The 144,179-nt window shown below is 42.6% G+C and overlaps 2 protein-coding genes across 4 annotated transcripts; one reads left to right on the forward strand and one right to left on the reverse strand.

The window, feature by feature from the left end:
* Positions 1-9,850: 9,850 nt before the first annotated feature.
* ANXA13 (annexin A13) lies at positions 9,851-67,739 on the reverse strand. Of its 2 annotated transcripts, XM_080646655.1 has the most exons (12): positions 50,719-50,836; positions 49,504-49,626; positions 35,188-35,263; positions 29,037-29,131; positions 26,382-26,552; positions 23,843-23,876; positions 23,662-23,741; positions 21,613-21,681; positions 21,099-21,200; positions 16,723-16,798; positions 13,166-13,278; positions 9,851-10,457 (listed from the first exon to the last, which is right to left on the reverse strand). In XM_080646655.1, exons 1-12 carry the CDS (start codon positions 50,731-50,733, stop codon positions 10,338-10,340), a joined length of 1,074 nt encoding a protein of 357 aa, XP_080502781.1. In that variant the 5' UTR covers positions 50,734-50,836; the 3' UTR covers positions 9,851-10,337. The 2 variants fall into 2 exon arrangements, with proteins under 2 accessions (XP_080502781.1, XP_080502782.1); XM_080646656.1 differs by lacking the exons at positions 49,504-49,626; positions 50,719-50,836 and adding an exon at positions 67,569-67,739.
* Positions 67,740-71,321: 3,582 nt separating this feature from the next.
* Positions 71,322-116,391, forward strand: FAM91A1 (family with sequence similarity 91 member A1). 2 transcript variants are annotated; one of them, XM_080647272.1, is made up of 24 exons: positions 71,322-71,517; positions 75,726-75,810; positions 76,805-76,956; positions 79,803-79,860; positions 80,548-80,615; positions 81,635-81,748; positions 83,355-83,445; positions 83,839-83,901; positions 87,740-87,846; positions 89,142-89,180; positions 91,105-91,217; positions 91,648-91,763; positions 92,598-92,710; positions 93,383-93,469; positions 98,399-98,531; positions 99,846-99,994; positions 101,612-101,746; positions 101,938-102,051; positions 103,571-103,643; positions 105,459-105,608; positions 107,868-107,972; positions 108,663-108,786; positions 110,800-110,869; positions 112,983-116,391. In XM_080647272.1, the coding sequence occupies exons 1-24, from the start codon at positions 71,446-71,448 to the stop codon at positions 113,169-113,171; spliced, it is 2,520 nt and encodes an 839-aa protein (XP_080503398.1). In that variant the 5' UTR covers positions 71,322-71,445; the 3' UTR covers positions 113,172-116,391. The 2 variants fall into 2 exon arrangements, with proteins under 2 accessions (XP_080503398.1, XP_080503399.1); XM_080647273.1 differs by lacking the exon at positions 75,726-75,810 and having other exon boundaries at positions 71,464-71,517.
* Positions 116,392-144,179: the final 27,788 nt, after the last annotated feature.

The raw sequence follows: 144,179 nt of genomic DNA on the forward strand, positions 1-144,179 counted from the left end.
GGTCACCTCTGTTAATTATTTTATGAGTTATAGTTTTTTATAGAAAAACTGAGAATGGGCCTGCTGACCTTCAGTCTTCATGGGGCCATGCCATGCAGTATGGTCCCTCATCTAATACCAGACAGACCTGGGTTTAAATCCCAGCTCTGCCACTACTGGCTGTGTGACCTGGGCAAGTTACCTAATCTCTGTGTGCCTTGGTTTCCTCATCTATACAATGGAGATAATGCTAGTGCAAAATACAATGAAGGCCGTGTGGTTTTGAGGTGAGGCCTACTAATTAATTCTTTCATTGAAACAAACAATTGGCACGCTAGTCAACTCCTCCTATAAACAGCTCCAGTCAAGGGCTGTGAATGAATGCCCAGCTCTGTTCTAGGAGCAACTGGGGTACCAAAGAAGCAGAAAACCCAATCTGTGCCCTAAAGGGCCAATGAATGATATCCTGTGGGAGGAGACCAGTTGAATCGGGGTGAAACAACAAGACAATAGAATTAGTGTGAGATGATTCAGTGCAAATTCAGGCACGATGCTAAAGAAGAGTGAATAGTAACAATCATGTCACATGCTTTTAGACCCATTGGAGTTTACCAAGGGCACTCACACACTTTTGAGATGAAGAGTGGTCAGAATGAGGAGGGGCTGGACCTGGGAAGCTCCTTGGAAACGGCGGTTCTTGGAAAAGTAATACATTTGGATTGGAAGATGGCACCGCTCATGGGACAAGCCCAAATTGCAGAAGTCGGGGAGCTGGTGATATCAGCAGAACAGCAGCTGGGGACTTTGCACTTCCTGGAATGCTGTTCTCTTCAATATTCATGTGGCTGGCTTCTCAGAGTTCAGAACATTATTTCCTTGACCACTGGAAGTACCTTGCATCCCCCCACCTGTCTCTCTATACAGTATCACCACCCTGTTTTATTTTTTTATTACACTTAAAAATATATCCCATTTATAATGTTTCATTGTTTATTCTCTATCTCCCCTAATAGAAGGAAAGCCTCATGAGAACAAGAACCTGGGGCCCATAGTAGGTGCTCAATGAACATTTGTTGGAGGAACATATGAGCAGGTAGATAGGGCCTCGGGTGTTAGCCTAAGGATTAGGATTTTATAGAAAAGTAAGACAGCTTCAATAAAAGCTATGTAGAGGTATATTGTATATCCCCAGAAGGACCCTTCTGTGACAAGAGTCAGTGACTGGTCCTTCTTTTCTCTTTGCTTCAAATGAGTCTGGGTGGGGTGATGGGAGGTTTGGGGCATGTCGCTGGGTGAAAATGGAGCCTGGGTTTCGGAGCCTCCTCAACCTACAGCTGTGTCAGGGCACTGGTTCCCACCCTGGCTTCACATTCAAGCCCCTGGGGAAAATTGAGAATTTCCTAATTCCCTGGCTGTACTCCAGTTAAGTCCAATAAAATCCAAATCTCCGGGGAAATTCTGTAAGCTCTGCAACCAAGGGTGGGAACCTCTGTGCTAGACACCATTGACGTCTCTTATGGACTCCAGGCGTGATTAACTGGCCTATCTTTCTCACTGTAAGAGATAAAGTAGACACCAATCACTTTTCTCCTGATCTGCCTCACACCCTGTCCAGAGCTGAAGTGTAGCCAGCTAAGTTCTTCGGTGCGTTTCGATATTTGATAACCTGTTTGGAATTAGCTGTACATATCCCTCCCCTGGGGTGGACCAGTTCTGGCCAGGCCTCTCATGCCATCCAGAAACGTTATTTTGGGGTCTGGCAGCCCTGAGCTGGCTTCTGTTCTGCTGGCCCCATCAGCTGGCTCAGCCCCAGCCTCTACTTTTACTGCCCTTGTGGCTGTCACATCCCCCCAACTTCTGTTTATCATGTCCTCAGCAATGCTGTGGACCCAGAGTGACTTACTGTGGTTGATATTATTTATGCCACACGGAAGATGCCAAGCTCCCGCCATTGCCAGATCTCATGTCCCTACTCCCCAGTTGGCCCAGGCTGGGGAGGCTAGAGAAGCTAGGTGATCTGAGGTCTCCCTCTTGGAAAGGGCTGTTGAAGATCCTTTACTCTTGAAACTTGCACTTGAATTCTCAGAACTTGAAACCATTTTGCTGAGTGTCATTCTTCTTCCCCATCCTCTGTATGCCGATATCGATGTTAATCTTCTTGGGCTGCGTGTGTAATGTGACCTCTGATGAAGCAGAACATCTGGGCAGTTATCTATAGACCTGTTTCTAATTGCATTAATTGGAATAGAATTACTGGAGCTGCAGAGAGACCTGCTGCTCCCATCTGGGTTCTCAATGCCAAACAAGAGGCAGCCAATCAGTAATTTAGGTGATGGATGCCCTGGAGCAGTTCAAGACCTATTTTGCTCATTAGCCAAATCTCTACTTGCCCTCTTCCTCTCCTCTCCACCCCCAGCATTTCCTTCAGAATGTGATTTTCACAGATCATATCCATGTGCCTTGTTTTGGAAACTATGAATAATGGCTGTAAACATAACATTGAATCTCCCTAATCTTTGGGTACTGTGAGAGTTTATTAATTAGTCCTCCATTTAACAAATATGTTGAATGAGTCATTTGTAAACAAATCTTTATTTAGCACCTACTATGTCAGTCACTAAGGTCCAGGGGGATGTCAGACAATAGATAAGCAAAACAAATAAATCAATAAATAGGGTTGACTATTTCTTATCTAGTGGTTAGGGAAGCCAAGGTGGTCAGAAATATAGAGAATTGCTCTGTGTGCTGGGGCTGGAAGGCTGAGTAAGATGGGGTCCTTGGTCCCATAGAGCTCCCAGTCTAGTTGGGGATATTAATAAAGAAAGTAATGAAAAATAATATAGCAAGGTCTATGATGAAATTGTGTAAAAGGAAGAGCACAGAGGAAGTGACTAGCTACATGGGGGTGGGGGCAGGCAAGGTGAGATTGTGATGCTCAAACTAAGACTGAAAAGACAAGTGGAAGTCAAAGGATAAAACTGGCTTGAGAAGAGGAAGAAGGAAATTGTGTGATGTATTCATCTAGTCAACCACATTTTATGGAGCATCTACTAAGTACCAGGCATTGTTCTAGGAATTGGGGCTACAGTGGTGAACAATGGAGAAAAAGTCCCTGACCTCCTAGCATTTACATCCTAATGGAGGGGTGGGATAGACAATGGATAAGTAAACAAGTAAAGTGATTTCAGATGGTGAAGACAATCTATATATATAAAAAGCCAGTGACCAGAATGACCAGAACAACTGATCGCTATGACATGGCCGGCCCACCTCCCCCAGTCCCTCCCCCTCCCCCTGGCAAGTCCCATCCCAATAGGCCCCAACCACCCCGATCAGGGGTGGCGCCGGCTGGCCAACCTCCTGTGGCCCCTCCCCCCAGCCAGCCCCACCCCTGATCGGCCCCCCCACCCCAATCAGCCCACAGCCCCTCCACCTGGCCAACTCTACCCCCGATCGGCCCCCACCACCCTGACTGAGGGCAGAGCTGGCTGGCCAACCTCCTGCATCCCCTTCCCCTGCCAGCCTGGCCCTGATTGGCCCCCATTGGGGTAGGCCAGCCAGACCCCACCTGTGCAAGATTTCATACACTGTGCCTGTGGTCCAGGATAATGTTAAAGAAAGAGTTTGGAGGTGTTCTGAGGGCAGTGATGGGGATGAGACTTGCTATGGTTCCCAGCATCAGCTTCTGGAGGAGGTGACATGTGGGATCCTGGGGTGCTTTGGGAGAAGGGACATTTCAGGCAGAGGGAACTACAAGTGTAGAAGTCCTGAAGCAGGAATAAGTGACAAGTTTGAGGAACAGAAAAAAGTCCTATGTGATCAGTGCCTGGTAAGTGAGGGGGAGTGGGGGTTCCAGAAGGAGTTAGAGATGAAGAAACTGGGAAAGCAGGAAACCCAGATATGAAGCCATTGTATGGGTCCAGGCTGGACGGGATGGAGGTTTGACTTGGAGTGACTGCTATGGAGGTGGTGAAACATGGAAAACAAGGTATTTAGAGCAATTTGACTTCTGATATATGGCCCTTGAGGGTTGAGGAAAAGGAGTACTCAAAGATGACTTTGATTTGAACAACTGGGTGGATGGGTGTTGTTACTAAGATAGGGAAGACAGAGAAGGAACTGGTTTTATGGGGGGGAAATCACTTTTTTTCTTTGTATGCATTTAGACTGAGATTGTAATTGGACATCCCAGTGGAGAGGAAGCAGCAGTCCTCATAAAGTCTTGAGTTATAAAAGTGGCAAACCTTTCCATGCTCTGGGACAGTGTGGGAGAGAGCAGGGGTAGAAAAGGAAATGCTGGCTGTGGGATGGGAAATGGCCCGGAGGAGGGATGTGTCTGGAGGTGGTCTGTCATGTCAATCCAGTTGGGAAAGGGTGGGAGGCATGAATCCATCTGACATCTATCTTCACTTTAGATTTGCCTCCTCATGCAAGACTGCCTCATAATTCCATTTCAGGGTTGGCTACCCCAGCACAGATGGGTGTCTTGGTTAGACAACAACACAGCTGTTGTGTAGGACGCTCTTGGCCTGGGTCCATCTCTTTGCTAAGGATTTCCAATACTTTATCTCATTAATCAGCACTAAGATGCTATGAGGTACAGCTCCTCTACTTACACATAAATGTAGTTGCTACTGCTGTATTTTTTAAAAAATAATATATATATTTATTGATTTCAGAGAGGAAGGGAGAGGGAGAGGGGTAGAAACATTTATGATGAGAGAGAATCACTGATTGACTGCCTCCTGCATGCCTTCTACTGGGGTCTGAGCCTGCAACCCGGGCATGTGCCCTGACCGGGAATTGAACTGTGACCTCTTAATTCATAGGTTGATGCTCAACCCTTGAGCCACACTGGCTGGGCTATCCTTATTTTAAATGTAGCACATCTTTATCTAGTCTTCCTGGGGCATTCAATTTAGCTTTCAGAAAAAACAAGAAGTCTTCGTTTTGCATTTATGGTTAATCAGCTTGTTTAATATTTAATAAATTATGTAATTATAATAGTGAGTGCAATATGTATAAACAGATTTGGGAATAAATACAATGCACTCTTACAAAATGCATGAGCTACCAGGAGAGAGGACTTCCTATCCAGTCCCACACCACCCTCCAGCCTTCAGAGCATCTGTAGAGAGGATTTGGCATGCTGGTTAATGTGTCAAGTAGGTTAAATAAAATTCAATTAAAAGTGGTCCTACTAATAGAAATACACACACAATGCATATTTGCATGTGCCAGACACTTGAAGTGAATGCAGTACTTGTGTGGAAATGATTTTGCTTTTCTGATCATTTTTTTCTTCTGGCTCAACCATTTCCAAAGACTGGTTCTGATTTGAACTGGTTCAGTAGGATTTTAAAAACAACTGCTTTGATTATAAAAAAAACTAAAATAAAAAGTTAATACTTGGGTTGGGTACAGAGTTTAGCCAATTAGTGTGTTCATTTTGGTTTGTGAGTCATATTATCTGGGTCCACATTATTCATAGTCAGAAATGATTCAAACCCAATGCTTTTTTTCTTCTAGTCTAAAAGTGCCTCAGGCCTCTTTTGTCCTGATATATCATTGTTCTAAGCAAACCTGAAGTGACATTTATTGGGGACCAAAAAACATGAACAGGAAGAGACTGACATGAAAACCCACTGTCTTGATTCTGACACTGATCTTGTTTTCTCTTCCCTTACATCAGTGGTTCTCAACCTTTCTAATGCCACAACCCTTTAATACAGTTCCTCATGTTGTGGTGACCCCCAACCTTAAAATTATTTTTTTTGCTACTTCATAACTGTAATTTTGCTGTTGTTATGAATCGTAATGTAAATATCTGTGTTTTCCGATGGTCTTAGGCTCTACGAGGAACTGTATTAAAGGGTCGCGGCATTAGAAAGGTTGAGAACCACTGCCTTACATGGTATCAGTCTTGGCTAAACATATTTTGAGCTCTCTGAAAGTTGGTTATCTTAGGAACTAAAGATATTAGTATTTCTGGTTTAGTTACAAAGAAGTCATGGAGCATTCTCTTCGAAACCTAAGGACAATTCCTTGGGTACTAGGTAGTGGAGGTCTGAGAACCACTTAATCATGGCCTGCCCCTTCTCCCCAGACCCAGGACAAGATCTGCCATTCAAAATGGAATGTACTCGGTGGCACATACAGGCACGGTGTGGCTTGCTTTGATTCTTCCCATGGCTCCTTTTGCCAGGAGCTTTCCTTCTACTATCTTGTCTCTTTGTGCCGTTTTCAAGAAGTCAAAACCCCCTTCTAGCAGGAATCAGGTGGTACTGGATGAAACTTGAAGACATCATATGAACTCATGTCTAACTTAATATAGATTCAAATGGATCTATGTCTATATCTACACTTACATCTATACCTACATCTACACCTATTTCTATGTCATCTGTCTATATATGTATACATGTATATATGCCTAAGCAACCATCGCAACTGAACGGACGACCGAATAGGCTGCGTGGGGCGACTAGCCTGGCAGGGGGTTAGTGAGGGGCGATCAAATGACTGAGCAGCAGGCTGCATGGGGTGACCAGGCTGGTAGGGGGGTTAGTGAGGGGCGACCAAACGACTGAGTGGCAGGCTGCGTGGGGCGACCAGGCAAGCAGGGGGGTCAGTGAGGGGCGACCAGGCTGGCAGAGGGGGGCTGTGAGGGGTGACCAGGCCAGTGGGGGGGCAGTTGGGGGCAACCAGGCCGGCATGGGGGGCAGTAAGGGGCAACCAGGCCAGTGAGGGGGGGCAGTTACAGGCGACCAGTCTGGTGGGGGGAGCAGTTGGGGGTGACCAGGCTAGCGGGGGGGGGGGCAGTAAGGGGCAACCAGGCTGGCAGAGGGGTGGCAGTTGGGGGCAATCAGGCAGGCAGGCAGGTGAGCAGTTAGGAGCCAGTGGTTTTGGATTGTGAGAGGGATGCCCGGTTCAGGATCGGGCTTAAACCAGCAGTCGGTCATCCCCCAAGGGGTCCCAGATTGGAGAGGGTGCAGGCTGGGCTGAGGGGACCCCCCCCCCATGCATGAATTTCATGCACCAGGCCTCTAGTATATCTATAAATATAGATATGTGATATATGGCTTAGTATACACACCTGTATTTCCTAGTTCTGTCCACTGAATGGGCCTAGAAGCAATGACTGCTCAGTAGCAATGAGCACACCCAGTATCCAGATCTTGGTTTCTAATACCATTATCCAATAAAAGGAACCAGGGCACTGTGGACAAATTGCAGATTGTAGGACTTGGGAAGAGAATATGCAAGACGGGCCTGGAACATCTTGTAGTGCCAGAAATTAAAGGCCAAGTGAAGGGGTGTGTCAAAGGGACGCAGGAGCCAACTGTAAGAGCTACCAATAGACAAAGCTGGAACAATTTGAGCAACAAAATAAATAATATAGTATTGGATTAAATCCAAAGTACAAAATCTATACTGATATAAATAAATCATTGAGTAGATGAATAATGGAAGAACAGGCAAACCTGCTATACCGAAGAATCAAAATAATTTATGTAAAATTCACCACTCACGGAAGTAGACCATAACTCTCTAACTCTGAAGTGTGGGCAGCATACAGTGACTTCCTTTTAATGAGTACAGTGGAGATACCTGACCAACACTGCCTGAGCCAGGTGGTCAACATCGACAGTATAGGTCATGTTAATAGCATGTCCCCTTGATATGATGGGAATGGCACTTCACCTCCAGGATCTTCCTCCCCCAAACCCATATCCCCAGTCTAACCATGAGAAAAACATCATACAAATCCAAACTAAAGGACATTCCACAGAAAACTTGCCCAGGTCAACAAAAGCAAGGAAAGTCTGTGAAAGTGTTACAGTCTAGAGGAGCCTAAAGAGACATTACAACTAAAGGTAATGTGATATTCTCATGGGAACCTGGAACAGAAAAACAACATTAGGTAAAAACCAGGGAAATGGGAATGAAGTGTGGACTTTACGCAATTATAATCTGTCATCATTAGTTCATAAGTCGTGACAAATGTACCATATTAATGTTAGGGAAACTGGGAGTAGGGTATATGGGAAACTCCCTGTGATATCATTACAACAATCTAAAATTTACAGAAATAAGACAAAATAAAAAAATTTAAAAGTTTATTTTGAAATATTCCCCCTGGCCACTTCTTTTCTTTCTCCTGACCCTGTGTCTCCCAACATTCTGGTCTGCACCCTATGGTCTGGTCATGCAAGAAATTGCAGTGGCATAAACATGCAGCCTGGACTTCTCTCTGATCTCTCTAAATTGAACATGGCAGCTCTTGTTTCTTGATACAGAGAGCTGAATACCACATCTAGTTTTATGGCACCCTCATTTCTTGGCTTATCTAGTTTCTGGGAGCTTATCTGAGACATTTTTATTGGCTGTAATGTGGTGTGAGACAGTTTGTTTGTAGTCTGGAGGAATCCTGTGCATTGGTGTCTTGCTGTTGGAGAAGCCAGACTCTATCTGCGGGGCAGAGACACATTGCTCAGTATATTGAGAACATGAATGTGAACATAATTTCATAATTTGTTAATCACCATGTTATAGCCACTAGAAAGACACACCATGACATGTATTCTTATACAGAGTGTTTGGACTATCTGCTCTATGTTGTTGATTACACAACCAAAGTGATTTCCCAAAGCCCAATGTTTCTCACTTAAACATCGCCATTGCCCCAAGGCCCGGGCCCACACTTGGCAGGCAAAACCATTGCTAATGGGATTCAAGAAAACTCTCTGGCAGCTGCATTGTTGCCTCCCCAACCCTCTCCTTCCTTTCACCATATCCATGCCTCAGGAGAAAGGATATCATTGCCTCCTGAACAATTCAGTTCCTTGATGCTTCTGAGCCTCTCTGCCCATTCCCTTCTTTCTCTGTTTCTCTGGAAATCTTCTATACATTCTTCAAAACCCAACACAAGTGTATCTTTTTGAAGCGTTCCCAAGTTACCCCAGGCAGAGCTGCCTGTCCCCTCTTCTTGCTCATGGGTAGAGAGCTTTATATGCCTGTATTCATGTACTTATAGAATTCTGTTGACTATCGGAGGCATCTGTCTCTATTACTGACCTGGGAATGAACTGCCCAAGGCATCGCCAGTGTTCTACTTATCTTTGTATCCCCAGAGCCCAGCATAGTGATTGGAAGGTAGGAGGGAATTAAACAGGTGAATGAATACAGACCCATTACTTTTGTTATTTTTCCAAGAAAGGCCGTTAGTCGTGTGATTTCTGGACTCAACCAGCCCTGAATTAAAACCCCAACTCTATCATTTGCAAATGAATTTAGCCAGGTTATTTAATGTCTCAGTTTCCTCAACTGATAAATAGTAGTGATTTTAACTTCATGGGACTATTAAGAAGATTACATATGAAAGTATGTTACTTAGCAGTGCCAGACACAAACACTCATCCAATGAATGATAACTATAATTGTTGGGTCAAAGTGTCCATGTTCTCTTGACAGGCCCCTCTGTGTCTAGCAACATGTAGCCACATGAGACAAACATCTTGGAACAGAGATGCTGTTGGTGCGGAACCAATCCATTTAAGCATCAGCTCATTGACCTCGATCCTATTGGCACTGTGCCCAGCCTAATTGTATTTGAAGATCAGATGGAAGACTCAAGTGGCTCAAATGTCTACAGAAGCAAGAAAACTCATTTAAACTAGGTAACAGATTAGGAGATTTTACCTCTAGTTATATTTCTCATAGGCAAGTCAATTGTTTCCTTGCTGCTGGCCTTGATAACTCTCCTTGGTGATTAGTAATAAATAAAACTGTTTGCATTTCCTAAATATGTTAGAGTTTCACGAGGCACATATTTCTAGGACAAGAGCCAAAACTAATCAACCCAGTGTTTGTAAAAGCAGCTGATGGAAGCATAATCCACAACTTTAATTAACATTGAGGCTTTGAAATTGAACACACAGAAGGAAAATTAATGAATTGGTTAATTTTGTCTTCCCTGTACCTTAATCATTCAATCTTTACCCAGAACACACACACCCCCTGTGTGATATATATTCTTCTAAATTTTTTTATCACCACAAATGGAGAGTTTTTTTCATCAACTGCTGATTTCATTTGTGCGTATAAAGCATTCAGTCACCATGCTAAGGGAAGTTAAGAGGCAGCCCAGACACTTGGGCGTTCAAGGTGACCTGCCCCAGCATCTCGAGGCTGCTTTGACTTAAACAGCCTGGCCTGGCTGCACTGCTGAAGCTACCAAGAAAATAAACCAGGATTCCCAAAGGCTTTTCGAGCTGGAGTCACATTTGCAAATCTTGTTCGGAACAGGCTCTTGACAAAGATGGTTCCTCCCTGTGCTCCTACCGCTCTGGCTTGGTTCAGTGCAAGAGGGCTACCAGCAGTTTCCGGAAGTCCCCAGAGGTGTCCGAGCGAACCATGTCAGAGAGGGACTTCTGATACTTCTCTTGGAACTTAGCTTTTATCCCCTGAAGGTCAACCTGTAGGAGAGAAGACAAGAGCAATGGAGACAGCACTTACAGCGTGTTCACCATAAATGCAGCAGCACTATGCTAAGCATGTTATTCTCATTTGCTCATCTATGCCTCAGAACAACCTTTAGAAGTGGGGGCTATTATTCATCCCATTTTGTGGATGAGAAAGGGAAAACTTGAGTTCAGCTCCCCAAAGGTTGCAGAGGTGTCTATGTGTGTATATTCCATTAAACCTCATGGACACTACATCTTGAATTTCATATGATTTTTACATGTTGCAAAATATTACTTTTCTTTTGAAATTTTTACAGTTATTTAAAAATAACTCATTCTTAGGTAGCAGCACTGGACAAAAGATAGAGTTTTGACATGAAGCCTCTTTTCTTCTTGTACCCCGATCAGCAAGGGCATCGGTGCCCGTCAACAAAATTCAAATCCACTTGTAAGGCTTATTTTGAATCTAATTCATTGGAAGCTTGAAAAACTAGGTGCTAGAAGTGGGGAGAGGACTAAAGAAAAACAAATTAAAAGATTGTTCTGCTCTCAAGACTTATAACCTAGGAAGGGAGAGAACACTTGTCATAAAAGACATAATTCCAGATGGAACATAATGAGTCTCATAAAAAAAGCACAGCACTGTCTTTAAGCAGGAGTTTTGTTGCTTTTTTCCCTTAACTTTTTAATTTAAACTCTATCTTGCTTTCTAGATAGACCTACAAGCCATCACTCAAGTTATGATTCTTTTGACTCCTGCCCCAACTAGAGAGCTGAACAAGAGAGAAAGATGAGAAGAGGAGAAAGTGGGTGAGTGAGGAATTGTTTGAAGTGGGTGCTGAGCAGCAGAAAGCCTGGAGCAGGCAAGTGGTGTCTGTCTCCCTGCTCCCCTGGCTGGTACACTGCTTGGCTGGGGGTGGGACAGAAAAGGGGGGCTGAGGGCACCCTGTGGCTCTATTCTTTTACCATGATGCTTTGGGGGATTAATGGTTCTGGCTATATATCTGGCTGGGCCTGAAGCATTCTTTTTGGATATATATATATCCAGAGAGGAAGAGAGAGAGAGATAGAAACATCAATGATGAAAGAGAATCATTGATTAGCTGCCTCCTACAGGCCGCAGGCCCCCTACTGGGAACTGGGCTCGCAACCCAGGCATGTGCCTTGACTGGGAATCGAACCTTGACCTCCTGGTTCATAGGTCGATGCTCAATCATTGCGCAACACCAGCTGGGCAAAGGCCTGAATCATTCTGAGGTGATGGTCCACATGTGGAGATGACCCAGGACACATGGTCAGTGCTGAGATGGCTGAGCATCTGGGCATGAACACTCCATGGCCCGTATTGGAGTGGACATGGGACCCTGAGGAGCCCTCCGGACCCATTGTTCCCCTGGGATCTTGTAGAATCCCTGCCCTGCTTTCCACCTGCCTGCTCCTTTGAGTGTCTCAAGACTTTGGTTGGGGGGTTGAGTTGCTAAGAGACAGAGAGACGGAGAAGACAGAGACCTGGAGAGGTAAGGGAAAGAGAGAAATTTGGAGCTATGGAGGAGAGAATGAGGACTGCTGGAGAGGGGCAGAGAGACAGAAGAAGGGGAAGAGGGAGGAGAGAGAAGCATGGAATTTAAGAGAGAAAGAAAACTATGAATAGGGGAGGAGGAGGAGGAGAAAGAGGGGGAGGAGAAATTCCAGGAATAGAAATAAAAACGAAAGAACAGCCTTGTTGCTAAGCTATACTTAAAAACAACAGGGTTAGATGTTAAGTATTATTTGTCAAAAGCTGTGGGCCAGAATTTGGGTTGGTATCCTTCCCCCTCCATTTAACAATTTTTTGAGGGAAGATGTCTGTGGTTTTCAAGTGCTCAGTTACACTTCATTCTCCAAGGCTTCTCCTACTGCAGCTGAAATGCATTTCCCTTTATTTTGTCATTTATTTTGTGTGTGGCTCTATATTCCAGAGCCTTTGCTATGAATCCTGACAGCTACCCCCAAGCTTTGGGCTACTCATCCCCCTGTCCTTTTCTCTGTCCCTTTCTTATCCTCATGCATTCTCAAGGAGTACAACATCATTCCTACCAGGGCAAAAAGTGGTTCTTACAGGGCAAAAAAACTCAATCTTTTTATGTAAAAGTACCTATAAATGGAGCATAAACAAGTATACAGTGTACTTGTGGTGTTGACATTTCTTGACGGGGGGAAGGGGAGCAATTAGGAAAAAAATGGGTCCAAATTTCGTGGGGTGATTGATAATTTAAAAAAGGTTGAGAAATATTGTCTTATACTGATGTGTTTCTTGTGCAAAATAGGGCTTCTGCGCATTAAATAAAGGCCTAGCTCAGGAGTTAGGAAATCGTTTGCTCATTGTCTGTGCTGCTGGGTGACGTAGGCCATCGCTAACTTTTCAGTGTCTCAGTTTTGCCTTCCATGAAATGGGACTGAGCCTAGCTGCACCACCCAGAAGGGCTCCGCCAGGTCCCCTCTGCACACCACACGAGCTTTCTGGAGCCACAGATGACAGAAATAGAAGCGGCTGTCCTTATTGTATGTTTACAAAAGGAGACAGGTTGAGGCATAGCATGAGGTCTTTCAGAGTCCGGAACACAAAGGATGTCTTTGTTTTACTTTTTCTGTAAATAGGCCCTTAGTAAAAATTATTTGTTGATGATATGATGGCAAAAAGAGAAGTCACAGCTGCTACTTTGGAGTCGAGTGTGTCTTACCTCAGCCCTGGTTACAAAGATGTGAATTAGCGTCTCCTCATCGGTCCCCACACCCTTCATGGACTTGTACAGACGCTCAGCAAAATAGCCCTCCTGGTCACGGGCACACCTCACTGGCAGGTGAGGGAAAGGAGAACATGAGGCAGTCACATTTGGTTGAATAACGTGGAAGGAACAGAGATGGCCCAGAGTGTCACTTGGAGGCAACTGGATTGTGAAGCAGATGTTAGAAAGGAGCGAACTCCATTCTGTTATATCATGGGATCTGGAAGATTCCCCAGGTCAGGGAACATGAATACTTCAACCAGAATCGAGTCAAAACCCCTCCCAACAAATAAGAACCTCCCCCCCCGGCCCGCCCCGGCCTGCCCCCTGATCCCTGAAGACGCTTCGCGGGTGGAGGAACGCTTGACCATGCTCAGGGTCTCCCTGCAAAGTTCATGCTTCTCATCAGCAGCAATAGCTTTCCATCTCGGTGAAATCTCTGACACTGGAGTTGGGTCCGGAGAGGAAACAGATGGACCAGCAACCTTGCTGTAACACAACTTCATGATGTTGGAGATTCCCTCGGTTGGCCTGAAGCCTACTTTCCTGTGCTAAATAACCTTCCTTCCCTTTGTTTTTCTCCCTGGGTTTGTTTTGTGAGTCTCATCTCTGGATCTTTTCCAAGTTCTCCACTCTCCTCTTAGTTTGTGGTCTGGGATGTGGGCTTGATGAAATGTCTGATCTTGCCTACAGCTCACCTTTCCTGGGATGCTGCTAGTTGCTCTCTTCTGGCCCTCTCCCTGCCCGCCAGCTTTGACCTGATTCACACATTAATGAGGCATGGGTTTGACTCACCAAGTAGGAGACAGATAGGATGCACCTCTGGGGGAATCAGTCATTCTTTTCTCCCCTCCTCCCAGGCTCCTATGGGCCCTGATTGACTAACACTTTGGGGGAAATGAGACATTTCCTCTTTAGGTTGTTGACATTTACCTAGAACACTTCATGTTTTTTATGTTAGTGATTGATAAGTAATAACTTCAGCATACGCCTGTAACGCACAGCCTTCATATGTCCTTAACGGAAGGAAACTCTTGTTTTCTAGGTCATTGCCCATGTGTTGGATGCTTACGAGGAAGAGAGAGGAACAGGATCAGGGGAGCAAAGTCGAAGTTGGGGGTCTGTCTTCTACTTTTGTAGTACATGTGTCAGCCATCAGAGTGTCGATGGACAAGAAAAACCCAGATCCAGGTGTCTGGCCTCTTCAGCCCGAGAACAATCTAAAAGCTACTAGATTGGTGGTGGTTGTGATGGGAACCTGTCAATTTGAGGAGTAGCATGTTTGAGACTCTGCGATCCACAGACATTCTGAGCTAGTGCCCTCACAATCCCTTCCTAAAGACCATCTCCTGTGTGGTACTAACTGATGGTGACATGTCTGTCTGCCTAATGTCCACGTGCTCTACACAGGTGTCTTCTCCCTTGGCATTCCGTCTTCCTGATATTTTGGGGAGAAAATTCTCAGCTTTTCTTCTGTAGATAATCTATGCTTGGTAACAACCTCTGTCCTTAGCAGCAGCAGAGATCCCTCAGAAGTTTGGATGGGGCTTGCTAGGAAAGATATGGGAATAACGAGTGAAAGGCCAGGCAGCTACCCTGCCGCCAAGGCTGCCTCCTGCTCCTTCTTATATCACAGCAGGTGTTCTTACACTCCAGGGAGCATAAGCAAGGCCCTCGGGGGTCCTGTCCAAGTGTAGCTTCCAGGCTCCGTTCCTGGAGGGTCTAAGTGGGTAATCTGAAGTGGTCCCAGAAAACTGGATTTTCATACTGTCGGGGGAGTCATTTGTTCTCACAGCCCCTCCTCCTTGACTTTAGCCATAAACCGGCATCTGTATGAGTTGGGTGGGAGTATGGGGTGAGAGGACTGTCTAGAAAATATAGTCATGAAGTCATGTCTACTATCTGTGTGGTTTCTTCTCAAGGTCTTTCCCAGCTGCTTTTATGTTTGCTACAATGGAGGACACCTATGTGCTGGTGTCACGCTCTCAACTACAGGGACTGAGCCTCTTCCACCTCTGACCTGCCTCGCTCGGGCTGTGTTTGTATTTGTCATTGCTGTCGCCTACTCGGTTGATTTGTGTGCATCTGCCATGGACTGTAAGCTTCTTAAGAGCAGAATATGGACCTCTTTACCACTGATCCTCACACCTAGCAGGATCTCTGGCCCAGGCAGGTGCTAAGCAAGTGTTAAAGAATTGAATGGTTTTATTACCATTAATTTTAATAAGGGTTTCATTCATCAATAATTAATATTCATGAAGATTAATCTTACTCTTTTGACTGAACAGGTGTTTTCCTGATTCTCTGCACTGTAAGCACAGGAAGGGTTTGGAGCCCCTTAGCTGGGCTTTGAGTAAGTCCACTTACTTAAGACTCGTTCTTTGAGTCCTAAGGACAGTCGACCATGTACATTCAGTAGAGGTCAGGGCTTTTAGGCCTCTGTACATCCCAGTAGAAATCCTGCTCATTTGAATGCAAAATGAGGATGGATTTTTAAAAAATTAATTGCTGACATTTAAAAAAATAGTAGGGGGAGAGGTGGTGGTGCGGGTGAGAAAGAAAAGAAAAGAAAGAAAGAGGAGAGAAGGTCTGGCAGCTGGAGCACATTTTTTAACTTCCAGGGCTGCTTTCTCGGTTCTTCTTCTTCTTCTGGGGAAACACCTCTCCATTTCGTGTGCCATTTGGGATGGAGCCCTGGACTCCTTGCCACAGGAGTGTGGACAATGGACAATGCCTTCATTCCAGGGCTTGCAAAAAGGAAAAAGGAGCCTGCCAGACACAGCCCCATGCCCATCTCTCTCTGCTATTTCCTGCCTCTGGGCTACCCCTGGAGAGAAGGTCCTGGTGCCTGCTTGGCACGGTCAAGATCTGGTCTCCCTCCCAACTCTTTCTTAACAGACCTCATTCATTCCCAGTGTTGAAGGGAACCAAATGGAAAAAGACACCCTCGGGCCATCAGGCATGTGCAGCAACTTGTTCATGAATCCAGAACCTGGATGCTTTTGAGGGGGGAGGGTGTCGTATGAACTGCATACCGTTCCCTGAGACTGAACAATGGTCCCAGGCTGTTGACAGATGCTCTCAGGGACCTGCAGTCTTAGTGGGACTGTCGTGAGTGCCCTGGTGTGTACCCAGATGACCTCTTCAGGACAAAGGCCCTCAGTCCAAATGTTGCCTGCTGGCTGCTTACAGCTGAGTGCCTTCCAAGGAATTGTCCTCCAAGGAGGGAGCAGCCTTGCCTAAGCTTGCAAATGCTCCTGGGTTGCCACCAGCTGGCTGCTTGATGTGGGGGCCCCCTTGCCTCCACTTTGGACCTTCCAGCTTCAGGATTCCTTGGGGACCGTCAAAGCCCCTGTTGCAACTGCATCACATTCATTCCCTCCCTTGCCCAGTGCTGCTTAGAGATGTTGTTCCCTACTATCCTATGAAAGCTTCCTGCGTACAAAGCTCCGTCCCCGAGTCTGTCTCCAGGCAGCCCAACCTAAGTCAGGGCCCCGTCCGCTCTGCTTTACCGAGGGTTAAGTAGGCCTTCTGCAGATCTCCCGACGTCTCAGCTTCAATGGCCTCTTCGATGTCTTTACCGATGAGCTGGAGAGACAAAGTCCAACCATTAGTTCAGGTTTTGCTTTGGATGCACTTGGGGTTCTTCCTCCACAAAAAGCAGTAAGCTCTCCCAGATGTGGTGATGCAGCCTTAAGGAACTCCTGTCCTGCCTTTTGGTTTGCAGGGCTGAAGGTGGTTGCCCCCATTTGAGGGGGGCTCTCATGGCTGAGGAGTTAGTCCAGATTTGATCCCTTATGGATTTGAGCCCAGTCAGGGCCACACCCTGAGCCCCAGTTTCCTCCTCTGTAAAATCAGGGGATGGAAGAATAATGAACATGTATTGTACAGTATCAATAATTCTTTATGTTTATACATAGCACTGAGTTTCCTATGTGTTTTTTAAAATTCCATTTCTAATTTTCTAGGAATTAGAAATTCTAATTTCTAGAAGGCTGTGGTTGTAATCATCTGACCCACACCTTCCTTGTCTCCTTTGTCCTGGGACTGGGGACTCAGTCTCCTGCAGTTTGGGTGAAATTCACAGGAAGAACTTGGTCTAATGTTTCTGATAGAGTGGGGCTGCAGGGGCTAGAAGTGGGGGGTGGGGTGGGCTGACCACATCAAAATGCTACTTTCCTTCATTCTGGGGTGATTCCAAATGGTCCTATATTCACCACCAGCTCGCATATCACTCTGCACAGCATTACATGTTCAGTTTCTTTCCAAATATTTACAGAAGCTAAAGTTCACAGTAAAGTATGATTGTGCTTAACCAAGTATCGCCTGGGCAGCTGGGCTGTTCAGGGCAGGCCGATAAAGAGAAAGGAGAACTTTTTGTTGGGTTTGGGAAACATGTCTAAGCATTTGAAATACTGAAACATCTTTCCTAGAAATTATCTTCAGAGGCTATGACACAATTGTGATTCTATAAATAATGGGGGCCCTGAGGACACGCCAGTGGAGTTTGTGTAGTTTATTCTGAAAACACAGGCAAACAAAATATTCTTTGTGATGCAAGCACCATGGATGTGGGGGGAGGAGGGTCCCGATTTAATGAAGCCCCATTGCTTGGTCTCTTCGTGGTTCGCACACCGAGAGGTCTGGTGTGTGTAAAGGATTGGAAGCAGACCCTGTTGGGGGCTTCCAGTCCCATCCTTTCCTTAGCTGTCCCCAGCCTTTAGGGGGTTGATGTGGGAGCTGGTGTTTTGGGAGGGACTGGTATCACTTTCCCACGGATAGGGTTCTTGTTCTATAGACTGAGATTGTGTTTCAAGAGGACATTGTATTCATGCAGGTCTGTGTTCCCCCCCAAAAAATCCTCACATGAAAACACTTTCTGTTTCTATTGCTAATACTGGGCCCGGCAGAGCTTTTCCATTTGCTGTAGAAGCTTAGCCTACACAACAGATAAAAACAGAAAAGCAGTGCCCTTCTGGGAGGCAGGAGATGGGTTCCCTCCGCCAGCCCTGGGCAACAATGCCAGGGTCTGCCACTCAGCGTCACTTCTTAGCACAACTCCAGGGGGCACTATTCACACAATACAATGAGAAGGCACTGCTCCTTCTTCCCTATGTACCTCCTGTCCCACACCCTTCCTGGTAGCTGCTAAGGCACCTCCAGGGACTTACTCCATGGAACACAAATGAAAATTGGTTGATGGGCCCAAGCAACTGTGACTCTCCTTTTCAATGGCCAGCTTTTCACTTCCAGAAACATTTAATTCTTAGGGGGCTCTTTGGACGGGACCAGATTTTCTGATCTTAGTACAAAAACACATTGAGAGGGTGAATTCCAGACCAACCTCAAAGGCTTCTAGTTAACCAGGTAGGGAGATTTTTAGAAAAATAGGGATTTAAACCAATTCCTCCAAATTGACAGTGAGCCCTCTGCACAACCCTATAAAATGGCTTTGGCTACAGCAATGAAAGGGCTAAAGACTATGGAATGGGCTTAGGAACATGTAAAGGGGAGGGGAGAAATGGCTAGGGCTTAGCGAGCCTGGGCTGTGGGTATGTGCACCTACAATTTATACTGAGCCCTGTTTGGGGAGCTTACTTTGGCTTTATCACTCCATGTACCTTTCATATTTGGTAGACGGAGGACTGTAATAACCCTGCACGACGCAGCAGAGTTGGGGAACCTCTGTTGCTTGGGCTGGGATTTCTGAGAGCATCTGTACTTAAGATTCGAGTTTAGAGGCAAAGGATAAAAACCTGAGTTTTTGTGCCAAAAATTACAATTCAACTCTATGCCACAGAATATGCTCCAGTGATTGGATGCTAGCATCTTGGTGCATTTAGCCAGATACCATGAGGAACGTATGGAACCATGGTCTTAAGATCAGGGTGAACATAAGGGTGAAATCAAGGGTACAGGTCAAGATGAATTACGTTCCAGGAAGGTTTGTGGCATAGATGAATAGGTGGCATTTTTTAACTGGTTTCATGTAAAGAATCAACAGATCAATAGACTATCCTATTGTCCATTTAAGTTGAGGCTCTGGTTTTTAATATTGTTGGTTCACATAAGGGGGCCTCCTCACAGTTTCTCATGTTCATTGAGCACCTATTGCACGCCAGGGACTAAGTGGTTTACTTGTGTTAATTCATTTAACCGTTACTAACCAAATGAAGTAGGTACTATTATTATCTCTACTTTATGGTTGGGAAATTGAGGCACAGAACCCTTAATAATTTGCTAAGGTCATACAGCTGATAGCACAGAGCAGATTTCTTAAACTTGAATATGCATTAGAATCTGGAAATTTATTAAAATATAGACCATAAGTCTCCGACCCCACAGAATCTGACTTAGTAGGTCAAGGGTGGGGACTGAGAATTCTTATTTTTAACAAGTTCTCAAGTAGGTTTGATGCTGTTGTTTTGAGATTAATATTGGTAGAGAGTAGCCTTACTCCAGGTACTTAGTAGTTTACACACACACACACACACACACACACACACACACTCGCATGTATGTGTCTTTATAGTCATTGGCAACGACAGCCATCCCAGAACCTTCATCCACAGCCCCAGTCGTGTGGGAAGAAGGTCAAGGTCACAGAGAGGGTTTTCAGCTCAATCTACGCAGCTCCAGGCATAGAGGCCCTGGGAGTGTGGGGTCAGCTGCCTTTGATCATGTCTCTGGGCACGATTTGAAAGCAGAGGGCCCTCAAGGCTTATATACAGCGATGATAAAATTCCGAAGCTTTATTGTCTTTCCATCTGCTGGCAACACATAGGAAACACTATTTCGAGTGAGGAGCAGCCAGCTCCAGCCGAGGTAGGAGCTCGGGCTGGGGAATCTTGGAGTTCTTATCCACTTTCTGCTACTGACTTGCTGTGTGGTCCTGATAAGTTACAGATGGCTCCTTACTCACAACAGCCTTTCCTTGTCCAGCAGTCATGGGCAGCAATGGCTGTTCAGCCTACATTATAGTTACGTTATTGTTGTGAAATTGAAATGAGATACAGGGCACAGAAGTGCTTTGAATAGTTAAAAGCACTCCACAAATATAAAATAGGAGACCAAAAAACTTCTGATACTCCCCAAGAGGGTTCTTGCAATTAAAGACCGGTGTTTAGGGAAAGACTCCATTAAGTGCCTAAAATACTAGTAGCTACTTCACTTTTTTGGCTTAAACGTATCATTAGATTAAAAAATTAATTGTATAAAAGTAATTTATACACATCTCTTCAGGAGTGCACCTCTGAGGTATATCACATCCGTCTTGGGAGTGGTAAGCACTTAAATTAGAATGATAATAACAGCAAACGTCTGTATGCTTACCGCTTGCCAGGTGCCGTCCTGAGCCTTTTATGTTTGTCTTACTTAGCTCACGAATTAACCCTCTGAAGGTGTACTGGTGAGGATCATGGCTTCTGCTTTACAAATGAGGATGGAGAGGGTAGGTCCCATGCCAGTTGTAGATCCAGGATCTGAACCTGTGTGCTCTGATTCTCCGGCTTTGCTACTGAACTTGACACTTCTCTGCTTTCCTAGCCTCCCTTATAAAGCAGTGTTTCCCAAACTTGGCATGGCCTTTGGAGCTGGACGATTCTTTGTTGTAGGGGACTGTCCTATGCATTGTTAAGATGTTTAGCAGCATCCTGGCCTTGACCCACTAGATGCCAGTAGCACACAGTGTGACAACCCCAAATGTTTCCAGACATTATCAAATATCCCTGGGGGGGAGGGGCAGCGCAAAATGACCCCTGATTGAGAACCCCTGTTGTAAAACAACTCCCCAGACCCCAGTTCCATATTCCAGATTGTGGCTTCTCTTAGAAATAACTTAAGACTCAGTTTCAATGTGAACTCCTTGCCCTGGTGCTTGATCACTCACAATTTGGTAGGCTTGAAAGGTGGCCCGTAGCTGCTTGTAGCTCCTCTTGGCCAGGACTTCATTGAAGGCAAGTTCGTCAGTGCCCCAGCGGCCCTCCCCTGCCTCCGGAGTCAAACACAAACATTTCATAAAAGCCTTTTGCAAAAAGACTGAATAGACAGTGTTGGGACCAGGAAATGATAAAATATACTTTGAATAGAAGCCAAATTGATTGACTAAACACTTTAAATTTCTAACCCATGAGTATACTTCACTTAATGGTTTGTATTTTTTTATACTCCCTCCCCCCTCCTACCTGGTTACAAAATGGATCTGAGGTGGTTAACCCCCGAGTATAAGAATAAGAATAATTCTTTTAGGTTCATGATGACTGTAAATATAAAATAATATTTTAAATATCATACATATTTTCTGAGTAACTCCCATGTGCATGAAATAAAGAAATGTTTGTTGGAAATAAGGCTAATACATTTTTAGAAAGATGTTGCCGAGACTGGCACGCCTGCCCACTTACATCATACAGCTCTTTGGCATCCTGACCAGCTAGGTCTTTGTCCACATCATCTCCTTCATCACGATTAGCCTAGAAAAATCGACACATTGTTATGAACTTGAGTTCCTGCCTGACCACAGAAAACAAAAAGGGGGAAACGGGGTGGTTTCAGAGGGGTAGCCTGGTAGAGTCAGCCTGGTGAAGCGCTGCTCTTTGCTGCCATCTTTTGGGCACAACTGATAAACAGAGTAGTTTCAAAACAACACGTTTCTTCCTTCCTTCCTTCCTTCCTTCCTTCCTTTCTCCCTCCTCTCTCTCTCTCTCTCTCTCTCTCTCTCTCTCTCTCTCTCTCTATTTCTTTCTCTCTTTCTTTCTGTCTTTGTAGGAATCAGGTCACTCATAAACCCACTGACCTCTTAAGCAGGCTGAAAGCAACCTCACAATGTCCCCTAAGGTCAGTCTATTGGAAAGCTAATAATCTTCCTGTCAAAATATCGAAGTTCACCTCCGAGGGTCGCAGACCTGAAGAACCCTGAAGGTTGGCTATGGAAGGTCTTAAAGTCTAACCCTTTGTGGAAGAGAATTCTAAGAGGACCCTAGTGGCCCTCACCCTTAGATAATCCCTTTCCCTCGACTGTGGGCGAGATGTGTGAATATAATGAGATAGCACTCCTGCGATTATGCTGTGTTAACATGGCAAAGGGGATGTTTACAGATGTGATTAAGATCCCTAATCAGTTGAGATCATCAAAAGGGATAGTGTTCTGGTGGGTCTGACCCAATCAGGTGAGTTCTTAAAAGGTCAGAGATGGAAGAAGTCAGAGAGATGAGCTCCTACAGGCCTGGAGAAAACAACTTTGAACTGTCTATGGGGGCACATGACAAGGACTGCAGATGGCCTCAAGGAGCTGATAGTGGTCTCTGGTTGACAGCTACCAAGAAAACAGGGACATCAGTCCTACAGCCACAAGGAGCTGAAACCTGCCAACCTGCCAAGCTTCAGTAAGCTTGGAAGAGGATCCAGGTCCTCAGATGAAATGGTGGCCCTGGCCTGACACCAGGGTCTCAGCCTGGAGTGACCCTGAGCAAAGGACTCTGCTAACCTTAACAGGATTCCTGACCTGCAAAAACGGGGAGATAGTAGATCCATGTTGTTTTGAGTTGCTGAGTTGTGGCGATTTGTATACAGCAGGAGAACACTTATATACTTCCTACCACAGTCTGTCTATCCACATTGAGAGGAATGAGCAGAGGAAATGCACAGAACTCGTAAGAGGGATGTGTCAATGAGATATAGATGCTGTCTGGCTGGAGGCCTGGCTGGGAACTGTGTCCCTGCAGGGCCAACTCTGAAAGCCCCACTTCCCTGGCCAAGCTCTCTGCAGTGGTTCTTACAGGGAGACAGAGTTGTGTTGTGAAAAGGGCCCTGCTTGGGGTCAGATGGTCTGGTTCTGGCTGCTGGGCTGGGTCTTACTCTGTGTAAACCTGGGCAGGTTACCCATCCTCTCCGAGCTTGGCTTTCCTCATTGACAAAAGGAGGTGGTGAGGCTCAGTGAGATAACTCGGCAACTTTCAACCTTCTTCACCTCATGGCACATAAACTAATTTCTAAAACTCTGCAGCACTCCGAAAAGTATATTTTTTGCCTATCTGACAAAAAAAGGTATAATTTTGATTCATTTACACCAAATGGCTATGGTTGTGTTGGCTGTTGTCATTTTTTTATTTGACAATCTAAGGGAAAAGAGGTCAGTGCTCCTGACTGAATAGTCCGATACTGCGTGTTTTAAAGTTCTTGCAGTGGACCCGTTGAAAATACCTGAGATACTCATTCACAAAAAGCGATAGTAAACTGCAAATGACTGGAGTATTATTGTGGGGAAAATCCCCATTGAATGATTTCACAACAGCTGATCTGACAGCCTGGGTTGATGATCCATCAACCTGGGTAACATTTTTAATAAAAGAAGGAGATGTTTACTGAATACATGGCCTTTTTCCGTCATGGTACCATGTTGCCCAGGGCTGTTTCCCAACCTCATAAAGCTCAGGAGACCTCTTCGCTCTTACCTGTAGCAGGGACACCAGAATTTTTTTTAGGTTTCCACTCGTATCATCTTTGACATCTGATTCCAGGCTCCTGTCAAATACTTTTGAAGAAGAAAAAAGGAAGGAAGGAGAAGAGGATTAGTTTCCCATAAGCATTTTGAAAGGAACATTCTTATCAGAAATCAGACAAAAAGTTACTTACACCTTTGGTAGGCCTCTTTGATGGCGATGATTTCCTAGGAAAGGTAGTAAAAAAATCAATACTCCGAGGTGGGTTAATGGATAAGATACAGAGACACACACAGAGGGAAGAGTCCGGGACTGGTCTCTGGACACAGGATGCTTCCAAAGAGGCCCAACCTATGGGTCAAAGCCTAGGCCTGGAGCAGATCCCGGGGGTATGAAGGGGCCCCTTCCATACAAACATTTCAAACACACAAGTAACATATACGAACATTCTTCTTAGCGCTAGAAAGGGTTATAGCTAAGCTAGTGTCTTTCATTACCTCCTCAACATACTTCACTTCTCCAACTTCACCCAGGTAGCCAGTGTTGGAAGTTCAGTGCATATCTTTGCAAATAATTTTCTTTTTTTAAAAAATATATTTTATTGATATTTGAGAGAGAAACATCGATCAGCTGCCTCCTGCACACTTCCCACTGAGGATGTGCCCGCAACCAGGGTACGTGCCCTTGACCGGAATCGAACCCGGGACCTTTCAGTCCGCAGGCCGACGCTCTATCCACTGAGCCAAACCGGTTTCGGCTGCAAATAATTTTCTTTGCCTTTGTATATAGATGTATGTGCTACTGAAAATACATAGAATCATTTTGTGTATGTGTTTTAAAAGTGGAATACTGAACATATTGTGCTTTAAGTTATTTTTTTTTCACTCAATAACATATGTTGGAGATCCAGCTATACTTATACAGCTACCCAATGTTTTTAAATGGACGTAAAATGTTCCTTCCTACAATAAACCACAGTTTGTTTGGCCAGCCTCCAGTTGGTGGGCATTTAAGTTGCTTCTGATTGTTCCCTACTTCAAACAAGGCTTTATTCAGTAGACAATTTGTTGTGTGCAGGAGTATGAGTTTGTGTACAGGGTGTGTCCTGGGACAATTGCTTTATATTTCAATGGCTGGTGCCAGGGGATCCACTCAGGTGCCGCCTCAGTTTACACAGTGCACTGCAGTGTGCAACAGGCATTTCTGCACAGTAACACCTGCAGGCTGTTTAAAATGAAAGTCAGCATGCAGTGATGGGTGGTGGACAACAGCAATGAGAAGCCTGGCTCCTGTGCGTTTGTGGGTGGGAGGGGAGATAGAGGGGGTTGGGGGACCACTTGTATCTAAGCAGCTCCCTTCCGTTTCTCTCCTTCTCACCCACTACTTGGATCTGCCTGAACCTGGGGCCTGCTCTCTCTCTCTCTCTGCTTTCTTCTTTTTACTGTCAGACATACGTGATTGACAATAAGGGGCTTTGCTTGTTTTTTGAGGCCAGGACCCAAAAGGAACTAGGTTGAGAGGGAACAGCATATGGTCAAGTAGGATTAGGAAAATACTCATCAAAGTAACCTCCGGCCAAGGCAGGCTGCTGAGTGCCCTGATCTTGGACGCCTGAGGGGACTGTGGTGCTTCTGCAAAGGGGGAGACTGTTGAGGAGGGAAAGTTGTGTGACCGTTGGGCTGAACGGATGCCACTGCCCTTTGCTAACCCTCCTCTAAGGCACAATTTTAAATGCAAACTCCCAGAAATGGAGGGTTTTCATTATCTCGTGGGAAGTAAGGAAGTCCAGGCAAGCTCTGGAGAGGGTTTTACAGCTGTGGTTTGGAGCATGGCGGCGCTTCTGGAACTCAGTCAGACAGCCCAGGCCCGGCAGAAGCCACCTGCTCAGGGTCGTGGGCACGCAAGGCTTAAAGGGCCTTTTAGTGGCAAAGCACTGTTGCTTCCTGCTCCAACCACTGCTTCTGGTTCCTACCTGGAGGCCTCACGAACGTTGGGATTTTCTGGCATTTTCTTGCTGGGCCTCCCCAGTTTACTGTGGTGGGTAGCTGTGGAAGAGGGAGCGGGGAGGGGCCGGGTATCTCCAAATAATGATTTTAGACCCTCTTTACCCTTGTGGCTTCTGGAACTTAAGATGAATGGGCTTCCCCTGGGGCCTTAGCAAATGCTCTTTTCAGCTGCTGGAATGTGGCATGTGCCCAGGGGACCAGGGGAGAGGGCTGCAGATGGAAGGACACAGAAACCTCCAGAGAGATGCTGGCAGCCTGGGATCCCCCTGCACCACCCACCTCTCTGCCTCCGTATGGTCCTTTCTGTGCTCCCTGCTGGATGAGAGCCATGTACGAGGTGGCTGCCCACACATGCTTGGACTGCTTATCGCAGTATTCGTTACAGAAGACCTGCGAAGTCGGGCTGGGAGGGAGGAAGCAGAGCCTTTCCTGCTGCATATAAAACTGTGCATCTGTTTGGAAAAACAAAGGCTGCCTTGGTGCAGCTTTTCTGGAAGCATCTATTATGTCAAGCCAGTGGCAGTAACCCCAAGATTGACAGCCAGAGGACTGAAGAAGCATCTCTCCTGCATGGGCCAAGTGAACACATTTCTGCCCAGAGATTTGCTCACCCAAGGGTGCAGTGTCCCTTCTGCCTGCTGCTGCCATCTCCGAGGGGTGTGTGGATGCTCCCTTGGGGCCGGGACCGGGATCGGGACCGGGGCCAAGGGCTTGGCTGGGACTAACCTTATTGGTTCTTGTGCACAGGACCTCGATGAGCATTGCCTCATCCGTGCCCAGACCCTTCATGGCCTTCTGCAGCTGCCGGGCATCGTACTCGCTGGGGCAGTCCAGCAGCGCCAAGGCTGTCTTCTTGAAATGCCCGCTCAGCTCACTCTCCAGCACCTCCTGCAGGTCCTGTCGGAAGACATCGGAAGCCCTGGCTTTGAATGGTCTGGGAGGAGAGGGGCGGGGGTCTGCTCTCCCACCACATGGCCTCGGGTCCACAAGAAACCTGCCATGGGCACTCAAGGGGTGATCAAAACAGGAGCTCTATGGACGCAAGTGACCCTCTCTGGGGGACAGTGGTCACCCTGACTACCCATCCATTCCCCCAGGACTGGCAGAGGGGCAGAGAGAAGATTCCCTGCTCGGGTCTGGAGGCCCCAAAGGTGAATCACAATAACAAGCAGCATTTGCAGAATATTTTGGGGGTTCAGAGGGCTTTCTCACTGATCCCCAACATGGCCCCTGCAGGGGATGTATGAACATTACCCCCATTTACTGACCTCAAAAAGATGAAGGACTCACCCCCAGACACTCAGCCCGAAAGGACTAAAATACAGGCTTGTAATTTGTAGGGGGAGCAGATCATTTGTCACCCAAATGGGAATGTTTGAGAGTGAAAGGGGGCACTGTGGATAATTTCAGAAGAAAGAGGACTAAACAGAGACCTTCTTGGGCAAACCGGATGTATGGTCACTCTGGTTTTCTTGTGAAATCCTGAAAGGAACACTTAGTTGATGTCTGGATTATCAGATCAACTGTCCCGGTATCACAGTACTTGTGTTCGAGTCACCCTTATTTTACTTAATAATGCCACATTCCCATAACTTTTATTATAGTATATAGTTATAATTGTTCTGTTTTATTATCAGTTATTGTCGTGACTCTCTTCCTGTGCCTCATCTATAAATTAAACCTTAGCATAGATGTGTATGGATAGGAAAAAACAGAATATATTAGGGTTTGGTACTGTCTGCAGATTCAGGCATCCTCTGAAGGTCGTGGAATGTGCCCTCTGTGGCTGGGGCCACTGTATATAAAACTGCAGAGAAAAGAAATCCGGCTGCCTATTTTTACAAGCCACAGGCATGAAAACAAATCCTTGTGTGTTTACATTCTGCTTGGACACAGAAGCCAGCTCAGGGTGCCTCAGCTCTAACCCTGGTTCTCCAGCTAGCAATTTGTGTCACCTGGTTCTCTCTGAGCTCAGCTGGCAGGGGGACTTTGGTCTGTTCGTCTCTAACGTCTTCTAGCTTCGTGATGCTGTGATTCTAGATCACCTCTCTGCAGGTCTCGCTGTCTGGAATTGCAAAGCTTTGTGCCAGAGCATACGTGCTTTATCTTTACCAGAGCCCCGAGGCCCTCACTTCAAACCCACTTACTCTTATTTCACAGTAAAACTAGAGAAGCCTGCATCGGACTTTCCATATTGCCACAGTGGGAATAGACATGGCACTTGAGGGGCTGCTGCAGTTAGTGGGGCTGGCATGGATGATGGCTCAACGTCATTCAGTCCCATTAAATGCAGCCAAACTGCAGCGTCATCAATGAATGACATTGACAAGCCTGAGTGTGAAGAGAGATACAGAAAGACTGTAGAAGCACAGCCATCTGGGCCACCTGGTGTATCAATAAACAGCCGTCTCATGGCGATGGGTTCTCCAGGAGAGAGCTCTGGCCCTGCAGTCCTGGATCTGTGTCCTGGTTCTTTTTCTTACTTGCGTGTGATTTTGCATAAGTCATGTAAACGAATGAGCTCCACTTCTCCTCTCTGTCAAATGGGAACATTCATGCCCAGCATAACTCCCCTTTGCTGGTATGTTGCTGGCATTATCCTGCTTGATTCTCCCAGAACCTGAGGAGGGAGGTAAGTTATCATTGTCCTTCTATATGTGAGGAGACCGAGGACTAAAGAGTCCGTTGCCTGCCCAATGTCAAATTAGAAAAATCCATTTCTCTCTATGTCTGTTTATACAGAGTGACTGAAACTATAAAGGTTTCATAAATATGGATTAGAATACATTATAATAATTAACACTCACTTTGCATATTGATCATTCTAATGACATTAAGAAAAGGTTAAACTGTGTTCATTATATAGTAATAAAAAATATAAAGCCTAATGCATACTTAATGATTTCTATATGTAATACCATCAACAACAACAAAATGAAAGAAATGTTTTGGTGGCTTTTTTTAGTTTTCTGTACCCATCACTTATGAAAGATATCATTCTTGAAGACAGCCAAAATAAAAGAAGAATTCTTTGATAAAGACCCACTTGTGAAAACTGATTTTCAAATCACTGGTCTATCTGTAAGTTAATATGTGGAATTAGTCCAAATGAGTGGAGAAAATGGCAGAGGGATTAATAAAAAAATGAAGTCAATTTAAAAAAAATAATGAGTTAGAGAATACTGGTTTTACGGGCCATTAAGTTAATGAGGCAATTTCAGTTTTTCTGAAGTCAACTCAAGTTTTAAATAGTTATTTCTTTTTCCTCTTGGGCTAATTCATTGAAGCTGTAAAGACACTCTCTGCTGCCTGGGAGCATCAAGGCCTGAGAGACATGAAGGCCAAGGCCATATGCATGCTTGCGTGGACCCTTGGACTCACCTTGCCATACATTGCCTTGTACTTTTGCTTTATTTTTTGCCGCTCATTCGATGTCCTGCTTGATAAGATTTCAATGATGGTCGCTTCATCAGTTCCTAAAGGGCAGGAGAGAGAAGCAAAGTAAATGTGAACAAGAAACACGATGGAGATTTATTGTAGTCAAGTGTGAGGAAGCCAGGGTTGTGGTCAGAGCTGTGGGGGAACCCTTGTACTTTAGCTTTAATGTCTTGTGGAGAATGGTATTCTTTTCACTCACTTGACAAATATCTGTGGAGGCCTTATACTGTATGAAGCACAATGCTAGGCATTGTGGTGGTAAAAGGAAGAAGTCTGTGGCCTATTCCTTAATTTCACTCCTAGGTATATATGCAAGATAAATGAAAACAAAGGTCCATGCAAAACATGTACATGAATGTTTATTGCAGCATCATTCATAATAACCAAAAGATGGAAACAACCAGAATGTCCATCAGTGGACAAATGGATAAACAAAATGTGGTATAGCTATACAATGGAATATTATTTAGCCAGGAAAAGGAATGAAGTACCAATACCAGCTACAATATGAATGAGCCTTGAAAACATGATGCTAACTGAAAGAAGCCAATCTCAGAAGACCACGTTAAATGATTCCATTCATGTGAAAGTCCAGAATAGGAAAATCTATAGAGACAAAATGTAGGCTAGTGGCTGGGCTGTGTTGGGTAGGGGACTGAAAGCTAAAGAGTGGAAAGTTTCTTTTAGAGGTGATGAACATGTTCTAAATTCAGCGTGGTGATGGACCATTCACTTAGTCTTAAGGATTAGTTTCCACTTTACAATTCTGGGGAGACCTAGCTTTTTTATTTCAGTTAGAGAAACAGAACATTCTAGGATGAGCTCACTTGTAAAAGTAGTAGGGGTTAATTGCCTGCCTCATTCTGGTTCAGTTCCAACACTGTTATTTATGTTGTTCCTCTTCATTTCCTCCTGTAGCATCACCTACGTAATGTGTATCCAGTTACTTCCTCTGTGACTTTTTTTAAACTTCTGAGTGCCAGAAATCTCACCTCAAGAGGGATTTCTTTAAAAATCTCTTGAATCCACCCCTTTCTTTCCAGGTGCACTGCTCTTGCCCGGGTCTAGGGCTCCGGTGTCTCGAGCCTGGACCTTTACCGTTGTCATCCCTGGAAAGAGCCTTCCTACCTCCCAGGTGGCCCCTTCGCTGTATTGTGGCAACCAGGAATCTGGGGCTCATCCCTGGCTTCCTGTTTTCCCTCACCCCGCATCCAGTTAATCACCACTAGTACCTCACTATTTCACCTCTTAGGTGCAGCCATTTCTCTCCATCTCCACCTGTCACATTGCTCAGTAGAACTAATGACACCCACATGGGTTTCCTGCCTTACTCTCCCCTTTTCCAATCAGCGTTCACTATCCCCAGAATGACCTTTTCGATGAGCAGGTCAGCCTGCTCATGCCTCTGCTTCACACCTTTCAATACAGGCCCCTTTAAATCCATAATAGGTTCAACTCTTCGGTGGGGCATATGAAGGCTTTTGGATTAGTTCCTACTTGCCTCTCTAAGTCTTGTCCCTCCCCACTCACCTCCTCCCAGGCCTCCCTTCCATCAATTCTATGAATCACGTGCAGCTTCTAGTACAAGTATCACTTTCTCTCTCACCTCTGGGCGTTGCATGGACTGTTCCCTCTACCTGGAACATCTTTACCTTTGACCATCACGTTCACTCCTACTCCTCCTTTAGGACTCAATTCACTGGCTCACGTGGCCGGTTTTTCTCTGTCCTGTCTCTACCACGCCACTCTGCAAGTTCCATGGAGTGGGGGGTTCTGCTTGCTGCTACATTCACAGAGAAGCTCTCAGTATTTCCCAGAGAACTTGATGAGTGAACGAATGTTCAAATGCATGCATACATTATGAATGAATGAATGAATGAATGAATGGAGAAGTTTGCACTGAATTCCACTGAACCTTGTCTCTGCATTGGTGTCGGCTGCATGTGCTTCTCAGATGGACTATGTAACAGAGACCAATGGGAAGCCCTCTACTCTGATGCCATAGTCAGCCTATACCTGGATAATTCAGGAAAATGGAGTTAAAATGTAAAAAGTAATGTCATTTAGACTTTCCTTCCTGAGATGCTTTACAAAGAGAGATCAAGAGCAAAGCAGACCAGAGATGGCTCAGCAACAGCCTGGAGGTGTGGGGAGGCATGGAAATGACTAGATTTCCCCCAAGCCCTTTGAGTCTGGGTCTCAGGTTTATCCCGGGAGCCGTTCCCACTACCCAAGAAGGGATTAACAGAACAGTGACCTCATCTTACATTTCACAATATGCATGTCATCTAAGCAGTCTGTGCTGCCCAACAATTTCCTGTAAACATTTACAATGGTTTGAGACACTGGGGCCAGTCCCCAGTGGTTCTGGGAAAGACTTTTAAAAATATGAGACAAGAAGGAACCTCGGCCCTGACTGTGCATGGGACACTGTCGAGTAATTACACAGCAGAGGTCAAGACAGGGTGACCAGCAGCCTCGGGAGGGCCTCCTGGCTTTTGCTTTCCCAGTAATTTTCTGGGAAGATACTGAGCTGAGTTTCAGCAGGATGAAGGTCACTGGGTTTGAAGTGCCCTCCACTTCACACCAGGGGCCCATGTGCCAGATGAGTGAGCCCTGCAGTGAGCCAGGGGCAGCAGCTCAGCTTTCCCCGCAGGCTCCAGATGCCAGCCGCAGCCTGCCCGGCTGAGCCCGGGGCTGCAGCCCCATCTTTGGTGCCCAAGGGCCAGTCCCTTCTGTTAACACTAGTGGGCGCCCTAGCCGGTTTGACTCAGTGGATAGAGCGTAGGCCTGTGGACCAAAGGGTCCCAGGTTTGATTCCGGTCAAGGGCACTACTTTGGTTGCAGGCTCCTCCCCGGCCAGGGCACCGGTCAGGGCTCATGCAGGAGGCAGCCAATCAATGTTTCTCTCACATCGTTGTTTCTATCTTTCCCTCTCTATTCCACTCTCCCTAAAAATCCATGGAAAAATATCCTCGAGTGAGGATTAACAACAACAACAACAAAAACACCAGTAGACTTTCCAATCCCTCCATTTCTCCTTTGGAAATGGAGGTTCAGGGAATGAAGCATGAATAAAGGAGGATTTTACCTGCCTGGGAGGGTCATTATTTTCTACTTGCTCACTGGGTTAGTTTCCTGACGCTGTGTTAATTCCCACAAACTTGGGGGCTTAAAACAACAGCAGGGCCTCTCTCCCCTCAGAGGCTCTGGAGGCGGCCGGCAAGCCTCGTGTTGCTTGGTTTGTGTCTGCATCGCTGCCTGTCTTCACCTGGCCTTCTCCCTGAGTCTTGTCTTCTGTCTCCTTTAAAGACACTTGTCAGAGGATTTAGGGACCACCCAGGTAATCCAGGATGGTCTCATCTCAAAATCCTTAACTACATATGCAAGGACCCTTTCCCAAATAAGGTCGTATCACAGTTCCCAGGGGGACATGTCTTTTGGGGGAGGAGGGAATGGGCACCATTTAACCTGGTACACCCTCAGCAATAGAGAATAAGGACCGCACAAGGATGGGCCTCTTCGCACTCATGCTAATCTCATTGTCTTTGTGTGGACTTTGGATCTGAGCATATTGTTGAAAAGGAGAAAATGAGCATATAGTGAGGGCCAGTGAGGTGCTGGGCCCTGTGCTGCCTGCTTTATCCTCAGCACCTCCCTGTGCGGAGACAATATTAACCCCATTTTGTAGACAAGACAACGAAGGTCAGGGCACCAGTAAGTGGCAGAGCAGTAGCTCAAATCCAGGTCCAAAGTTCATCCCCATGCCTGGGGAGGGGGAAGAATCAGTTAAGGGCAATCAGGTTTCAAATAGTTATTCAAGTTTTAAATAGTTATGTCTGTGCTTCATACAGTGTCTTGGGCTCAGGGTCGCAAGGTCGGCTCCTGCGTGGTTTGCGCAGCATTGCTTCCTCTCCGTGGACCTCACATGGACCAGACCTCGTGCCCCAAAGTGAGGTTCCAGGACCTGCTGCATCAGCATCACCAGGGAACTCACTAGAAATGGACAATCTCTGAAACCCCTCAGGTCCACCCAATCAGCACCTGTATATTAACGAAGACTCAAAAGCACATTAGGTTTGAGAAGCTGGGGACTAGAACATCTCCACGGCAGCTTTCCTCTCTAAGATCCTGTTTCTGTTTCTGTGAGGGAGAATGGTGGACATCCTTTTATGTTGGGGTCCATACACTCTCAGGATTAAGGCATTGGTCTTCAGAAGGGTCCTGCTGGGATGTGGGCAGCAGAGGGACACAGAGGCCTGAGAGGAAGGCCTGACAAAGAGCATCAGCATTGGGGGGACAGTCAGGGGCTCTTGCCCCCCAAGACCCAGACCAGTCACTACTTAGGAAAGGAGAGGAGAGACACCAAAGAAACTACAAGGAAATCTCTAAGTTTCATGTTGCTCTTTGAAAAAATCAAATATCATTTTGTGGTATAGCATTCTTATTATTTGGAATTGAGTAGGTGGTGAATGGGTAGAAAGTGTACATAATCTTTTGAATTATGGGGCCCCTAGACCTGCTCTACTCAATACAGTGGATACGTGTGGCTGTTGAGGACTTTAATTGTGGCTGGTCCAAGTTGAAATGTTCTGTGAGTGTAGAATACATATAATATTTTGAAGATTTAATGTGAAAAAAGGGATGTCAAATATCTCATTAATGATTTTTATATTGATTGCTGAAATACTTTTGATACAGTATTGAGTTAACTAAAATTTATAATTCAAATTAATTTCACCTTTTTTTCTTTTAAAATTTGGCTTCTTAAAACATTTAAATGACTCACATGGCTCACCTTTGTGGTTGTTGGACAGCAAGTCCCTGGACATTTAAATCCAGTCCTGGTAGGGATGGTATATCAATGAGAGGGGTGCATGGTCTTGCTGACAACTTTTGCCAATGATACAATTTTGCCTTGGCTTGTGCTTCTTGGTAAAGGTTGGAATGCTAGACCTTCACCAAATAATAGCTTTCCAAGATGGTCCTGGTTTCTGTTCGCCCACCCTCATTTCATAACTCTTTGGCCTTGAGCAAGATAATTAACCTCTGAGCCTCGGCATTCTCATCTGTTACATTATTATAATACAACTTTACGGGGTTGTTGGGAGGATTATACAAGATGATGGGTATGCAGTACCCAGCTTGGCACTTGGCACTTAGAAGGTGCTCTACAACAGTGGCCAACACAGGAGTGGTCCCACCTTGTGGCCACATCCAAACACATCCAAAAGGGGGGAGAGAACACTGCATGACTGCCATTCAGTAGGTGTCCCACCTGTGCTTACTGAACTACACTCGCACGGTGGGCTGAGAATGTGGGGATTTATCTTTAACCACAGTTGAATCATTCCCACACCCACTTCAGCTCTTGGTTCCAACCCACATCCAGGTGTTAGGACCTCACTCAAGAGTCAGTAAGGAAGCACCTGTGAGGCTGGCTCAGCCACTCTGCAGAACTCAGAACTATAAACATCCTGTCCCTTCCAGGCCAATATATCACCCGACAGTTGTTCAAATACAAGATTGGCCAGGTCTGGATATAAGATAGGGGCAGCTACCCTCTGCTGAGCTTTCCTCTGATGCCACAAACCAAGCAACCTGGTTAACATCCTTCATTTCTCTCTCTCTCTCTCTCTCTCTCTCTCTCTCTCTCTTCCCCACCCTCTCTCTCTCTGATTTATTTAAGAATACTTACTATGTAGAAATCTCTTCTACCACTTCCCTTCCAGATCTTTTCCAACCTCAACTCCTTTGAGACCTCCCAACATTTTCTTGGGCAATAAAGGGATACGAGGGGTTTAGATGACATTAGCATTCATGAACTATACTCCTGAATTTTCTTCCACCTCCAGGGCAAATTAAATGTCGTACTATCCAATTTCTAACTGTTATATCGAGTCCTGAAAAGCAATAAGATCTGATTATAACTTTGGAATCTTTTATAGAGAACCTTAGAAGTAATCAACTTGGGTTAGCCTAGAGGACACAAGTTAACTGGGAAGTCATCTTTTTAAAATCATGGGAAAGTTGGACGTGAGATCAAATTTAATCAACTTCAAAAGTAAATTAGCAAACAAAATACATTCCATACCCATTCCTTTGCAGGCTTTGTTCAGCTTTTTGGCATCTCGATTCACATCAAAACCCTGATGACTTCTTTCTTTGGCCTGTAGAAAATAATTGAACAGGAGAGTGGACAATAATAGGCATTCTTAAATTATCTGTGGCCAAAATTGGTAGCTAATTAGAAGAGCAAGAAGCTATGCAAATGAGGGACCAGCTGCCACTTTACATGTGGGTGTATGTGGAAATCAGCTGGGGACACTCTGGCCTCAGAGAGATGGCTGGTACTCCTTGGGCCAGCTGGCCTTGGATAGCCATGGAGAATAGGCCCCTCTGTTCTCAAAGACAATCAGCCAGGCCAACTCTGGGCTGAGTGATTTTCATATCAACCCTACCTTTGTGTGACTGTCTCTGAAACAGAGTGTAATGTAGTGGGCCAACGTCCTACATGGTGGTTCCCCCTTTTGCCATGAGACACAAGTATGTCTAGGGAATAGGTGTTGCCACGCAGAAGCTGAGGATTCTTGGATCTTATTCCAGATCCACTTGGTGGCCGAGGGTAAAGCTTTGCCATTCACACAAAGAAAGACAATGTTTAGTTAAGCAGAGGTACCATATAGACCAGCCATAGCATAGTTACTGGTTGTTACTGCTCCTTGGGGAAAGAAAGTTCTGTGTCTATACTAAGCTTAATGTTTCTCACACTTCAGTCATTGGCATAATACATGCACTGATTTGTCCACAGCTCCTTAATTCTACATTATTATTTGCTTAATATTTTTGTTTCAACCAACCTACTTTGTTTTTACTTAAAGTTATTTTAAGAAGGAAACTTCCATTAGCACTAAAATGCAAAACCAGGATCAGTTGCCTAAACAAAAGATAAACATGAAAATAAATACACCACTGTAAAAAATTTTAAAGGTTAATTGCAGTTATGCAACTAGTAGCTTTGAACACACCTGCATTTCTCAGTGCTTTGTCTTTCCTCACAGAGACTCTCCTTGAGGAGGTGTCACTGTTTCCCATCCTTCAGTGAAGGCCAGTTTAAGGGCTCCATCTACACCACCGATTCCCCTCTCCCTCCCTTCATGTCCCGTGGCTCCTATTGGGAATGAATAGCACATACATAAGGCCCAGTGGTCCCGTTGCATTTATCTGTCTGGCATCTCTAGTTCATGTGGTCTCAATGGACTGTCGGTTGTAGGGCTTTGGCCCCATTGTCTTGCTCTTGGTTGGACACAAACCCTGTCACTCTGGCAATTGTGGCTGGTTCAGGAGTGGGTAATCCAAGCAGCATCAATTAGAGTCTTTCCCTTGGTTGCTATATAGATATTGAGAGAGATATGTCTGTCCCCACTGGGCTTGCTAAGCTAGAGAGTGTAGGTCTAGGGCTGCTGGCAGCCACGCTGTCCACTACATGAAGGGAACATGAGTTCAGAATGAAACAAAGCAGAGGTAAAAAGAGTAAAAATATGGGGGTTGGGAGGGGAGAGCGAGAGTGAGAGCAAGAGAGAGAGAGAGAGAGAGAGAGAGAGAGAGAGAGAGAGAGAGAGAGAGGAGAGAGAGAGAGAAGAGAGATTGAGTAACATTGTGTAAATCCTCAGTTACAACACTGCCTAGCCCCAGTTTCATTAAGTAGCAAACTACCATTTTCTCTGAAGTTAATACAAGTTTCCACCCTTGCAATCAAAGGTGTCCTGAGTAATATCCATGGACTGGGGGAGGCCTGGCATCTAGGCCTTGGTTAATGGAGAATCGTGTCATCCTAGAGCTAAAGGGATCTTCATGGCCACCTGGCATCTCCCTGCCTTTAGATTGTAAGTGCTGGTCCATCCTGAAGTAGGTGTCGCCAACACAAGTCAGGAGGGGACCTTACATTTGTTCAGCACCTGCCACGTGCCAGACAGCATCTTCATTTATAGACCTTTCTTCATTGTTCAGAGGGAAGAGTGGGCCTCAGTAATCTGCTTTACAGATCAGGAGAGCTGGCTTCAGACAGGTTAGGGAATTTGTCTGAGGTCTGCGGGATGGATGCAGGTTTGTGCCCAGCTCACCGTGTCTCTTAAGGCCCATGTTCTTGGGCCCAGTGCGCCATCCCGCCTCACCCTCTGTGACCGGGGCCTTCGTGTCCAGCAGAGGAGTGACATATCCCAGTTTCCCTTCCCAATCTTCTATGGGCTACAATATAAGAAAGCTATCTGGTGCTTCCGAAGACGTGTTGGCAGGACCAGCGACGTAATTTGTGGGGCTCAGTGCAGAATGAAAATGTAAGGCTCCTTGTTCAGAAATGATTAAAAATTTTAAGATGGTGACTTCTGAGTGTGGGGCCCTATGTAACTTCACAGGCTTCATACTTACAAAGCCTGCCCTGCCTTTTTTTCTTTCTTTTAAGACTTTTTATTGATTTTCAGAGAGAGAGGAAGTGAGAGGGAGAGAGAAACATCAATGTGAGAAACATTGATCAGTTGCCTCCTGCATGCTCCCTGCTGGGGATCAAGCTCAAGACCCAGCCATATACCCTGACCAGGAATCGAACTGGCAACCTTTCAGTGTATGGGATGACGCCCAACCAACTGAGCCACACGGCCAGGGCACCCGCCCTGCTTTTTGATGAAAGTCTGGAAGGGGTGGTTTTCTGAGTGTGGGAATGTGGGTAATCTCGGAGAGGTAAATGGTGTCCGTGCTTTTCATTAGAAGTATTATGGAAGTGAGGTGGAATTGAACCAGAACAGCAGAAATCTCTTATTAACAGACTGATTCATACAATGTTCTGGATGTCATTTCAGCCTCATCAGTGCAGAGAACTATTATCTGTCCCACTTCACAACCAAAAAATTGAAATAGAGATACAGGTTGTGAAGTTGTGCCCTGCCGGGGGCCTGGCCAACGGGCGCAGGGCTGGAGTCCAGCTGGGGTCACCCTTGCTGAGCTGGTGCTGGCAGCGCTGCTTCTTGCCCAGAGGGACACTTTTTCTCATTTGCACAAAGATGCTGCCAGGGCTTGCAGGTGCCACGTGGAGACTTGCTTGAGATCACCTGGCCGGGTGAAGGCCGAGTCACGGCCAGGGCTGGAACCAGGACTGTCTGTCAGGTATGAAGTGACATTCCTGCCTCTAATCCCTCTGTTTTCCTAAGGGGGTTCCATGATAAAATAGAGTTACAGGAGCGGAGGATGGGAAAAGAACCTCTGAACACACCCAGTTTGTTTATCCAGGGCCGAAAGGTAAGTGCCATTCGGGCTGAAATAACTGCTCTCTGGGGGCTGCAGGGGAGAGTGTTGAGCCTCTTGGTAGGAATAAAGGTATATTGAGACTTCATTTTTTTCTTTTTTGCTTAACATATGTGGCATAAAAGTGTACATCAGATGCGTGACCGTCAGCAGGGCTAATCCCCACCCCCTGGTTCCTTCTAGGAACCCTGTTAGCCATGCTGGTTAGCTTTCCTGACCCCAAGACAATCTGGTCTTGTTCCTCGTTACAGCAGGATATTTCATGTCAGAGTGAAGGAATCATGTGATATGATTTTTTAAAAAGGGGAAAAGAAAACAGTCTGCTTGGAATTTTCCCCTCTGCATGGCGGGCACTGCCCCCACAATGGGCATAGTCATCCGTCAGGGCCAGTGTTGATGCAACGGGGTGCCCTGGGCTTGCTCTGATGAGCTGGGTAACCAACTTCTCCGGAGTGTATACGGAGCAGACATTCCACATCCATTGTTCATTGTCAGGGGGCCAGGCAGCTGGCTTTGGGGCCTCGGACCTGTTTGCCAATCAGATTTCCTTTTTGAAACTTGAGGCCACGAAGCAGAACGTCCACATGGAGCAGGTCTGCAGGAATGTGAGTCAGACACAAAATGGGGGTGCAGGGGGCTCCAGGATGGGGACAGACATGTTTGTAAGGGTTTTGGCAAATACACACATATTTCACTTGCTTCCAACTACGAGTCATAATAGGTTGGGGTTTTTTTTTTTAATAGGATTTGTACTGATCCTCAGGAGACACATAAAAAAGACAAGACGTTAGATGCTAATAAAAATGATTACAGAAGTCTGGGCTCTCAGCCCACATGAAGCCAAGTTTAAATGTGGGTCTGCCTCGTAGCAGCCCTGTGAACTTGGACCATTAACCTTTAGCCTCCCTTTCCTTATCTGTGAAGTGGGGCAGTGTCTGCCTTGTAAGGTTGGAGACTCACATGACATAATGTTTCCAATGCCTGTGCGAGAGAGGGCCACACAGAGGCCAGCCTTCCTCTGCTTCCTTGGGCCGTCCCTTGGTTTTTGTCTTGTAATGATTTTAGATTTCAGCTCCGCAAATTTTGATTCACCAGGTGGCCATTGAGCACCTAAGAGTCAAGCTTAAGAACACGGCTTTCTAGCCATAATCCAGTGACTGCTTATTACTTGGGGACCTTGGGCAGGTTTGGGAACCCCTCTGTGCTGTGGTTCCCTTATGATAACATGGGGATGATAAAAGTGCCTGCCTCGCAGGAGTTTTGTGAGAATTTAAATGAAGTCATTCGTGCCAAGCATCTAAAATGAAGCCTAGCCTCAGCTGGTTTGGCTCAGTGGGTAGAGCGCCGGCCTGTGGACTGAAGGGTCCCAGGTTCAATTCCACGTTGCGGGCTCAATCCCCAGTAGGGGGTGTGCAGGAGGCAACCAATCAATGATTCTCTCTCATTGTTGATGTTTCTATCTCTCTCCCTCTCCCTCAATAAAAATACATTAAATTAAAAAAAAAAGCCTAGCAGAGAGTGCGTGCTTAATGAATGTAAGCAATATTTGTTGGAGGCAGATCGCCAATGAACTTTCCAGAATATGTTAATCCCTTTCCTGCTCGAGAGGTTTTCATCTTGTCAGTGGCACTCTGACGATCAGGTTTTCACTGATCCCCTGCAATTTGGATCTAGAGTTCCAGGCAAATATTTCACATGGGGCAGTTAAGGCTGTGAAGTCCTGGGGACTCAGGATGACAACCCAAGTCCACGCTTGTTAATCAGTCTCATTGGACAAGGGTGGCCGTTCACACCTGGTTGAGTGTGTGACACAACCTGGGACCTGGTGAAGTGCTGCCTGTGCCAGTGTGTCAGGTGCAACGTGGAACCAGATGCTCTTCACCCACAGAAGGTCCTGCCTGGTCATGAATATGCTGGGGATGGCCGATCTTGGTGTTTCTTCCTTCTAGCATGCCTCCATGTCACTTCTCTGTGTCTCTATGATCCTGCTTCTAAAACAAGGAAATGAATGCTCCCCTTCTCTGGAGGAAGGAGGTATAGAAATAAACGGAGGTGCTATAATCCTCAGAAGCAGTGTCCCCTGGACGGAAAGAATAGTGAACACACCGTTTCTGGGAAAGGACTCAGGGATGTGCCAGCATCCGCACATCCACTGCCCCAGAGGATGCGCTGCTCTTGTATCATCAGGTTCTGATACCCACAGTGGGAAGGGCAGAGTGGAGAAACAGATACGTGGCCAAGGGCTTCTGTCCCAGTGCAAGTTAAGGAAGTCTACCCTCTTCTGACGGAAAGGGGACATTTAAAGAAAGTCTTCCTCCAGCTTGCAGCAAACCCTGGGGATGGAGTGTGTGGAAAAGTTGTGATAGATATGGTTTGCAAAGTGCTTGCTTTGTGTATTATATGGGAACCAGGATTTTCCAGGACCCAGCCTTAAGTGCACTCACACCTACTGTCAGCCGGTTGACTTGATCTTCTATTTGGATAGCATCCCAAGTGGAAAATAAGACTGCACTGCCTCCTGAGAGACATCTGAATTAATTAAAAAGCAATAGGCGGCAGGCAAATCAGACTGTCCTCAGAACAGTTCCTCCCACTCTCTCCCTGCTTCCTCTCTCCTTTCTTTCTCTGCTTCCTTCTTCCCTTTATCCTTCCTTCTCCCTTTTTTTCTCTCCCTCTCCTGCCCTCAACAGACAAGTGTTAAAGATCTATTGTGTGGTGCTCACTACCCCAGGCCAGGGGACTTAATGATCTATGAAACCCAGTCCTTGTCCCCAGGGAAATAAAGATGGAAGTAGATCAGTGACAACTGCATTATGGGTTGGTAAACAGCTGGGTGCAAATAGCTGAGAAGAGAAAAAGGGATTTTTATGGAGAAGTTGACATTTGTGCTGGTTTTTGAAAGATGCAAAGAAGTTAGGCAAGAGGGGTGGTGAGGAAGGGGAGGTCTGGGGTGAGGGAAGGACATTCCAGGGAGAGCTACAGCGTGATGCTTTCAGGGTCTCTGCACATATGTGCTTACTATGACCTGTCACTGTGCCACTGCAGAGCAAACATGGTTAGGTCTACTGGTGTGGACTTGGGAGTCAGACCTACTGTGTTCAGTTACGCTCTGCCCCTCGCTGGTTGTATGATGGTGGGCAAGTTGACACATCTCTCTGAGCCTTTGTTGTCTGTCTTTAAAGTGGAGAAGCACCCACTGACTCAAGGGTGGTGTGAGGTTTGGATGCAGTCGTGTTTGGGATGCGGTGGCGCATGCCAGATCACAGTGAGCACGAGGTTGGTGGCACGTAGGAGGTGGGATGCTTGGTGACAGAGCATGTCAGGCTCATTTGTAAATTCTGAAATATTATCAAAATGTAATGGGAGTGGCATTTTGATTGTTTGCGCTTCCCAGTGCAGTGGCCCTGGCTGGCTGCAGTCTGCTCAGTAAATATTTGAGAGTGTTGCTTGGTGTCCGGGCTCTGAGACAGCAGGGCTCTGAGGAAGTGCTGGGGACAGAGGGCAGAGGGCTCATTATACATGCCTCCAAAGAGGGCTGCTGTTCTAGTGGATGTGAAATTGGGAGGAGGCTGAGGAGATTAAAAATGAGAGCCACGATTCAAACCAGGTAGTGGACTGGGCTTATGAGCAGGAGCAATATGGGGGCAGGTGAGGGTTGTGCTGGGGAGAGCCTTGAACTTCCCTGAATTCTCCTCAGTGTAAGCAGTGACCATTCCCACTGCTAGTAAATGGCACCTTGAGCCAATGTTGGCACTTTGGGCTTAACTTGGTTTGTGTAGATTTTAAGGTCATTATAGAGTTGGGGAAACTGAGGTCCAGTTTGGCAAAGAGACTTCCTTGTGGTCATATAGGTACCCCTTTCCCAAGATGTCTACCCTTGAACCTGGCATGATGCTACTTCTCTCCTTATACTTTCTAAGTCTCTATTTTCCCATTTGAAAGGTGGTAATAATAGTACCTTCTTGTGGGTCTTTGTAAAGATTTATATCAAAAGTGCTTGGCAGGTGGTGAGTGCTCAATGTTATTCTCATCACTTCCTCCCACTTTGACCTGATTCCCATGGAGTGTTGAATGAGCTCTTGACATGGTGCTTTGTGAGGCACCTTTAAAACTGATTACATAATTTTGTCCAAAATCAGAACCCATTTTGTACTTATCAAGAAGTAGTAGCTGGAGCTTAGAGTTAAGAGAAATTTATGGGAGAAACACATAAAATTGAGAATGACAGCAGACTATAAAACACTTACTATGTGCCAGGCACTGGTCCGGAACAGTCTACAGATAACTCATTTATCCTAAGAGGTAGGTATTATTACCTCCTATTTTGCAGATGAGAAAATCAAGACATAAAGGGGTGAATAACTTGCCCGAAGTCATGCAGCTAGTAAGTGATGGAATTCAGATCTATATAATCTAGATCCAGAAACTCCACTATTAACTTATTCACCATTTTTTTTGACCTTGTAAAAAAAAAGATTTTTTTTTTTAAATTTAATGGTAGAAAAGCTCAGTTCAACTCTTAGAACACTGGTCTTTTTACAGAAACACCAGTTGAGACCTGCTACTTCTCTGATGACCAGGGAAGCCAAGGACCCCTTGCATAGATTGTGGGATTATAAATGTTCATGACCATGAAACACTGGGAAGTGAAATAAAAAACAAAGGCCTCTCCTATGGGCAAAGAGTGTGTGCAGAGAGGCCTTATTGTCCAGTTCTGCTCCCAATATTTCTTCTGAGACCAACGGAATCACATTTTCTGCTTCTTATCTTTAAACTGAGACCAATTCCTGCCCTACCCAGCAGAATATCAGGAAGATGAAATAAGGCAATGTGACTCATTGTGTCGTTATTCACAATAAATAAAAAAGATGTGACATATCTATACTAATAAAAGGGCAATATGCTAATTAGACCGGGTCGACTGGACATCTTCCGGACGTCTGACTTCCTTCCAGACAGTTAGGGGGCGACCAGGCTGACAGGGGGGCAGTTAGGAGGTGACCAGGCCGGCAGGGGGGGCAGTTAGGGGGCGATCAGGCTGGCAAGCAGAGGCAGTTAGGGGTGATCAGGCAAGCAGGCGAGTGGTTAGGAGCCAGCAGTCCCAGACTGCGAGAGAGATGTCCTACTGCCTGTTTAGGCCTGATCCCTATGGGGGTCAGGCCTAAACCAGCAGTTGGACATCCCCTGAGGGGTCCTGGATTGGAGAGGGTGCAGGCTGGGCTGAGGGACCCCTACCCTCTATGCACAAATTTTGTGCACCGGGCCTCTAGTAATATATATATATAATCCTGGATCCAGATTGTGTTTGAATTCTATCACCTACTAGCTGTGTAAAGGTGATACTGGCATCTGAAGTTTGAGAAACAGTGAATGTACCCAATCCCCGTATTTTATAGATAACCTGAGACCTGCTTGTTAAGTCTTCCCAGGGTCACCTACGTGCTTATGGAAAAACCCTAAACTCTTCTCTCTCATGATAATTTTTTTAAGCCTCTAACTGATCACTTATTTGTACTTGAAACCAGTTAGTATGAATGCAAAGTGTTGTGCTATTAAAGTTCATGAATTCAGAGCCAGAAAATACCCTTGTGACATTTACACAGATACGTTTAGTAGACATGGATGGGCAATTTGAAACAGAACAGAGGGGCCACTCACATTTTTAAGCATGAATCTTGGATGATTAGTGGGATATTGCTTTATTAAGTTGACTATTGCTTGGGTACAGTTTCTTTGGAACAGTAAATTTGATAAAGTCTTGCTTTTGGGGGGGTTTTAAGTTAAAATCTACTCAAATGCTTGTCAGAGAAAAAGTAAAGCCATTAAATAGAAAAACTGTATATTGCAGTATACTCTGTTGGCTATATTTAGGCACAGTTTAAATCTTAGAAGAATATTTGGCATTATACCATGTAGTTATTCCTCCATTTTAATTAAGATTCTCCAAGGTCACACTGATTAATGGCAAAGCCAATTCCTCCATTCTTAGATCCTCTTCCCACTTGTACTCCCCTTTAGAAATCTATTAATCAGGAGGTAGACCAGATAGCTAGGTAAGTATGTTAGGAAACCTGGGCTCTGCTCAACCTTAGCAGGGTGCTGAGAATGTTTGGAACTGTTTATTGCTATTGATCCATCTCTTCAAAGACACAATCTCAGAATGCCATGTATAAATTAAGTATTGGCCATCTAAATGAGTAGGAATATTTGCATCATTGGCAGATAAGGCTGGAAAAACAAAGCAAAACAAAACCTTGGCTTGGATCACATCTCAATATGACTTACTTACATATGTTGACAATGACTATGAAAATTGAGTGAAACTTTCTAGATTAAAAAATGATCTTTCTCCTAAGTTTGAGGTTACTTATATGTTGTCATATTAAGAACATCTTTTGATGAAGATTGATATAGTTAGGTCATTTCCAGAAAAATAAGCTTTCTTAGCCTATGCCCTGGGTTATACATGTCAGTGTGATATTTACCAGGCAATGTGATATTTACCAGTCAAAGGTGACTATGGGGTTGAGACCTGACCTTAAGAAGATCTTTAGGCACTGTTATTCCTGAAAGTACTGACAATATACTTAGAAGTGCATATGGTGAGATGGGCCTACAGTGCAGTGAGCTTTGGTATAGGGAGATTGAATGGGGGCTCTGCCCAAACAGAGAGGTGAGTTTCACTCAGTATCTTTCTAGGTGAGCCTTGCTCATCTAGGCAGGAAAACCAGCAGCTCAGCAGCCTCATTGCTGGGAATTTCTGCAGAAAAGCCTTCTCACCCTGGCCATCAGCAGTTCCTAATGGGCTAACAGCTGTCTGGGGGGAAACCGCTGCCTCTCAGTTTGTTGTCACCAACAGAGGTACAAGGGTCAATGTTCAAGATGAGTCGGCTTTTACCTGGTGATAAAAGAGGCAATCAGTATGGGGGAATGCCTGGGCCAGAGGGGCAAAAATTCATGGTTGCTGGTGGAAATTCAGCCAGATAAAGATATTATGGGGTCATCTTTTACCCAATAGCCTTGCTTTCCCATCTGTGTCTAATGAAGTGATTCTTAACCAACTAGAAGCAATTTTGCCTCCCTGGGGACACTTGGCAATGTCTAGAGGCATTTTTAGTTGTCACCAATAGGGGAGGTGCTACTGGCATCCAGTCATAGAGGCCAGGAATTCTGCCAAAAATCCTACAAGGCACAGGATAGCCTCTCACAACAAAGAATCCTCTGGCCCCAAATGTCAATCGTGCCAAGATCTAAGGTGCTAAGGGTCAACACGTTAGTTTAAAGGGTGTTGAGAAGGGTGAGCTTCTCCTGGTAAATGGCACATAGGTACCAACTAAAGCAAGATCCCAGTCACAAGGAGCAAACTGTGGTGGTTACCTAAGAGGGAAGATTAGAAGTGGACCATGGTGTCATTAATTTTTTTTCAGCAGCCCAGATGACAAATTTGAAAGATGAATGCAGGGATGAGGTAACTAGAAGGAAGAATTGGAGTTAAAGTCAGTCCAAAGGGAGAAGCCTGTCATCACCCCCCTGCTTCTTTGTCTGCATCACAGTTGTTGGAGGCGTCACAGCCTCCACCAGCAGCCTCAGCTGACTCATTCTTAGGGGCCCTTTAGTATTATGTTGGGCCAGAGAACTCAGAGTTCCTTCTAGAGGCAGAATAACATGCATTGTCTGGAAACAAGATTTTGTGTCCTGGTGAAAATGACTGTCTGCTCTGAGGTTGTCCACAGATTGTTGGGGAGTTAGAGACCCCTGAAGAGTGTTAAACCTCTAGCTATCCAGTTACTGCTGTATTGTATCAGCAAAAGTGAACCTAGAGGATAGTGTGGTCGTGGGGAGATGATGGCTATTTCTCAACCGTGAAAGAAACCATGCCTTCAAGAGTTATGAAAAATGAAGCACTTTTCTCACTAGAAAAGAATTATCTATTTCCTTCTTCTATTGCCAAAGGCTGTTTTTTTTGCCAATTTAGTGAAGGTATGAACTCAGGATTCATTGCCTGCGGGAAAAAAAGAAGCTAGTGTGCTCTGGAATCCTCAAGAGTCAATGATAAGTGGGTCAGACGGAATTGAAAAGAGAAAATATTGGGGGCTGAGCTGGGCCAGCGCAGCACTGAATGGTGCTGTGTAGTAGAGCATAATCAATGATACGAACAAGTTCTGATTTGCTGAAAAGGAAACGAGGTGAAATAGCTAAATTTGCTTTGAGCAAATTTCTGTCTCAATCAGAATCAAAACAATGGATCTTATTATTTCCCTGGGAAGGGAGTTTAAATGTGCATTGGATCCAAACCTATTAATTATTTCTGTAAATTTGTTTAAACATTTTTACCTTTCCTTTCGTTCCAATCAAAGAAGGTGTGCTGTAGTGGATGCCATAATTTGACGTCCAAGGGCCTCTTTGTTTCCTCTTACACTCATGGTGGTGTTCTGAGGACTAACTTTCTGGAATAAAAGTCTTCCTGATAAGAGAGGTATGGCTGCCTGGTCTAGGCTGGTTTCTGCTTGGGGTTCACTACGTTTCTTTGGCTTTGGAGGTCACATTTTAACACACACTCTCAGTTAAAACCACACTCCCTTTTATCCCAAATTCCCAGTCACATTTTTACCTGCCTCCAGAGCCTCCCTCCTTTTCTTGGGAATGCGGACCTATTCCCCTTGTGTCACGTGGCTCCCAGGTGTTCCTATCCACCTTCATCTGAGCCTGCCTGGTGTTTACCTGCTGCAAGTCCCAAACTGCTCTCCCTTTTAGACAATATTTATGTTGGCTAAATATTGGCACAAGGAAGTCATAAACGTGGCATGTTCACAAACACCATGGCAGGTAGCTGAGCAGATGATCTCACATTCATAGGCTCATAGTTTTCATTTATGGACACTCACAATGACACCTGCCTTTGCGGGCAGTGTGCTGATCTGTCCTTGTACGGGTGTTGATGTGCTCCAGGTCAGTGTTTCTCAAACTCTGCTGCCCATTAACATCGCCTGGGGAGCAGTTACCAATCCCAATGCCCAGGTCCCAATGAATTCAGACTCTCTGGGGGTGGGACTCAGACATTTGTGTTTTCTGGAACTCCCCATTGTCCCGTTGGAGAACTTGTTCTCCAGTTCAGTGAAATCACTTGAGGATCTTGTTAAAAATGCAGATTTTGACTCAGTAGGTCTGGGTGGGCCTGAGAGTCTACATTTCTAATAAGCACCCTGGCGAAAATGTGGATGCTGCCACCCATCCAGTGACCACACTTTGAGTAGCAAGACAAGACTGTAATCCTGTCAGTGGGTCTTCATCAGCCTTGAAAGTTATTTTCCAGAAATCATTAGTCTTCTGAAGTTTGTGTTTTTTTCCATATATATCAACGGTCCCCCTATATCTCACTCCTTCTCTATTACTCCACCAATTCCCTACAGCCACACTCTATGGCAAAGTCATCTCACTTGATCTCAGTACTCTCTTTCCCCCTAGATTTCGATTCTCTTGAAAACAATGCACATGATAGATTGGAGTGTTATTTGGCTAAACCGAAGCATATTTTTCTGTGGATCTTATTTTTCTGTCTATGCACAAAGTCATTGAGCACAAGGATACGCCCTCTAGGCTCAGCAGACTCTTTGAACATTGTGTGATTTAGCAAATGATAATAACCCAGTATCTTATTACTGCTCCAAATAGGCGAATCACAAACACTAGGTCTTTAGTTAAAAAAAAAAACAAAAAACAAAAAACAAAAAAAAAACATTACTGATGACAAAAGGATGGGGGTAAAGCAAAAAAAGTAGTTTTCAGTTTTCAGAATTGGCTAGTATGCCATATTATAGTACCTTGGAAAATGTAATTTCCTGGCCAAGGCTGTTGGCTTTAGAGCAATGTTTGCCAAACAGTTATCTGTAGAACCCTGGTCTGTGGGCATATTCTTGGGGATTCAAACCTCTCCCGGTAGACTTCTTAAATAGCATAGTGAAAGCCAATAACTTAAAAACTAATATAAAGCATACTACATCATCAGGATGGCCAATCATGACCAAGACTCATGATTTCAATGCCTGCATTTGTGTGTCTGCTTATGACTGTATATTTGCCAAATAGCCATACTTTAATTGTGCAGGATAATGATAAAAGAACAAAAAACAGAGGGAGGTTTAATATATGCATTTCAGCCAAGAAAAGGCCCAATTGTATTCCAGAGAGTCTCATAAACAAAAGCTTATCAGTAGTTTGGATAGAGAAACGTGATAGGAGAACTAAGAAGTCACACAGCACATCATAGCAATCAGGACTGTTTTCACAAGACCATTTAATCTCAGCAAAATAGCATCATCTATTACACAAAAGCAAGAACATACATTTGCACACCATCAGCTTATGTTTTACTAGTATTTAATTTTTAAAAATTTCTTTTGGTTATATAGTTGCTTCAGAACTACAAGCATTGTCTTAAATTTATATTCAAGTTACTTTCTTTTTTAAAATAAATGTTTTTATTGAGTTCAAAGAGAAGAAGGAAGAGGGAGAGAGATATAGAAACATCAATGATGAGAATCATTGATCAGCTGCCTCCTGCATGCTCCCTACTGAGGACCGAGCCCACAACCCAGGCCTGTGCCCTGACCAGGAATCGAACCGTGACCTCCTGGTTCATAGGTCCATGCTCAACCACCGAGCCACACCAGCTGGGCTCAAGTAACTTTCTAATGCAAGTCATTTAAGGCATTACTGGGACAATGTTTTGTACTTTCAAAAAGTCTTTCATCTACTCATTTAGAAACAGTCTTCAAACAGATTCATTCATTGGGCACACCTTAAATTCTGTTAGTATTTTCAGAAATGTCCTAGTGGCCATTTTGTAGCCGTACGCTCTGCATTTTAAGGCACTGTTAAGGGGACACTGTTGGAAATGTAAGCTCAGTGCCTAGATTACATTTTTAAATTTAGCTGAAAATATCATAACAGACATTTTCTGGGGGAAATGTTTCCCTGCTTGGAAGTAATGCCTGGTGATGACATTCCAGACTGCAGGGTGGCAGAGGGGCCGATACGACAAGTGGTGGCGAGTAACGCTGGGCCCATAAGAAAGCCCAGTCACACCTATGATTTGGAGGGGAAAAGTGCTTACAGGCTGGTGGGCCTCTGGCTGTCCACTCCCTGACGGGCGGCTGAGAGGCTGCACGGCTGCCGAGGGTGGGGTGTCCCCTTTGGGCGACTGCTGTCTGCCCTCTGAGAGGCAGTAAGACTGGCTCTGAGGATTCAAAAGAGAAATACGTAAAGATGCTAGACCACTCACAAAAGCCAGCTGCCCCGTGGGGTTGACTTTCAAGGGATGAAATGCCTTACTAAACTGCCAGTGGAGAGGAACAGGCTTCAGTTTCTTTGAAAGATAGACTGACTGGAAGGCTCATAATCTTGGCTAGTATGTAACGTTATTTATAAATGATTTAAAACATAATGCCTCTCCGAAGAAGAAACGTGTAGGTTTGCAACCATATGAGTGCATGTTTAATTTATAGCAAAGGGAAAAAAAAACCCATATAAACCAAGTTAGAGTTTACAGAAAATTTTGGAGTTTTATTCTCTTTGCTCCAGTGCTCACACAATAAATCATTTTTGCTGTGGGGAGCCATAGTACCTGCAACAAAACCTTATGAGAAGTCTTATTGTAACAGCTTTAGCTATTTATTTTCCAAGATTTTACTATGACCTGCCTTGTGCGTAGCTGGTTCCAAATGGTAGTATTTTAGTCAGCTGTTAGTTATCAGTGATTTAGACACTTTTTTCACATGAGCCTAGGTATTTCAGAAGAAAAGTAAAATATTGAGTCCATTTCCTGGATATTTGCAAAATATCTGGATATTTGATGATGTTTAGAAATAATACTGGAATGTTATCAGCTTTTAATTTAAGTTATATGGCCTTGTAGGAGTATCTTTACCTTGGTCTACTGATCTTTGCAAGAACCCTGTCTTCCCTGCAAAACTCTGATGATCAGTCTATGAACTTTTGTGCATCTTTGCTACTAACAGCGCTCGTCATTCATTCCACAAATATGTATTAACCATTTTGCTCTCTGCAAGGCACCTCGTTTTAAACACTTCTCTAAAAGAACCTTCATCATCGTCTTAATCTCCCTCCTAAGAGATTTTTGACTAATGGGGGGAAAAATACATTCCAACTGCACTTTAAAAGTATGGTATGCTGTTGTGAAAAGCAGTAATAAGGAGCCATCACAATCATAAAGTATAAACGTATTAATTATGACTTCATAGTTTAAATTTCTACACATTATATAACCCAAAGGAAAACTACCCGATTCCCAAATGCAATAAATACTTACATGACGATTGCCCATTTTCGTTTTTCTGAGGTAGTTGTTCTGTATTTTATTAAGAGATCAGCTCTCCTAAAGGCCAAGTTGATAATGGTTTTTCCAGGACATACTATCTCTTGAGTTTAATAAGTAACCTTTGGCACTGAATTTGAATACATTGTTGGGGATGAGTAGGGAGTGGCCATATTTACATATGAGCTTAACCTGTCCAAGCTGCCTTGGCAGGCCCTTTTTATAATAAAATATTTATTAGTAAATCAAGTGTAGGGTTTTTAAGTTTAATAATCTAATCACAACTAAAGGGCTAAACCAGTCTCACTTCTGGGTTATTGAAAGTGTGTGTGTGTATATGTGTGTGTGTGTGTGTGTGTGTTTAATCTTTCTATTTTACTAACATCACTTTTATTAGAACAGAAAATCTTTTTGAGGGCTACACTGAGTTATGCTAACAACAGTATAATTTAGCTAGTTTTTAAATTTAAAAAAGTAATATGTGCACTTAGTAAACTTTTTTCCTCATAATATGAAAAGTTATCATGAAAAATAACCCTTCTAACCTCCCAGCCCCTCCCCTAGTGGTTTCTTGTGAATACCTTCCAGGAATGTGTATCTGTCTGTCTATTATTTGTTGGTTATTCTGGACTGCTTTTTTCTCTCTCAACAAATGAGTTTGTACAATGCATTCTGTTCCATATCTTGTATGCTTCATTATATGAAACACATATATGTCATTGGCATATTTTCCCCCAGTGACCATATGGTAGCTTATTATGGGTACGAACCAAACCTTATTTCATCAGTCCACTATTCAAGGTCATTTCGGTTGTTTTGGTCTTCTGCATGAATCTTTGCATATGTGTCCATGTTTATCTGCAGAATAAAATCTTAGAATGCAATTGCTGGCCAAAGAGTATGTGCATTTAAAATTCCAGTAAGTGTTGCCAAATTGTCCTTCACAAAGACATAAAAATGCTCAAAGACCAGCTGACCCGATGGGACTGACTTTCAAAAGACGAAATGTATGCCCCCCTGATACTATGCCCCCCCCCCATAACAGTGCGCATTTCTCCACATATTGGCCAACACTAAACATTATTAAGGTTTTTCATTTCTGCCTATTTCAAAGATGAAAAATGGTTACCTCACTTTTTAATGTACATTCCTTTCCTTTGATATTCTTAAAGTTATATATCCCATTTTTTAAAAGCCATTTTGCATGAATTTTTCTGTCTGCTTATGTCTTTTGTTTTTATTTTGAGTTATTAGTGTTTTCATTATTTATATGCAACAACATGTGGTTTATAATAAGATTAGGGTTTTTGTCGAGTGTAACAATTATTTTGTTGTTTGTCTTTTGTCTCTGAGTATGTTTTGAGTGTGCTTGTGTGTGTGAAGAAAGTGTTAAGTGTTTATGTATTTATCTATATCAATCGTTCCTTCTTTGGCTTGCTTAGAAAAACATCTCTGCATTAAGATGATTAAAACTTCTTGTACATTTTCTTCACGTTCTTTTAATGACTTCATTTTTTAAGGCTTACATCTTCGATCCATTTGGAACTGATTTTGATATAGAGTGAGGAAGGAATAGAGTCAGCTTTTGTTTGGGTTATTCAACCGATCCTAGATAGTTAATAAATAATTCATCTTTTCTCTTCTGGCCTAAGATGCCATCTTTAGTTTATGCCAAAATTCCCATGTAATATCGTATTAAAATTCTGACAGGTTTATTAAATTCTGAGTGTATATATTCATTCTTTTGTTCCTTAACCTTTATCTATTGAAAGCCTTTGGATGTGCTGGTTGCTGGGGCTACAACAATGAATAAGATGAATGTGAATTTTCTCTTCCTAGCACATACAGGCAAGTGGAGGAGCTATACAAGAAACACACCATTGCAGATTGTGGTATGGGCTATGAAAACAATAAATAGGATGCTGTAATAAAGGCTAGCACGTGCATGTGGTGTGTGTGTGTGCAATTTACTTTAAATAGAACTTGTGTTCTTCCAGGAGCTAACATTTAAGCTGTGAACCAAAGCATGAAAAGGAGCAGGGCATTTGAAAGAGAAAGTGGTCCAGATCAAACCAAGTGTTTTCAGTTTGTGCTAAGGCTCAGCAATAAGAAAGAGCGTTGCAAATTAGAAGACATGAAAGATGGTCAAAGAGACTGGAGTCTGTTGTGTGCCAGGCAGGGCAGGAGGTGAGTGCTGGAAAGACACTGGTAAACAAGACAAAACTCCCCTCCAGGAATGGGGGTGGAGATAAGAAGACGGAAGTTACAACTAACGCATTGACCCTTCAGTATTTGTCTTGAGTGTCTAATTTGTGCTCCATTGATCACTGTCTCCTTTTCCCAGCCTCAGACTTCTCAGGGCCAAGTCCTCCCTTCCCCACCTCAGTGAATCAACCTTTGCATCACTAACCCTCCTAGAATCCTTGATCAGTGACGTCTCTCTCCCTCCCTTCCTGTCCCACCTCCAGGACCGTTGAAGCTCAAAGTCCAGGAGGAACAGGGCGATGGGATGTGCAGTGTTCAATGTGGAGATAAGTTCTGTTCCAGGATGCTGGGTTACTGAGCACAGGAAATGTGTAAAGAACAGACTGGTACAGTTCATGGCTCCAGGGAGGTGAAAGACACAAAGCTTAGAGGCCCAGGAAGAAGCTGACACACTTTTTTATTTTTATTTTTCTGGATCACCACCACTATAGCCACCTCGTAGTTATTCAGATTTGCCCAGAGTCAAGTTTGGAATGGGTTGAAAAGGAGGGGGTGCTCTATTCCTAAGAGCACCCCCTCCTTTTCTCCTCCGTAGCTGGATGGGTATGCAGTAAGGTGGCCGGGGAAATTCCAAGCAACAGCAGGGGAAGCAGAAGGCCTCAGGAATTCCTCGAGGATGTCAGGGCTGGAGTGGCAGTGGGAAGGTGGAGAGTGCCTGGGAGGGAAGGTGAAAGATGCAACAGGGGTAGAGAAGGCACAGAGAGTATTGAGAGGGGTTTGGAAGGCTTTTTGTATCATTTTAAGTATTTAGCGATTCTACATTAACAGCTGCTGTGTAAGATCCTTAATAGACGGGGCCCACTTAGGTACACCTCTTGGGTTTTGGGGGCTTTCACAGTGGGGATGGCAGCCCAGGCCCCCCTAACCTTGTGGTCTCCACAGCAGGTCACACACCCATCCTGCCAGAGTCCTTCCTGCTGTTCCGCCTACCAAAGTTTCTAACACTTCCTTACAATGTTACTCACACATCTGTTAGGAGTTAAATTGCACCTCCCCGCCCTTTGCCCCCTAAGACACATTGAGGTCATAACGCTCAGTACCCCTGAAGGTGACTCTATTTAGAAACGGGGTCTTTGCAGATATAATCAAGTTAAGAAGAGGTCCTTAGGGTGGGCCTGAACCCATTGTACCTGGTCTTTATTTATTTACTTTAAAAATTCCTCACCTCACCTGTGGATATTTTTTTCCATTGCTTTTTAGAAAGAATGGGAGGGAGGTGGTGGGGGGGAGGGAGGAAGAGAGAGAGAGAAAGAGAGAGAGAGAGAGAGAGAGAGAGAGAGAGAGAGACATTGATTGGCTGCCTCCTCCACACACCCCGACCAGGGCCGGGGACCAAACCTGAGAGAGAGAGAGAGAGAGAGAGAGAGAGAGAGAGACATTGATTGGCTGCCTCCTCCACACACCCCGACCAGGGCCGGGGACCAAACCTGCAACCCAGGTACGTGCCCTTGACCAGAGGTCTAACCCATGACCCTTCAGTGCTAGGGCTGATGCTTTAGACACTGAGAAGCACCAAGCAGCGCTAACTCGTGTCTTTATAAGAAGAGGTAATTGCACACACAGGAGAAGGCCATGTCATGATAGAGGCAGAGACTGGGGTGATTTAGCTACAAGTCAAGGAAGACCAAGGACTGATGGCCACCACCAGACGCCTGGAAAAGCCAGGGGGCGGGGCAGGGGGTGGTGGTGGGGATTCTCCTCTACAGGTTTCAGGGGGAGCATGGCCTTGCCACCACCTTGATCTTGGACTTCTGGCCCCAGAACTGTGAGACAATACATTTCTGTTGCCTTAAGCCACCCAATTTGTGACACTTGGTTACAGCAACCCGAAGACCCCCCAAAGAGAAGAGTTCAGTGGGCAGGAGGAGGAAGAGGAACTGGGTTTGGCTGAGAAGTCAGGGGTAGAGCCAGAGCGGGGAGCCATCCCCAGGGGTGTGAGAGTCTGGAGATGTGGGGAGGTAGAGCACATGGAGGAGAATCAAAGACAAGGGACGGGCTCAGAAAGCCTATTTTGGGTGGAAAGAAGAAAGAGGCCATCAAAGGGGCTGGATGGTTCATGAGAGAAAGTGATAACAACAAGATGAAACAAATGAAGAACATGTAGCACGGGAGGCAGGCTGCCTCGTCCAGGTCAGCCCTCACCTTTATTATTTAGTATCTTAAGGGCTTACACTAAACATGCCGAGTACTTAATTACTACCGTAGTATTCCTGAGAGTCCTTACAGCTCTAAAATCTCCTAAGCACAAGACGTCTTTTTCCACACTGTTCTTCTCTCACTAGAAATAGCTTTTACAATCCCCACTGATTTGTGGGAGTAAACTACGGGGAGGAATGTCAGATGAAATTCTTAATTTTATGGAAAAAAAATGAATGCATTTAGTTTGGCTGCATTTTTGTATTTCAGGTATTTATAGGACAGATAATAAAACCCCCAATGGATAAAATCCTTCTCACCACCAGGATATGAGAGTCCCTTTTATTCTGGGCTTTTTCCCAAAATTGAGCCTCACTCCAAATGTCCTTAGGCCTAAAGGGAACATCATTTTTTGTTTCCCTGTTTACATGTTCTCACCCCAAAATAGGACTTCCCACAGCCTTGTCACATGGAAATAACGGCAACTGCCTTTCAACAGGTATTTGTTGAGTGAGTGACTGAGAGCAATGAATTTTTTTAGAACGCTGTCTCCCATTGGCCAGATTTTGTTATGAAGAACTCCAAGGGATATACACATTTCTTGAGCACCAATTTAATTCATGCAAAAATTTCTTAAAATGAATGAATACTTTGGCTGGGAAAAGTGTGTGTGTGTGTACATAGGTTTTCCTCACTTTAAACCAATGCAGGTTAGGAAGAGTGGGCTGGTCACCTACACCCCCCAAGATGACCCTGTAATTCTTAAATTGTTTCCTATTAGCATTCTTTCAAAGGAGATTGATTCATCCGTGCATTCTAATCTACTGCTTACTTCACGAATGAAACAGATAATTTATTGAGTGTCTGTTACGCACCAGGTGCTCTGATAGACACTGGGGATCGGTGGTCACAGGACCAAGTCCTGTGGAGCTTACATTCTATTGGGGGAAAACATAAAGAAGTCGACAAAGGCACAAACAACATACTTACAGATTTTGAAAAGGGTGAGGCTGTGCAGAGGAGAAAAGAGAAAAGGAGAGGTCCCAGGTGTGCCTTAGGTGTGCTGGCGCTTACCTGCTGGACAGCGGGAGTGGAGGAGACAGCACGGGAGGCAGAGAAGGAGCCGTGACTCAGACCGAGGACAATGGGAAGAAAGCAGTATCTAGAAAGGCAAGACAGTGTTTCTAGAAGGTGAGTCGTTAACTATGCCGAATGCAATCTATGAAGTGAACAAAGTGTCTAAAATATATTTTATTTGTAAAAATGGACCTTACAGGTTTTTAAGAATATACAAGTCATGTGAATGAAGCAATCTTTTCTCAGATAGTTTTACTTTTTCAATACTAATTAATTATGAATTCTTTATTTAGTTTAATTTTTTTAAATATGTTTTTATTAACTCCATAGAGAGGAAGGGAGCGGGAGAGAGAGATAAAAACATCAGTGATGAGAGAGAATCATTGATCGGCTGCCTCCTGCACGTCCCCTAATGGGGATCAAGCCTGCAACCCCGGCATGTGCCTTGACAGAGATTCGAACCGGTGACCTTTTGGTTCCTGGGTCAATGCTCAACCGCTGAACTACACCCAGATGGGCTAATTTTTTAAATTTAGCAAATTTAATTTTGTTTTTATATAAAGATATTTTATTATAGTTGGAGTCAGCTTGATTGGGATGAGGTAGAGCAGGTGGCTGCTCACAATGTCACTCCAAGGGCGTATAGGTCTCTGTCGCCACCTCACTCACCAGGCGCTCTGCCCCATTTTTATAACTCTAAAATGTGGGGTTAGACAGTACCTTGTAAAGTCCCTCCCATCTCAAGATTCCTTGGACAATTTGCCTTACCCTTTTTTATTAAAATGTATTAACATCAATTAAAAAACTTTTTTTGTTCCAAAAATTTGCGTAAGGTTAGCATTGCCATTGTTAATGTACAAAAAAAACCACATTTTTATTTCTGCCTTTTCATTTCATGATTCTGGGCTAAGCCATAGTGAGATGCAAGATCCCCATCTGCAGACTCTGATTACATTTATGACATCTGAAAGCCTGTTCCACGTTAGAAATTTAATTTTACTTGACAAGGGCACACCATGGCTAAGATGCCTGAGATAAGGAGCGTTCTTGCCTTTTGAACTCCGTGTTTTGGCTCTGTATTGCTGGCTGACTTCAAGCCCTGAACTTGCTCTGAAGAAGGTACATGTTGCAAGTTCTTTGTTCCGAGGCCCTTTGCTCTCCCAAGGACCAGCATGTGTGGGCTACACTCAGGAGGCCGCTCAGCTTTATTTGACAATCCACACATGGCAAAGGTAGATTCCGGAAAGCTGTTCCATAAAATCTTTCCACGGCCTGCATCTCAGATCTCACAAATATCCCTGAACTATCTTTAAAGGCTGTAGAAAATTGTCATATAAATCCTATATAGTGATAACAGATGAATCATTGTTAGAACAAGAAGCTGATGAATCACCTGCTGACCAATATGCCATAGAAATTCCAAAAGGTAAAGTGATGAAGGTTACACATCGCTTTTTACCAGATAACTAAGGTTTCCTAACCTTTCCCGATAGTCAATACTACTTTTAGAGATAGAATTCTTAAAGTAACAGATGTGATCAAGCATTACTCAGAATTTAATTAGTACCTTAGATGCGTTGACAATTTCTTTTCCATAATTCATTTTGTTAATCCTCATTAATTCCAGTGAGGATTAAATGATTAGTGAGTGGATGTTGGGGTGCTGTGTACCCTAAAGATGTTTAGTAGATAACTGAGAAAACAAACACACAGATGAAAAGTAATTATGTGCTAAGTAGATGCACAAAATACACAGCGATAAAAATTGCAAATGGTACTTTTTCCACTGTAGCTAATATAAAAATCCCATGTAGATGGGAACTCATTTTCAATATAAAAATATTCATTTGTTGTTGATTCAATGTAGGAAAACCCTGTTGAGAGCAAGTGTTTAAAACAAATTAGTATAATAAAGACCATTAAAAAGTAACATTTTTAGTTGGTTGAAAAGATATACAAAAACCTTCTTGTAGTCCAGCTGGTGTGGCTCAGTGGTTGAGCATTGACTTATGAACCAGGAAGTCACAGTTCAATTCCTAGTCAGGGCACATGCCCGGGTTGCGGGTTTGATCCCTGGTGAGGGGTGTGCAGGAAGCACTGATAGATGATTCTCTCTCATCATGGATGTTTCTGTCTCTCCTTCTCCCTTCCTCTCTGAGATCAATGAAAATATATTAAAAACAAACAAAAAACCTTGTAGAAAAATCAACTGCATTACATAGGCAATAGTAAAATTGCAGGTGCCTAATGATAGATATTATAAACACTGCAGAGTTTTTAATCTGGTGGAATTTTGTCTAGAGCCACCACCCAAGGTACACTTGTCCTGCGGTACCTGAGAGGCCAGAGAGGGGTTGGAATGGAGAGGAAGGCCAGAGATCAGTGTGCTTGGGTTGGTAAGTGTGTAGTTATTTTATGTGTCAACTTGACTGGGCTTAGGGATGCCCAGAAGCTGGTAAAACATTATTTCTGGGTGTGTCAGTGAGGGTATTTCCAGAAGAGATTAGCATTTGATCTGGTAGGCATGAGTAAAGAGAAGGTTCGCCCTCATTCATGTGAGAGTCTGAATAGAACAAAGAGGTGAAGGAAGGGCCACCTCCTCTCTCTCTTCTTGAGCTGGATGGCCATTTTCTCCTGCTCTTGGACATTGGAGTTCTGGTTCTCAGGCTTTCTGACTCGGACTGAATTACACTACCAGCATTCTTGGGTCTCTGGCTTGCAGAGGGCAGACTGTGGGACATCTTGGCCTCCATAACTGTGTGGCCCAATTCATAGAATATAAATGTATGCATGTATTAGTTCTGTTTCTCTGGAGAACCCTGATGAACACATAAAGATTTGTTAAAGCTGTGATATTGAGTTGAAAGATGGGCTTGGTATCTATGTTTTCTAGAGAATTGGGGCTAGGAGATTATTTTTAAAAAATGTTTGGAATATTATCCCTGAGTGCCATGGAGTACCTAAGGTAGATGAGTGGGAGAGGAGTAAAAGGGAGAGGAAATCATGAAGGGCTTCTAGAAGGAGGCAACCCTTGAATAGGGTTTAAAGGGAAAAGTAGTTGGGCAAAGTACGGTTGATGAAGGAAGATGAAACATGAGCAAAAGTACAGATATGAAACTTATTCAGGGAATAAGGCTTCTACTTGGAAGGCAAGTGGAAAATGTGGAAGTCTTGAAGTCTTAGTAATATTTCAGTTACTGATTTTTATTGCCACTTAATAATATTAAGTAATGTTATCTACATATATAAAAGTCTAAGTGAACAACCACACGTCCATCCGACCGACCAGCCGGTACATGTGATGTGCACTGGCAATTTAAAAAGGAATCTTGACTCACACATGCACAATACATTTAAGCTCTCGCTGGCGCCAATCACACATGTGTGTTTCAATCTGTCATTATTTGTTGTGAATTTGGCTGACACTTCTAGTAATAGAGAAAGGGCGAATAACGATATAAAAATATTTCTTCTAATTAATTTTCTTTCACTGTGCACGAATCCATGCACTGGGCCACTAGTTTCTTAATAACATTGACATTAAGTAACAATATTACTTAATTATATTAATATGATTACTAATGATATTATTACTTAATATTATTAGTTACTTGAATATTAGTAAGAAGGTTGCTTTAACTTTTCTCTCAATCAAACCTTCCACTGTGGAGCAGGAGAGGATTTAGGAATACCCTGTTGTTTGCATACAGGTGGCCTGAGGACTGAGTGCATGTGCCTGTCAATGTTGCCCCACATGATGGGTTTTCATTTGGTGGTTTTAATTGGTTGCCCATCAATTTCACATAAAACTTAGAATTCCTGTTTCTCTTGAAAAATTAGAACTTATGACCCCACATGAAAACACATGGGCACACTTTAAATGGAAGTCTGACATTCCCACAGTCACCACTACCCCCTGACCTGGATCATATTACTCATGTTCATGATTTGCCAACTCCCTCTAGCATTTGAATTTGCAATTCTGGGAATTTACTTGATATTGGGCAATCTGGGGCCAGTGAGAAAATCTCTGCCCCCTAGTCTCCCAAGCATCGTCTTTGTGGCCATGCGAGCTCATCTTGTTGAGACTGAGATGGTTGGCACAGTGCCTGCTGCTTTTGGTCACCAGCTCCTGAGTCAGACTCAGGCACCAGCATGTCTGATTGGTGAAGCTGAGGTCACATGCTCATGTCTAACTGCAAAGGCAGCTGGGAAAGAGCAAACTTGACATATAGAGCTTCTTTGATTGGAGATGGACTCTGCCTCTCCAGCAGGATTAGTACAATGTTTAGATGTTGAGCAGCCAAATGAATGACAAAAGTCTATTAGAAAGGGGTTGGCTAATTGTGGCACATCTACCAATGCGACACATGAGATGATTTCAAACAACCTCGCATCATTTTACATATATTAGATAAATACAAATAAGACATCAAATCTGTGGACTCAGAAAGTTTCTTAAGAGTATGATAATTGTAAGAAAAATCTTGAGTAAATAGTAGTTTAGATGATACTTGGAAATAAAATTATTATTCACATAACTGAACTTATGGGAATTGATCTAGATAAATGCAAATCATTAAATTTCTCTTTGTGCCAAGTAATAATAATAACAACATGTTTACATTTATTTAATTCTATGGGCCAGACAGACCTTATTCTAAGCACTTCACATTTGTTTGTTTGTTTAAACATCTCATCAACTTTATGAGCTAGTGACTATTATTTCCTCAATTCTATAGATGGGGCGCCAAAGCACAAAGTGGTTAAACAACCAGAGGTCCCTCAGGAAATTGTCACATGAGGAATTGAATTCAGGTCACTGTTTTCCACTTGACAACTTCAGAATTAGGGTGGCTGTGGATTTCTGGGCAGTGATTGTACAGAAAGTCTTCAGAACTGATTTGGGATTTGGAGTCAGGAATTTGGAGATGAATGCTTTTGGAGAACTCATTTTTGTGTCAAATGGTTTGTAGTTTAGAGGAGAGATCTCAACCTTGGTACTATGGACATTTTGGGCCAGGTAATTCTCTTTTTGATGGTGTGGGGCTGTCTATGCATTTTAGGTAGCATAACTGGCCTATATTCACGAAATGCTGGTAATAACTTCTCCAGTTGTGACAACCCAGAATGTCTCCAGACATTGCCAATTGTTCCCTGGGGACAAAATTGCCCCCTGTTGAGAACTCCTTGTCTAGAGAATTCTGAAGTACCTCAGAATTCTCAGAGGAGCCCAGAAATAATTCCGGCCTGATGAAATGACATGACTAAGCAGCTCTGGTATGTTTTCCCGGCTATTCTTTCCCAGTATCATGTCATTATTTGCTAATAGCAGGTGTGTCTAGTTTCTCATTTCAGAAATAAACACACGGTACCAGCTTGTACCAGCTATTGGTTTTTAATGCGGTATGTGGTAAATCTTTAACTTTGTGGTTTATTATTATGAACAACCAGCTTCTCATTTTCTTTTCTAGAATCCAGTGGCTCTACTCTTGGCAAGAAACTACAAGTGACCTCAATCTCTTTAAATAATTAAGCCAGTCCACATTTTTTTCTTGACTTGGTATTTAATCATATAAAGAATTTTTTTTTGGGGGGGTGCTCTATGTAAAATAAACTAGGTCCATTTTTTCTATATAAATATGTTTTTTGGTTAGGATTTTAATTACAAAATCAATATTATGATCATGAAATATTAATATATCATAACATTTTAATGAGCTACAAAAGGACACATCACCTCTCAGGTGGGGCATTTTGGTTATTAAATCGGTGACATCAGACTTTAGCAAGAGCGTTAGCTAATCCTTTTTATTTTTGTGTACCTTGGCCTCCGTGGCATCTCTCTACCATTCATTCTTTGCCAGTCAAAACTCCTTCCCCATCAAATCCCTTCAGATCTATCCAAGCATTAAAGCCCAGCAAAACCCCACCTGCTCCATGCTTGCTTCCAGAATCCTTAATCAGAAGAGCCACTTTCTTCCACTGGACCCATACATCATCTTGTACCCATCATCGTTGTCAGTGTTTCATTGAATTAAGTATCCGGATTCTCAACCCAACTAGACAGTAAATTATTGCCTTATTCATCTCTGAATCCCCCGATACTTAGTCTAGTATCTTGCACATAGAAACCACTTAGCATATTTTTGCTGAAAGAATGTATCATTTTATTAAATTAATCCTTCTCTAGAATCAGAAATCAATATTTTACAGTAAGACAAAATCAGTGGCTCACTCTATTTCTGTTGTGGGGCTGCAGGAATCATATTGTGGTGGGATCTAGGTGGCTGATACAGAGGGAGAGATTTTCCTCTGGGATTTTCTTTAATGCAAAATGTTACCTGCTTTGTGCTTCTTTCACATTTGGGGGTTAATCACAATCTTTCGTGTTCATTTCATGGATGGAGTCCAAAGCAATCTTGCACCCTATACTCTTTGGAGCCCAGATCAGGGTTATCTGCCTAAAAGAATCCCTCAGGATCTTAAATCCTTCCAAGGGACTCACACTTCTCTTTAGATACAGGCCCTTTGGTAAGTCACAGTTTGAGTCCTCTTGGTTGTTCTTCTTTCTCAGTAGCCCCTGGAACCTGCCAGGCTTCCCCTCTTGACAGGCCCTGCTACCCAAGGTTTGCTACCCAAGGATGGTACTATGTGGATCCTGATGCTCTCTTAGAAGGAACATAGTGTGTGACTATCCCTCCACTTCAGTATTTCCCCTTATCTCCAATGTGCAGAAAATAAGTCTTAGCTTAGATTACAGCTGACCGTTGTTTGGGGTTGAAAATGTTCACACGTAACTATTTATATAGACAAAGAAAATTGTGGGACCTAATCCTCCTCACAGTCTCACCCTGCTGGGCTCTGTGTGTGTGTGTGTGTGTGTGTGTGTGTGTGTGTGTGTGTGTGTGTGTGTATGTGAAGGGGAGGGAGTGGGAGGAGTGGAGCCTTAAATCCACCAATTAAGATATTCTTCCTGTGTAAATACGGTCATCTCATCAGGTCAATCAATGGTTTCTATTTTGCAAATGTCCCACCTTAAAGATTCCAGTTTCCTCCCCTGTTTCTGCTTAAGATATGCCAATGGGAACAAAAATAATTCAGAAAACAAAGACTGGCTTTCAAATCTATGTTTTACTCAAACTAAAAATACCCTACTTTTTATTTCAAAAAGTGAACCTTTCTCTTCGCCTTTCTTTTTAATAATTGTTATCTTCTAAAAGGGAAATGGATGGTGCTGGCTTTCTTATTAATTTTTTCCTGTCTTCTGCTTTCCTGGGCCTACCTTTTACCAGGTGTACAATTCAGTTGGCTACACAATTCAGTTGGCTTTCTGTATTTTTTGAAAGAAAAAGAGAAAAAAGAAAAACAACAAAAATTACTATGCATTAAGGCTATACAAATTCTGAAAAGATATGGCTTCTAATGACATTTAACTTAATCTTCCCAAATTCTAAACGAAAGAGAGTTTCACATTTCTATAAGCAAGGGAACAATGCTTACACAGACCTGGGCCAAGAGAGAGCCCATTTACCCCTTCCCAGGATCAGCTGTAGTGTTGCCAAGGAAGTATCCTCTGTCTCACACAGATGTCATTGATAGAGGTCATGACACAGTCCTACTAGGCCTGACTTTAATTCCGGATCACATTTACGCTAGTAGACAAACTCATATTTCTTGTTAGACCATTAAGAGATTACGTGTTGCTAACAGTGTAAAGTTTGAATGACATCATGTAGAAGGAAATAAAAAGATTTCATTTCAGCCAAGTTCTAAGCCACTGTGACAATGCACCCAAATAAGCTAAAAAGATCTGAGATGGACCAATGCCATATGTGTAACACAAACTCAGATAATTTCCATATTAGTCCAATAGTGTGTAATTCTTCATCTCGTGGCTCTTCCAACCGTTATCAAGGGGTGGTGAAATTATTCCCTTGGTCTACATGAATGTTGAACAGATAGATGCCAGCTTAATTCTCATACAAAAAAAAAAGCTTAGATTGGGGGATTTATTTTGCATGTGCAAAAATGTATTATAGTTGGCTGCATAATTATCATTGTAGAGTTAGAATGAACATTAGAAGGTATCTTTGTTCAAACTCCTCATTTTACAAATTCATTTCAACAGATGCTTATTGAGTACCTAGGGCCAGAAGAAGCCTAGTAAGTGGTTGTCACCCCTTGTTGTGCCCTGAATCGCCTAGGTATATTTTAAAAATATGCATACTGTTCTGGATGGTTGATCAGTGGTTAGAGCATCAGTCCATGATTGAAGGGTTCAGGTACAGTTCCCCATCAAGGGCATGTACCTGGGTTGCAGGCCTGATCCTGGTCCAGGACAGGATGTGTGTGGGAGGCAGCTGATTGATGTGTCACTCTCATATCGATGTTTCTCTCTCTCTCTCTCCCCGCTCCGTCCCTTCCACTCTCTCTAAAAAACAAAAGTAAAAAATATGCATACCTGAATTCCACCTGAGGAATTCTGATAAAATTGCTCTGGTGTGAGGTCTGGATATTGGTAGTTTAAAAACTTCTCGAATGATTCTCATTTTCCTAGGACTACCCTCCCCTCCCCCCCCATTAAAAAAAAAAACACAAAACAAAACAAAACAAAAAAACAAAGAACACCTGACATTAATGTTTTTTATTGTATATCTTATCTACTTACTTAAATTAATAAAATAATGGAGAAAAAATAGAGGAACTCTCCAGCTGCCTCCTTGCTTCTGTAGGCTTCCATAACCTCACTTCTTTTACCTGTGTAGTCTAATCTCTTTTAAAATAAAAAATTGAATATCTCCTGTAGAATGCACAGATTCCATTCACTCAAAATGTGATTTTACTCCTCATCATGGATACTGTGAAAATATTTTCAAGTAAGGATAAATCATGCTTTGTAGCTGACTGATTTGTCCCACCTACCTGAGCTACCAAAGGGCACAAAAAAAAGTTCAGGCTCAATGATGACCCTGAGATTGTATAAAACTCAGCTGGACCCCTGCCCAGCAGTCCTAAATGCATCAGTTTCCAAGGAAGAATTGACCGTATTTGGTGCTATCAGACGTTAGAGACAAATTAAAGAAAGAATTTCAAGGATTTCAAGGCCTGAGAGAATGGTTTGGATAAAAGTCAATAGAAACGGGGAAAGGAGAGCTTGCTGTTTTAGGTAAAGAAATGTTGTGTGAGATCAGCCCCTCGTGGGCACCTTCGGTATTACAGTGGTTCAGCATTTGAGTGGAGGTGATGTGGCTTGACACTGGAGAGTTCATTTCTACCGCAGACCACAAATGTTCTAAACACAGACTGACTTCAGATGGCAGAACTTTCACTTTCTCTATATTATACATAAATATATAGTATTAATCTTTCACAGGCTCTATGGCAAGAGGATCTCTCTGCCTCTCTCTGAAACAGGCTTGTAATTCTTCGTTTCCCACCATTTGCAGAAAAGAGAAACCCCTGGAAACTCCTTTATGTAGGAAAAATGGTCCCACATGATCTTTCTCCTTCTCACCTCCTGATTCTTCAGGATTCCATTCACAGATTTAGGAGGAGGAGTTTTCCAGGTAGAGAAGGAGGGAAAGGCATTCAGAGAGTTCTCTGTATGCAAAGACCCAAAATGTGGCAAGTTTAGGGAATTGCAAATGTATTTTTGAAGTGTATAGTGCAAGAGAGGATGGATGGCTGGGCCTCTTAGTCTGGCTTTCATTTCCACGCTAAATGACAATTGGTGGAACAGAGACAAGGGCACAAATATTTCTCTGCTCCAAAATAAACCCAGAGCAAGTGAGATGGTTTTCACAGCAGAAACGTCCATACAGAGGTGGTGGGAGTCATGGAGAATGTGGCCCCTGAGAAAGTCCCTATTGTACCTTAGCCAGACGGCCCATCCTCAGCTCCTGTCTTCTGGGAAAGGGGGTCTGATGCTGTGGGGTTTTCCACATTTTCAAGAGAATTCCCAAATCTGGATTTTTATGAGAATTCTGCTCTCTCTGCCCCGTCTATTCATTCATTCATTCATTCATTCATTCATTCAATATTTATCGAGTGACTACTATGTCTTGTTCTAAGCTTAAGGACACAGCAGAGAACAAAACAGACAAAAACCCCTACCTCAGGGCACTTCCAGTCTAACAGGAGGGATAAATAATTCTAAAAATGATGTAAATTATTAAACCCATAAGATGGTAATAAGTGCTATGAAGAAAAATTATGCAGGGCAAGCAGCTGAGGAGGACTGGAGATGTGTTACAATTTTGAATAAAGTGGTCAGAGAAGAGAACTGAGAAGGTGACATTTCAGAGCTCAGGTGTCATGTAACTAGTTCACTCATTCAGTACATTCAGTGGTATTTATCTTGTGTGCAAGGCAAGATTCTAAATCCTGGAGATAGACTGATGAACGAGACAGGCAAGGTCCTTCCTACTCGGAGATTATATTCTTGCTGGGGAGACAGGCCACAAATAAGAAACCAAATAGGATAATGTCAGAAAGTGACTCCTTGCAACAAAGGAAGTAAACAAAGGTAATGTGTTAGACAGAGGAGGAGGAGAAGTGGGTAGGCTGGACAAAGTAGTTGGAGAAGGCCACGCTAAATGACAATTGGTGGAATAAAGGAAGCCTGCTATGCAAAGGTCTAAGGAAAAGCTTGCATTCAAGGTCAAAGAAACAGCATCCTGGCCAGTATGCCTCTGTTGGTTGAGTGTGGTCCATGCACCAAAAGGTCCTGGTCAGGACTAGAGCAGGAGGCAACCAATGGATGTTTTTCTCTCTGTGTCTCCCTCTCCCTTCCTCTCTGTTTCTAAAAATCAATAAAAACATTAAAAAAAAAAAAAAAAGGCCAAAGGAACAGCAAGGGCAAAAGCTGTCAGGTGGGAACAATGGTGTTGAGCATCAGGAGGCAGTGAGTTGGTTCATGAGAGAGAGCAATGCATGTGGGACACCCAAGGCCAAGGTCAAGCCCAGGCAAAATTGTGAAACAGAAAATGTTCCCAGTGGCTTCCTCCCCTTTCTTTTCTCTAGACATCATTGCCTCCCCTACAGGTACTTCTCTGGCCTCATTTAATCCTGAGTTCTTCTTTCAAACTTTCAGAAAAGGATGTGATAGTTCATATATACCCACCCCCTCAAAAAAAAATACCCCACAAAACAAGCAAACAAAAAAAGCACACAATAAGGCTAAAAAGCTATTATTCCTCCTACAGAGATTTACATTTAAATTATAATGATTTGATTATGAAATTTAATGCATCAGCTGTTGGGGTGTTGGAGTAGTTTATTATTGGGGAAGTATATTAATTTCCTATGACTGCTGTAACAAAGTGCTGCAAACCTAGTGACTTAAAATGACCCAAATTTCTTACCTTAGAATTCTGGAGATCAGAAATCCAAAATGAGTTGGCAGAGCCGTGATCCTTTGTGAGGCTCTGGGGGCAAATCTCTTTCTTTTTCCAGCTCCAAGAAACTGCCCACATACGTTGCCTTGTGGCCCAAAGTCACTCTGACCTCTGCATCATTGTCACATCTCCATCTCTGACTCTGGCCCCCCAGCCTCCCTTTTATAAGGACCCAGTGTTACATTGAACCCACTCAGATAATCTAGGATAATCTCCCCATCTTAAAATCCTTAACTTAATCACATCTGAAACGTTCCCTTTGCCATGTGTTGGAACATAGTCTCAGTGTATAGGCATTGAGACATGGACATCTTGGCGGGGGGGGGGGGGGGGGGTCGTTATTCTATATGACACACAAAGCAATATTCTGGAGTCTGTGAAATTAGATCACCAGAAAGTTCCTTATATTCAGGTTGTTTCTGCTCACTATTTTTGTTGGAATTTCAGGAATGAAACAGTTCTGTAGTCTGTCCGAAGGGCAGCCTGCCCAAGCCATTTGGGTAATTTTCCTTAGTCTGCGTTGGTAAAGTCAGATAAGATTGAATCTCATTGCCCTTGAAGTTTTGAACACAGGGTTCAGCCACAAGGCTCATTTGCATGGCAGCTTCTGGGAAAGGGCTTCTCACACTCTGCAGTTTCTGACCCCTCTGGAATTTGAAAAGGAAAGGGCTAATGAAGCAGAAATAGCCGGGGCCTGAGTCCGGGACCTAAAAGGATAGTCATTATTGTTTACCAACGAGCAGTTGTTTGTGCTTCCTGCTGTTTGAGGGAGCAGTCCCGTCCTGAACCCTGTAGGTTGACCTGTTGTCCCTCTGAACTGCTTTGTTTTCCAAGCTCTCAAAGACAGGTCACCTTGGGGGAAATGAGGCAGATCAGTACTTTAATGAGCACCCTGGTTTCCATAAGTCAAACTCTGTCACCAGATTCTACTCCGAGGGGCTTGTCATTTGGATTATTCCCACACCTAGCTTTGACCCATTACCATTTCCTCCTTCAAATTCTGCCTCTCTCGGCTACTTACTAAGTTAGAGTCTTTCTATTTTCATTCTTTCTATTCTAACTACGAAGTCAGGATCTTTTCTGTTCCTGGCCCACTTTTCAAAGGTCTGTCTTATGGCTTCCGCGGGAGTTTATCTCCACCATGTCCCATCTACTTTTGTAGTTCTTGATGTGTCCACACTACAATATTTGTTGATAAAAAAGGTGAATGTAACAGGCGTTTGTCTGCTTAATTGTTATAATTAGCTAAAAATCGTTGTTTAATAGGGGTTTAAAAATGATGTTGACTTTAATTTTTGTTGTTACTTACATTGCATTAAATCAAAGTTAGACTTTGGAGGAATATGGGTTCTATGCTTAGAAGTATTAAACGTGATCTTTGAGGGAGGTTTGTGTTGTTGACTTTAAGTGAACATTGTCCGAATTGGAACAAGAGGCAGGGCAGTTCAGCGAGAGCCTGACTCGAGGAGTTAAAAGGACGGCTCTGGCATCAGGCAGCTTTGGGTTTCGGTTTGGCTCCGTCACTACCACCCGTGTGATCTCGCCAGCAAGTCAGGCCGCCCTGCCAAGCTTATTTCTTCCTCTGTTAAATCGGAATAGGAATAGCGCGATTCCTTTCTCAGGTGGTGAGGAACACAATCTATTGTAAGTCAAGGGCTTTATACATAGCAGACAGGTAATCAATACTTGTTGGATAAATGTCTCATGTTCAGAGTTCTTTTAACTTTAGCTATGATGACGAAGGTCTGTAAACATTCAAAGCACTTCGTTGTGGGCTCTTATGGTTGGACTAGGGCCGTGATCGGCAAACCGCGGCTCGTGAGCCACATGCAGCTCTTTGGCCCCTTGAGTGTGGCTCTTCCACAAAATACCACACGTGGGCGTGCACATACAATGCGATTGAAACTTCATGGCCCATGCGCAGAAGTCGGTTTTCTGCCTGGGAGAGTCTATTTTGAAGAAGTGGCGTTGTAACACTCAAGGGGCCAAAGAGCTGCATGTGGTTTGCTGACCACTGGACTAGGGGCCCAGTGCACAAATTTGTGCACCTTGAAAGGAACTGTGGGCCTTGAGGCTGTCGTGGGCACAGGGGTGAGTCTTGGCCCATCCTCCGTGCTCCTGCCCAGCCTCTCCCTCCACGGCCCTTAGTCCCCTGTCTGCTGGCAACCCCACTCCCAACACTGCCGCTCCCATGAGCTGACCCCGCTCTCACCCGCTGACAGCATGAAGCAATTGGGGCCAATGCTGGCAGCAGGTGCGAGAGGCGGGTGGGACCACAGTGCGTGGGAGCAAAGAATTTTCAGTAACCACCAGAGGCTTGCCCGATGACAGCGACTGGCGCCCCACCTTGGTCTGGCGTCCCCCCCCCCACTCACCTGCTCCATCATCCCACCGCAGCCGATGCCCACCATATCCCCTGCTCTGTGGCCTGCTGCCAACACCCGCGATGTTCCGCGTGTGCCCCCTGGTGGTCAGCGCACGTCACAGTGACTGGTTGTTTGGTTGTTCTGCCATTCGGTCTATTTGCATATTAGCCTTTTATTAGATAGGATAACCTCAGACCAATACACCTATGCAAGGGGAGTGTGGACTACATTTGTTTCAACTCATCAAACACAGTGGGGTTCTTGCTATGAATCAGACTGGTCAGCTGCTGAGATGTGGGCTAAGTAACTTATAAAAATTCCTGAGCATACAAGTGTCCATGTATAAAAAACAACAACATTGTTTAAAACTGAAAAATACTGAGCTTTTCTCTAGTTGTTCCCAGTAACAATGGGTTTGCTAAGCCAGTGTAACAAATTCTGGAAGAAATTGTTCCCAAGCATCTCTCTAGAAATGAAACTAAGATAGGCTGGATTTCTGCCTTTAACAAGTGACTCTGGAGGCATGTGTATGGAGAGAGCAGAAGAAAGCAGTAACCAAGAGACTGCCTGCAAGGGTCTTTATCATCTGGGTTCCCTTTGTGCCTCCATCACTTATCAGCACCAGCTTGTTTAAGTTCTCAGCTCCCTGAATCTCTCTACATTGTAAGAATTTGGATCTTTGTTTGAAGCAGATCCCAAAGTTTCTCTTCCACAAGATTCAGCTACTACCTGGGAGGGATGAAAGGTCACCTGACCTTTGCTCTGCTACTTCCCAGCTTCTCACTCAATTGTGGGGAAAGCTCTGACTTAGAAACTCTACAAGGTGGTGGTGCCCAGAGGTACAGGTCTGGGGCTGGCTGTGGAGAAGGCCTCTGAGGGCTCACTGCTCTTGCACTATTTGAAACCAGCATGGCCCCTTCTCAAGTCGCTCCTGTAATCGCTGGCTCTTGGGCCACCTGGGTTCGCATTTTGGGGCAAGTGGGTCATCCAACAATGGCAATGCAAACCCAAGCGCCTATTTTGATTCATCCAGAGAGTGACTGCGGGAGACAAAGGGCGTGGGCAGGGGGACAGGTACCCGGGTACCTCTGGACATCACCTCGTAGCCCCGCCCCGGAGTGCAGAGGGCGGGGCCTGAGGCCAGCCTGGAGCCCCGCCCCCTTCGGCCTCGCTCCAGCGGGCGGAAGTGACGCACACCCAAAGCCATTTCCGGCGGGCGAAACTAGGAAGAAACTTGAAGCTGCCAAGGTTTCCCTGTGCCCGTCCCCGCTGCTCCCGTGCCCCTTGGCCCGGGCCGCGCCGAGCCGTCGGGAGCCCTGGCCATGGGTCTGTGCGGGCCGTCGGCAGTGTGAGCGCGGGCCTCCCGCGGGCTCCCTGGACAGGCCGACGGCGGGAGGCGGGAGGCGGGAGGCGGGAGGCGGGAGGCGTCGTTCCAGCCGCGGGCCGGGGCGCCCCCGCCGGCCAGGGCTCGGGGCACCATGAACATAGACGTGGAGTTCCACATCCGACACAACTACCCCTGGAGCAAGTTGCCGGCCAACGTGAGGCAGGTACTGCTGCAATCTGGGGCCGGGCCCCGCCGCGCCGTCACCTGCTCGCTGCGCCCGCGGGGCCAGGGCTGGTTGCTTTCGGCTACGGACTCCCGCCCGTCCCCCCCGCCGGGGTCTGGGGAAACCCGACCCGCGGCCCAGGGATGAGGAGGGGACGGCTCGGGGGCCACCGAGGCAGGCTGGGGCCGAGGCTGAAAGGTATGGGATGGGATCGCACTCTGGACTCGCCTGGCGCTTTTGCTTGGAGCCTCCACTTACCCAGGCATTGGGCTAGGCGCCCGCGAAACAGATTTAAAACACTGACCTCCAGAACTTCAGGGCGCGGGAAAGGGACGGGAAAGCAAGGAATACGTTACAGGTGACAGCAACTCTGACCTACCTGTGTTGAGATCATATATATATATATATATATATATATATATATATATATATTCACATATATATTCATATATATATATTCATTCACAGAGAAGGAAGAAAGGCATTGTCCAGGGAGTGTCGGGAGGATGTGTACCGGAGGCATTTAAACTGGGCCTTAAAGGACGAGTGAAAGCGGGAATAAAGATTTTCCAGGGAGAGGGCAAGTCATTTCAAAAGGCTCAGACGAGTGAAAGCGTGTTTGGAGAGAAGCAAGCGACCTAATATTACGGGTTTTGGAGGCGTAGATACGGATCTGGGGTTTTCGGTGTGCGTGGGGTTGGTAGCAGGTGAGGCTGAAAAAGCAATCAGAGCCAGATTTTGAAGGGACTTTGTACTTTTTTTGTTTGACTTTATCCTCATGACAAGATGGGTTTATAAGAGACGTTTCAACAAAAGAGGTTTTGAGAGTTAAATCTCAAATGCTTGAGGTTAATTTTTACTCGGTTGTTTAATGTATTTATTGAACACCTACTGCGTGCTATGCCTCGTTGAAGACAGACCCTGCTTCATGGAGCTTACATTTTAGTAAAAAAAAGATCGTAGATGAATAAACATATAACATGGCAGGTGGTGTAAAATCATATGAAGGTAGTGTGGTACATGCTACAGATGAGCCACTGTTTCTCCGATCATAGATTGACCTTCCACTGGGTTGAGGTGAAGTTCTGTTTCCATTGGCGCTGGGCAGTGGTATTGGAAAATTTGGGAGAGTGGTGGTGATTGTGTAAGGATTATTACTCTGCCTCCTCTCCCAGCTTGGAGACTTAGTTCTAGGAAATGAATAATTTAAGGTTTGGCCATGCATCGTGTGGCCGAGAAAATACTTTCACTTCAAGATTTCAAGAAAGCAGAAAAGTGGAAGGATAAATTTAAGGAACGCAGAAGTCTTGGTTGTCAGTGGCTGCCCATGTAGTACTTAGCTTGACCTGGAAAAAGAAACGTCTCCATCTGAAGGAATACGTTTCTCCTGTTAAGTGTGAATGAAGGCTTTGGTGGACACTTGTTCTTCAGGGCTTTGTGGCTTATCTGAAGACCGTGGGAAGAACCAACAATCCTTTCCTTTTGTTTCCATTTTTCCTCTCTACTCTTCCTTTCACAAACATAAATGTAGCATAACGGAAGATTATGTCCAACATGACTAACTGGCCTTAATTAGCATTGGTAAAACATTTCTAAACCTTAGGCATGACTATTGAAAGTAATTTCAGAACACTTAAGATTAGGTACAAATTTAAAAACTTTTTTGGTAAGAGCACTTAAGAGAATAGCTGTTAAGCTTAGGATAAGTTCCACTTGGAGAAGGCATTGCGAATCCCACCTGCACTGGTAAACCGGTGGTCTTTGCACTGTTTCCCTAGCCAGGCTCCACCAGGATGGCTGCATCAGCTTTCCATCGCTGTGTCTTGCCCTCATAATGGGACCCTCCCATCCATTCTTCACACTACACTGGAGTGAGCTTTCTAAAACACAACCCCAATTCTCTCACTACCCGTCTCCTGTAGACTTACTTGTAGCTTCTTTGTGAATCTCAGATACTAACTCCTCCAGGAAGGGTCGCTGACCTAAATCTGGATCAGTTGACCCTCAGATAAGTTACCACAGCACTGTATTTCTACACTTCGATAGCACTTAGCCCACTATAGTGCGTTTTCTCCTTTCGTTACTTGTTTTGCTTTGGTATTTTTAGCACCTATCGCGTATTTAGGTTTTAGTAAATATTTTTGGAGTGAATGAATGATGGCATTAGCCTGAGATCTTTCCCCAGGAGCTAAATTAAAGCTCAGGCAATTTAAAAGTGGGGGGTATTCCTTGTGGAAAGGTTTTGGATTTGGCATTAGAGAGATACTAAGTACTTTGATAAAGTTTCCAGCAACTTCTGATAAGTTTAATTTGGAAATGACTCATTTTCCGGTTCTGAAAGCTGGGGGAAAGGGATTCAGATTGTTAAAAAATTGTTTATTTCAAACTATTGTTTCAAAACTGTTGTTTTTATATGGATGAAATGAAATATTTTTATGGGTTATGGGTCATACTAGACTTGAAAAAAAACATAAAAAGTTGTGGATAGGGCCATTATTTCAGGATTTTAAAAGTAGTTTACCAGTATCTTGTATTCATTGATCAAAACAATTCATAGTTATTTTATTTTAAATCTTATGATGAGGTTCTGTATAATCCCAAAAGGGTCAATTAAAAAAAATTGTATTTTTTTTTGAGTTGCACATTGAGGTTGGGGTTTGTAGGAACATCTGATGGTGGGTGTTTTATGGCCAGTGCCTCTGTTGCCCCTTCATCTGTTAGGGTCCTTTTACATGCAACCCAACTCCATTTGTTAGAGCTGGCCAGTATTTCTGCAGGGTCAGCGCTGTCTGAGAGTAAAACGAGCTTTCTTTAGTTGCCTCCTGCAGTGGCAACAGTATTTTAAAATGTGAATGATGGGAAATTTGGGGTAGGAGTAGGAGAGAAGCCAAGGAATCTTTGTGAACAAAGCAGTTATATTTTATGTAGTGGGTAGTGAAGAGTAATATCAACTGTTAATGTAGTTCTCAGGTAGGTGTGTGCACACACGTGAATTGATCAGGACCAGTCATTAATGCCTAGTGCAGAGACTTAGATGTTTAATAGATACTGCACTTTCTAATTAGCTTATAAATAATGGACCCTTATATTTTGTATGAGTGGCTTGAGTTACACTTTTTCTTCTGGAGTTACATTATTAGCACATACATTCCGACAGTAGTGTGAGTTGTGGTTTAAGCTGTGATAAATAATCTAGTTGCAGGAAGAAAGATTTTTAGTTTTCTCACATCACCTCTTTTTTCTTAAGATACTATCCACGAATGGTTCCAATTATTTGCCAGTTTATTAGATGTGAGTTTCATCTGTTTTATGAAGATTGCCTTAAGTGAAAGTATGTGTATGAACATTTACCTGGGCTTTTAAAAACCTGTGAGTAGGAAGTATAATAACTGAACCCTCTGATCTTTCTGTTGCTAGTTTCCTAAGATGTCTAATTTTATTTTATAGCACATCGGAAGGATTATACCTAGTAATTAGAAGAGGTATAGCAGTCACATATTAAATTAAGTTTATGGTTACACATTGAATATAATTTGATTATAATCAGGCAAACATATTCTTTGCTTTCATGAGAACCCAACTTTGAGCCTAAAACACTAAGTGCACAGCTGGAAAGAGTTTTTTGATCATTCCAATATATTGGAATTCTAAAAGTGTCTAAATATTTTCTAATGAGATCATAAGGAGATGATGTTTTAAAGAAGTGATCTTAAATTTAGAGGTACATTTGAAAGTACATTCTCCAGAAATCTTAATAGATATATCCCTCAGCTAAAAATAACTATTAGACAAGGGTCTGTTGTCAGTTGCCATTCTTAAATTTAAATAAATGTAGGTGCAAGAAACCATCCATCCATTCACCCAACGGTGCTAAATTGGGGACAGTCAGGTAAGGAAATCTTTGTAAGTAGAACTTAGTGCTTTGTTAAGTGAAATTATGCTCTCAAACTGCTCTTTTATGTTAAATACTTCAGATAATTTCAGTAAGTCCTTTTAGAATAGCAGACTGGAAATAAACACATTGAAAGTTTGCTCTAAAACCATAGCAGAAATTTAGTACAGTAGTATAATATTTAAGAAAGTCTTTTCTATTCTGTTCTGGAAAGTTTAATTCCAGGATAAAGTTAGGGGACATTGTTTTGAAATCTTATGGGGAAAAAGTACTATAGTTTAGAAGCTATTTTAAATCTATTTGAAATTTTTTTTAGAGTCTTGGAAATTCACAGAGGGAATATGAAAAGCAGGTTGTCCTGTACAGCATCCGCAATCAGTTACGATATAGAAATAACTTAGGTAAGTAGAGATATTTTTACATTGAGATGGAATTGACTGTTGCTGAATTATCATTTCATAAATCTATCCTATATTTTCAATACATATTTTATAGTACTGAAATTATTCCATGTGCAGACTTTAAGAAACTATACTGACCCATCTCACCTAACAATTTGCATTAACAAGTAGATTTTTCTTCCTAAATCTGATGAAACTTATTTTTTAGAGTATTGTTAGTCAATTTGTTTGACCTCTAGAATATTAGTCTTGATTCAAATGCCCTCTTTTTACCTTAGGTAAGAAAACATGCCAGAAAAGAAGTATATTAGTTCTTAATAATTTTTTACTTTGAGTTTGTTTTTGTCTCTGTAAATTTTCCAAATAATATAACTTCAATGAAAACTCTTTCTATAATAATTGGAATACTTTTTAAACACAGTTAGATTCATGTTTTTATTTGTCAGGTTACTTTGATTAGTTTAATCTATTGTCCTGCTAGTCTTCCCTTCCAGGTGCTCTTCTTATTTTAAATACAGTATTTCAGAGAGAGGTTTTCTTTTTAAACTTATTCCATGGAAGTCAGATGTCTTTTTACATTTAAATCACAAAAACCAACAAATAATTTATAAAAATAGACTTCATTTTATAGCAAACTACCATTCAGTTTGGCTATCTTGTAAAGTGGCATAGTAAGGGTTTGGATAGATTATAGATTATGTTTTATACCTTTTTTGGGAGACGTTCCATGCTTACTTTCTTTACTTTTTGATTTGGTATTTCTCTATCTGTTCTATTATACATTTTATTTACATGTATTATGCATAGTACTTATATATTTCTTGTGGTATAATGTTTCTTTGTTCCAACTTAGTTTATTTTATTTATTTTCTTCCAATTCATATACTTTTCTTTTTAATTAATATTGATTTGTAAAGTATTTCTCATTGCATTTGTAATTATATGTAAGTATAAGACATGTGAAAAAACTAAAGAATTTCCTTCATTTCCTCAGTTAAACATGTCAAGAAAGATGAACGCAGATACTATGAGGAACTACTAAAGTACAGTCGAGACCATCTTATGCTGTACCCTTACCATTTATCAGATATTATGGTAAAGGGCCTGAGGATAACACCATTTTCATATTATACTGGGATTATGGAGGTGAGTTTACTGTGTACCTGAACCATTAGGAATGGGATGGGACCACATGTCAGACACACTTTGCAGATGACTAGCTTTGCAGCTCTTGCGACATTAGACGTTTTTTCTGAGTTTATAGTGTAAAAAGATCTGATGGTTACAAGTTAACTGTTTTAGCCACACTTGTACAAGTACAGTCAAACCTCAGGTCTCCAAAGTCCCCCATCTCAAACAATTCAGTTCTTGGCCAAGTTGTGACCAAGTTGTTCACAGAAAAAATGTCTCAATTGAACAAACTTTGGTTTTGGATGTGACAAACCTTTCATGATGTATCAGCGTGACAAACAGCATCTCTCAGGCCACAAACAAAGGAGAGAATGCCAATATGAGTCAGTTTACCACCAATATCTCACGAAATTGTGCTGTGAATATTTTTGTGTTTTTTGTTGCTAGCTAAATGGACAATTAGCACAATTTTAAAACATAAACAGACCATTAAGAGTGCTAATGTTGCTAATGGTGTGAAAGAAACAATGATCACATGCAATTGAAGAGGTAGAGAAACTGTTGCTGATTCAGATAAATAAAAAGCAGTTAGCCAGTGACAGCAAGAGACATGCGGCGTACTGACCTCCTGAGAGATGCCCCTGGAAAGAGTGCTGAAAGTGATTTGTTTAAGGCCAGTAGGGGTTGGTTTGATAACTTTAAGAAAGTGTTTGTTTATAAATTAAACAGTACATTAGACATGTAGTGTATACTAGCAAGGTTACAGTGGAATCATCTGGGAGTCTGGAATAAATAAATTTAATTTACATTTCTAATGGGAAAAAATGATTCGGTTTTTGAACAAATTGTATCTCGAACAGCCTTCCAGAACTAATTAAGTTCAAGAATCGAGGTTCCACTGTAGTTGTCATTATCAATATTTTCACAGTACCTATTTTTATTTGTTCTTTTAAAAAAAATACATATATATATATATATATATATATATATATATATATATATATATAGATAGATAGATTCAGAGAGGAAGGAAGAGGGAGAGAGAGATAGAAACATCAATGATGAGAGAGAATCATTGATTGGCTGCCTCCTGCACACCCCCCTGGGTACCGAGCCCACAACCCTGGCATGTGCTCTTGACTGGAATTGAACCCGAGACTCTTCAGTCTGCAAGCCGACACTCTATCCACTGAGCCAAACCAGCTAGGGCTGTTCTTTTTTATGCTTTTACCAGAGGCCCGGTGCCTGAAATTTGGGCATGTGTAGGATCCCTAGGCTTGGCTGGCAATTAGGGCTGATCAGGGCCTTCGGCTGCTGGCCAGGACCTTCCTTCTGGCTGTTGGCTGGGTCCTCCTTTCTCCAGCTGCCGGCCAGGGCCTTCCTTTGTTCCGCGCTGCCCCCTGGTGGTCAGCGGACATCATACCGAGCTATAGAACTCCCCGTCGAACTCCTGTGGGGACACTTTGCATATTAGTCTTTTATATATATATATAGATAGATTACATTAATCAGCTATTTATGTTAGCAGAGTTTGTGTAACATTTATTTCATTTAATGCATGACTAAGGTTAAAAATGTGGGTGACAGATTAAACATTAAGCTCAGAGAAACTTAATGTATTTAGCTGTTTATTAACTATAGCAACAATAAATGATGATATAGATCTAGTGTTATATAATACATGTGTCAGACTGCCAATCTTTTTGTAATTATTAACTTCAGATTATTAGCTGAAGATTTAAACTGTTAGCCTTTTTCCAAAGGCAGTTTTTAGGCCTCTGTTGAATAACTGTAAATACCAGTTATATACTTTTTTAAAACTGAGCTTTTTGTAAAGACCGGCAGCATTTATCTAGTATTCATTTGCTGCTTGATTATATTTGAGTGCTGCTATTTTGTGCTCATTCGCCACTTTAAGAACAGAGAGAAGCCTAGAACTGAAGGAGTTGGGCACCTGTAGTAATAGTGAGGTTTGCTCCCTCTGCTTATGTCCGTACGCTCCTTACTCATGGGCACTTCTACAGTCCCCTGTCTCCTGTGTCCTTCTTTTGGAGGAAATACAAAGTAAAGCTTGAGGCCTGACAGCCTAGGTTTCTGTCAGTCCCTTTCCTGAGAACCAGAGTGGCATAATGGAGGTGGCTGCTAATCAGTGAGTAGAATCGTTGTTGCTTCTCTGACTGTATTTCTGGTGTTGTCCACAGGTTTGGGGGAGATATAGAGGGAAGTTTTGTCCCACTTACCAGCTTTCAGTTATGTCCATGTGCTTGCTGCTGATTTCTGTTCTTACACCATTGGGTATAGCTTTTGGGTTGAAAATGGGTGTTATCTCCACAGTAAACAGTTGGTTTAAAAAGCAGATGGGAGTTGGAAGAAGCTGGATCCTCGGTTTAACTCTACAGCTGATTGGAACTTCTAGGAGCAGAGATGACTGTGTGGTCAAACACTTTGCTGGTAGTACATGTCTTAGATGTGTGTTGATGGAGCTGTGACACATTGCGTGGCCTTTTCTCAGGGTAAGAGTCTAGGGTAAGGTATGAAGTGTAGAGAGGTTGGAATCCTGAGCTCTCCTAGAGGTATTTCTCGCTTAGCTTCCACAGGGCAGAAGTTACATGGCAACTGTGTGGGATTCATAGAGAGTGCTGTGAGGAACCCGGACCTGAAAGCCTGATCTTCAGTTATTAGGTGGGGAGACCAGGTGTTAAGTGCCACTGTGTGGCACTTACATGCTTTAGGTTGCCAAACTCTGATCTCGGTGCTTCATGTAATAGTTATTGTTCCTCTTTTTGCTATAGAACTACGTGTTTAGACACATATTTTTATCTATGGACATTTTGCATTAAAAATTTTTTTTTTCTTTAAAGGATATTATGAACAGTGAGAAAAGTTATGATTCCCTGCCCAATTTTACTGCTGCTGACTGTAAGTATTTAATCATGCTGAAGGTGGTATTGTTTAGTGTGTCCTTGTGTATGCATGCTATTGTGTCAGTATCGTAATGTGTGTTTTTAACCTGAAACACTTGAAAGATGAGAACAGCAAGCATCATTGTTGATACAAGTCAAGTGTAAGATTTAGTCTAAATGTCTAAGAAGAATATTTTGGAGTGTTAAAATCAGAAAAATGGAACTAGTCTATATATTTCTAGAGAATGAAGTTCTTTTCAATACTTGGTCTGTGTTGTGTATCAGATGAGGAGAGAAAACTTGTATATGATGTTTTTACAGCATGATACACAATTATAACTAGCAATTTGCTGGTGTTTTATGATGCTTATTTTAATGAAGTGTATAATATTTGAAATGGGACATAGTTCTGTTGTATAAGAAGAAAGTTTTGCTGAGAAGTACACTTTGACTTCCTGAAATTGGGAGGACTTCTGCTTTTAAAAAATGTTCTCATTTAGTATTGTCAATAGTGTTTACTTGAATTCATTTCTCTCAGTTTCATTTTCTTTTATATTCTGTTTGAAGAATTCCTTTTAATTTGATATTGCCAACCAATAAGTAAAAGATGAACAAAAGCCAAGGGTTTTTTCCCTAAAAGACTGAGTGTCCTGACATGTCAAGGTGTATTGAAAGTGTTTAAAAGACAGGCTCTTCCTTCCAGGTCTAAGGCTTCTTGGCATAGGAAGAAACCAGTACATTGATCTGATGAATCAGTGTAGATCGTCAAAAGTAAGTTAGTCATTTCCCTTGCTTTCTCATTTCTTGTCCTCCTGATCACAGTCTGATTAATTTTTTAAGTGTTAGAAATAATGAATTGTAATTTCTCTGATCAAGTAAAGTATGCTTCATACAGACGGTACAAAAACTTAGTATTCTCTAGGCCAGTGGTCGGCAAACTCATTAGTCAACAGAGCCAAATATCAACAGTACAACGATTGAAATTTCTTTTGAGAGCCAAATTTTTTAAACTTAAACTTCTTCTAACACCACTTCTTCAAAATAGACTCGCCCAGGCCATGGTATTTTGTGGAAGAGCCACACTCAAGGGGCCAAAGAGCCGCATGTGGCTCGCGAGCCGCGGTTTGCCGACCACAGCTCTAGGCTATCACTTAAATGATTATTTAAGTAAAACAATTGAAGGCATAGAACATACAGTTTATTTTTTTATTTTTATTTTTTTAAATATTCTTACTGATTTCAGAGAGGAAGCGAGGGAGGGAGAGATAGATAGATAGATAGAGAGAGAGAGAGAGAGAGAGAGAGAGAGAGAGAGAAACATCAGTGATGAGAGAGAAGCATTGATCAGCTGCCTCCTGCCCACAACCCGGACATGTGCCCTGACCAGAGAATCAAACTGTGACCTCCCAGTTCATAGGTTGACACTAAACCACTGACCCACACCGGCTGGGCTATTTTTTAAAATTAATTTTGTTCTGCTGGTCTTTTTTCTTGCTCATTCTACTCCCAGGGTTCACTTAGTGGGTGAAGTGAGTACACTTTTCCAAATGCATTTTCACTTCCTGAGCTTCATTTTAGTCTGGATTTAGATCCACATTTAATGATTAGTCTTTTTAAGTAATTTATTTTAACATAATTTGAAATTATCTTCTGCATTCAGTGTATCTAGAATAACAGATTTTAGAAATGAGAATTTAAAAAGTTATTAGCATGTTAGAAACAGTCTTCATATAGGATTGATAAAAAAGAAAGTAGTAAACTTAGACCAATTGCAAATTGTACTATTGCAGAAATTTTTCAGAAGGAAAACAGCTCGTGATCTTCTCCCAGTAAAGCCGGTAGAAATTGCCATAGAGGCGTGGTGGGTGGTGCAGGCTGGATATATCACAGAAGACGACATAAAGGTAGTTGTCTTATAAGTTATTTTTATTTTTAAAACTATTTTTCATTGTACTTCTCTAATTTTTGAAAAAGTAACACTTTTGTTTTCTTGAAGAAAATAAAAAATTTAAATGACCTTATTAGACTAGAATATTGGCAGGTTCCCAGGATACACTTTAATAACGAGGGGGACTTGACTTGATTCGTGTGCAGTATGGGAATTTTAATTAGATAGCAGTTCCAGGTAGATTGATGTGATGCTGCAGCTACCAACAGTCTTATTGGCTAACACTTTTGAGCACTTGCTCTGTGCTTCGATGTGCCTGGCACTATTCCAGTGCTTTTTTGTTGTCTAATTTGTTGCTCATAACAACCCCAGAGGTATGTGTGATTTGTACCCCATATCACATATGAGGAATGTGAACAGAGAATTGAAGAGATGGCTCAAGTCATCTATACTAACAAAAGTGTAATATGCAAATTTCTCAGGACGCCCTCACAGTAATGACCGAACAGCAGGCTGCGTGGGGCGACAAGGTCGGCAAGGAGGTTAGTGAGTTAGTGAGGGATGACCAAATGACTGCAGGGGGGTTAGTGAGGGACGACCAAACGACTGAACAGCAGGCTGCGTGGGGCAACCAGGCTGGCGGGGGGGCAGTGAGAGTGACCAAACGACCAAACAGCAGGCTGTGTGGGGCGACCAGGCCGGCAGGGGGGCAGTGAGGGGCAACCAGGCCGGCAGAGGGGGGAAGTTGGGCGACCAGGCCGGCGGCGGGGTGGGGCAGTAAGGAGCGATCAGTCTGGTGAGGGTCGGGCTGTTAGGGGTGATCAGGCAGTCAGGCGAGTAGTTAGGAGGCAGCGGTCCTAGATATGAGAGGGATGTCGGACTGCCGGTTTAGGCCTGATCCCAACCCCACTCCTGTGCACGAATTTCGTGCACCAGGCCTCTAATAGGGGTAATAAAGGTTCAGGATTTTAACCCAGGCAGTTTGCTATGGAGCCTGTGTTCTTAATTACTGTGCTAATTACTGTGTGAAGTGGTAGGTGCTTTGATAGGGGGATAGTATCAAGATGAAGGGAAATGGTGTTGTCAGTGGTCAGACCACATTTGATATGAGCCTTACGGATTTTAGAAGAGATGTTGTACAGGGAAGGGGTGGGGTGACGGACAAGGGCCCTAGAGACCAGGTCGGTCATAGCTCTGTGTGGCTGAAGAAATGTAAGTGAGCACATGGATTTTTTGTTTGTTTGCATTTCATTTTACCCCAGAGGACAGATAAGTCAAATGAGTGGAAGGCTTAGAATTTTGTTTCAGTATAAGTATTTCCTAACAGAGTTGTCAAGCTAATTCAAAGAAGGTGAGTAAATTAGTGAACATTGATTGCTTACCAGCAAATATTGTTATTTATAGTTACTTTGTTTTCTGAGTTCTGTTGGTAGCATCTTTTGGCACCTTAATTGATGGTTATGTGCATACCTTTTTTGTTAGAGTTCTGAAGTGGTAAATGAAAAAAAAATGTTCATTCAACAAACAGCATCTAATCATTGGTTTAAACATGAATAGATTTGAGGAGACATGGACTAGTTAATTTGGACAGAACTTAATTGAAAATATTTTGCTTTTCTTAGATATGCACTTTGCCTGAGAAATGCGCTATTGATAAGATCATCGATGCAGGCCCTCAGCTCTCTGGATCACTAGATTACAATGTAGTACATAGTAAGTGGTTAGTAGAAATGGTCTTTTGTCAACATAAAAACGTGTTTTAAGGCTTCAACAGTTAATAGCAATTACTTATTAATTAGATAAAAATAGTAATATTTCCTAAATAGTAATATTTCCTTATTGTGTGAAATGCGACCATAGTCCATTGTTTTCCACTGTGGCTATAATTAGTCACATCCACTAGAAATTTATACAGATGGATCATAGAAAAATTTTTAGTTCTGTGCATATGAGGGAAGCTGAGATTTGAAAGCTATAATTCTCCTATTTTACTTTTTCACATGGCATTCAGTTGTATGAATCTTTACTACAGAAAATTAGGAATCAGGTGTTTTTTTTTAAAATGTTTAGTATTCCATCTAAAAGAAGGTGCTTTTGCTTCTATAGGTTTATATAACAAAGGATTTATTTATCTGGATGTACCAATATCCGATGACAGTTGTATAGCAGGTAAGCATATACTAATATTTTTCTATTTTTTTTAATGGCTCTGGGCACAGAATTATTACTCTATTAAGTAAGACACAAATCATTCTAGGATCTTTGATGTTACAATTTTGCAAAGAAACACTTTTTTCTCATTACTCTGTATTCCTTATTTTCGTTTTTATAGTATTTGGTGTACACACTATATTAAAGTAATAGAAATCTAAGATAAATTTCTCACAATCCTAAATTAGAATATTGTTTTTATAAATTTATGTCACATTTTAGTCCTTGTTTAGTGCATCACAGCTTTTATATATATTCAGTAATATAGACTTGTGTATTCTCCATTTCCACTTATCTGTGCCTTATATTTCATGTCACTGCCATCTTTTTTATCTTCATCTTCTCCTCCCTTTCTACTTTACCCAAGTTAAATCAATATTGAGGCCCTCGTGTATTTCATTGTACACTTACGGGGTATATCAGTTCATTAAATCATCTCCATATTGCTGGTTATTTAGATTATTTCCATTGTTTTGCTACAATAGTGATGTGGTTAACATTTTTGAACACAGGATGGAGCTCTTTTTCTATAGGTTAGATTTCTTACCAATTTGTAGGAGCACTTGTTACATTTAAGTTATATGTTACAAGTATATATTCCAGCATTCTTGTTGTGTTATCTTTTATCATACTAAGGTATTTAATATTTGTGTGATCAATTATAAAGTGTCAAAAAAATTCCAGGGAATGGCCTTACTATTAACAATTGGCTGATGATAGAGCTTCTATAAAAATACTTCCTCATATCAGTGTTGAATCTTTTTTCTCTTTTTTTGCATATTAGCCTTTTGTTTATTTTTTATTTTTTTTCTCTCTGCCTTTGATTGTTGAATCTTGACTGGTTATCATGCATTAGTGTGTACTGATCTTCATTTGTGTTAGCATGTGTTATGATTCTTTAATAACGCATTTGTATAGACATGATTTCTGTTTTAAGCTTGGGAGACAGCTAAAAAACTCAATGAAATACTAATTCTGGTTTGTATAGTGGGCGCTATAACAAATAAAATACTAGTTTTAAAATTTGAAAGATTTTGGCAAGGAATTAATTTCTGGAAGACAGAGGTGGTAGTGGCTTCCTGTCACGATTGGAAAATACGAAAGCTTTACTCTGGTCCCTACTCTCATTTGATAAACTGACTGGCTCATCTGAGATCCACCTAAAGAGATTGGTCTTTGATTGGTTCGTTTCAGTCCATTTTGATAGTTTGAATATTATATTGGCACAGGTTATCTCTAAGTTTTGAAGGAAGCATCAGAGAAGGGCTGAATGGATGGCTTCTCTATTACAGTGTCATGTTCTGCCATGGCTCACACAGTATCTGGCAAGTTTTGGTGGTACAGACAAGACCCATGGTATTATAACTGCTGTCACCATGTTACCTCTGGCTGTTCCCCAAATTGGAATAACCCATGAAAGGAAAGCAGTTTGATAACATGGAAGTCATCAAATTCAGCACAAAAGACACCTGAAGGTGACTTCAAAGGAAGCAGTCCAGCTATGTTTCAACAAAAAAACAAGTACTGTGAATGGTGGAACAAATAAATGTGGGGAGAGAAATACTTCGACGAGAATAATTATGAAAGGGTCTGTTGCTAAATAAAATCCATTTATTCCATCATCACATTTTATACTTGTACATTTTATGTCTACCCTTTCCTTAGAGCTTTTAGATTTCTGTTATGCTTAGATAGAGTTCTTCTAGGTTATCTAAACAGCTCAAAAATTCTTAAAAACCTTTGTCATATATTTTTAAAACTGTAGTTTTGGACTTACTTTCCTAGGTGATGTGAAATAAGGGCCCAACTTAAATTTTCTTCAATTGGATAACCCATAGGATTTGGATAAATGCTAGCATATTTTTTCAATAACTCATTACCACAGAATGGAAGTATAACTTTTGTCATATATTTAATTTCCCTCTATATTGGATTAATTATCATATCCTTTATTCACTTACTTGTTTTTATTCTTGGACCATATTATTTTCATTACAGTGACTTACAGTAACTTTTAATATTAGTTATAGCCAGGCCTTCATTGTGTCTTTTCTTTATAACTTGCTTGGCTATTCCTAGGTGCTTTTAAAAAAATATTTATTTTTATTAATATTTTTTGAATAGGCAATAATTATGATATAAAATTCTAAATTTAGAAAAGAATATAAAAACATCTGCTTCCCAACCCATTCAGAAGCCACTGTTAAGTTTTTATATATTCCTCCAAAAGTATACTAAGCACATAGCATATATGTATATATCTTTTTGTGTGTGTGGTTTTATTTTTATACAGATTATGTATTCTAGCTCATACTTTTTTTAAAAAGCAATATATACTGGAGACTATTCTATATCTTATCATATAGAACTCCTTCATTCTTTTAACCTAGATGTATATTTCTAACCTCCCAGTGCTGTGGTTTCCTCATCTTTAAAATAGGGGTATAGTATTGAACAATCCATGAGGTTAAGAGGATTGAATGAAATTGTATATGTAAAGTCCCTGGCAGTTGTCTGGCACTTAGTAAGTGTTCAGTAAATATTTGTTATTACTAATTGTTACACAACTGGGAGTGTAGTAAAAGAATTAATTATATCAAATATGAGAATTCTAAAATATTTCTATAAAGAAACCTTAGATCCTTAAAAGTATTTGGATGACTGGAACCATGGGTAGCACTAATTTAGAAGATGATGTGTTCCAGATCTGAAGTGAACAACCCCTCCTGAAATGTACATTGTGGTTCTTCACGGTGTCTTCATTTGGCCCCTGGGATTTTGTCAGATTTTTCTCTGTTGAGAATAATTTAGATGGTGTTAGGGTCAAGGGACACAGGGAGACCCAAATTTTGCTATGGTCTAAGCCAGCCTTGGGCAAACTACGGCCCGCGGGCCGGATCCAGCTGTTCTATCCGGTTCTCTTGCTCTCCCCTCTGCTCCTTTACTTTGAATTTATATTAGTTCACACAAACACTCCATCCATGCTTTTGTTCCGGCCCTCCGGTCCAGTTTAAGAACCCATTGTGGCCCTCGAGTCAAAAAGTTTGCCCACCCCTGGTCTAAGCACTTCTGTTTTCTCAGAATTTTTTCAAGGGAAATGTACCCACGGGGTAAAGGGAAACATAGTGCCTCTGTTATCGCCTGGGCAGAGCGCTCTACTAAATGGATTAGAGCATATGGACCAAAGAGAGGGAAGTAGTGAGTGTGGAGAGCCGGGGTTGGGCAGTGTCTTGTGCTGTGGAAGGCTTGACCTTCTTCCCACTGAGGAGAGAGCCCCAAAGAGCAAATTACACCAGTGATGGCTGGTAAAAGGTGGGTGGCAGTCACACGGATGTGTTTATCCCTGTTCTCTGGATGGAGTGGGCATGATGGGAGAAAGGCAGAGAGCCAATATTTTCCATCCATCTGTTTTTTGGGTAACCTAGTCAGTCAGTCCTTTGGTTTTCTGCCTGAGCCCAGTCCCCTCTGCTGCCTTCCCATTCTGAAGCAGCCCCAGTCCCCTGACCTTGCTACCAAGCCCGTGACCTCCAGCACTTCCTCTGCCTCTAGTGCTGAGAGGTCCATAGGGATTAATTACTGTCTGTAGGATTTATGCTCTACCATCAGTCTTCTCTGTGTAGACAGGGTTGTACATGACCTTAACTTTAGGAGTCTTGTTATTGAGTGGGTGAAGTAAATCAAAAGCTGAATTTAGTCTTTTTAAGTGAGAGGTTTCTCTTTTTGAATAGCTATTTGAATTACACATTCTTGTTTATAAAATTATATTAACTGAAAAATCTATTTTTGTTTATTTTAGTTCCTCCTCTTGAAGGTTTTGTAATGAATCGAGTGCAAGGTGATTATTTTGAAACTCTGCTCTATAAGATATTTGTTTCAATAGATGAGCATACTAATGTTGCAGAGGTGAGTGTACCAACGTCTTGTGAAAGAATTTAACCTCAAGATTATAAGTTAAGTTTGTGTAAAGTAGGTAAAATTTAATGATATGGTTAAAATGTTTTAAAAACTTGTTCATGAGTAGATCATGGACTGTTAATATGCTTAAGTCACTATTCTTAAGTTACTTTCTGCATATATAAAATTTGGTAAGTAACTTTTTATAGGACTTGACAGTCTTGCTCCGGGTAACAACATGAGAGAGGGACCACATATTTGACAGTGGCTGCATAAGATTATAATGGAGCTGAGAAATTTTTCATGGCCTAGTGGCGTGGCAGCCTTCCTGAAGTCATACATAGCACAGTGAACTGTTTTGTGCTGGTTTCCGTCTGTGGATAGTAATGCTGTCAGCTAGACCTGTGCACTTTCCATAGACTTTCCCCTTTCTAAACCAGTGTTACCGCTGGACCTACCCTGGTGGTTCTTATTACAATTTTGCAAAATGCCTTTCAGCAATATCCAATAGGAAACTTTGAAGAAACAAATTTATTACTTTTAGTTACTGGAATGTACAAGGCACCTGTTGGTTGGTGGGATGGGGGGGGAGGGTGGGAAGAAAAAACAAGTAGCCCAAATGATCAAGAAATTAAGATCTAAAACACAGGAGGCTGGAGGGGTGGGCAGGTAGGAGGTGGCGCAGCTCTTTATCCAGTCCAGTGCCTGGCAATGTGTTTATTCCAGTTAGCCTTCCTTGGAATGTACGCCTCTGCAATCAAAGCTTAAACCAGGCACTTAATTACAAAAAGAAAAGCCAACTGTAGGGCGTAAACTACAATTACTCACATGTTTGTGTGATGCTGGTGTGAACAAGCCCACTGTACTGCCAGCAGTGTAAAGTACAGCGCACACAATGACAGTAGGAGGCTGTAGCATCTAGGTTGGTGTACGTATACTCTGTGATGTTTGCACAAAGACAGAAGTATCTAATGTCGAATTTCTCAGAATGTACCCCTGTCTTTAAGTATCGCATGACTGTATAATAAAAGGATTGTAGACTATTCTTGCTCTTGGAGTTTTCTTATTTTAAATGAGATAAAATTAAAGAGGAAGGTATCTTAAATTGTTAAGGTCATTACCTGAATTCATATTACTCTAAACATTTTAGAGATAGGGAAAGAAGAAAGTTCTGATTTCAAAATTTATTCAGTCTTCCAGCTGTTCATAATTTAAAATGTTGCTGATTATAGTTAAAGTGTCTACTACAACCATGTAATATGCTGGTAATTCTAACAATGTAAAACTATTTTTTTATTTTCCAGCTTGCAAATGTCCTTGAGATAGACTTATCCCTGGTGAAGGTATGTAATTTTTATACTCTTTTTTACTTACAGTGTAAATACTGAATGGATTTTATCATATACTAGAGGCCCGGTGCACGAAATTCGTGCATGGGGGTGTGTGTCCCTCAGCCCAGCCTACATCCTCTCCAATCTGGGACCTCTTGAGGGATGTCGAACTGCCCGTTTGGGCCCGATCCCAATTGGGCAGTCGGACATCCCTCACAATCCAGGACTGCTGGCTCCCAACTGCTCACCTGCCTGCCTTCCTGATTGCCCCTAACTGCTTCTGCCTGCCAGCCTGATCACCCCCTAACCACTCCCCTGCCAGCCTGATTGCCTCTAACTGCCCTCCTCTGCAGGCCTGGGTCCCCCCAACTGCCCTTCCCTGCAGGCCCGGTCGCCCCCAACTTCCCTCCTCTGCCAGCTTGGTCACTCCTAACTGCCCTCCCCTGCAGGCTTGATCGCCCCCAACTGCCCTCCCTTGCAGGCCTGGTCCCTCCCAACTGCCCTCCCCTGCTGGCCTGATCGTCCACAATGGCCCTCCCTTGCAGGCCTGGTCCCTCCTAACTGCCCTCCCTTGCTGGCCATCTTGTGGCGGCCATCTTGTGTCCACATGGGGGCAGCCATCTTGTGTGTTGGAGTGACGGTCAATTTGCATATCACTCTTTTATTAGATAGGATAGAGGCCTGGTGCACGGGTGGGGGCCGGCTGGTTTGCCCTGAAGGGTGTCCCGGATCAGGGTGGGGGTTCCCTTGGGGCATGGGGCGGCCTGGGCGAAGGGCCTGTGGTGGTTTGCAGGCTGGCCACGCCCCCCAGCAACCCAAGCGGAGGCCCTGGTATCTGGGATTTATTTATCTTCTATAATTGAAAGTTTGTAGCCTTGAGCGGAGGCTAGGGCTGGCCAGCGCTGCAGAAAGCTTGGCTTCCTCCATTGCCGGGGGCAACTCAAGCCTCTTGCTTTCTCCAGCTCCGTGGTTGCCACCATTTTTGTTGGGATTTATTTATCTTCTATAATTGAAACTTTGTAGCCTTGAGCGGAGGCCAGGGCAGGCCAGGGCTGTGGGAAGCTTGGTTTCCTCCATCACTGGGGGCATCTCAAGCCTCCTGCTTGCTCTGTGGCCACAGCCATCTTGGTTGGGTTAATTTGCATACCCGCTCCTGATTTGCTGGTGGGCGTGGCTTGTGGGCGTAGCAGGGGTATGGTCAATTTGCATGTTTCTCTTTTATTAGTGTAGACTAGAGGCCCAGTGCATGAATTCGTGCATGGGTGGGGTCCCTCAGCCTGGCCAGCGATTGGGGCCGATCAGGGCCGGGGGAAGGACTGGTGGGGGAGGGGAGAAGGACCGGCCGGGGGGGAAGGACCGCAGGAGGTTGCCTGTGGGAGCGCACTGACCACCGGGGGGCAACTCCTGCATTGAGCGTCTGCCCCCTAGTGGTCAATGCACATCATAGCGACTGGTCATTCAGTCGTAACGGTCACTTAGGCTTTTATATATATAGACAGATTTTTGTCTTGATAAGCTACCAAGAAACAGAGGCAGTGAGATTCTCTTTAGCTGTCAGAGGACGTGTGCAAAGGATGTGCCCACAGATAGAAAAGAGCGAGATAAGGACCCCCATGGAGTGAAAGGGAGGGCGCACCCACACTCTGTGCTGAGCAGGAAGCAGGCTGGTCGGTGTCTTGTGATGAGATAATTAAAGCAACATCTCTGATACTGGGGATAGATCTATGGAGGGCCTGCCCAGAAAATTGGATGCCTTCCCTGTCTGACACATGTGAAGTCAAGGGGACAAACAGGCCTACTGAAAATTGTTTTTTTCTACTTATGGGGTGAAAACGTTTGAGGATCACTATAGGTATAGTCTGTGATACTATTTTGTCTACAAAGGTTCTGATGTCTGGTTTATTTTAAATGCTCATTTCCTATTTATTTCTTTCAGAATGCTGTTTCAATGTATTGCCGATTGGGCTTTGCCCATAAGAAGGGACAAGTAATAAATTTGGATCAGCTTCATTCATCGTGGAGAAATGTTCCATCTATAAACAGATTAAAGTAACTCATTTATTTAGTATGAGATATTAGAATTTTCTTTTGGAAAAAAACATATTCTTACATACTAAAATTTTACTTATTCACTGTCATTTGAGGTGAAACCTATATATTAGTGGTCTTTTAAAAAAATCTTGTGTGTGTGTGATGAATCGTTTTTAGAATCTGAAGAAAATTAAGAATCTCCCCAGAAAAAAGCATATACAATATTTCACATATAATTTTAATGGCTTCTCGAATTCCCTGAAGCCTGTCCGTGGGTCTTGGTTCAGAACCCTGTTCTATGAGGCACAGCATTTTGGGGCTACATCTCAATTTCAGGCTTGAAAATGTCTGGATTTAGATGGGTGTTTATAATTTAAGTACTGACTTCATTAGTTACTTTTATATAATCCTATGATTTTTAAAAAGTGAATAATTTCTTCATCAATAGGAGTACTTTAGATCCGCAGAGGATGCTCTTGTCCTGGGATGGCGGGGAAAGCAGGAGTCCTGTACAGGAAGCGTCTTCGGCTACTGACACTGATACAAACAGTCAGGAGGATCCAGGTCAGCAGTCCCTCAGTTTAATTTGGAATCTCTCTACAGATACGGCGTGTGTCAGCATATACACCCACAGAGTGGACTCTACACTTATTTTATAGTTTTGTTCTAGATTTCACTCATTCAAGATGCAGTCTTTGAGTACTTACCAATATGTTGGGCACTGGTCTAGGTCTTAAGGGTATAAAATTGACAAAAATATGGTGCCTTCCTTCTAAGAATTAAGTCTAGGGAGAGAGAAGGCAGTGCAAGCACAGAAATCACAATGTGAGAAGTGTTGCAGTGCTTGTGGGAGCCAAGAAGAGCCCTCTTACTGCCTAGAGAGGTTCTGGAAGCCTCAGGGAGAAGATGGTACTTGGACTAAGAATGAAAAAGAGTTAGCTAGCTGGTGAGTGAGGGAAGGCCATCACACGGGCTTCCACAAAGGGAGGCAGAGCATAGGGGATGAGTGAGGAGGCCGCCCCTGGTTTTATGTCCAGGGGGAGGGGAGCACAGCATGGGCTCCCAATTCTCCCCCAAGTGATTGGTCTGAAGAGGTTAGGCTAGTTGGTCTTACTCACCTGGCAGTTACCAAGTCTGGGTTCATTATTGCTTTTCAAGAAATTGACTACAAAAGTGAGTGCCTTTAAAATACGTGGGTTTTTTTGTTTTGTTTATTTTTTGGTTGTTTATGTTGGAGATAGTACCGCGACCTCTTAGGTTGACAATATTGCTTATACTTAATTATGTGCTCTCTGATTATTAAATAAAGGTAAAATGAAATACATTCTCATTCCAAATGATAAGCAAAGTATACTTTTCATTTACTTAATCTTAAATTATGATTTATTTTTTCCCCAGCCGACACAGCCAGTGTAAGCAGTTTAAGTTTGTCTACAGGATATACAAAGCGTATTGCATTTCTGTTTGACTCAACTCTCACTGCCTTTTTAATGATGGGAAATCTTTCACCAGTAAGTCAAATTCTTGTTCAACTTAAAAATGTTTCAAGTAAAGATTAGATATAAAATAATTCAATGCTCTGTCTTTTTTATAAGTACTAGATGTATTCTTGAAAACATAACTGCCTTTGTTTTATATTCCTTAGAGGAGTATAGTAACTTTTTAGTGATGGTTACTTTTGTAATTAGAAGAATCAGACTCTCACCTCACCCACCCCTAAGTTTAAATATATTGGAAAGCATAATTTATATAATAATAAAAGTGTAATATGCTAATTAGACCGGACGACCTTCTGGACGAAGCCTGGGATGCGAGGGAAGCCCAGGTTCCAGGTGCCTGCCGGTGGCCAGAGGGAAGCCTGGGTCCCAAGTGCCTGCCGGTGGCCAGAGGGAAGCCCGGGTCCTGGATTCCAGAGGGAAGCCCGGGTCCTGAATTCCAGAGGGAAGCCTGGGTCCCAAGTGCCTGCCGGTGGCCAGAGGGAAGCCCGGGTCCTGGATTCCAGAGGGAAGCTGGTGCCAGCAGCGGGGAAAGGAAGGCCTACTCTTGCATGAATTTCGTGCATCAGGCCTCTAGTATAAATATAAGATGCTATGCACAGCATAAAATGGGAAAACTAGAACTTGAGTGACTTGTATAAGGCACTGAAATACATTTTAGTGTTTTTGTTTTTGCTTTAATTGCAGAACTTGAAAAGCCATGCAGTCACCATGTTCGAAGTTGGCAAACTCTCAGATGAGTCTCTGGACAGCTTTCTTGTAGAACTGGAAAAGGTGAGTCTGGATTGCTGACTGTGGGCTCTCAGGCATTTGGAACATTTTTTTGCTTGTTACTGATTTATGTAGATTTTTGGTATATTCTTGCTTGTTCCTACCTCATTTCCCACCTGAACACTGTGGTAGTCACTGAGATTTAATATAATTGAGTAGATGAATAAATTTTGTGATTTTAAAAATGATTTGTCTATCTCATCTAACAGCATAATTTGATATAGAGAAGAAATAGGGTATAGAAATCTTAGTCTAGTGTAGTTTTTTAAGTTGCATTTTTCTAAAACAGCCTTTATGTATGTGTGTATGTATGTATGTGTGTATGTGGGACTTTCTAAAATCTCCTCTTAAACAGTTTCATTTGAAGTTTTTTTTCCACCTATCTTAAATTTGGAACAATGTTTCTGGGAATCATGCCATACAGGGTGGGGCAAAAGTAGGTTTACAGTTGTTCGTGTGGCAAATAATACAGTCCTATATAATAAAAGCCTAATATGCTAAGTGTGCAGTCATCCCGCCGTCCGTTCAGCCAATCAAAGTGTAATATGCTAATGATATGCTAAGGCCACTCAACCGCTTGCTATGATGTGCACTGACCACCAGGTGGCAGATGCTCTGACTGATAGGTTAGCTTGCTCCTGGGGTCCGGCCAATCGGGACTGAGTGAGATGGGCTGGACACGCCCTGGAGCCCTCCTGTGATCCCTCCCCAACTGGCCAACCTCCTGTGTCCCTCCATGGCACCGATCGTGCACTGGTGCGTTCCCTTGACCTGACCTGCACCCTCTCGCAATCTGGGACCCCTTGGGGGATGTTGGAGAGCCGGTTTCTGCCCGACGGTGGAATGACCAGTTGCTATGACACTCACTGACCACCAGGGGTCAGACGCTCAGTGCAGGAGCTGCCCCCTGGTGGTCAGTGCGCTCCCACAGGAGGAGCGCCACTCAGCCAGAAGCCGGGCTCATGGCTGGCGAGTACAGTGGCGGTGGCAGGCGCCTCTCCCGCCTCCACGGCTGTTGGACATCCCCCAAGGGCTCCCAGACTGTGAGAGGGCGCAGGTGAGGCTGAGGGAACCCCCCAACCCCCAAGTGCACGAATTTTGTGCACTGGGCTTCTAGTAATTAATAAATAAGAATATAAGAATAAACTCTGGAGGAGGAACCAAGATGGCGGCATAGGTAAATACCTGAACTTGCTGCCTCGCACAACCATTTCAAAACTACAACTAAAAGACAAAATGAATATCATCCAGAACCACAGGAAGGCTGGCTGAGTGGAATTTATACAACTAGAAGGAAAGAGAAAAAGCACACTGAGACTGGGAGGAGGTGCGGAAGTAAAGTGCAGAGGTACGGAGGCGCGTGCTGACGGGCTGGCAACTGGATATACTGTTGTCTTTTTCAATCAGGAGGGAAATACAAGCTCCTGACTGCTCTGAACTCCAGTTCCGGGTGAGACTCTGGGGACCCAGACTCATACAGGGAGAAACTGGACTGTCTGGCATCGGGCCAGAACATGAGGACAGCTTTCTCTCAGAGGTGCTTGCAGCTATCATTGTTCCTGCATGGTGTCGCCGGACACAGAGACCCAGGGACCACTTTGGGGCAGGGCTGATGGTCAGCCATTGCTATTTGCTCCACCCTGATGATTCCCTGAGACCCCCGCCCCATCCAATTTACAACCCCACCCAAGCTGTGCACAGAGGCTTTTGCATATGAATGGCCTGACCTTTTGCAAACTAAAACCTAACACACTGCAGCTGGGTCAGAGAACCCCACAGCCTCCAAAAGAAGGCCCAAAGCTGGACAGCAGCTTGCATTGCTTCTCAGCTGGGCCTCATCTGGGCACCTCCAAACCCCAAATAAAGAGGAGGAATCTGCAGATCTATCTATAGCTCCTGCTGGGTGGCCTCAGGCAGTGGCTGACTTTGCACCTCCTTGGAGATCCAAGAGCCAGTGTTCCCAGTGGTCAGAGTGAGACCATTTAGATTACAACTCTTCACATCCATAAGAGACGCACTCAGGGGGCAGACTCAGTGAGTGCCAAAGCCCCACGGAAGCAAGTCTTGCCCATAAGGGTGTCTCCAGCACAGAAGTTCTCCCATCGTAGACACAACTGATCCTCACAGCCAATTGGCCTGGAGGTTAATTCCTCCCAGTGATACCAACAGCAATCAAGGCTTAACTACAGTAAGACTGTGCACACAGCCTACAAAGGGGTGCGCCAAGAGTGTCCACCTCAAGTAATTAGGGAGGCTGAGCCACTGGGCCCTGTAGGACACCTAGCACACAAAGCCACTCTATCAACACAGGGAAGCAGCCAAAATGCGTAGACAAAGAAACAGGTCACAAATGAAAGAAATGGAGGAAAGCAAACGACTGGATATAGAGTTCAAAACCACGGTTATAAGTTTACTCAAGAATCTTCCAGAAACCTCCAAGAAATTTAGTGAGACCCTCAAGGATATGAAAAAGGACCAACTAGAAATTAAGCATACACTGACTGAAATAAAGAATAATATACAAAGATCCAACAGCAGACTGGAGGGCCCCAAGAATCAAGTAAAGGATTTGAAATATGAAGAAGCAAAAAACACCCAACCAGAAAAACAAAAAGAAAAAAGAATCCAAAAATATGAAGATAGTGTAAGGAGCCTCTGGGACAACTTCAAGTGTACCAACATCTGAATTATGGGGGTGCCAGAAGAAGAGAGAGAGCAAGATATTGAAAACCTATTTGAAGAAATGACAGAAAACTTCCCCTACCTGGTAAAAGAAATAGACTTACAAGTCCAGGAAGCGCCCAGAACCCCAAACAAAAGGAATCCAAAGAGAACCACACCAAGACACATCATAATTAAAATGCCAAGGGCAAAAGACAAAGAGAGAATGTTAAAAGCAGCAAGAGAAACGGTTAGTTACCTACAAGGGAGCACCCATACGACTGTCAGCTGATTTCTCAACAGAAACTATGGAGGCCAGAAGGGAGTGGCAAGAAATATTCAAAGTGATAAATAGCAAGAACCTACAACCAAGATTACTCTACCCAGCAAAGCTATCATTCAGAATTGAAGGTCAGATAAAGAGCTTTACAGATAAGAAAAAGCTAAAGGAGTTCATCACCACCAAACCAGTATTATATGAAATGCTGAAAGGTATTCTTTAAGAAGAGGAAGAAGAAGAAAAAGATAAAGGTAAAAATTATGAACAACAAATACATATCTATCAACCAGTGACTCTAAAGATCAAGTGAATAAAAAATCTGATGAACAAAATAAACTGGTGAATATAATAGAATCAGGGGCCTAGAAAGGGAGTGGACTGACAATTCTCGGGGGGAAGAGGGTGTGGGGGGGTGCAGGAAGAGACTGGACAAAAATTGTACACCTATGGATGAGGATAGTGTGGGGGGAGGTAAGGGCAGAGGGAGGGGTGGGAACTGGGTAGAAGGGAGCTATGGGGGGAGAAAAGAGGAACAACTGTAATCTAAACAATAAAGATTTATTAAAAAAAAAGAATAAACTCTGTGTTTCGTGTACTCACAACTGTAAACCTACTTTAGCCCCACCCTGTATTTGCTCTTAACCACCTTTTTTTCCTATGAGGACAGCACTGGTTTCCCTGAGCTCTAAATTTTGATTGCCCTTCTGTTTTCATGCCCTGGATATTTTATTCTGTCCTCTGCTCTTAATGCAAAAAGTTTGTGTACCTAATCTGTTTCCTGACTAGTAATTGTGGTACCTTTTGTGCTTTAATAATGAACGCTGTGTATTAAATGGGCTGTTTAGAGAATTTTTGATGAACATGCATTGAAGTGTAAGCCCAGTCAAGGCAAGGGCTTTGTTCAGCACTCTGTTCTCACATCGTAGACAGGTCATAGCATATAGCACATAAAAGGGACTCAGTAAATCCTTGTTGGATGAATTTAAGTTGTATTTTCAGCAATAATGAACAGCTATGTTGAGTCACATATCTATTGTCCCTTGTAACGAGTGATAACAAAATTGTAAGAAGGTGATGAGAATTAGAGGCACAGTTGGTGACTGTGGATTGGAGTACTTTACTGGATGAAGCCAAATGTATATCTTAGAGCAGTGGTTGGCAAACTCATTAGTCAGCAGAGCCAAATATCAACAGTACAACGATTGAAATTTCTTTTGAGAGCCAAATTTTTTAAACTTCTTCTAACGCCACTTCTTCAAAATAGACTCGCCCAGGCCGTGGTATTTTGTGGAAGAGCCACACTCAAGGGGCCAAAGAGCCACATGTGGCTCGCGAGCCTCAGCTTGCTGACCACGGTCTTAGAGGTTTTCAAGTACCCTGTTTGAATCATACAGGAGACATACAATTTATATAATGCTATGATTTAGCATTATTAGCTTGCTAAAATTGTTAGTTTTACTTGTTGGGGTAATTCTGTTCTCTTGAAAGATGTGGTCAAATGGAAAATCAGTAGAGATTGAGGTTAATATTTGTTTCAGTAGTGTCTGGGAAATTTTTTTATTTAATAATTTTTAATAATGTCTTAATATCTCTATTATATAGTTACTAGAGACCTGGTGCACAAAATTCATGCACTTGGGGGGGGGGCGTCCCTCAGCCTGACCTGCACCTTCTCTCAGTCTGGAAGTCCTCGGGGGATGTCCGACTGCTGCGGAGGCGGGAGAGGCTCCTGCCATCACCGCTGCGCTTGCCAGCTGTGAGCCCGGCTCAGGGCTTCTGGCTGAGTGGCGCTCCCTCTGTGGGAGCACACTGACCATCAGGGGGCAGCTCCTGCATTGAGCATCTGCCTCCTGGTGGTCAGTGCGTGTCATAGTGACGCATCGTTCTGCTGTTTGTTCGATTTGCATATTAGCCTTTTATTATATAGGATATGTTAGAACGAATAGCATAAGAATGATATTTGTTGGAAATTTTATTTTCTCTTGGTTTAGGTTCAGAGCACTGGTGAAGGAGAAGCACAGAGATATTTTGACCATGCACTTACTCTGAGAAACACGATACTATTTCTTCGTCACAATAAAGATCTGGTTGCACAAACTGCACAGCCAGACCAGCCCAATTATGGTATGAATCATATACTTGATTTTGAAGACATGATCCTATGGAAGTTCTTTCTAAGAAATTAAATCAGTCATGCCCACTTATTTAATCATCATTTACTTAATACATTTTTATAAGTATATTGAACTTATAGCTAGAGGCTTGTCATGTGAATTTCTTTGCTTGTCAACTGTTTCTTATCTTATTTTACTATTTCTCCTCTCTTACGTGCCACTGACAGTTGTAGTATTTAAATCTGATTGAGTGCCTACAAACAGGGTTGGAGTGTCGATTGTTTAAGTAGCTGGGTGGAATTTGGAACAGGCATTGGTTCTGAGGGGTGAACAGATGCAAAATTGAGGTAAATGTATTAGGAAGCATAAAATTTCAAGAATGAAAGATTCCATTGCATTAAAAACAGTAAATAGGAGTTTCTTATTCAAATGCTGCTGGAATGTTTATTTACTAAAGTACTTTACTTTAAAAAATAGACGGGGAACAGATAACCTCTTTTTAAAGAGTAAAAGTAGTAGCAATTTTTATCAATTGGTGAACTTCCCACGGCTGTGGCCTTAGGGTGCACTCTCAGTTTTGTGATAGGTGGGGAGTGCTCCCCAACCAGAGTTGAACTAATTGTATCAGAATTTCAGATTCTGATTCAGTAGGTTCTGCGTTGTGGAATGGCACCCAGGAATGTGTGTTTTTTAAAAGGTGGAATGGCTTGAGCACCAATGTAAGAGCATTTGGCTCAAGTCCTTGGACATTCACAAGAGTTGCATCTTGGGACTTGGAGAATTCTTAGCACCACTGGAACATTTAATTTCACTCATTCTTTCGAATCAGTAACCTTTTTTGGTCTTTTATGACATTCCTATTTTTTGAGAAAATAATCCTTTTTTTTTTTTTAAAGATAGAATATTAAAAGTGCCAAATGCCCTAAGGGACCACTACGAAGACACTTTTAAGATTTAAAGCTAATAGTCTTTATTCCTGATCCAAAGATAACTGTCTACTGGTGTTTCTTTAGGCTACCTTTTACTTTTTAAAAAGTGCTTGCTTTGCCATTCTTCCTCTCCATCCCCAGCCACCCTGGAGCAATGGCACGTTGAAAACCTGAGTGCCACAGGAAAGCTGTGACCTTCCCTCCCCCAATTCCCAATCTCTACAAAGAGCATCTCAGCCAAGTTCTGAATTTAGTTTAGGAACAGGAGTTCCGCACTTAGAAATATGTGCCTAGACTGCTGGTCCATAAAGGTAGGTAATCAGTATTCTGTCTTGGACATTTTTGTTTCATATTGTCAGTCTTTCATTCTCTGTGTGTGCTTGGTCATAATTCAGGTTTTCCTCTGGATCTCTTACGCTGTGAAAGCCTTCTTGGTTTGGACCCTGCAACTTGCAGCAGAGTTCTAAACAAAAATTACACACTACTTGTTTCCATGGCTCCTCTCACCAATGAGATTCGGCCTATCAGCAGCTGCACCCCTCAGGTAAAGACCCACTTGGCAGAAGGCTGGTCCTGTCACTTCATTTGTACTTGTGGTGACTTGAAGAAGAGGTTTAATAGTCTTCCTTGGGTTAATTCTCAATTTGCAGATACCAGATTCAAACTGCTGACTCAGAAAGCAATTTTGTATTTTATGCTGTTGTAAGATGTTATGTTCAATTTGTGAGGTATAATCAGTACATTTTATTTATGTATCATCTGGTGACTTGCGACAGCAGATTAACGTTTTCTTCTTGAATGCAGTCTTTTAGAGAGAATATTTTTGGATGCTCTGAGAGGGGAGTCTGGATTGCCTTGAGGAATAAGATAAATTTAAATAGGAAAAATGAAATGCTTTAGAAATGGGGTTATGATACTGAATAAATGGAAGAGAAACAATTGTACTGGAAAGGAAGTAGAACTTTGGTTATCTTAAAATTTACTTGTGACTTCCAGCTTTTACTTTTCAAAAATAAATCAGTTCTGTGGATTTGTATACTTAGCAAGGGCATTGTGGTCTGTACCATTTTCAAGAGTGGGGATTGTGTTACTCTTTCTCTGTGTTCCATCCTGCCTGGTTTGCTAGCTGTGCAGGGTTTAATGGTGTAGAGAAGAAAGGAAGGGATTCTTTTACAGGGGTGATTTTGTTGCCTGTGCTGATCTAGCTGCCCCAGTGAGCACACCCTCCCCCCACATTTGTCCTCTATTTAACTGGAGTGGTTATAGGTTTGCATTCACCAACCTTTTTTTTTTATAATTCTTTGTGTGCTACCTCCAGTACCACTCCACTCCACACTCCTCCCTATTCTTTAATGCAACCTCTAGACATAATAGTTCATGAACTGTAAATGAATGGAAAGACAGTCCCTTTTGAGAGAAATTGCATGTAATTGATTAATAATAACAAAACATCTTATCTAATAAAAAAGAAACATGCAAATTAACCATCACTCTGCTACATCCACAGCCAATCAGAGTGAGTATGCAAATGAACCCAACAAAGATGGGGGTTAATTTGCATATGCAGGCGTGGAGTGGCCGGGAGGGGCGGGCTGTCTGCTATGAGGGGAAGTGGTGCTGCGGAGGGAGCTACAGGAGCCGTGCTCCGGTCAGAAGTGAGGACTTGCCGGCTCTAGGGCGGCTGGGAGTGAAGCCAGGGGAGGAAAGGCGCCTATTCTTGCACGAATATAGTGCAGTGGGCCTCTAGCTTTTATATAAAGCTTACTGTATACCAGGTGCTATTTTAAACTTTTTAAACAATGCTACAATATCCCTATGAGGTAGATGTTTTATTGCTACCTTAAAAAAGAGCAAAATGAGAGAATAGAGAGCATTAAGTAATGTTAGAGGTGATACGGCTGAGGGGATGAAGCCCAGATTCAGACCGTGGTGGTCCTTCAAAGTCCATCCTCTAACTGCAGTGATAAGATGTGCTTTCTCAGTTCCAGCACAAAAGTGAAACTATTTGAACAGAGTATTTAAAAGTGGTTTTCATAGGGATAATAGCAATGAACATTTATGTGAGGAGTTAGCTTTTAATATGACTATGCTTGGTCACTTGGGAAATTTGGCTTTTTTAGCTAAGTATTACAGCTTTACCTTACCTGCTTTATTATTACAGCATATTGGACCAGCTATCCCAGAAGTTAGTTCTGTCTGGTTTAAACTGTACATTTACCATGTCACTGGGCAGGGACCACCATCTCTTTTGCTGTCCAAAGGTACAAGACTTCGAAAACTGCCAGATATTTTCCAGGTATGTTGTGTGAGATTTGTTGGTTTTAATTATTTGGGGGGAAGATAATAATAATGTCCTAATATTTCTATTATATAGTTATATATTAGAATAGTTATATATTAGAAATTAGTAAGTGGCATTATAGATAACTTTAATTTTTTGTCCATATTTCTAAGCGCCATTTTATCTTACTCATTTCTTTCCCATAGGGTTATGATCGATTACTAATAACATCTTGGGGTCATGATCCTGGGGTAGTTCCTACATCAAACGTGCTCACAATGTTGAATGATGCTTTAACACATTCGGCGGTTTTGATTCAGGTACAGTTACTTTATTTGAATCAATCCATTTTGGGTGTTTCTTTTAAAGATTGGAATTTGTCTGTCTTTCTGCTGAATTGCAATCAGATATCAGTAATTTGAAATTTGTGAAGCTGAAACACAAAGAATCAGATCTGGGTTTCAGTCCTGGCCTTTGGCTGGCAGTGCAACATGGACTTTGAAGTTAGACTCAGCTTTGAATTCTAGCCTCACCTTTTGTTACCCTTGTGGCTGTATTTTTTTTCTTTTAGGAATAGCTTTATTAAGATATAACTCATATAGCATACAATTCAACAATTTATATTGTACAGTTCATTGGTTTTTTTTCAATATACATTAGTTCTCCTTTTGCGTGGTTCCACTTTCTGTGGTTTCAGTTACCCAGGGTCTACCATGGTCTGAAAATATTAAATGGGAAATTCCAGAAATAAATAATTCATAGATTTAAATTATATGCCATTCTGAGTAGTGTGATGAAGTCTCGAGTTGTCCTGCTCCATCCCTCATGGGGAGTGCATCATCTCTTTGTCCAGCATATCCACACTTGTGTATACTCCCTGCCTACAGCCACTTAGTAGCTGACTTGGTTATCAGCGAGAGGGGGAGAGAGAACATTCACATAAGTTTTATTACAATATATTATTGTAATCTATTTTATTACTAGTTATTGTTAGTCTCTTACTGGGCCTAATTTTTAAACTAAACTTTATCGTAGGTATGTATGTATAAATAGGAAAAAAACATAATATATGTAGAGTTCAGTACCATCCTTGGTTTCAGGTATCCACTAGTGGTCTTGGAATGTATCCCCCATGGATAAGGCAGACTACTGTAGTTACACATATCTGCAGCCATCACCATAATTTTATTTTATTAATAATTTCTATTGATTTTTAGAGAGGAAGGGAGAGGGAGAGAGAAATATTGATCAGCTGCCCCTGCACACCCCCTGGGGATCAAGCCCAAAACCCTGGCATGTGCCCTGACCAGGAATCGAATGGGCGACCTCTCTGTTCATGGGACAACACTCAACCCATTGAGCCACACTAGCCAAGGCCACCATATTCAGTTTTAGACCATTTTCATCATCTCAAAAAATCTTCACCTTTAGTTCTCAACTCCCCTATTCTCCCAGCCCCCACACCCTAAACAATACTAATCTATTTCCTCCCTCTAGACCCTATTCCTGGCATTTCATATACATGAAATTATATAATATGTGGTCTTTAGGGACCAACACTTGATCTCATTCAGTCTCCACTTGGCTGATGCCTGAGTTACCTGTTAAATTACCCTCCTTTTTAAAATTTAGCCCATGCACTCAATTTGAGACACATTACCTTATAGATTCATATATACTTAAGATTATCTTTGCTTGCTGGAGAAAAATAGAAAATCGTTTAAAGCACTTTGATGGAATATACCACCATGTGGCACAGTCTTATTTAGTGCTTTAATATCTATTGTTGGAAATGTCGTTTTCTCATATACCTTTCAACTTGTGTTTCTTCACGTTTAGGGACATGGCTTCCACGGGACAGGAGAAACTGTCCACATACCATTTCCATTTGATGAGACAGAACTACAAGGAGGTACCTCACTTCTGATTTGTATCTATTTGATTTCTTTATCATTAATCTTTGTCACCAGTTTGGTGGAAAACATAGCAGGAAGTGAATGCTTAAAATTATGAAGTTCTAGGGTGTTACCATTTTGTTTTAAAGAGTATTGGCCAAAGGTAGTTTTCTGTTGTATGCCTTTTCCCACAAAGAATCGATAGTGTAAGACCCACTTAGGACCTTTTGAGGAATACGAGTCTGTCTTGGAGATGAAGAGAATAAATAGGCATCTGCCCAGAGGGAAGACTAGGTTTTCTGTATGTTTAGTCTTTCAGTTTCTTTTTATTGCTTATTATTTGAAGCAGGTCACAGGGAAGATTTTATGCTTTGAAAGATGTTTAGAAAGTTGGTCACCCCCAATGTTACACACTGGTTTTCTCTGAGGGGCTTTTTTAGGTACTGTAGAAATAGGTCCTAATAAATGTTTGTCTCCTGCTTCACAGTTTACAGAGCACTTGCATGTATTTCTTGTCTCAACATTTTTATTATAATAGGTGTGGGGGTTTTTTGCTGTTAAATTTTATTTTTGCTGATGAGAGGATTTGAGTGGATTGCAGTTTGAGCTAAATTAGCTGGTTAACACCGAGGGGAAAGTCCTGGTTAATGTTGGCTCCTGGATTTGGCTGTGCAGTCTTGTACTTGATAAAGATGCAGAGAAGTTCTGTAACAGCCAGTTCATTCTTCCTTTTGTCTAATAGAGAAGATACCTTTTCTCTGTTGAATATTAAGAAAATATATACATTCGGAAGAAAAATACTATCTGATTAAAACTTTGCATATATTTACATAGCACTTACGTTTCCTGCTCCATGTAAAACTGCTGTTCTGTAATCTATTTTTCTGGTTTTTAGAGTCTCATTGCTTGGAATTCAAGAGAGCAGTGAATGGTTCAAGTAATTTAACCTAAGTTACCCCATATAAGCATTTACTGTTCTTTCAAAATGTTGCTCACCACTGCCCCCGCCCCCTAAAGCAAGGAAAGGCAGAGGATTTTTTTAGATACCGTCTTCTTTTCTCACAGCCAGATTGGGGGAGCCTCATGTTTGAATTTAAGTGCTCTCTTTTGGCTGTTGTGAGTGTGTACAAAATGTGGAGAAGAGAGTTCTCTCTTCCCCAAAATAGCCATTTTTTTCAGAAATAAGTCCTTGTCTGCAACTAAACTTTGCTACTTAATCCTCTGATACTTTATAAATCCTGTGGGGGAAAATGTTCACCTGAAGATACAGGGTAGTGACTATAGGACATTAAAATGTAGAAAATCTCAAGAACTAATTGATAGTTCTCTTGCCTTGGGAGATTATTGTGAATTATAAAAAAGAGAAATCTCCATATTTGGATATAGAGCATCTTTCTCTTTTGTAAGTTCACAGGTAAGAACTTGAGTTAAAACTTAAATAATTCATTAGGACATAATTTCAAGTATATTAGCTTTAATTTCAAAATATGTATGTTTAATAAATTTCCTGATAGAAGCCCACCAAGTAAGCATTTGAGGCAGAATAGAAGCACAAATAGACGCTTAGAGAATTTACCACGGACTATTTGCTTCTGATATAACAAATACCTCCTGAAGGCTATGAACATGTTATATGTGTATAGCATCCTTTTATGTTCACAGATATTTCTTCATTGGAATCAATCTTGGTAGATTAAAGTATAAAAGTAATTCTAAGAATTGTATAAAAGTAATTCTAAGAATTGTTTAATAAAAATATTTTTAAGTTTTTCATGTTGTATTATTTTACAAAACTATTCACTTATCATTTGATGTCAACTCTTTGTTCTTAGAGTTTACTCGTGTCAATATGGGTGTTCATAAAGCATTGGAAATATTAAGGACTAAGGTGGACTTGCAGCATTTTTGTGGCTATATCACCATGTTGAATGCTTCGAGCCAACTTGCAAGCAGAAAACTCAGTGATGCTTCTGATGAGAGAGGTTAGCCAATAGTTGGGTTTTGAATTAAGATCACTGGTATTGAGTTAATCACAACCTAATTATTTAAAAAGCACAGAGACCTTTGTGGGGATGTTGAATTATTTAACCCTTAATGCTTTTTCATTGAAGTATGAGAAAATATTCTGTGACATCATTTGGATAAGTATCAGTTGTTCAAATGGAGAGAATATTAAGTGCATCACTACAGAAGTGATGACCTGGATGGGGTTGGAATACAGAAAGGTTATCAGGTTTTAGCCCTTTACTGTCATATCTATGTTTATAGGCTTTAAATTAACTTCCTTTATGGGATGATGGTTTCAAAGTTTTAGTCTCTTAGTAAAGCTGTCTCCAGTTCTTCCCTTTTGACCTTTCTCTTGCTGTGAAGGCACCGTTGTCTCAGTTACCCAGGCCAGAGTCCTATCTCTGTCGCCCTTCTCCTTTTCTACACTGTCCAGTTGTTTCCAAGTTCTGTGAATTAATCGTTGGAAAAGTCTCTCATATCCATTTCTTCCCTTCTCTTTTTTTTTATTCTCTGTAACTGCCATTCTAGTCTGAGTCCTGGTCCTTGACGCAATCATTTTCTGCTTAGCTTTCCTGGCCTCATTCTCTTTCTATCTCCAGTCTATCCTGCATATTGATGATGGCTAGTTTTCCTTAGATATCTTTTTCTTTCTTCTTTTTTTAATCCTCACCCAAGGATATTTTTCCTCTGATTTTTAGAGAGAGTAGAAGAGAGAAGGAAAAACAGAGAGAAATATCGATGTGAGAGAATACATCGATTGGTTGCCTTCTGCATGAGCCCTGACCTGGCCCCGGTCCGAGGAAGACCCTACAACCGAGATTCATGCCTTTGACCAGAATCGAACCTGGGACTCTTCGGTCCGCAGGCCGACGCTGTATCCACTGAGCCAAACCAGCTAGGGCCTCTTTTTCTTTCTTTTTAATTTAAAATTTTATTTTCCAATTACCTTTTGATGCTTACTAATTGTTTCTGCTCTGACCTAATTCTGGCTTGTAATGTGGCTGTGGTTGCCATGGTGCCAGCTCTGGTCTATGACTCTAGGAAACGTTTCAGTTCAATTGTCTTGTCGTCAATTGACTCTATTCCTTGAGCCTTTTACTTTGAAATCCTGAGAAAATAATTATTGCTAGCCATCCAGTGGATTGGATTGGCTCTCTTTGAGTTAGGTATCCATTTGTGGTCCATTTACCTTTGGCCAGAGGATTTGGGTAACTTTTTATTTTTGACATAGCAGGTTTATTATATTTATTATGGCTGTGTAATAGGCAGTTTTCAACAGTTGACTGCCAAGTATCACAGGAGCATTTTCCAGAGAAGAAGGCTATGGAGTTAGGCAGTCATTTCAAAGCATGTCTGCTACAGCTGCCGTGTTTTATTTCATTCATTCCACAAACATATACAGACTGTCTGCTTAGATGCTGGAGACATTTAAATTTGTAAGACCTGAGGAATTATACCCTAGAGAGGGAGACAAGCAAGTGAATCAGGCTGCTGTGCTGTGTTAAGACACTGGGATAGGGCTCTGCTTTAGCTTACAGTGCTGAAGTAGGACGGCTGAGCTATCAGAAAAGGCCTCTCATGGAATGGAAAGTTTGGACTGAATTTTGAATAATGAGGAGTTACCTACACAAAAGATGATTGTTGTTTATGTGGAAGGTAGCAGCCTTTCAGGCAGAGAGAACCAGGGAATAGAATAGCTTGTGGCAGCCAAAAGAAAGGATCTATTGGGCAGAATAGGTGAGAGTAGAGAAGTAGGTGAGCTCTAGGAGCATATTCTGTGCTGAAAGTTATGGGAAGTCAAAAAGAATTTTGAAGAGAAACGATATAATCAGACTGCATATTTCCATGGGGTAGAAATGACTTTAGTAGTGAGCTAACTGACAGTCTAAACTTCTGCCATTTGAATCCTTGTTTTTACAACCTTAGCACTATTTACGTTCTGAGCTTTGTTGTGGGGCTGCTCTGTGCATTGTAGCATGTTTAGCATCCTTAAATATCAGTGGCATCCCTGTTCCCATTCATGACAACAAAACCTGTCTCCAAACATTGCCTAGTGTCCCTTGGGAGACAAAATTATCCTCCAGTTGAGAACTACTGTTTAAGGTTAAGAACTGTTCATTGTTTTCCATTGCCATTTCTGTTGCCTGAATCCACTTTTATGTTAGAACTGATTTATTGACAACTTATACCAACTACTAGAATCTTAATATTTGTGTTTATCCTTAAATTACAAGGTGAACCTGATTTGGCTTCTGGCTCAGATGTAAATGGAAGTACAGAGTCGTTTGAAATGGTCATTGAGGAGGCAACTGCAGATTTAGCAACTAAACAAAACCCTGGTAAGGTTTTAAAAATTATTTGCAATCTTTTTAAAAATATATTTTTATTGATTTCAGAGAGGAAGAGAGGGAGAGAGATAGAAACATCAATGATGAGAGAGAATCATTGATTGGCTGCCTCCTGCCTGCCCCCTACTGGGGATCAAGCCTGAAACTCGCATATGTGCCCTTGACCGGAATCAAACCTGGGACCCTCCAGTCCACAGCCTGGCGCTCTATCCATTGAGCCACGCCAGCCAGGGGTTAACTTTTTTGTTAAGTCATTTGGATGTAATTTGTCCATAATGGACCTTGTAATAAGAATTTTCTAGCAAACATTTTTGTATATTTAGAATAGTAAAATACTATTAAAATATGACCTGAGAATAGTGACTTAAGTTTCATTTTTCCTTTGTTAAATATTTCGGTTAATTCTCTCGACTTGTAGATATCTTTCAGTTGGGTAAAGACCACTTGGAACATCTGATGAAAACTAGTGCCTTCTCAGAAGCATGTACATCCTCAAAAAACATTCTTTCCTATTTCAGAGATTCACTCACACTCCTTCCCTCTCCCGAGTTCTCTCTCCTGCTCAGCCCATTGGTGGGTGAGAGGAATCTATGAAAATCCATGGACCTCAATTAAGAAACCATAGTCAGTTATAATATATAAATGTATGCATGATTAATAAGTTTACATGTCCTTTTATAGTTGCCACAACAGAAGCAGATTGGGTTCCTCTTGAGCTGTGCTTTGGAATTCCACTATTTAGTTCAGAATTAAACCGGAAAGTTTGTAGAAAAATTGCTACCCATGGCCTTTGCAGGAAAGAGAGGTAAGGGTTTATATTCATTGTCATCTTTTCATCTATGAGACTTTCAAGTCAGTAATATTTGCTATACCTTTCTTTTATTTTATACATGAACATAGTAATTACCTGTGTATATTTGTTTATTGAATAAAGTTTGCTAGTTTAAGGGTTTTGCTATATTTTCAAAATTAAACTTTTATACCTCAGAAATTAGGCACATGCAAACATTTGAGGCACATGTTTTGGATAATTATAATTATAGTAGAGGCCTGGTGCATGAAAATTCATGCACTGGAGTGGGGGGGTCTCTCAGCCCAGCCTGCCCCCTCTCACAGTCTGGGAGCCCCCAGGGCTGGGAGGTGACCCTGTGATCAGGGGAAGGTGATGCCCCCATCAAACCTTTGCTGCTACTACTGCCAGCAGCGCAAGCCTCGGCCGGCCTTGGTTACCTGAACCTCGGGTGGCCCTGGGCAGCTGGGCAGCCACCATCCGAGGCTTGCCTGCACCTCCAGCAGGCCCTGGGCAGCTGGGGGGCTTAAGGAGACTGGGGAACTCCAGAGGCAGGCGCGTGGAGTGGCTGGACCCGCCTGGGGGCGGGCCTGGTCGTCCCACACGCCTGCCACCCCGGCAGGGCTGAGGGGACTGGGTGCCGCCATCTTTGAGGGTGTGGCAATTAGCATATTCCCTCCTTTTTGGCTGTGGGCGCCACCATCTTTGTGAGGGTATGGCGGTCAATTAGCATATTGCCTCTTTATTAGATAGTATTTACTTAGTTACCCAAATTTGGTGAGGGTGTGGTAAACTGAGAATGCTCCTGAGAGTATGAGCCTGGTTTTTTAAAAGATGTAAACGTCTGTAGAGAATTTTTCTTGTGCACTTCTCTTACTCAACAAACACATACTCAAGTTATGTTATCTTAATCGTGATTATGTCTTGTGGAATTATGGCTGACTTTCAAAGTTGTCTTTAATTTCCACATTTTGTAAAATGAGCATTTATTACTTACCAGAGATGACATGTAGGTTTTCCTTCATGACAACTCTGATCCATTGGTTGTGGCTGCTAGGAGGTAGTGTTGTAAAGACTCTGAGATTGACTGGGTTAGTTAAAAAAGAGCATCATTGAATCTGATTGTCACAGTGGGTAACTTGGAGAGGTGATATCTACCGATCTGTTTGACTTTAGGAAAACAGAGTTGGATAATAAATCATTTAACTGGCTTAATGTAGCTTATATCAGAAGATTAAAAGTACTCGGTTGACAAGTTATTTATTTATTTATTTATGTTAATCCTCACCTGAGGATATTTTTCTACTGATTTTTAGAGAGAATGGAAGGGAGGGGGAAAGACAGAGAGAAACATCAATGTAAGAGTGACACATCAACTGGTTGTGTCCTGCACATGCTCTGACCAGGGGAGGTATGTGCCCTTGACCAGATTCAAACCTGGGACTCTTTGGTCCAGGGCTGATGCTCTATCTACTGAGCCAAACTGGCTAGGGTGACAAGTAATTTTTAATAACTGTCCTCTGAAAATAAAATAAGACATAAATAAAATAGAAATGCTACAGCTTTAAAGATTGTCACTATAATTGTTACCTATTTATATATTTGAAAAATATTTAATTTGGTGGGTTGATGTATGTTAAATATGTCAGACTTCATCCCTCCAAGTGCATAAGTTTTTATTTGAAAAGATTTATTTAGCAAACATTTATATTTGCTAACAGTTTAAACCTTATAACAATAAATTTTAATTTTGATAATTTATGATGTTTTATTTCAAAATGGTCTTTTTATGTACTGTTACTCCCTATTATTAAAAGAGGCAAAAATTTCATTGATGAGAACCATTGAAATTGGTTTTTAAAAAGTTTTAATGTGGTTAATCAGGATTTATATGCCGATATAAATGTTTTGAAATTAGTAAAATTAAACTCTTGTTAGATATTAAGTTAGTAAAATTAAACTGTTGAAATTAGTAAAATTAAACTCTTGTCATTATATTTGTACTAAACTTTCCCCCCTTTTTTTCAGCCTTCAAAACCTCTTACATTCCAGTAGAAAACTTTCTCTACGAGTCCTTAACTTTGTTCACTCATTCCAGGTAATAAACCAGAAGATCCAAATGGTATTGGTGTAGAGTTTTAAATGCAAAACACTTCCATGTTTGCTTTGAATCTCCACTGCAGTAAGACATGAAACAAGCATTAATTTAAATTTATACACGAAGACACCAAGATTCAGGAAGTAAACTGCTTGCACCTGAGTTCATGAGCCAGGTCTTCTGGCTCTAAAGCTTGGACTCTGTTCTGTGCCAGTGCTTCATTCAGCAGGAGTGTGTTAAGCATCTGTTACAGGCCACGCATCGTACGAGGTGCTGGTTCTTGAGTCTGGTACTCCATTAATAACTGCAGTGAGCTCCATTGTCTGTTGTGGTAGTGAAAGCCAGTGCTAGACCTTTTGTGTCCTGTGTCCCCATCCACCCTCCTCCCCCACCCCCCCAACACACACAGAGGAAAGGATACCCTAGATTTAATTTATAGATAAACTAGAATGGAATATTTCTGTTTAGAATATCTAATATTATGAAATTAATATTTTAGAGTTTTGTTTCATTCATTCTTTCAATAAATACTTGTGTCTACTCCATGCCAGACCCTTTACCAAGTGCTGGGGAAACAATAATCTCTAAGACACTAGAGGAGCTGAGAGGATTGTACGAGACACTAGTTAAGTAAACGTCGATTTCAGTAGGTACTTTGAAGGTGTCAGGCTCCTTCAAATCTGATGGGCTCCAAAGCTAGACCTACTTCAAATAGGTAGAGACGCTATATAATCTGAAACCTAAAGGATGGAAAAGAGTATTCCAGGCAGAGCTTAGCAGGCCCAAAGGTCCTGTGTCAAGAAAACAGAAGGCCAGTGTTTCAGAAGCCTCGTGAAAGGGGACAGTGGCAAGAGGGATTGGGGGGGGGGCGTTCTAGAATGTATTAAAGCATTTATGGTTTGTGCTGAGTGCATTAAAGACTTGAACAGAGAATGACATTGTTTCTTTAAAGATTAGTTAGTTTATTTTTAATTTTTTTAAATATATTTTATTGATTTTTTTACAGAGAGGGAGGGAGAGGGAGAGATAGTTAGAAACATCGATGAGAGAGAAATATCAATCAGCTGCCTCCTGCAAACCCCCTACTGGGGATGTGCCCGCAACCAAGGTACATGCCCTTGACTGGAATTGAACCTGGGACCCTTCAGTCCGCAGGCCCACGCTCTATCCACTTACTGTTTAGAGAATAGATTAAAAATGGGCATGCATAGAAGTAAGATTCATTTGGAGACTATTGTAGTAGCCCAAGTGAGGGATGTCGGTAGCAGCCTTTCTCATTAAAAAACCCCACAAAAACACAATTTTGTAGGTATCCACAATACAGGTTTGTTTATTACATGTATATAAAGTTATACCAATAAATTATGTATATTATAAAACATACACAAACATAGAAATTCTTAAAGGATGCAATAAGTAGATACAAGATTTTAAAATTTTCGTAGTACCATACCCCACTTTGGAGTGAGTACCCCACTTTGGAGGCCACTGGCCTAAAATGGCAGTGGCTATGGTGAGTAAGGTAAATTATTTTGGGATCCATGTTGGAGGTTGATTGACAGAACTTGGTGATTAGTTAAATGTGAAGAAAACATTGAGGGTGTGGTAGGAAGGGAGGAATCGAGAGATTCTCATATTCCTGAGTAGCTTGATGTGGGGAATAGGGGACATGGTAAGTGTGAAACCTGTGGTGCAGCACCTGAGAGCGAATGTCGGGCGTGTTTGAGCCTGGAGTTCTCGGGGAGGTCTGTGCTGAGTATATGCCTGTGAGAGCCCTGGGAGTGGGTGGGCTGTCCCGGTGCTTAATGCTGCGTGAGGGTTTTTAGAGATTGTCTGAGAACTAACCTCTTCTTATACCAGAGTCTCATAGCCTAGTATTTCTGTTCATTCCAAAGCACTTAGCACAGTCTAACTTGTGGTAGTCATTTCTGCATATGTTAATACCTCTCATTGATTATTTTGTGTTTGTGAGGTAAGTCTTTGCATCTCCATTAGTGCTTTGCATTCCATAAACATTTCTCCAGTAATCAAAGTCTATTTTTCTCATTAGCTATACTAAGTGGTTTGGTAACATGTAGAATACCGAATTTTTCTCTTGTTTCTGATCTTTTAGGAAGGTGCTTCAACACTGGATATTCACACAGAGGCCAGCTTTTCAAGTTTGCTCTCCCAGTCATCCCAAGCAGATCTGGGAGTCCCACTGCCCGCAAAGAACTTAATATTTAAAGATGGCATCTTATCAGAATGGAGTGGACGGTCACCTTCCTCACTGCGTATTGCTGCTAGTCTCCATTTGCAATGATTCCCGTGGTCGGCAAACTGCAGCTCGCGAGCCACATGTGGCTCTTTGGCCCCTTGAGTGTGGCTCTTCCACAAAATACCACGGCCTGGGCGAGTCTATTTTGAAGAAGTGGCGGTAGAAGAAGGTTAAGTTTAAAAAATTTGGCTCTCAAAAGAAATTTCAATCGTTGTACTGTTGATATTTGGCTCTGTTGACTAATGAGTTTGCCGACCATTGGTTACACCATTTGTTGCTCACACTTTCTGCCGTTTTTCTTTCTTAAGGTTAGCTTTATAGTGCCAGCCACTAAAAAAGTATCCTGCCGCTGCTGTGCGATTCACACTTACCTGATGTTCAAAGTTTGGGGAACACGTTCATGGTTTCTGAAGTTTTCCTCATCGTTGCACTTCCTAATGCAACCAAGAGCTTTTTAGCAGCCTGCACTGTATTTTTTACCTTGAGACAATCTGCATTTCTTTTATAAAACAGGATATACTTTATAGGCTTTATGATGACTGTTATGTTTATAAGCAGTCACTACAATATTGCAGTGGTAATTTTATATGTTAGGTTATCAAACGTAAATCTTGTTTAGTTTTATATTTTGTTACTCTGTAGGGGATCATGGGAAGAGGGGAACTCTTCCTCTGCAAAGGCTTCTTGGTACTTCAAGTAGCAAAACTATGAAACATACACATCCAGTCCTGAGAAATGATGTGACGGGGCATTACAAATTCCTGTGGCTGTCTGGAAATTATGTATATCAGTTGAACATTGTTGAAGGTATGTAAATCAGCATAGTTCTGTATAACTTACCCTTGATTTATAAGGTCTTAACTCTGACTCTGACTCTACATTGACATCTCATGAGAAGCTTTGGAAAGCATTCTATTTTTAAACAACATTTATATGTGGACTTCTTTTGTCACTCACTTTGGATTTTATATTTTCATAGAGTCTTTCTGGAAAAATAGAGTTTATTTTCCGTTCTTGTAGCTGTGGCTGCTGCACATTTTCACCGTGACTTATTTTTGTTTGTAGTGTTACCAGTTAATTGTTATGAAATTGAATTTGATGTTCTCAAACCAAGGGTTGTGATTTTAGGTTAGAATTATATAAGAGAAGCATTAAAGCTATGTCTTCTGATCAAAATACTTTAGTGAAAAGCCTACTTTGAAGACCTATTCTTAGGCAGTTTGGACCTTAAATTTATGTGAATAGTTTGGGGAGGAAATGATAAAGGAAAATTGAGTAATTGCAAAATGTTTCTTGAGTCACTGATTCTTTTAGTGTCTCAAATACTAATTAGAATAATTGGAATCACTTTTTAGATTTTTCAAGTTACCTTGGGAAGTTTGTGCAGTGTTATAGTTTAGTTTAGCTCTTCTCCTAGGATAACGGTTTGCTAGTTTAAAACTGTAACCAAATGAACTGGTCAAAGAACATATATCTAAAACACTTAAGGCATTAGAAAATTTGGGAATGTTAAAACCTAAACATTTTTGCTGATAATTCTTGTTATTTATAGAACTGACATTTGTGGATTTCAACATACTTCTGGAAATATATGCCTTTTTAAAAACTGTTAATATAACCATGCATTCAGCCCCATGGCCTACCCACAGAATTGAATCTTTTGGAGCAGGTTACCTGTGGCAAGTCAGTGCCGTGTTTAGGTAAATGCAGTTAACTTTTAGTTTTCTACTTTCTCTTATATGAGGTAGAAATCAGTGTATCTTATAAATGTTTGTCTATAAAAGGAAAAATACATACTATTAAAATAATTTCTTATGACTGTGAATCACTCATTCCCCCTAATAATTGATATTGGACATTCTTAGTGCTATTAGGTATGTATGTAACTTACAGTTTTTCAACCAAAAGTTGAAAGTATTTCATTTGATTAGGGCTCTTTAATCTCATTTGCTTTGTTTGAATTAACTGTAGTTATTTTATTTATTCCTGTATTACCAGTCTAAGCCTATTGTAGTGACATGTACACTAATAAAGAATCAGATATTTGTACTTGTTGGCAGTGAACCCAGTTGTTGGTGAATTTAAAACTTAAAATGTGGGAGTGATTTGCTGCTGCATTTCCTTTGAGAAATAATGGAAGAAGAAATAGAACCCAAAAATGATCATGAATTTTAGGGAAAGTACTGAAAAAGCATGTGGCCCGCTCTGGTTTCTCCTGTGAATAAGGAAAGATTCTGGTTCCCAGCTGAAAACCTCATTTTTAAGGAGGGCAGTCTTTTTTTTATTTTTTATTTTATTTTATTTTTTGGTTAATCCTCACCCAATGATATTTTTTCTATTGATTTTTAGAGAGAGTGGAATGGCGGGAGGGAAGGACAGAGAGAGAAACATCTATGTAAGAGAGACACATCTATAGGTTGCCTTCTGCACGCATTCTGGCCAGGGCTGGGGATTGAACCTGCAATCCAGGTATGTGCCCTTGACCGCGAATTGAACCAGCGACCCTCTGGTGCAGAGCCTGGCACAGTAACCACTAAGCACCATTAGCCTGGGCAGGCCAGGCAGGTGGTCTGCATCTTTATAGCTGTTAGCAAAATGTGCAGGCTGCTTTGTGCTTTGCTTTATGAATTTGGCTTTGTCTCATTCATATTTTAACTCATGTAAAGATGCATCTCTTAAATCTTATAAGTATTGATCCATTTCAACAAAAAGGTAATTGTAAAATACAGACTTGATTATTTTCCAAAGATGATTTGTGAAATAATTTTTTTGCAGATGTTTAAATTTCATTGGCTTTTGCTACCTCCCATTTCTTTCCCCCTGTAATGTAGCTTAAACCATGGCAAACATTCCTTGGAAACTAAGAGAAAAAAGGTATCGGGAAGGACATGGAATTTAGTGTGACACAATTTCACCTCAAGTGGGTCTAAAGAACCACAACTTTGTTATTAAAAAAAGATGATCATCTGATTTCCTCCCTGTTAAGTATGTAATCAGATGATTTTGTGGGTTTTTTTTTAAATATTGGTTTCTTTTATTTGATGTATTTAGTTTTCTGTTATTAATCTTTCTCTTTTATGTTCAGTGTTTCAAATACAGTTTGTATTTAAAGATTTTAAAGTACCAAAATTGTAACTAAGTACAGTGGATTGTTTTCTGGTATGATATTAAATATGAAATGTATAAAGTGTTGTCAATTTGATTATTGACACATATACTATGTTTACAAATAAACTGGTGGTGATCAATTACTGAGAAAATGTGTATAATCTTCTGTAAGTCCCTTTCTTAATTTTAAGTACAACCATGCTGCTGTGGCTTTCCTATACATTTTTTTAATCAACGTTTTTATTTTATAATAATTTTAAATTTTTCTATCCCCTTCCCTCTGCTTCCCCTAATGTTAACACCTTGTGTAAACTATAGCACATCTGTTAAAACTCAGATACTCGCATTGATATACTGCTATTTACTAAACAGCAGACTTGATTTGGTTTTCACGTTTTTCCACTAATGTTCTTCAGTTCCAGGATCCAACCCAGGATTCCACGTTGCATTTATTTAGTCATTAATGGTTCTTTAGACGACTCCTACCTGTGACAGTTTCTCAGTCTTTCATGACCTTGACACTGAAGGGTACTGCCTGGTGGTTTGAAGGATGTTCTAAGATTTGAGGTGATGCTTTATCGGGAGGGACAGCACAGAGGTGATGTGCCCCTCCACACTGTATCGTATCATGGGTGTGTGATGTCGGTGGGCAGCACTGGTGATGTTCCTTCTTTGGTTTAAGGTGGTATCTGCTATGTTTTTCCACTTTCCATGCTTTCTTTGGAAGTGAATCATTAACTCGAGCCCACATTCAAGGGGAGGGGGCAGTATATAATATTTATATTAGTATGTGATCTTGGCTACTTATTTTATACTTTAGTTTGAAATCCAATACTGTTGTTATTGTTTCAGCTTTGGGTGTTGGGAACATTTGAGATCTGCTCCTAAATTCTTTTGACATACCCTTATTATTTTTTAAGACCATATTCTTACTTTGTGGTACTACAAGTATTATCTGGACGCCTGCCCAGGAATGAGCTATTCCTTCAAGGATCCCTCATTCCTTTCACTGGAGACAGTATTTAGAAACCAGGATCTGGGTGTTGGGTGTGCTTGTTGCTACTGATTGTATGCCTCTTCAGTGGAACGAGCTGAGAGATATAACTATGTATACTCACCAATGTATAGGTGCACATCTCTGTATTATTTCTAGATCTATCTCTGTGTATATTAAGTAAACGTTAAGTTAAACTGACTCCCATCGGCAGCACAGGTTTTGTCCTTTGCTTATCTGTAACCTTCCTTCCTCTGAGAGGGAGTAACCTGGCTCTTGTTATCTGCAATTTATTTATTTATTCAGCCCTAGAATACTTATAAAGTGGTTTCAGAATAGTTACGTTGTACCCTGTGACAAACTGACCAACCAGAGTATAGTGTTTAAGTGCTTTTTTTTGTCTTTAGCCCTGTAGTATCTAATCAGAGTACCATTTTCCAAGTAACTTAGTTTCAGTTCTTTTATTCCCACTCCCTTCATTGAGGGTATGTCATACATTTGTCCCACCCCTGGCAACCACTATGTTTTCGTCCCTATAATTTTGCTTTTTTTCAGAATGTCATAAATGGTGGAATTGAAGAATTTGTAGCCTTTTGAATCTGAGCTCTTTTGCATACCAAAATACATTTTAAGTTCACGTGTGACTCACTAGCTCATTCCTTTCCATTGCTGAGTACTTCACTGTATGGATGTGTTAAGATTTGGTTATCATTTTACATTCTCATATAAGCTTTTAATCTATAATAATAAAAGCTTAATATGCTAATTAGACTGGACGTCCTTCTGGACAAAGCCGCAGCGACAGGGCCTGAGGCAGGGGCGGCAGAGGCCCCCTGCCACGGCGGCGGTGGGGGCCAAGTCCCTTGCACAAATTTCATGCATCAGGACTTTAGTAGAAACATAATTTGTTTTGTTTGGGTAAATTCCTAGGAGTGGGCTTGCTGGGTCTTGGTAAGGGTATTCTATATAATAAAAGGGTAATATGCAAATTGATCCTAACAGCAGAACAACCAGAACGACCGCTTGATCAGTCACTATGAGGTGCACTGACCACCTCTCGGTCCTTCCCCCCGGGGGTGGGTGGCGGCAGGGGGCAGGGCTGGCGAGTGGGCGGAACAGCCGACCTCTCGGTTCCTCTCTCCGGTCAGCGGCTCCGATCACCCAATGGTGGATGGGGAGCCAGGGGCGAGGCCGGCTGCAGGCAGCTGGGGAACATTGCCCTGATCGTGGGCCAGGCCTAGGGACCATACCCATGCACGAATTCCATGCGCTGGGCCTCTAGTATTTTATAAGAAAGTGCGACACTGTCTTCCAAAATGACTGCCATTTTGCATTACCACCAGCAGGGAATGAGCGCCTGTTGCAGTGACCATGTGGTCGGTTTATTCGTTTCTGTACTGAGAAATGATGTTGACCATCTTTTCGTCTGCTTATTTGCCATCCATTTTTGGGGGCAGTGTCTGTTCAGATTTGTTGCCCATATTGAAAAAATTGGGTTTTCTTGTTGAGTTTTAAAAGTTAATATAGGTTCTGAATATACTAATACCTTTATCAGATATGTGTTTTGCACATTTTCTTTTTCCTATTCTGGCTTGTCTTTCCATTCTCTTGAGCACTTAAGATAAATCCTCCCAACCTCTTTATATTTTGTTTCTATTTTAACTTGGGGGACAAAGAATGCCACCCTCAAAATAAGCCACTGTAGTGGTAGGTGTAGGGCATGAAGGTGTTGCAGTTTAAAAAGTTGGCATTCCTGTGGGCTTGCCCCCATCTGTCTCTTCCTTCCACATCACTAGAGGGCCATCTCGCTCTTTCCCTGTTAAATGCTCTCTTCTCGCTTGGTCATTGGCTGCCCTGAGAAGACTGAGGCCCAGGCTGGAGAGATGAGGCCCACCCTGTAGGAACTAACAGCTGGAGGTACCAGATAACCACCTTTTTGCAGCTAGAAAGCAAGTCTATTCTTGAAGCAGGTTCTGAGGGCTGCGTCTCTGTGCCTGCTAACCTCCTATATAATGAGAGCCTAATATGCAAATCGACCAACTGGCATAACGACCAGTCGCTATGATACGCACTGATCACCAGGGGGCAGACACTCAACACGGGGAGCGACTCTGCCAGAAGCTGGTCTCATGTCTGGCGAACACAGCGGCGGTGGTGGGAGCCTCTCCCGCCTCCGTGGCAGCGCTACGGAACAGTGAGCAGGTGGGCGGTAAGGAGCCAGGGGTCCCAGACTGCGAGAGGGATGTCCAACTGCCGGCTTAGCGCAGGGAGCAGGCCTAAGCTGGCAGGCAGACATCCCCTGAGGGGTCCTGGACTGCAAGAGAACACAGGCTGAGCTGAGGGACCCTCCCCCCCGGCCCCCCGTGCAAGAATTTCGTGCACCAGGCCTCCAGTAAAACAATTAACAGGCCAGTGTCTTCATTGCTGGCGTTTAAAAGTCACCCAAGTCCCAGGAGTGCTGGCGTTAGGCCAACCCCTGATGTTTACACTCAAAGCTGGGGTCCAGGCTGCCAAGGGCCTGAGGAGCTTGCTTCCTCTGCAGGCTCTTCTCTTCCTTGGGGGGCGGTATTTCACATTTTAATCCTTCCTCTCTGGGAATTCTCAACTTGCATGAGGACAGCACAAATTTTCTTTTCAAAAAAATAAAACAAAGCGGTAGTTACAGAATAGTCACGGGGATGTAAAGCACAGCATAGGGAATATAGTCAGTAATGTTGTAATAACTATGCATGGTGCCAGGTGGGTACTTGAAATGTCAGAATGATCACTTTGTAAGTTATATAAATGTCTAATCACTGGTTGTTTACCTGAAACCAGTGTAATACTGTACATCAACTGTAATTGAAAAATAAAAAATATTTAAAAAAGAACGAACAGAATTTGTTTATGGTTCCCCTTCTTCACTCACCAGACTCATCCCTGCTAACTGTTGATGGAGTTCTCTTGGAAAACCACTTTGACATCAGGACTTACTACTGTAGGTCGGTTATGAATAACTTTGCAGAGGAAAGGAGAGAGGGGAGACAGGAAACGGAGAGAGGAGAGGGAGATCCTGAGCATCCGTATGTCCTGACAATGATTTGGTTCCTGTCCCTGAGCCCACTGGACTGCCCTCCTGGTTCCTATAAGTCTTCAGTTCTGATATACTCAGCATCCTTCCAATGAAGCCCCATTTTGGCACAGACTTCTGAACTGGGTCTAAGTCTCATAACAGAGGGTTCTCTTTAATACCCTAGAGGTGTGAAAGGGAAACGGAAAAGAAAGAACAGACTCTCCTAGGCCATCAGCCTCTATCCCTGTCATCACCCCAGTTCAGCGTGCTTTCCTTGAATCTAGATACATTGTCACCAGAATCCTTAACACGGTGCTCCAGGCAATTGGAGTTCACAATAACTGAAACATATTTGTCATACCTGATGTAGGGACTATTCTTGGATTATCAAATGCATTCCTTGCAACAACCCCATGATGGTGGCACCCTCACACCACAAAGGAGAAACTGATGTCAAAGTGGGTTGGTGAGTTGCCTAAGGTGACAGCTAGAACATGCCAACGCTGATGGGTGTGATCATCAAATCCAGGCTGCTCCCACCAGGCCCACTGAAGTCACATGGGATGTCACTGAACCAGGCCTTCAAGCTGGGCCTTCAGACCACGCTGGGATTCCACCCCTCTCAGTGAAAGAGGGTTATTAATGAATTCCCATTTCCCCACAGGAACACAGTGAGATACATGGGAGATAGGCATATTCCTGCAGTTGTTTATCTCTTCTGCATCTTTACGTTGGGTTAATTTTGTTATTAAAATTAAGCTGTTCTCCCCTCCCAGCCTATCTTGTAAAGGATTTAAACATGATTTCATTTTGCTTGGGAACAAATGTGCCAAATAAATATATTCTGAGTAGCCATTGTTTCTTTTTAAATCCAAGTGAAAGTCCAAACTAATGAATATCTGCAAAGGAAAAATGACCTAAAATGCCTTTCCTTGTATTGGTGGATTTGGGGGGTCATTTTATAAAAACTTCTGCGACACACCTCATAGGGGTTGGTTTGTGAAAATAGGCTTCATTAGAACCAGAGTTTGAGTGACAGATATTTGGGGCAATATATTAGTGATCCTCACAGTGGCCTAAGACCAAATTTGCAAGTCATTTAGTTAGGCTAATTTGCATGTAGCCTGGAATGAAGGACCCAATTAATAAAATTTCCCTTGTTCTCTATTTCTTTTGTCTCCAAAATGATTAATTGACAGAGAGAAGGAGAGAAGAGAGCAGAGTATGGACTGAGCATTTAGAAGGCCTGGGTCCAAATTGTCGCTCCACCAAAGTGGTAGACATTAGGGTTTGACCCGAATGTCTGATTTCCTCTTCTGGTCCATGGCTGGTTGCATTTCCCACCTCCTTAAAGTCAGTCCCAGCCACACAACTTGCTTTGGCTGATGAGATGTGGGCAGAAGGGCTGCTTGTCATTTCTGGGGAGAAATCTAAGCACCGGCGCCCAATTTGCTCATTTCTTTCCCTCTGTCACTTCACAGATGAGGTTGCAAAAGAGGGCCTATCAGCCTGAGTCCCCAGGTGAGGGCACTGTGGAGCCAAGCCCCCTGCCAACTTGTGATGGATGGAAGGGAGCCTGTGTAGGAAACCTTTGTTTTAACCACTGAGATTTGGGAAATGTCGTTCCCAATGCATATACCCTAGTCTATTCCTAACTCACTATGGGGCCCTGGGCAAAAGTGCTTAGCCTCTCATTTCTCAGTTTCTCCTGCCTCTGCCACCACCCCTAAAATATAGTCCCTGTTTTTCTTTTCTTCCTCCTCCCTCTCTCCTTTCCTTCCTTCCAAACTTCCTAGTCTAAGGCCCCTACCTTGCTAGGGGCCAGGTCTAGCCTTTGTATTCTAGCACCTGTGGATTCCTGCTCACTTTGCAGACATTCTGGACAGACTGTGGTCACCTGTGCACCGTGATCTCTTGTTTCTGTGCCTTTGCACATGCAGTTTGAAGCCTGGTCTTCCCATCAACTGGCTTATGCCTCCAGGTTGCCCCCATCCGGGGCAGGAACTCTTGGGCTCCCATAACACTTACCACGCTGCAGCCCATCTGCCTGTGTCCCTGTCTAGTCCTCTCACCAGACCACGGTCCTTGAAGATAGGCTTGTCTTGTTCACCCTGGTGCCCCAAGTCCTATCACAATTCCTCGTGCATCTCAAGGCTCAATACATAGAGATGGTACAGGAAATAGAGAGGGTGCAGGCTGGCTCCTTACTTTGTGCTGTTGGGAGAAGCCATTAAGAAGCTCAACTCTGCTTCTGGCAGGAACGCAATGGGGGCGAGCAGCCTCCTTTGCCCTTCATGTCCCGCCCACGGGCCTGGGCCACCCTCTCACCTCAGAGCTTCTCCTTTCACCGCTGGCTTGGAGAGTGTGATGATTCTTGTCCCAATCAGAGGTCTTGCCAGAAACCATCGTTTCGGCCCAAATTGCCTCTCAGAGTTACATGGCCTTTGGATTCGTTTCCTGGGGCTGCTGTACCAGATCAGCACAGACTGGGTGGCTCACACCAGCAGGAACTGGTTCTCGCGGTCCAGGAGGCTGGAAGCCGAGGAGTCAGCAGGGCTGTGCCCCCTCCGAGGTCTCCAGGGGAGTGTCCTTCCTCCCCTCTAGGAGGTTCTGGTGGCTCCAGGCGTGCGTGCCTTGTGGCTGCACCACCCCAGTCTCTGCCTCGTCTCTCACGTCCCTTTCTTGCTCTTCCAAGGACACTTACTCATGTTGGGGTCCAGGGCCCATTCTCCCCTGGGGTGATCGCACCTGGCGATGGCTCACCACCATCGACCCTGGGATCTGCAGTCTCACTTGCTGCAATTTCAGGGGCCCGCAGCCCACTGAGGCCCGGAAACACTAAGTGGAAAATTCCGGAAATAACTTGTTAGTTTTAAATCGCGCGCTGCTCTGAGGAGCGTGATGAAATCTCGCGAGGCCTGGGCTGTGGCTCAGCCCTGTAGCCCGCGCCTTCTCGCTGCCGCTGCTCCCTGCACGTGAGTCGCTGTCTCCGTGACCAGATCCGGTCTCTTACGATGAAGTCACCCGTGTTTTCCATATTAATGGTCTCAAAACGCAAGTGTAGAGATGCTGGCAATTCCGACTCGCCCCCGAGGAGCTGGAACGCGCTCGCTGCCTGAGGTCAGAAGGTCCCTAGCAGCCTCGGTGCCATGCCTCCCGCCTCGCTGCATCTCACACGTGGGCCCGCCGTCCTCGCACAGCATCCCAAGCGCGAGGGTGAGTGCGTTTTGACAGGAGGCCACGTTCCTATAGCTTCCATTACAGGACGTTGTTATTTTGGTTCTGTTTTATTACTGGTTATGGTCAGGAATCTCTTCCTTGCCTAATTTATAAGGTAAACCCTACATAGGCGTGTGTATAGGGAAACACAGCATGAGGAGGGCTTGGTTCTCCCCGTGCCTTCAGGCATCCGCTGGGGTCTCGGAGAGTGTCCCCTGAGGGTAAGAGCGGGCGACTGCACGTCGGCAAAGACGCTTTTTCCAGACAAGGTCACATTCACAGCTTGCGAGTGGTCGTGGGTTTTGGTGGGTCCACCACGCAACCCACCGCAGTCCTCCCGTCACCCTCCGATGGGTGACCTGACAGGCCTTTGTTGTCTGAGACCTGGCGAAACCGGACACAGTGGGTCCGAGGCCCCCTGTCACTACTTGAGCCAAACTAAGCAGACACAGGGTTGAATCGTACCTGGGCGTTTATTCCAATAATGCCGGCAGTCTGGGAGGGCAGTCAGTCACCTGGACGTTCTGTTCTCACCCCCCAGCCAGTTGGCTGATCACATACACAAGGAGAAGACAGCTACATGCCGCTGTGAGTGTCACATGGCAAGGAGAGGGGCGGACCTGCAGTCCGGCCTTCAGGAGCTCAGAGTCCCATAACCAGGAGGCTAATCTGCTGTGATGTTACAAACAGCTCAGCCTGTTCCTGGGACCGGGGAATGGTCAGCGTTCCTGAGAAAAACTCCCAGAGGCGGTTGGGGTCGGTCACAGCAACCAAATCCAAGTGTGTCCTGTCCTTGGTCTGTTCTCAACATGTATTTCTTTTCTGAGTCATGGACCCATTGAGGCATCTTATATTTTTCAGCCTTGTTTCATCCTCCAGTTTCCCAGGTCTGTAAGAAAACTTCTCATCTACAGTTAGGAAGGTGAATCATTATTAGACAACTGTGGCTCTATTCTCATTTCACGCCCTTCCCACTATCACTATTACTTATGTTTTAAGAGATATCAGTTACATGGCCGATGCTATAACAAAAAGAAAAAGAAAAGCCTTGCTTTCTGCAATTAGGAAGCTGAATGCCTCTGATCTTATATACACTGAGTGGCCAGATTATTATGATCTCTGAACGCATAATAATCTGGCCACTCAGTGTATATGCTATATAATAAAAGGCTAATATGCAAATTGTCCCCTCGACCAGGAGTTCGACCAGCAGGCAGGCTGGCCAACCACCCATGTCCCCTCCCCCTGGCCAGGCTGGCCAGACCCCACCCATGCACAAATTCATGCACTGGGCCTCATCTTATCTAATTAAAGGGTAATATGCAAATTAACCGTCACTCCATCACAAAAGATGGCAGCGCCCATAGCGGCCGGGGCACTGGGCCCCAGAGTCCCATGTGCCCTGGCCCATGGAGGGAGGGAGGGTGGGCGGGCGGGCCTCTGGCCAGAGGCTGGCCAGGGCAAGGGACGCTGGTGTTGTTGCAGGCCGGGCTGAGGGACCCCCTCACCTCATGCATGAATTTCATGTACTGGGCCTCTAGTGTGTGTGTGTGTGTGTGTGTGTGTGTGTGTGTGTATATATGTGTGTGTGTGTATATATATATATATATATACATATATATATATATATTGAGTGGCCAGATTATTATGCATTCAGAGATCATAATAATCTGGCCACCTAGTGTATATGAAAATTAGGAGTCACGAAAATATTCCGAATGGTGCTAGAACCTTGGTTGCTCTTGTGTTTACAGCATTAGTAGAAGTAGGTGGAAGCCTAGGGCAGCACTTCTGGTGCCTTATCCATCTGACGTGCCATGGGGTAGCCAGTCACAGCGTGGTCACATTGCTCTTCGAGTTCTTTGCGGTAAGGATGAGTCTTACTCATTCTAATCTCGCACAGTCTCGCTGGGGGCCTGGCTCACTGTTGTTGGTCAAAATATATTTGTTGAGTTTGAGTTCATTTGAACACTATCGTGTTGTGAAAGCAAAGGAGATTATAAGCCCCATCTCGGAAAAGGGAAAACAAAGACAATCACTTGGCTGTGAAAATATACTGTTTTCTGAGGAGCATGCTGTGTATGGTTTCTCTGGGCTTTCAAGGAGCTACACAAAGAACCTACTTGAGAAATAAATCAGGTTGAGACAACGCTCTTGTAGTTAAATTTAACCATGCTCTGTTTTTCATTGTTTCCCGATATTTTACATACAGAGATAAAGATTCTCATGTGAAATTGTTTTCCTTCAGAGCCCACCTCTTAGCCCTCTGAAATGTAAACTTCTATGCTTGCCAAATGTCTGGGTTTGTGAAAGATAATTTACGTGCTAAGAGTCATGAAACATCTAGTGTGAGAGATGATGGTGATATATTCTACCACTGTTCATCTCTTCAGCTGTGTCTAAACAAAAAATTTCCTTTTTCTGCATTTTTTCTGTTTAGAGTTAGGTCACTTGTTTTGTATGTTTAATGCAGCCTCTGGTGTTTAAGGGAGATATTTATAATTGCTGTCTCATGCTGCAGAGGTTTTCAAGAAATTCAAATTCCATAAAAGTATTTTGGACAGTTTCGTATTGCCAAGTACCATTATCTACAGTACTCAAAAAATTCTTCCAATTTTTTGGTTGCCCGGATCCTATCAGAAGAGCTGTGAGAAAGAAAGTAAAAAGCCCAATGCTTGTGGTTCAACCATAGCTGATCAGAATGATATAAAGCAGCCAATGGTGGTGGCAGGGGGGTTGGGGCGGGTCAGGCCTTCGGTGTTTTCCTAAGACTAGGTTTTTCTTATAAAGAAACAAAACAGCAATACCAGTACTGATTCGAGTTGTCATGGTGATGATCTTGACAATCTTCAAATCTAAAATGTATAGAAGCACAAGAAATGCTTCATTAGAAACTTGACCCTAGAAACTCCTAAAAATTCATGTTTAGGAGCTTTAGTTCAAGTGAGACAAGTCTTGTTTCTATGTGTACCACACTTCCAAATTCCATTTTGTTCACCCACCAGAAGCCCATCCTTTTGGGTTTCTGTGGAGGCTTCCTGCCCCAGGGACGATGGATCAAATCATTGGCCATTGTGATAAGACTCAACCACCAGCCCCTCTCCCTCCCCAGAGGTGGGGGTGGGACTGAAAGTTCTAACCCTCTAATGATGTGGTCGCTTGGTCGGGGGGAGGAGGCGGGAGTGGGGGCAGCTCCATTCTTAGGTGGCCTAGGAGCTTTCCCAAAGGCATTTATTAACATAACAAAAGACATCTTCATTGTGCTCTGGGCCCAGAATAGGATGAAGAGCAAATGTATATTTGTTGTTATAAATCACAACAACATACACCTAAACTGATATTTAAACATGTCAGGACCTGCTTGATGAGCTGATGGTGAGTTGAGCATGCAGGGGAGGGCTTTTTTCTTTTTTTTTTCTTTCTTTTTTCAAAAAGAGGAGGGAGTAGGTTGGCACTGGTGGACAGAGTGTGCAGCGGAGACTGGCAGCTTGGGTACTCTGATACAAAAGCACCCTTGGCATGGACATTTTCAGGTTGGGTGCAAGAGAAGTAGCAGTGTGATATCCGTTGATGAGAGGGATGCTGGAGAGGAGAAGTGTATGGTAGACTTTGAGAGCTGAATGTATGTCTTAGTTAAAACAAAGCACCGTAGATTGGGTGGCCTATCAACCACAGAAATCTATTTCTCACAGTTCTAGAGGCTGGAAGTCTGAGGTTAGAGAGTCCCCGTGGTTGGGTTCTGATGAGGCAGAAAGATGGCGAGAGAGTGCTGGGGTCTCTTCTACAAATGCACTAATTCCATTCACGAGAGCATCAATGGAATGACCTAATTACCGCCCTCACAGTTTTGTTTTGTGTTTTTATAAAAGTCCTGTCATCCTTTTCACCAAATTTAAATAAAGACTCAGGGCCACTTCTTACAGAAGATGGACTTTTACTCCCCATACATTTTTCTCCTCTTTAATCTTGGCAACTCTAAAGTAGGTTTGTCAGATTTAGCAAGTAAAAATAAAAGGTATCCAGTTAAATTTGAATTTTTAGATAAGTAACAAATAATTTTTTATATATGTCCCATTTACATGACACTCAAATGTTACCCAATAAACTTCTATCTTGGGAGTAACTGACTTGATTTTGTCTGGGAATCTACCACTCCCTGTGTGGATTTACTTCAGGATTAAATCCTGATTGGTCTGAGTGACCCATAATAGTCCAATTCTCCTTGGCAGTGATTGGTTTAGAGAGGGGTCTGTGACTCAATTCTTGAAAATGGGATTTGAGAACAAATTCTTATTCCTCTAAATATTGTCCTGATGCGACACCTGGAACTGTGGCAGCTATCCTAGGACTGTGAGGGCAGCTAGACGGGGACAAAGCCGACATTCTGAGATTGGCAGAACAGAGACTTGGGAAGAACCTGGGTGTCATTGACCCACTGAATTAATTCAGCCCGAAGATACCTGACCTTGGAACTTCTTACTTGGTGAGATAAGTTCCTTATTGTGTAAGCCATTTTCATTCGAGTTTTCTATTGCATGTAACCCAAAGCATCCTGAATGATACGTTATTTATTAGGCCAGAGACCTAAAGCTCAAGTTGGTAAGATAAATTATCCACTATCACCAAAAAAGGAATTGCTGAGGTTGATTAATACTGCTATGCCAATGCAACCATTTCCTTATAATAGTATAATTCTCCCTTGTCTCTGAACTTTGACTTTCTTATCTGTAAAGTGGAGAGGTACCTCTTCCCTCTCCATGATGTATTAAAGATTTTAAGAAATAGCATGAATAGAAAGCTCTGCATGAAGATGCCTAGTACGTTTCCTCCTTTCTTGTCTTCTATGTGCTTTTATTCTTGGGAATTTTCATTTACTCCTTGCTGTGAAAGATGACTAGTCCTCTCATTTGAAAAGGGCTGGCAGCCCAGCAGCTGTTGCTCAGTAGTTGAGTGTCAGCCTATGAACCAGGAGGTCAGGGTTCGATTCCCGGTCAGGGCACATGCCTGGGTTGTGGACTTGATCCCCAGTGGGGGGCATGCAGGAGGCAGCCGACTAATGATTCTCTCTCATCGCTGATATTTCTCTCTCTTCCTCTCCCTTCCTCTCTCTGAAATAAAATATATATATATATATATATTATAAAAGGGCTGGCATATTAAAAGAACTTTAAAAGATAAGTGACAGTTCTTGTTCCATTGAATTACTTGGACCCCTGAGTGACTCACTGCTCATCTTACTGTGGACGAAAGGGGCCACATGCTGCCCTGACAAGCTCAGGGGAGGCCTGCATGGCAGTCTTGCAAACTCAGAGACATAAAAAAGTCACGAAAGATGGTCTGAAAATTAAATATTTAACTACAAACAGTTTATAGTGGATAGTCATGTCCTAGGCCGATATTTTCCCTGATGAAGATCAACTTAGATCTTTACTGAACCCATTTGCCTTTTTGCCTCTAAGTTAACATATCTGTGAGATGTCTGGGTAACTTGTAACTTCCCTTTTTCTGAAGCCCCTGGGGCACAACCAAATGTGGTGGGCGCCAGGACAGAGACCACAAATTCCTTCATTACCATGTTAATTGTTCCTGCACTCACCTAAGTATGTGTCCATCATTTTACTTTTTATCCAATCTCAGGGATTTCCTCCGCTTTGCTTTATCCCCCCTCCTTAATCCATCACCAATGAATTTCATGTAACCCACCTTTGTCCCTCCTTTGATTGCAATGTATAAATACAAATGTAACCCGCCATTCTCCGGAGCATTATCTCAATTCGTTGAGGTTCTGCTTCCCGGCATATGTCGACAGTTTGGCTCAAGTAAACTCACAAAAATTCTTTACAGGTTTCAATGTTTTTTTTTAATGTTAACATTACTTAATGAAGCTCGTCAATTCAATGAGTTCTTCAGACCACGGGGATCACTCGCAATTGTATCCATGCACTGGAGTGTTTCCTTCCATCTTGCTGCAGTTCTTCAGTCCGGCCAGCACCAATTTCTGGAACCAATTTCTAGTTTTCACTTGTGGATGACAGCCCCCGTGGGGAACAGCCTAGGTGTAATGTTCTCGGGGCCATGCTTTCTGAAAACGGAGGCAGGCCCTCAGTGGTGAGGATACTGGCTAAGGGACCTTGCACAGGTGGCCTAATCATTCTGAGTTTCATTTTTCCCATCAGGAAAATGGGGATAATAAGACTTACCTTGCAGATTGGTGCAAAGATTACTTAAGGTAAAGTGAGAGCATCGGGTGCATTGAAGGTGAACCTTCAGTGTGTCCTGCCAAAGACAGCTCAGCATATTGCCAAGATCCCCTGCGCAGTCTCAGTCACCTACCAAAAGGTTCCCTTTTATAAAAACAAACAAAACGGAGATTCATGAAGAGAGATTTCAACTTTTCAATCAGGTATCATTTCTCTTTGGAGATAGAGTAGCAATCAAGTTTCCAGAACGAGTGTGTTCTGCAGGGGACTGAGATTGGGCCCGGCTTAGTCAGAACCTCAGCCCGCACCTCCCCACTGTCTCTGTTTGAATATAAACAGGAAAACCTGTGGGACTCAGGAGGCTCAGATTTGGCGTTTGAGTAACTGGAAACCTGGGCAGATAATTACGTCCCCTCCAACACAGCCCTCTAAATTAATTTGTGCCCATTGAGATCACTCAGTCCCTTTCAAAGGGTAAGACAAAGGATGAAATAAATTAAGTTTTTCTTAGAATCAAGATAAAATGTGTTTCTAATGAGAAGTTACAGAGCAGATAGACTAGAAGGACCCTGGCTAGTCACTCGGGCTGTATCCTCCCTTAAATCATTGATCCAGTTGGTCTGTATTTATGGAACAGACCCCCACCCTTTCCTCTCCCAGACCTCTTCACGAAATCCGAAATTAGATGTTCTGTGTGTGTGTGTGTGTGTGCACGTGTTCGCGTGTGCATGCACTTACAGACATCTGAATTGAACATTTCTAACACCCCAGTGAATTCTCCCGTGCTCCTTAACTAATGCCCCCTCCGGAGGTAACTGCTATCTGACCTCTATCACCTTACTTTTGTGTGTCTTCCAACTTCCATTTACAGGGAAGCATGCAGTTTGCATTCTTTTGTATGTGGCTTCTTTAGCTCATTTGTTTGTATGTTAGACTGATCCATAATGTTGCGTGTAGTCATAGCATTTTAGGTAGAATTTATTTTTAGAGCAGTTTTAGGCTCACAGTGAAATTGAATAGATAGGGGGTAGATTTCCCATAGACCCCAGCCTCCCCATTATCAACATCCCCCACCAGAGTGGTGTATTTGTTACAACTGATGAACCTACACTGACACATCGTTACCACCCAAAGTTCCAAATTTACATTAGGGTTCACGCTTGGTGCTGAGCATTTTACTTATCCACCATTATGTATCATTCAGAGTATTTTCACTGCCCTAAAATCCCTCTCTTTTTCTCTTATTCCAATCCTGACTCCAATGTGTTCTATCTGTGTGATGCTGGGCAGATAACTTAGCTAAGCTTCAGCTCCTTCACCTGTAAAATGGGGACACACTTAGTACTTGCTTCGTAGAATAGTTTTTTTGAGAAAAAAAATTAATTTACCTGCAAAGTGCTCTTAACAGTGCCTGGTTCATGGGGAGCGTACCTTAAAGATTGGGCGTTATTATTTCCCACTGTATTTGCATGTGGTTGTTTTCATGGAGAGGGATGGTATTTTTCCTTATTTTTTAAAGTTTCTATCTGTGTTTAGAGAAAAACTCACATATCATAAGTGTGCAGATTAATGAATTTCTGCCAACTGGACCAACCCTCATAACTGGCACCCGGATCAATATACAAAACATCACCAGTACCCATGAAACCCTCTTGTGCTCCCTGCCAATCACTATTCCCCCCGAAGAGTAAACCATTATTCTAAATTCTAACAGCATAGACTCTTTTATGTCCATTTTTGCACTTTATGTACATGGAATCATATGACATGCATGTTTTTGGGTGTCTGGCTTCTTTCAGTCAACATTACATTTATGAGTTCTACCCCTCTCCTCTCCTCCTCCCTCCCCTTCTCTCCTGTTTATTGGAAGGGAATAAAGTGCCAATACAGAGGGAAAATATATGAGTGGATGACTTAATAGGAATTTTTAAAAAGGAAAATATGCTATTTAGATTAATTTAGGATTTGGTGCGCTTATTAAAATCTTGACACTTAAGAATCCCAAGTGTGGGAAGAAGTTTTGAATTAGTGGTTTGGGCTTTGAGGAAGGGATCAGAGAGAGAGAGAGTAATGATCGATGAAAAACTACTTGCATCTTCTCTAGAGCAACGGCTCAAAGCAGGCCTGCTGCTGGGTGCGTTGTCAATGCAGAGCCCTTTCATTTCCCTCTACAATCTTTTCCCTGGTAATTTTATTTATCATAACTCAGGTTCATTTCTTTTTGTAATGAAAGCACACTCTAAGTACAAGATGTTCTCCAGGAAATTGATCTCGACTGCCTGCACACATTTTGTGAGGTGTCCCCAGGTGACCCCCTGCCTCTATCCCCAGGGACACCGTCCTGTGGACCGATTGGCATGTTTGTGTGAAAAATGTCTGTTGACCTGAGTTGATCTTCATCTGTATTTTTACATTTCAGTAGGAGTCATCGTCTGCTTAATTTCCGGACATAGAGGTAATCATTTTTCTCTGCCTTTCACCGTAGCTGCAAGACAAATTCTCAGCTAATGGTTCAACTAGGCCCGAAGTCACCAAAGCATTGCCAGACATTTCAAGAGAGGTAGAATATAAAAAAAATAAAGAGCTTAGCTCCACAGAGCAATTCCTAAGTGCTGCAATCAACAATTCAGAAGGGGCGGCTGTACCTTGTCAAGTTAGCCCTAGTTCTGCAGCTGCAACTGGATATAATTTGTGGCTGAATTGGGATTCCTGCCAGGTGAGATGGAGAGGTTGTTCAAGGTGACTAAGGTAGAATAATAGGCAAGCATATTTTTTCCTAAAGAAACAATGGAGGAAGTTGCTGTTGGATAGGGTCTAAAAGTAGAAAAAACAAAGGATTAAACTAATGTCTATTTCAGTTTTGCAAGAATTAACTTTTTACTGTCATATCTCATTGTAGAGTTAGACATTTTGAGGATTCTTGTGTATTGCCCATATTTGATCTCTCTGGTTTCCTCGTACACACCTGTGTCTTCAACCATCCCTTGCATAGGTGACTCCCAAATCTGGGTCTTGAGTACATCCCATCCCCTGGGCTCTGTATCCATATATCCAAATGCTGGCTGGGCATGTCCATCTGGATGTCCTGCCATCATCGCATAGGGAATATGTCCAAAGGTGAGTTCATCATTTTTACCTCTTCCATCCATTTCATTCAGTATTATCTGATTTGATAAATGGCTCACTTGCTGAAAGTCACCTTGTTCTCTCTTTCTTCTCACATATTCTATTATTGCCACATCTTGCCAGTTCTACCTCCTGAATACCCCCTAAGTCCAACCCTTTCTCATAGCCCCTGGAGAGTCCTTTCTGTTTCTTAACCAAATTATTCCAGTAGTCTTCCAAGTAATCATCTGGTCTGCAGTCTTGTCCGTCTATACTGAACACTGATGCCGTAATGATGAATATCAAAAGCATATCCGAATCTAACAATGTGTAAAGAAAATTATACACAACTGGGTGTTATTTATTCCAGTATGAAAAACTGGTTCATGAATCAAACATCATTCAATGTAATTCACCATATCAACAGGCTAGAGAAGAAAAATCGTGTCATCATATCACATTGATACAGAGAAAGAATCTGATATAATCTAACACCCATTCATGATAAAAAACTCTCTGAACATTAGGAATAGAGAGGAAAATCCTCAACTTGATACTGAACATCTACAAAAAACCTAGAGTTAACATCATACTTAATAGTTAGAGATTAGACACATCCCGCTAAGATTAGCAGCAAGGCATAAATGTCCTCTCTCACTACTCCTACTGGAACTCCTAGCTAGTGGAATACAAAAAAAAAAAAAAAAAAAAAAAAAAAAAAGAAAGAAATTAAAAGTATAGTTTGGAAAGCAAAACTATAGAACCTATAGAAGAAAATCTATATGACTTTGTCTTTATAGTGAGTATTCAGGTACAAGTTCAGAAGCGTGATCTGTGAAAAAAAAAATTGATTGCTTGAACTTGATTAAAATTAAAAAAAATTCTGCCCTGGGAAAGTCACTGTTGAGAGAACAAAAATACAAGTCAGGTACGTATTTTCAAAACACATACCTGATAAAAACCTTGTATCCAAATTATACAAAGAACTTTTAAAACTCAACATTAAGAAAATAACATAATTTAAAAACTGGGCAAAAGATATCACACTGAAGAAGATGTATGGATGTCAAATAAGCAATGAAAAGTACAAAGTCACTTGTCATTAGTAAAATGCAAAGTAAAACAAAAGTGAGATTCTAGTAGACATCTATTAGAATGGTTAAAATGGAAAAAACAGACAAAATCAATTGCCTACAAAGATGGAGTAATAGCAACTCTCATTCATTGCTGGTGGGATGCAAAATGGCATAGACATTTTGGAAGACAGTTTGACATTTTCTCATAAAGTTAAGTATAGTCTTAATTATGTAATTCAGCAATTGAGCTTCTAGGTATTTACTCAGCTGATTTGTAAGCACAGGAATGTTTATAGCAGCTTTATTCATAATTATAAAAAACCCTCAGCCATCACCAATGTCTTCATTCCTGCTGAAAATGGATGGAAGCTAAGTAATAGGAGCTCTTCACAGTATTTTCTGGATCTCTGGAAGACAGTGGGGAAATGAATTCTGCGCAGAGCGAGCATCATGTCCAACAGCATGTGAGTGTGAACAAGCACGGCATGTATGCGGAACCCAGTGTCAGTTGACTTGGCTGGTGCACGGGAGTTACATAGGGGCGACTGAGAAACAAGACTTAGGAGGTACACAGGGGTCTTCTCATGGAGGACCTCTAACACCATGTAGACAGCCACGTAGCTCATCTTACCCAGTAGACAGGGGGAACCATTGACATATACTAAGCAGGAATGACCCTATCAGATATGCTTTTTTGAATATTAAATTTTTACATTGTAGAATAGTTTAAGACTTACAGAAAAATTGCAAAATTAGTACATAGAATTCCTAAATTTCCCATACCCAGCGTCCCCTGTTGTTAACATCATACATTAGGATGTTGCATTTATCACAGTTAATGAGCCAATATTGATACTTTATTCAGATTTCCTAACGTCTTTTTTGGTTCCAGGATCCCATCCAGAACAGCACAAATTCAGCCGGCATGTCTCCTCTGGCTCCTCTTAGTTGTAACAGTTTCTCATGTGTTATGGATCAGAGTCAGAGACATCAGAATGAACTCATGTTTAAAATAGATATAGACACAGAATAGATATGTACAAAAATATTTATAAATATGTGTACAAATGTGGGTTAGTATACATCCATACATTTCCTGGCTCTGTCAGCAGAAAGGCCTAGAAACAATAACACCCAGGAGTAACAAGCACTTCTAGCATTCAGATCTAAAAGCATTCTCCAAAGAAGTAACTGGCTTGGTCGGTGTGGCTCAGTGGTTGAGTGTTGACCTATGAACCAGGAGGTCACAATTTGATTCCCACTCAGGGCACATGCCCGGGTTGCAGGTTCAATCCCCAGTGTGGAATGTGCAGGAGGCAGCCAATCAATGATTCTCTCTCATCATTGATGTTTCTATCTCTCTCACCCTCTCCCTTCCTCTCTGAAAACAATAAAAATATATTTTTTTTTTTAAAAAAAAGAAGTAACCAGAGCTCTTTGGAAAAGTGGCTGATTCTAGGGCAGGTGCAGAAAATGTACAAGATGAGCCTGAAATCATTCAACACACTGGGACCTACAATACCTTGGTCTGATAATCTTTTCACTAGTCTTCATATTGTTGGTTTCCTTTTTTTTTTTTAATCAGTTTTGATTCTGTAGAACATCTTATAATTGCTACCTTGAACATAACCTTGGCTCTTTTATCTCCTTGTATTAACATAGCCAAATTCCAACCATGGTTAATTAAAACTTTCCATTTACCTTTCTTGCTTCCAGACTGTTAAATGAGGCTAAATAAAAATACCCAAACATGTTCATTGGTTTTACTTTCTCCCCATGGTTACTAATCTCAAGTTGAGTTCTTACTGGTATATTTTCCTAGTCTACTGACTCTTCCACTCTCCTAGGGGTCTCTTTCATACTTTCTTTTCTCAAATCTTAGGCTCTAGAACCAGACTGCCTAGGACAGTGGTCGGCAAACTGCGGTTCGCGAGCCACATGCGGCTCTTTGGCCTCTTGAGTTTTTAGCAAAGGCCAGCTTAGGAGTACCCTAATTAAGTTAATAACAATGTACCTACCTAAATAGTTTAAGTTTAAAAAATTTGGCTCTCAAAAGAAATTTCAATCGTTGTACTGTTGATATTTGGCTCTGTTGACTAATGAGTTTGCCGACCACTGACCTAGGATGACATCCAGGCTTTGTCCCATACTAGCTGTGGTATATTCCTTAACCTCTTCACACCTCAGTTTACTCATCTGAAAAATGGGCATAATAATAACTACTTCATACAGTTATGCTTAAGTGAATCATGCATGTACACTACATAGAACAGTCCTGGCTTATAGCAAGTGCTGAAGAAAAGGAAGTTAGCTTCCTGTTGCACGGAGAGAGTGGTCAGAGTCAGAAAAGAACTTTCACATGTTTCTGCCACCTCAAATACAAATACATTTGTAATAATGCCATGCACACACTGTTTTCTCCTCTGTCTGTGCGAACTAAATGATTGGTACATGTTCTTTTCACTTTTTTGAAACATTTTTATTGGTTTCAGAGAGTAAGGGAAAGGGATAGAGAGATAGAAGCTTCAGTGATGAGAGAGAATCATTGATTGGCTGCCGGCTGCATGCCCCTCTCTGGGGATGGATCCCACAACCTGTGCATGTGCCCTGACCTGGAACTGAATTGTGACCTCTGGTTTATAGGTTGATACTCAACCACTGAGCAATGCCGGCTGGGCTACATGTTCTTTTCTAAGTGGATCCATTCCACGTGTGTGTCCGTTGCTATGCCCCCTCACTACCTAAGGTCATCCGCTTGCAGTTTTATGTTCCTCTCCTGCATCATCAAATGTTCCCTCTTTGGTGGATTGTTCCCATAAACATGCAAACATGCAATAATATTTTCCATCTTCAAAGACCTTCTTTTGGCACTGTATGCTCCTCCAGTTACTGTCTGATTTACCTGCTTTTCTTTAAAACAAACAGCAAATAGTTTCTATATTCACTATCATCACTTTCTATTTTCCAGTTCTCTCTTGGATGCACTCTGCGGAAACAGGTCCCCAGTGACTTTCTCATTGCTAAATCGAAACCGCAATTCTCATTTCACTATCCACCTGGCTCCTGGGAACCACTGAGTCTGTTTCCTTCTAGCCCAGCCTTACCTTTTCTCAATCTCCTTTGTTTCTTTCTCCTTATCTAGTGACAGTGAAAGAGGAGTTGACAAACTTTCTGTAAGGGTCAGATGTTAAATATTTTAGGCTTCCTGAGCCATTTGTCTTACCTACTCAAGTCTCTTGTTGGAGCAGGAAAGGGGCTAAGGAATGGCCTGGATCTGTTCCAGTGAAACCTGATTTACAGAAACAGCCAGAGGGCTGGATTGGCCTGTGGCCCATTGTGGATACCTGATCTAAAAGTTAAAAAAAAAAAAGAATACTATTGAATTTGAAATATACAAATTTGAATATATTTTCATCAAAATGTAATTTAAAGTAAGCATAAAAATAAAAAGTGTGTTTATATGTTTTAATAATAATTTTTCTTTTTTCTTCTTCTTCTTCTTCTTTTTTTTTTTTTTTTTTTTTTTTTGTTAATCCTCACCCAAGGATATTTTTTCCATTGATTTTTAGAGAGAATGCAAGGGAGGGATGGAAGGGGGTTGGGGGAGAGAGAAAGAGAGAGAGAGAGAGAGAGAGAGAGAGAGAGAGAGAGAATGAGAGAGACACAGAGAGAGAGAGAAACATTGATGTGAGAGAGACACATTGATTGCTTGTCTCCCGCATGTGCCCCAACCGGAGCTGGGGATGGAACCTGCAACCCTTAGATGCATGGACCAACGCTCTATCACTGAGCACACTAGCCAGGACAATAAATTTTCTTATAAAATATCCCAAACTGTGAAAATTAAAAAGCATAATATAAGTATAATTAATGACTATCCAAATTTGAAGTCAAAATTATTAAGTGACATGGAACATTTTAATTTAATTTTTTGAAAAGTAATATCTTATTAAACATTTATATGAAAAGGAAACTACTGGCAGTTTTAGCATTCACTGTCTTCTTTTTGCCAATGCAAAGAATTAGCATAGTGTTTCAGGCATATTGAGTCTTCACTTAGATCTATACAAATTAAAAACCAGTTAGCTGCTGCGTCCAAAACGGAAACCATCCCCACAGGCCACGATATTTTGAATTGAATTTAAAAAATCAATTTGCAATGAATATTATAAAAATAAATGTATTACTCACAATTCGGGTGTTCTTAAATATTTTCAACTGAAAATTCTCACAAAAAGTATTTTAAAGTTGGTCAGAGCTGCCACTTAGGGAAAACATCTTTTTTATAGACACGCATGGCGTGTGGGAAGGTCCGCCGCCGCTTGCATCTACAGACGCTTACGGTGGACAGTGGGTTAAGTGCGTTGTGGATTGTTTCACGTTGGAAAATGTTCCCTGGGAGCCATGTGTTGTGTTGGTAATATTGCACTCATCAGCAAGGACCCCCGCAATGGCAAATGTAGCTCAAAGAGAAGCAAGACAAGGAATGGGTGCTGGGCACTAGTTGGAAATAATACGTCTTTGTGCAAGAATCTCATGTTCTCTGAGAGGAAGGATTTGACAACTTAATTAACTTATCTTTTCCCCTATCTAAGCTCTTCTGCCACTCAAATTCTCCCGAGACTCTAAAGCAGTGACGTTCCTTGATACAGGCAGCGGTAATACAGAGCACTGAGTCATAGACACAGTCACCTTTGGTTTCATTAATGCAGGATAGTGAGTGTGTACATGTGTTGCCCTGAGGCTTGAAATTATGATTGGCATGCGCCTTTCAGTGTCAGCACTGGGTGCTGGGTCCTGAATGACAGAGGCATTTGTGACAGAGGCATTTGGATATCCTTTATAGACTCAGAGTGTGTATGTCTGTGTGGCGGGGGGGGGGGGGGCGGGGGGAGTATGTGTGTGTGTGGTGTGTGTGTGTGTGTGTGGTATGTGTGTGTATGGGGGGTACGTGTGTGTGGGGTGTGTGTGTGGGGTGTGTGTGTGTGTGTGTGCTGTGTGTGTGTGTGTATGTGTGGTATGTGTGGTGTGTATGTGTGTTGGGTGTATGTGTGGGGGTGTGTGTGTGTGCTGTGTATGTGGTGTGTGTGTGTATGTGTGGTATGTGGTGTGTATGAATGTGTTGGGTGTGTGTGTGTGTGGTGTATGTGTGTGTGGGGTGTGTGTGTGTGTATGTGTGTGTGGTGTATGTGGGGTGTATATGTGGTGTGTGTGTGTGTGTGTGTGTGTGTGTGTGTGTGTGTGTGTTTGGCTAAGCTCAGGTCTCAGGGAAAGTTGCTTCCTGCTGAGACTACAGGCAAGTCTGGAAAACACTTAGCACCAGTTTGGGACATAATTCCATAGCCAATCCAGCTGACACTGCACACCCATGAGCTCCCTTCTAAAATGATGTGGTAGAAGGGAGGCAACTACTTATAAGAGCCACATTCAGCGGAGAGATGTGGATAGAGCACTCCTAGGTCAAGAGGGAAAACCTACCTCTAAAGCAGAGTAGAGCAACTGCTTCCTAAACCTAGGGTAGTTATTTGGAACGATAATGACTATTTCAACATCAATAAGGTACCGTGGAAGGGGATGAGCTCCCAGACACTGGAAGTTGAGCAGAGGATGACCTTGAGGGGAGTCTTCCATTGGGTATGTAGTGAGTCTAACGGGCCTTTGAGATCTCACCCCACTCTGAGATTCTAAGAGTATAAGATAAAGTGTTTGAAGTAGCAAACAACACATTGATACAGTGGTGTGCTGGGGCCGGTTCATACCGACTTGTAAGAGTCAATTATTAAGTGTTAGGGAAATTTGTGAACAGATGGGGTGTATATGTGATGTGTGTGTGTGTGTGTGTGTGTGTGTGTGTGTGTGTGTGTGTGTTTGGCTAAGCTCAGGTTCATTGGAAGCTGGAAATCAGGTGTGGTGGGAATGTTTACACCATCAAAATTGGCAGACACTACAACTCAGGGCTTTCTTTGTCTCTGGAGAGCTGGCTTACCAGTACACCCTTGAATACATAGTTGGTCCAGAGAGTGAATTTTACGTTAGCTAGGATCTATACAACTAACTCAGCACCACCTCCTCTAGCAGAAGAATAAAGGAACCTGGAAGTAGACTACTACTATATTGTGGTTTATAATAAGCAACATATATTTCTTTTTCCCTATTCCTGGCATGGAGCCTCTAAAATCCTTGTAATTTTCTGAGTGATGAGAGCTATACAGGTTAATGAGAGAACTTTAGGGAAACCCTTAGGTCACTTACTGGTTGCCCGGGGAACCAACCTTGTGATTAGAGGGTTGGAACTTTCAGTCCCATCCCACCTTCCCCGCAACCTCCAGAGAGGGGAGGGAAGCTGGAGACTGAGCTTAGTCACCTGGCCAGTGATTTCATCAATCATGCCTCTGGAAGGAGCCCCATAAAAACCAAAGGGACAGGGGTGGGAGAGCTCCCGGATTGGTGAGAGTGCTGCACCTGGAGAGGGTATGGAAGTTCCGTGCCCTTTGCCCAGGCCTTGCTCTAGACTTTTTCCATCTGGATGTTCATCTATGTCCTTTAACATTTCCTTTTACAATAAATTGGTAAACAGTAAGCAAACTGTTCCTGAGTTCTGTAAGCAGCTCTAACAAATTATTGAACCCAAGGAGGGGGTCATGGGAACCTCTGATTTATAGCCAGTCTGTCAGAAGCACATGTAGACCTGGACTTGTGACTGGCATTTGAAGTGGGGGTGGGGAGGGGCAGTCTTGTAATACTGAACCCTTAATCTGTGGGTTCTGGCATTATCTCTAGGTAGATAGTGTCAAATTGAGTTGAATTGTGGGGAACCATCTGGTATTGGAGAATTTCTAGGTGGCACAGGAAAAACACATACATTGGAAGCAGTGTCAGAATTATAGCAGTCCACAAAGTGTTTGTTTAGTTAGACTATTCAACTCCTCCATGGTAGCATGAAAGCAACCATTGATATATCAGTGAATGGGTGTGACTCTGTTCCAATAAAACTTTATTTACAAAAAACTGCTGTGGGCTGGATGTGGCCTACAGGCTGTAGTTTGCCAACCCTTGGACTAGATTATAAAGTTGGCTATGCTAACCTAAAGATAAAATTTCAAAGTGAGAGGCAAAAAGTGTTTATTTGAGTTCCAAAAGAATTAAATTTTGGGAACCACTGACTCAGGCAGAAACCCAATTAGTGTTCTAAATATAGGGTGAAGGCAAAGGGATTTTATGAGAAAGGAAAGGGAAATAATTTCATGAGTAGAAAAAAGGAATTTCTCTTGGTGCTAATAAGCTATTTAGCTATACATGGCTGGTTACTGATTCTAAAGAATGTGCTTAATTATCACTTGTATTCACGGGTCAGCTTTCTTGTTAGCTCTACACACAGTGGTTTGTAAGACTATATTGGTGTGGGCCAGTCCAAAGTTTATTTTGTCCAGTTCAAAAGGTTTAAAGAATAAGATATGCAAGGCAGTTCCTCTGGAATGGCTGCCCTGACTCTATTTTTAAGTGGTTTCACTTATGCCAACTTTTTGCAGCTACCACCCTGTGTATAATAATCAGGCAAGCCCGGCCAGTGGTTCAGTGGTTGAGCATTGACCTATGAACCAGGAGGTCACAGTTCGATTCCCGCTCGGGGTATGTGCCTGGGTTTCAAGCTCCATCCCCAGTAGGGGGCCTGCAGAAGGCAGCCAATCAATGATTCTCTCTCATCCTTGATGTTTCTCTCTGTCCCTCTCCCTTCCTCTCTGAGATAAATTAAAAAAAAAGTATTTTAAAAAATAATAAGCAACATAAAGGGGAAGGAGGATGTTGCTGTGTGCACATACTCATGCATGCAGAGTCCATGATGCAGAAAGGAAGGAGATCTAGGCACAGGGAGGAGCTCCGGGCCTCATTTTGTCCACAGACCGCAGAGCCAGAGCTGCTGATATCACTGGGTTCCCTTTTTGTCACCCAGCCACTCATCTGTGTGTTGCTCATTATTTTATCAGGTGGCCCAAGCCTTCATTGTGTCTGAACTTTTGGTAAGTCTGCCTGTATGGGATCGGAGTGGTTGTCCAATAGCTTTCTCACAGGGTGTGGTTGTATTAAAGGCACACAGACAAGTCCCAAGAATCTTAACCATATTCTTCCCATTCTGTCTGGGGAGCAGCAACCCCTAGTTCTCCTTGGCAGTCAGAGCATGGGAAAGAAGTTCAGGTCGTGGGCAGAGGAATAGGTCACAAATGCTGGCTCCATATGCTGGATGTCAGAGAAGCAGGACACATGTGAAGACTGCACCATAGCACACACAAGGCATACACGACAGATACGGGGGTCTCTATTTAAGTGTAGCATTTGACAAAATGTACCTAAATGGTTGGTTTCCACATTAGCTGTGAACCTCCCAGGAGTCAAGAACAGAACATATTTGTTTTGTCAGAACAAAATATATCTGCTTTGAACAGAACCAAGCACAGCGCCTGATAAATTGTTAGATGCTTGAAAAATGCATATTAAAGAGCAATGTTATAAGTCAACATCCAAAAATATGGTGAAGTAAATAAAAAAAACTAATTCACATGAAATAAGAGAACAGTGGGGTCATATGGGCAAATAACGTGTGTAAGAAACCTGTGCTGTTTGAAGGGAACTGACGTTTGTGAATAGTCCACAGTGCAGGGTGAGTGTAATCCTCACCTGGAGTGGAGATTGGATGCTTCTCTTTCTCTTCTCTTGTGAGGCTCTTGCAAATACTTAGCTGTCGGGAGTGGTGTTGGTCCAGGGCTAAAGCAAACTGACTGCTCTGGCTTCTCCTAGGATGATGATTTATTTACGAGCTTCACTTTCAAACCAATAGAGCTTTGGAAAATGAGGTCTTTGGTGAGAAGCAGGTGCTATCAGCACTAATAAAAGTTCAAGTCCAGATGTGGAGGGGGAAGATATTATCACAGAGAAGTTGGCTTCTATTGGCAAGTTTAACTGTGGATTAAAGCAAATTAAACTAAGTTCAAGTCAACATTTTTTGGGGGGACATTTACCAAGTGTAAGAGATGTATTAGCAGTCTGAGGGCACAAAGATGAGTAAGGACTAGTCCTTACCCTCAAATCACTTATAATCTAGTGAAGTCCTTCAGGTATTCTAGGAAGAGGCATCAAGTAACATGTTTAAAGGAAGCTGGAGGCGGAAGAGATGAATTCCAACTCAAAGAATCAATATAAACTTTATGGAGGAGGAAATATTTGAGAGATCACTATGACTTAGATAGTGCATGGGGAAATATATTTCTGGTGGTGAGAATAACAAAGGTTTCAAATTCAGAGGTCTAAAGTCAAGCACATCACAATCATGAGTAAAGTCAGCGGGATGTAAGACAATAGGGGATAGTGAGGATTGTGGCAAATTGGAGAGAGTGTGCTCCATTGAAAGGGATCAGACATCCTTAGGCTCAATGGACTGTTACCTTGATCTAGTATTTTTTCAAAAGAAGCTGGAAATCTTCTTAAATGTTGCCAATGAATTATATGATGCAGACATCACCAAAACATCATGGGATCAATCCAAATCCATCTAAATCCAATCAGCAGATAGTGATTTACATAAGGACGTTGAGGGAGGGAGAAAGATGTAAACAATGCTTGGGGAATGAGCACTGCTGGAGCATATGTGGGCATGAATGGTTTGAGTAGAAGCAATAAGACAAAGGCATGGATAGAGCCGGGTCTCCCAAGACCTGAATAATATACTGTGAAGAAGTTCAGACCTCGTTCTACAGGCAGTGAGAAGCCTGTGATTATGGAGATGATTTGCTGAAAATTCTGCTTATGGAGGAAGGAATTTATATGGCAAGGCCATTGCTTTAAAAAAGGAAGATGTTTTATGATTAGTCAAGTTGATGACGGTGAGGAAAATGTTGAATAATTCATAAATTGATGGTGGAGTAGAATAATTATGGACTTCACAGTCAGAAGCCTTACTAGTAGCTTGAAGTCCAGGCCCTCTGACTTCCTGTTGGATGGGCAGTGAGGTGTCTGGTAAGTCGCTCAGCCCTGCAGAACGCCTTCAACAACCAGGGTATTATCCCCATTTTACTCACAAGGAAACCAAGGCTCGGAGAGATTCAGAAGCTTGATCAAAGTCCAACAGCTAGGGACTTGAACCCAGGTCTTTCTGGTCTGCATTCTGTGCTCACCTTCCTGTTGGCCTAAGTAGCTCATCCTAGGATGCTGAAACAGAGGGGCTGCAATGATTGGTGGTGATTTGCCTAGTCCAGTGGTCAGCAAACTCATTAGTCAACAGAGCCAAATATCAACAGTATAACGATT

Source organism: Plecotus auritus, assembly GCF_963455305.1.
Source record: "Plecotus auritus genome assembly, chromosome: 11".
Lineage (NCBI taxonomy): Eukaryota > Metazoa > Chordata > Mammalia > Chiroptera > Vespertilionidae > Plecotus > Plecotus auritus.

Coding starts and splice junctions, on each gene's coding strand:
- ANXA13 (XM_080646655.1), bottom strand. Junction 35,264..49,503: donor AGCCAGAGGCCCACCAGCCT/GTAAGCACTTTT, acceptor TATTTTCTACAG/GCCAAAGAAAGAAGTCATCA. Junction 26,553..29,036: donor ACAAGGCAATGTATGGCAAG/GTGAGTCCAAGG, acceptor GTCTTCCGACAG/GACCTGCAGGAGGTGCTGGA.
- FAM91A1 (XM_080647272.1), top strand. CDS start 71,446: ATGAACATAGACGTGGAGTTCCACATCCGACACAACTACCCCTGGAGC. Junction 83,446..83,838: donor AGATTACAATGTAGTACATA/GTAAGTGGTTAG, acceptor TTGCTTCTATAG/GTTTATATAACAAAGGATTT. Junction 103,644..105,458: donor TGAGACAGAACTACAAGGAG/GTACCTCACTTC, acceptor CTTTGTTCTTAG/AGTTTACTCGTGTCAATATG.